At 48.2% G+C, this 142298-nt stretch overlaps 2 protein-coding genes and 1 long non-coding RNA gene across 9 annotated transcripts in view; 2 read left to right on the forward strand and 1 right to left on the reverse strand.

Moving 5' to 3' along the window:
* Window positions 1-5140: 5140 nt before the first annotated feature.
* On the reverse strand, window positions 5141-79111 carry ERICH6B (glutamate rich 6B). Of its 5 annotated transcripts, XM_051850047.2 has the most exons (16): window positions 78897-79110; window positions 71099-71150; window positions 54990-55307; window positions 48340-48388; window positions 44680-44852; window positions 39100-39174; window positions 37401-37439; window positions 33420-33505; window positions 25409-25545; window positions 23142-23203; window positions 18015-18172; window positions 11006-11091; window positions 10690-10842; window positions 8279-8504; window positions 7672-7940; window positions 5437-5567 (listed from the first exon to the last, which is right to left on the reverse strand). In XM_051850047.2, exons 3-15 carry the CDS (start codon window positions 55246-55248, stop codon window positions 7677-7679), a joined length of 1767 nt encoding a protein of 588 aa, XP_051706007.2. In that variant the 5' UTR covers window positions 55249-55307; window positions 71099-71150; window positions 78897-79110; the 3' UTR covers window positions 5437-5567; window positions 7672-7676. The 5 variants fall into 5 exon arrangements, with proteins under 5 accessions (XP_008258214.2, XP_051706007.2, XP_051706008.2 ...); XM_008259992.4 differs by lacking the exon at window positions 7672-7940 and having other exon boundaries at window positions 5141-5567; window positions 78897-79108; XM_051850048.2 differs by lacking the exon at window positions 39100-39174 and having other exon boundaries at window positions 78897-79111.
* A 10257-nt stretch (window positions 79112-89368) lies between these two features.
* Window positions 89369-101590, forward strand: LOC127492035 (uncharacterized). The gene is made up of 3 exons (XR_007920978.2): window positions 89369-89484; window positions 100255-100426; window positions 100529-101590. It is a non-coding gene; the product is annotated as an uncharacterized lncRNA (long non-coding RNA).
* A 32148-nt stretch (window positions 101591-133738) lies between these two features.
* CBY2 (chibby family member 2) overlaps window positions 133739-142298 on the forward strand; it is a 12516-nt gene continuing 3956 nt past the window's right edge. The window contains exons 1-2 of one of the 3 annotated variants that reach the window (XM_002712956.5): window positions 133739-133914; window positions 134193-134273. In XM_002712956.5, the coding sequence (XP_002713002.3) occupies window positions 133840-133914; window positions 134193-134273 (156 nt within the window). In that variant the 5' untranslated portion in view covers window positions 133739-133839. Of the gene's footprint in view, window positions 133915-134192; window positions 134274-135281; window positions 135411-142298 lie in introns of those variants that run through there. The other 2 variants (XM_051850053.2, XM_002712955.5) reach the window with 2 other exon arrangements.

The following is a 142298-nucleotide window of genomic DNA, read 5'->3' on the forward strand; positions in this document are numbered from 1 at the left end:
GGTTGCCTGTTTTCCCCAGTGCTAGCCTCATGCCGCACCCTATCGGTGGGATATTGATGTTGATTCATCCCCCCAGTCTGGCTGAGATTCCCCTGGTTTTACTTGGACTGATTGAGTTCCTTTGGAAAGATAATTTTTGTAGAAGGACATTGCCTAAGCATTTTAGTATTTAATTAGTTTGCAAAACTGCCAATTAAATCACTTAAAATGACATTAAAATGTAATATCTAGTAACAATAAAAACAAATTTGTATTTTTGTCCTGATTTAGCAACACCAGACCTTTAAATTCTCTTGTGCCGTTCCTTATAAGTAAAACAACAGTCACTCTTAGGTTTTTTTTGTTTGTTTCTTTTTTTTTTTTTTTTTTTTTTTTTTTTTTTTTTACAGGCAGAGTGGACAGTGAGAGAGAGACAGAGAGAGAGAAAGGTCTTCCTTTGCCGCTGGTTCACCCTCCAATGGCCGCCGCTGCAGCCGGCGCACCGCGCTGATCCTGGCAGGAGCCAGGAGCCAGGTGCTTTTCCTGGTCTCCCATGGGGTGCAGGGCCCAAGCACCTGGGCCATCCTCCACTGCACTCCCTGGCCATAGCAGAGAGCTGGCCTGGAAGAGGGGCAACCGGGACAGAATCCGGCGCCCCAACCGGGACTAGAACCCGGTGTGCCGGCGCCGCAAGGTGGAGGATTAGCCTAGTGAGCCACGGCGCCGGCTTTGTTTGTTTCTTTATTTTGTTTATTTGAAAGGCAGAGCAAGAGAGAGGGAGAGAGATCTTTGTTGGTTAGCATTAACACCTAAGTATTTTTAAGAGAACAAAAATAATTTTTTTTTAAGATTTATTTATTTGAAAGGCAGAGTAACAGAGGGAGAGACGGAAAGAAAAGTCTTCCATTTGCTGGTTCATTACTGAGATGGCCACAACATACAGGTCTGGGCCAGGCTGAGGCCAGGAGCTAGGAATTCCACCCGGGTCTCTTACATGCTTGTGCCATCTCCTGCTGCCTTCCCAGGCGCATTGGCAGGGAGCTGAATCAGAAGCAGAGCAGCCAGGAGTCATTCTCTGATATGGATGCTGATGTTACAGCTGGCGACTTAACCCACTGCGCCATAACGCTGGCCCCCGAAAATAACTTTAAAGGGTTGAGTGTTAGGCCTGACAGTTCAAACGCTGGTTAAGACGCCATGCCCCAGTCAGAGTGCTGCAGTTGCATACCCACTTCTGGCTCCTGACTTCAGCTTCCTGCTCAAGCAGACCCTCCAAGGCAGTGGTGATGGCTCAAGGAGTTGAACTCCTGTAACCTGCGTGGGAGACCTGATTGAATTTCCAGTTCCCACCTTTGACCTTTGTGGGCATTTGGGGAGTGAACCATCAGCTGGGAACTCATTCTGTCTGTCTCTGTGCTTATCAGACAATAAATAACTAAAGCTTTAAGAATGATTCAGATGACAAAATTAGTAGCAATCTGTTCTTCCCTGAAGTATGTATGCTGTTTCCTGGGAATACAAATGGAGTTACTTCATCTGGTATTTTGACTTCAAATGATTTTCAGGACAGCACACACTAACAGTGATCCAAAACTTGCTATATTCATTCAGTATCAAATTTAGCAAGTTTGGGATCAATGCTATTGAGCAAATAAAACCTCTAGCAATACAATTCCTGCAAAATTAAATACAAAAATTAGTAAAATAGTATATCTATGGATTGTTAAATGGAATAAAGTGGTTTTATCCAAGTATACAGAATATATTCTACACTAAGTAATATATAATGATAAAAACAAAAAACTGAGTATTTATTCAAAATAAAAAGGCTAAGAGTCCTCAAACCTGGTGTATTTTTTTTTTTTTAATACTTGTTTTAAAGAGTGAGAGGGAGAGAGAGAGAGAACGATCTTCCAGCCATTAGTTCATGCTTCAAGTGACTGCAACAGCTGGAGCAGGGCCAGGCTTGAAGCCAGGAGCCAGGAACTCCATCCAGATCTCCCATGTGGGGGAGCAGCACTTGGACCACGATGCTTTGCTTCCCAGGTGCATTGGCAGGGTGCTGGATTGGAAGTAGAACAGCTGGGACTTGAACTGGTGCTCATGGTGTTAAAGCAGTGGCTTAGCCTGTGGCAGCACAGGGCCTGCCCCTAAGGTGGTATGAACTCTGAGAGCTCACAGGTCCAGTAGGGCCCTGGTTCCTCCCTGCTGCTGCTCAGCCTTCATTACTACCATTGAACACAGTAACAGAAAACCGCTAACTGTGCTGAGGGCAGACCAGAGGCTGGAGGGAGAAGATTCCTCTTTCATCAAAGAGTTGGTGCCGATCGACTCCATGCTGTGGCAGAGCCTGGCGGTCACAGCAGCATTCGTGACTGTGAGAGGAAGAGAGATGGGAGTTGGCAGCTTATTCCGGTGATGTCCTCACCATGCTACTTGCAGCAGGAAGGCCCTCAGCACGCTCCTGGACTCCTCGTCCTCCAGAGCATGAGCTAAATAAATCCCTGCTCTACAACCGCGCGGCCTAGGGTGTTCAGTTATAGCAACAGAAAGCATTGCAACACAGTCCCACTTAGGGCATTTCCTGCCAAGTCTTTGAAGATAAAATGATACGGAGCCAGAGTTTTTCCCTCAGGAAGGTGGGCATCTGGGAGGGGGAGGGTTCAGGGGCGTGAGGCAGAGCCGGAGACTCCCCCAAGTCTCAGCAGGGGCGGGGCCTGCGAGACGGCGCAGGTGGGGTCCATGTGGTTGCCAAGATGCTCTCTGGGAGTCTGGTATGTGATAGGGAACAGGGTTTCTGTGCCCACTGAGCTGAGTTTGGGACCAGCCAGGTGCTGAAACTTAGCGGTTGGCACATAAAGGGATGCGCCTCCAGTAGTCACGTAGGTCATTTACGGCTCATTACCTTGCAACAAAGTCACTGCTTATTTTAGCTCATGGCGCCGTTCGCCACCGACGTGTGACAGTCACACAGTGGAAGTGACTGCGGAGTGTCCCTGCCAGCCTCCTGTCTAGTCCCGCCCCAGCTGCCTGGTGATGACATTTGGTGAAGGTCGGAGGCGGGCCGTGGGAGGAGGCCAGGGGGTCCCTCTGGTGTCCCTGCTCACAGCGGGGACAGCTAACTGCTGGGCTGAGCCGGGAAGGAGAAATTCCCTAGACTGTCTCCGTGGAGGCTGGAGTTAATGTCATGTGGGGAATTTGAGGGTGTCCCGGGGATGTATAATGGGGGGCTATGTGGGAAGGGCTGCATAGCTTGATTCCCTCCCTTACCTTTTTTTTTTTTTTTTTTTAAGGTTTATTTGCAAAGCAGAGTTTACAGAGAGATCTGTCTGCTGGTTCACTCCCCAAATGGCAGCAATGGTCAGGGCTGGGCCCAGCTGAAGCCAGGAGCCCAGAGCTGCTTCTGGGTCTCCCATGTGGGTGCAGGGGCCCAAGGACCTGGGCCATCTTCCACTGCTTCCCCAGGCACATTAGCAGAGAGCTGGATCAGAAGTGGAGCAGCCGGGACTTGACACGGGATGCCCGTGTCACAGGCAGCAGTTTTACCAACTGGGCCACAACACTGGCCCCAATTCTCCCTTTTTTAGAAACTTCTGTCCCCCTTCCTATGCTTGGGTATTGGTGAGGGACACATCTCACTCCCTTACACATTGGGTTGGACTAAGGGTGGTCTGATGTGAGTGAACCCAAGCAGGAACCCCTGGGAGACAAAGCCATGTGACCTGAGTTGCTCAGAAAACATGTCTGGGGCTCGGGGTGAGCGTTGCAGAGATGAGAGAGACTCGCTGGGCCCCGCTGGCCTCTGCTCCAGTCCCTCCCGAGGCCCAATGCATCTTCTGTCTGGCTCAGTGTTCTGCCTTCTGGCTACTGTTTCCTTTTTGCATTTAGCTGCTTGATGACCCTTGTGGGTGACCCAGAATGTCTTGGCTGGTGGAGGAGGTTGGGGTGGGCACCTTTGGGGCTCCTGGGATGGGGAATCGGGTGCAGGCTGGTACAGGCTTGCTGTCTGGGTTTCTCTCTGTTGGCCGGGTGGGTGAGGGGGTGTTGGTGATGAGGCCCGGTTTGCTGAGAGCTGCTGAGGGGACAGTGAAGAAGCGTAGGAGATCCAGGGGCCAGGCCATGTCTATTCTCCACTCTCAGCCTTGGCCGTGAAACCAGGCAGAGTAAGAGCGGTGGCACTGGGGGAGGCCATGAGCCTTTGGGTGCCCTGGGGATGGGGGCGTCAGCAGAGTGATGTCGCTTTGTCGATGGATAGGTGGGTGTGCCAGTCTCAACTACCAGGTGTGTGGTCCTGGGGGGTCACTTTGTGGCTTGGAGTCCCCTGCTGAGAAACCACTCTCCCGGCCACAGAGCCACACGAGGTACAGCTTGCACAGTGCTTAGCTCGGGCTGGCCTGAGGGAACTGGGCGGGACCATGCCTCTGCAGGCGAGGGAAAGGCAGCCCCTCAGTGCCGTGGCTTGGCTGCCCGTTCCAGCCTCTGTGTTAGAGGCTCGGTCCCCAGGCTGGCGCTACAGGGAGATGGTGGAACCACGGGGCAGTGGGGTTCAGTGGGAGGGCCCTAGGTCATGGAGGTTTACCCGCGGGAGGTCTCAAGAGAGGGCTGCTATACATAAACCTGGCTTTGAGCCTGCCCCCACTCCCTGCTTTCTGGCTTGGCACCTGAGCCTTCCTCCTCATGTGGTCAGCCACCCACCATGGGTCCCTTGCTGGGGCCAAGCCTGCACCATGCCGCTTGCACACTGGACCCCGCGTGTCTTAGGTAGTTGTGGCAACCAAAAGCTGACGAACACCCTCCGCCTTCCTGAAGGGATACACGTGTGAGAAACACTTACTGGGAGCTACCCAGGTGTCAACGGGAGGGTCAAGCTAACAATAATTGGAATGACATTTCCCGCGTGGTTTCTAGGCCCATTGTATGGATGCAGACACTGAGGCACAAAGCTCCTTGCAGAGCACACAGCCAGCAAAGGGCAGAGGTAGGTTTGAGCACAGTCTGTGTCCTGAGTCAAGGCAAGAATCCAAAGCTGGGAAAGAACTTCTACAGGGCAAGCGCCTGGTAGGGGCAGGCAGGGCGGGTGTTGGTGCCACTGCCTGTTGCCCTGACAACGGGCTTCTAGTGCCGTTGGCTCCGGGCCGAACGTTCAGTCTTTCCCGTGCCCAGCCATCAAATCATTTCTCCATTAAGTGCCCCTCCAAAAACTTACATTTGTATTTTTTTCAAATTAAGGAGCTGTGACAGGTCTCAGATGACAAACCGACTCTGAGAGGACACAGACAGGTCTTGGGGACCTGAGGACACCCCCGCACCCCCGACCCGGTCCCAAGATACTGCAGGGGCTTCTGGAGCCATCCTGGGACAGTTCGGTGACGGCTGTGACATCAGAAATGACAATCTCGTCTTCTGGCATGCTTCTCTAACAACAGCCTGGTGGCCTCTGCGAACTTCTCCAAGTCACGGATGGGCAGGGAGTTCAGGGCCCTGCTCATCCTTCTCAGGAGGGTCTGGATCTTCCGCACTATCGGGCCGGGTTCCACCTGCAGGATGGCTGTCTCCCCCATTTCACACAGCACCTCTGGGGTGGTGGGCTGGGGGGAATCCAGAGAGGCCCAGGTGAGGCCCACGCCCCCTCCCCAGGATTCGGCCCCCTTGCGGCCCTGAGTCCTTCCCCATCCCCCCACCCCCTCACCCCCATCCGAGGGCAGTCTTGTGGCCTTTCTGCTACCTCCCCAGACACACTCGCTTGGCCACGTCGATGCTGGAGACAAGGGCTACAGCCGTGCTGGAGCTGCAGGGCTTCACGGTGCCTGTCGGTAAGGCCCACTGCCACTTGGGGCCCCATCTGGGTTTTGCTGGGAAGAGGCTCTGGCTCAGCAAGGCCACCCCAGTACCCACCTCTGCCTTGGTTCACAGATGGCTGAGGGGAAAGTCTCCTGGATGGGGAATCTATAAAGGGTAATTCCAGTATGCTCAGTGCGTAAGCAGCCCCCAGCTCACGGAGTGTCTCTGCCCAGCGAGTTGTATGTAAGCCTCACAGCCACCCGCACTCACATCGCAGACAACCACAGGCTCGGCATTGGGCAAGGAAGGGTATGTCTGTCCCGGCGCCCCTGCTCGCTCAGCCTGGGCTGGTCCTACAGAGGCTGTGTGCACCTCTAGCTCCGGCTCTGTCCTTTCGCTCCATTGCACTGGGACGGACTAGCCTCACCGGGGACCCCCCCCCCTTCCCCGGCACAGCTGCCCCAGGCACCCGACGCCCATCACCTTCCCACCCCTCCTCCCAGCGCATTCGCAAGGCTCCGTTGTGCGGCTTCTTCCCGCTGCTTCATCACCTGCCTCACTGTTTCCAGAGGCCCGAGTGCCTCCCCATCAGGCTCTGCAAACGGTGCTGCCCGTGGGAAACAGTCCAGGGGATGGAGCACGAACAGGCTCTTACTTAGGTCTTCCTAGGTGGAGATGGATGCTAGAGACACAACTTGCTCCTGCAGGGGTCCCGGGAAGGGTCTCAGGAGTCCACCTTCTTCCCCTACCACAGTCGGAACTTCAGGAGTCACCATCTGTGGTGGACAGAATTGTACCCTCCCTGACAGATCAGTCCAAGCCCTGGTCCCCTGCACCTAGGAATGTGACCTTATTTGGTCTTTGCAGATGTAATTGAGGATTTCAGGATGAGATCATTCTGGATTTAGGGTAGGTCCTACATCCGGTGACTGGTGCTCTTATAAGACAAAAGATGCAGATTGGACACACACAGGCACACAGAGAAAGCTGTGTAAAGATGGAGGCAGAGGCTGGAGATCTGCAGCCACAGGCCAAGGAATGCGTGGGGCCACTGAAGGGAGTCAGGACAGAATGGCAAAAAGATAGAGAGGAGCCAGCGTCATGGTGTAGCAGGTAAAGCCGCCGCCTGCAGTGCCAGCATCCCATATAGGCGCCAGTTCGAGACCCGGCTGCTCCACTTCTGATCCAGCTCTCTGCTATGGCCTGGGAGAGCAGTGGAAGATGGCCCAAGCCCCTAGGCCCCTACACCCGCATGGAAGACACAGAAGAAGCTCCTGGCTTCTGGCTTCCGACAGCTCAGCTCCGGACATTGCAGCCATGTGGGGAGTGCACCAGCAGATGGAAGATCTCTCTCTCTCTCTGTCTCTCCCTCTCTCTGTAATTCTACCTCTCAAATAAATAAAATCTTAAATAGAGAGAGAGATGGAGAGAGTGAGGGAGAAACACAAAGAGGTCCCTCTGGTAACATGGAGCATTTTCTTAGCTGAGCTGGGAAACCGACCTGAGCTGGAAAGCAAGCATGACAGTGAGAGAGGCAGAAAGAATCTCACTGACGGGCTGGGAGCAAATCAGGCTGTGGCACAAGGCCACCAGAAGGCCAGGTGCTGGAGCCGTCTGGGCCCCGGCCTGGGAGCATGGTGCAGACAGACAGCTGCCCCCACCCACAGGCCCCGAGACAGCCCTGGAAAACGTCACGACCACACGGGCGGAATGGGACGAAGGAAGGCAGGATGAGCTCACCACATGAGTCCCGCTCTCCTTGAAGCTCCTGGTCCACACCTCCCAAGATCACTGCCCTCTGAAGAAGCCACCTTCCGGCTGCTTTCCTGGGAGCTTCCCCTCTGCTGTTTTAATCCCTTTGCTTTTTAAAATAAAACCCTTTGGCTAAAAATTGCCTTCACTGTCTGTTACCTGCCTCACTGTTCCGTCGCAGGTGGAGCAAGCTCCCCGGGGTTCAAATCAGCTGTAAGGCGACCGGAAACCGGAAGGGGCGGGCTCTCCCAGAATGGCAGCGGCTCTGACACCAACACCTTGATTTCGGACTTGCATCCTCCCGCAAGGTGAACGAGGACGCCCGTCTGTGTTCTAAGCCTCCCAGGCTGTGGCAGTTTGTCACGGCAGCCCCTGGACATGAGTGTACCCTTGCTGCTTTCTGCTTGCAGCCATGTTTCCACGTGACCCTTTTTGAAGAGGTAAGTGTGTTTGGGGAGGAGAGAAAAGGACTCCTGCTTAGGCCTGGCCCTCCCAGGGCTGTTTTCAACTGTCAGGCGAGATGATGCCTGTTGACATCTTGGATTTTGGGGTTTCTTCTTTTTTTGGCTCCTAGCCAGCTCTTTGAGGCTGTCTGCCTCCCATAGTGCTGGGAAGTTGCACGAAAGCATTGGTATGTGGCTCAGCATCAGGTAAATGCGGGTAACTTGTGTTCCTATGGGTTGCCGTCTTACAGAACCTGGCCCAGGAGGCCTGTGGCATGAACCAACCCAAACCAGCAGTGTGCATGCAGGTGGGCACAGCTTACCTTATACCTGGTGCCCAGGTTTAAACAAATCCGCTTCTGTTCGTGGATGAAGTGCAAGATGATCTTATCCTGGCTCCTAATGTGTACCTTGATGTACTGGTTGATTTTCAGGGTTATGGGCTGGACGGGGGGTGTGTGCACGTGGATGCCCAGGTTCCACCAGTTCCAAGCCTTTGTGTGCTTGCCTTTGGGGAAGTAGTAGCCCAGGTTGCTGCTCAGGTTCAACCTAAACCAAGAGGGCTTGTCAGGCAGCCACCGTGCTTAGCCAGGGGGCTGGGATACAGCCCTCCTGTAATAGAGCAGGACCCCTGCCCACAGAAAGGCCTCTCAGGGTCGTGGCAGGTGGGAGAAGCTCCAGCAAGGAGGGCCAGCTTGGGACCCCAGGGTCCATCCTTGCTTGGCCCCTCCCATGCCATGGTCCTCCCTTGCTCCCTCTCCTCCCAGTTCCTGGTCTCACGCTCTGCACGCTCCTCGCTCTGCCAGGAGAGGCCTCGCTCCCTGCGTGGCGTGGCTGGCACCTGCTGATCCAATAGGGTTCAGCTTACATGTCCCCTCCTGATCAGTCCCTCCCACTCCCCATAGACTCACTGTTTCCACCTCTTGTTAGTTTCCCTCATATAATTCCCTGATATACACAGGCAATCCCTGTTACTCCCAGGAGGTCTATTCTTTGAAGTCACCAACTCAGTGAATATGGAATCTGTAACTCCTAGCGGAAGTTACTGTGCACCACAGTCCCCCCAAGACCCCCAAGGAATGCCTGAACCCTGTATACGCTCTGTTTTATCACACACATACACGTGATAGTGATACAAATCCTATTCCTGCGATAAAGTCTAATTTATAAATTAGGCACAGTAAGAGATGAGCAATAACTAGTCGTAAAATAGAGCAACCCCAACAACATACTAATAAATGTTATGTGAGAGCTCTTTTTTTCAAAATATCTTACTCTACTGTAGTCACCCTCCTTCTCCTTCCCCGTGGTTGACCATGGGTAACAAACTACAGAAAGTGAAGCGATGGCTCAGGGGGCTGTGTACACACAGGAGCACTCGCCCAAACACATCTCACATAGATGTTAATCTTGAATCCTAAAAGCCAACTCTTCCCGGTGGATTGTTTTCTCTATTTTACCAAGAAAATAAGGTGCAGAAAAGTCAAGCGACTTTCCTGAGGCCGTCACTGGCAGGCACTGGCTGGGTGTCAAATCCCGTCCCACTGGCCCCAGCGTGGGAGCTTCTTGCACCCCACTGCCCTGCCCCTTCCCCCATCTCCAGTCCCTGGCCCCCTCTGTGTGAGAGACAGGAAGGCAGAGTGTCACCTCATCCCACCTCCACCGGGAAGTGCACACTGGGCACCTGTTACCGCCAGCCGTTAACCATCAGGGACTGTACTGTGCTATCCCCATGCCCTGGGGTGAGAGGTCTGCCCTGTCCAAGGGTGCTAGGGCTCTCTTGGGAAGATGGAGTCCAGAACACCCAGAAATAGGGGGAGTCTGGATCCTCTGCAGGAGGCATGAACACCCTGAATTGTGGGGTGGGTTGATCCCACCCAGCAAGGCCCCTGTGCTTTGCAGCCTGGTGCGAAGCCTTGCTGTAGACTTCTTGGCCTGAGGGCTAAGACATGGCCATGTTTGGTATCCACACACCTGGCGAATGCCTGCCTTCCCCTCTGCCTTCCCCTTGGAGATGGAAATGCAGAAATGGTCCTTCCCAGTGCCCATGACACCAGAGCCAGGCAGGTCTGTGTGGTAAGGGTGTCGGGGGAGCTCCCAGCAGTTCTAGTGGGGCCCTGACTTAGCGGCTCCTGCTCTCCAAGGACGAGGAGGGGCTTTCCCACACCTCTCCCCGGGGAGCCTGGCACTGCCCTCTGCTCAGGGGTTCCCTCCAGAGCCAAGCCCTTCCTGCAGGCCTCCTGTTGGCCCCTGGCGCAGCTACCTCTGGGACAGGAGCCAGCTTGGGCAGGGGCCCACTCAGGGAGAGGGTCTGGCCCTTTTCTGACTTTTGAGGGAGATGGGTATGGCAGGGGGTGACAGGTGGGCCATCTTATCTTCGTATGCAGAGGACGGGGCTCTGTCCAGGTGCTGAGGGCGCAGAGCAGGGAGGGACTGGCTGTCGGGTAATTCCCACAGGGTCTGACTCTGAAGCAATGTAGTCTATAGGATGAGGTCGCTATGACTGTCATTGCCTCCTCCCGCCCCGGGGAAGCAGCAATGTGATGGGGATTCTCCTGTGCCCTCTCTCAGAGCAGGGACCTGCCGTACCAGTCTCTCATGGACACACTTTCCCATCTCCAGCATGTGGGAATCGGGGAGACAGGAAAGGAGGAAGACCCAGGCCTGGGAGCCTGACTCGGACCACACTGCTTCTCCCCAGGCAGGAGATCTGGGACTGGGGCCCCACGCTTACCAGATATCTCTGTTATCATCATAGAAGGTGGCGCTGCCGGAGTTGTTGATAAGAGCCCGGAGCCACGTTTCTGTGCGGTCTTCCAGAACAATGTATGTGAACTTATTGACTTGTGTGCACAAGATGAGCAGCGCCAGGTTTCCTGATGGATAGCTGAGGGGTGGTTAAGGCACAAGCAGTCCCCTGGGATCCCCTGGAAAACACAGGGCCCTGCAGAGGGGGCAGGCCTTAGGCGTGCCCCACTCTCCAGCCCGAAATGACAGACGCATTGGGTGTCAATACATGACCAGGAGCATCCCAGTGCTCCAGTGGATACTGTATCTGGCCTGTTCCATCAGGAAAGAGAATTTGGAAGACTTTCTTGTTGGGGTAAGGAACTATTTTTCCATCAGCTCGATGCACCTGGCAAGAGAAGACAAGCCTGTTGTAAATGTTTGAACATCCTCCAGAGGTCCGGGTGCCTCAGGTCTTATGTTAATGATTAATGGATGAGTGCTAATGGTTAATGGGTTAAGGGTGGACACTTGATCTGGTTACGGCATCTGGGAAGTGAGCCTAGTGTGGGTGAGGTCCTTTGGTCATAGGGGTGGGTTCTTGGAAGACGATTCTCAAGAGAGGACTGGTTATATAAGCCAAGTTCAGTTCAGACTAACTGTTCTCTCTCTGCTTCCTGGATTGCCATGCCCCCCCCCCCCCCCCCAGGCTCACGGCCAAAACCGTAAGCTGAAATAAACCTTCCTCTTTCCTAAGTAGCTTCTCTCAGGAATGTTAGGTAAGCACTGAAAAGTGCTTACACCCATGAAAAGTGCCCTTGATGTCCTACTGGAGACAATGATGGGGTCACTCGAGCACTTGGGTCTTATCTAGTCTCCCTGTAGGCCCTGTGCATCCTCCCTTCAACTCCCCCTACCCCCCAGTTCTCATGGGGCCTCGTTCACTTGTCTTTTAGGTGATGAGGCTGACCTGGATCCGTACTCTGTGTGTATGTGTGTGTGGATGCCAGCCTATCATTTCCACCGCCTCACCTCCATGCCTACTGGTTGTATTAGTTTCCTAGGGTTGTGGTAGGAAAGTATCGCAAACTGGGCAGCGTAAAACGAGACGTTTATTTGCTCACTGATGTGGAGGCCGGAAGTGTGAAGTCAAGGTGTGGGCAGAGTTGGTTCTTTCTGGAGGCTCTGGGGACGACTCCCTTCCGGGCCTCGCCCTCAGCCTCTGGCAATGCATGGCTGCCAGTGATGTTTCAATCCTGCCTCCATCCTCACATGGTGGTCTCTGTCTTCACGTGCTGTCTTCTTACAAGGACACAGGCGCACTGGGTTGGGGGCACACTCTGCTCCAGTGAGGCCTCATCTCAACATACCTTTTACATCTGCAAAGACTCTATTCCAGATCCGGTTGCATTCTGAGACACTGGGGGTTAGGACTTCGAAATGTCTCTTTGAAGGGACGTAATCCAACCCATGACATTGATATATTCTGGTTCTTCATTTCTTCTTGAATCAAGGTTAGTAAATTTGTCCATTTTATGTAAATTTTTGAATTTAATGCCATAAATTGCTTAAAAGATTTATTTCTTTGAAAGACCCCTCCCCCCAAACACACACACACACACACACACACACACACAGTGAGAGAGAGAGAGAGAGAGATCTTCCATCTGCTGGCTCACTCACCAAATGAGTGCAGAAGCCAGGGCTGTGCCAGGCCAAAGCTGGAGGCCAGGAACTCCTTCCAGGTCCCATGTGGGTGGCAGGTATTCAAGTGCTTAAGATCACCTGCTGCCTCCCATGGTGTGCATCAGCAGGAAGCTGGAATTGGAAGTGGAGCTGGGATGCCCAGCCTCCAGGCTGCTGAACCCTCAGCTCAATGTTGCGCTTTCGTATTTTCATTGAATAATAAGAACTATGTTGATTATTCCCGGTAAACAGCAATCGTGTTTCTCCAGTGGTTTCCTAACAGTCCCGACAGATGGTTCTGTGTGGCACCTTTCACGGGGATTGCAGATGGTGACTCCAGTCCAGCACAGCACTCGCAGGCGGTGTTTATCAAGAGTCCACCCATCAGGACTTCTCTGTTACGGGTGGCCATGGAGTCCTGCCCTGCTGCCAGGGCTCTGCTCTGCTCCGGACAGCCCTCTTGAAGCCTCATGCGTATTCTTTGCGCTATTTCAGAACATTTCTGCAAGCAGCATTCTGAACAGGTGGTCCCTCGGGTTTCACTTCTCTTGTTGTGAACTCTTTAGCACAGTCCAAAAAGCAGGTTTCTGTAGGTTTATTCCAAGAAATTCTTTCAGCCATTTCATCTGGTCACATTCTGGTGTTTTTGCGGCCGTATTCTTTGGGATGTCCATCAGCCACCTTTTCTGGGACGTGAATTTCCTTTTTCTCCTGGAAGCGTAGTTGTCCAATCTCGGCTCGAATGTCTCCTGTGAGGTCTGATTTCCGACTTTAAGTACAGGCCGGCATCTGACACCAGTCCTAGGTCGGGGTTGCGGTCAGCGTGGTGCTAAGGCTGCCGGCTGGGCTCATACTTCTTCTTTTTGAATATTTTTAAATTGATAGGCAGAGAGACAGCAAGATAGACCAATGGATCACACAGAGAGCTAAAGCTGCTGTCCACTGGTTCACTGTCCACATGCCTGCTTTCCTGTTGAAGAATTCTTTGTTCACAAAAACTGGAATGCTAAAATCTAAGATGGTAAGAGAATGAAATTCAGGTCTGCTGGAGCCTGGGCATCAGGATGGAAACTACCTCTCTTTTTTTTAAAAAAAGAAAAAAAAATGTTGTATTATTTAAAAGAAGAGTAACACATAGAGAGAGGGACACAAAGAGAGATCTTCCATTCATCCACTGGTTCACTCCCCAAATGGTCTCCATAGCCAGGGCTGGGCCAGGCCAATGCCAGGAGCCTGGAGCTCCACCCGGTCTCTCTCATGTAGATGGCAGGAGTCCAAGCACTCGGGCCATCTTGTGCTGCCTTCCTCAGTGCATTAGCAGGGAGCTGGATTGGAAGTGGAGTAGCTGGGACTCAGAGCAGTGCTGCTATATGCGATGCTGGTGTCACAGTGGCAGCTTAACCCAGGGTGCCACGACGCCAGCCCCAAAATCACTTCTCAAGGTGGCGACCGTGACTCAGCACTTTCCCTCCGCCAAATGAACTTGCACCAAGCACTTCACTTCTTTTTTTTTTTTTTTTTTTTTTTTTTATTCTTTTTTTTTTTTTTATCTTTTATTTAATGAATATAAATTTCCAAAGTATGTCTCATGGGTTACAATGGCTTTCCCCCCCATACCGTCCCTCCCACCCACCACCCTCCCCTTTCCCACTCCCTCTCCCCTTCCATTCACATCAAGATTCATTTTCGATTATCTTAGTATACAGAAGATCAGCTTAGTATACCTTAAGTAAGGATTTCAACAGTTTGTTCCCACACAGAAACATAAAGTGAAAAATAATAGATGATTTTTTTTTAAATGATGATGAAATCAGATCAGACCTATTGTCATGTTTAATCCCAGCCAAGCACTTCACTTCTGCAGTGCGGTGAGCCCACAGAGTTGGCACTGCCATTAGCCCTGTCGAGACGGCGGAATGACTCACACGGGTTACCCCATGAGGACAGAGCCAGTGAGCCAGCGTTTTCCCTCTAGCGGGACTGAAGGAAGGCCGGAGACACAGGCTCCTCTCCTTCCTTCCAGCTCCGAGCCTCCCTCTCTGGCCCCAAGCAAGTGGTGATGAGTGCTGGGTTTTAGACGTGCCATTTGGTCCCCATTTCCCAGTGAGAGAAATGTGCCACCTCCAGCTGTGTGTCAGGGATTTTGCTTTGCCCGTAGCGTCCTTATTGTCCGAAAGTGTCATGATGTGACCAGTGAATTTGCTGAGCAAAAAGCATCTCAAGAAAGTCTGACTTTCACAGTTATCACCTGAACCCCCAATACCCTCTTTCCATGAGACAAACCAACCACGGGTGTGCTCACAAAAACTTTCTAACCAAATTCCCACCCAAAGATGAATGGATAAGAAGGCTGTGGTATTTATAAAGGTAGCTAGGTATACAAGGGCATACCACGCAGCCTTAAAAACTAAGGACGTCGTGTCGTTGGGACAGTGTGCAGGAACCTGGAGGGCATGAAGCTGGGTGAAATAAACCAGGCTCAGAAGACAAATCCCACATGATCTCATTTACAGGTGGAGTCAAAATAAGAAGCAGAGAGGAGCCTGGGACCCGGGGGATAGGAGAAATGGGGAGACATTGGTTGCAGGATAAAATTATGAATAAAATATAGAAATTGCAGACTTGAAGATATAAAATTTCAGTTACACAAGAGGAATATGTTCTAGGGATCTATTTTATATCAGAATGACTATAGTTAACAGTATAATGCATACTTGAAAATTACTGGAGTAGATTGAAAATTTAAAGAAAAATTTAAAAAATTTATTTGAAAGACACAGAGAAAAAAGGGATGAAATAGATGCATGTAGAGAAATCTTCTGTCTACTGGTTCCCTCCCCTAAATGCCAGCAACAGTTAGGGTTGGCCCAGGCTGAAGCTAGGAGCCTGGAACTCAATCTAGGTCTCCCATATGGGTGGTGGGGACCCAAGTACTGTAGCTATCACCTGCTACATTTGCAGGAAGCTGGAATTGGAAGTGGAGCTAGGACTTGAACCCAGGCACTCTGATGTGGGATGTAGAATGTATTCCAAGCAGCACCACCCTGGGAGTAGATTTTCAGTGTTCGCATCACACATGAGAAATAAGTATATGAGTCACACACACAGTTGTGAGGACAACTCCTCTCAGCCCACTGCTTTCTTCCTGGCATCTAGCCACAGCCGGCAGCACCGCGCAGCACTTTTGGATGCTGGCTCTCCTCGCAGATGGAACACGTACTACAAGGGAGCGGAGACTTGTTTTATGCACCCTGTGTCTCCAGCACTAGGAAGCATGGCCGGATGCCGTGTGCTCCTCACACATATCTCTCCAGGGCCCACGTAATGCCTCTTGTGCGAGCTCCACGCTGTTAGCTCCCACTCAGTCACTGCAACCTGCTGGGGCCAGTTTTCACCTATGACTGTGTTGTATCAGTCTTTATAAGTGTCCCATTTGATTTTTTTTTTTTAAGGTTTTATTTACTGGTGCCGGCGCTGTGGCATAGTGGGTAAAAGCTGCTGCCTGCAGTGCCAACATCCCATATGGGCACCAGTTCGAGTCCCGGCTGCTCCACTTCTGATCCAGTTCTCTGCTGTGACCTGGGGAAGCAGTAGAAGATGGCCCAAGTCCTTGGACCCCTACACCCATGTGGGAGACTCAGAAGAAGCTCCTGGCTCCTGGCTTTGGATCTGCACAGTTCCGGCCATGGCGGCCAATTAGGGAGTGAACCAGCAGATGGAAGACCTCTCCCTCTCTCTCTCTGCCTCTCCTTCTCTCTCTGTGTAACTGTGACTTTCAAATAAATAAATAAATCTTTAAAAAAAAAGATTTTATTTATTTGAGAGGTAGAGTTACAGACAGTGAGAGGGAGAGACAGAAAGGTCTTCCAACTGCTAGTTCGCTCCCCAAATGGCCGCAACTGCTGAAGCTAGGCTGATCCAAAGCCAGGAGCCAGGAGCTTCTTCCAGGTCTCCCATGCAGGTGCAGGGGCCCAAGGACTTGAGCCATCTTCTACTGCTGTCCCAGACCACAGCAGAGAGCTGGATTGGAAGAGGAGCAGCCAGAACTAGAACAGGCACCCATATGGGATGTTGGCACCGCAGGCAGAGGATTAACCTACTGCGCCACAGTGCTGGCTCCTGATTCGTTTTTAAAGCATGCTTTGTTTTTTAGAGCAGGTCCCAGTCAAATATAGGGGGAAATACAGGGATTCCTGGAAGTCCTTGGCCCCTACAGACCCCCAACCCTCTCCCCACCAGGGAGGTAGATGTGTTAAAACAATCCACGAACCTAGACCAATACATCATTGTCACCCAAGGTCAGTAGTTTCCATTAGGGTCCCCTTTGGGGTGCAGGTTTGGACAAATGTTTAATGACACGTATCTGCCATTGCAGTATCTCACAAAACCGCTTCACTGTCCTAAGATCCTCTGTGCTCTGTGTCTCCACCTGGCCCAGCCCCTGGCAGCCACTGATCTCTCTCTTTACTGTCTGCACAGATTTTTGCCTTTTCCAGAATATCATATGGCTGAGATCATACAACATGTAGTCTTCCCAGATGGACTTCTTTCATTTAAGTTTTCTTTGTGTTTCTTTGCATTTTTTTCTCTATCTTTTCCTAACTTGATAACTCATTTCTTTCTTTCTTTTTTTAAAAGATTTTATTTATTTGAGAGGTAGATTTATAGACTGTGAGAGGGAGAGACAGAGAGAAAGGTCTTCATTCTGCTGGTTCACTCCCCAAATGGCTGTTATGGCCAGAGCTGCGCCGGTCCGAAGCCAGGAGCCAGGAGCTTCCTCCTGGTCTCCCACGTAGGTGCAGGGGCCCAAGGACTTGGGCCATCTTCTACTGCTTTCCCAAGCAACAGCAGAGAGCTGGATTGGAAGAGAAGCAGCTGGGACTAGAACCACAGCCCATATGGGATGCCAGCGCCGCAGGAGGAGGATTAACCTACTTCGCCGCGCAGCCGGCCCCATTGATAACACATTTCTTTTAGTGCTGTATGATCAGCAGTCCATCGTGGGGCCAGCGTTGTGGCGCAGCAGGGTAAGCTGCCCCCTGCAACCCTGGCATTCCACATGAGGCCCCATTCAAGTCCCAGCTGCTCCACTTCGATCCAGCTCCCTGATAATGACCCTGGGAAAGCAGTGGAAGATGGCGCAAGTGTTTGGACCCCTGCCACCCATGTGGGAAATCCTGATGGAGTTCCTGGCTCCTGGCTTCAGGCTGGCCCAACCCAGCTGTTGTGGCTTTTTGGGAAATGAACCAGAAGCGATTCATTCTCTCTCTCTCTCTGTATCCCTCTCTAACTCTGCCTTTCAAATAAAAAATGTTTAAAAATTCCCTCCTATGGGTGTACTACCAACTCTGTGTAGCTGACTTTTGAGGTAGGCTCTAGTTTATTAAGGGAGGGATCTATATATTATAACGCATATTTGCTTCCCAATCCGGATGCCTAAGACAGGCCTTACAAGGCAGAAGAATCTCAATAAACCCCAGTAAAAACCCCAGGCATTGATAACCTGCATGCTGAGGTGTCTCCCTGTACATTGGGTACATTGTCCTGTTTGTGTTCACACTGTGTGTTGGTCCTGTTGGCTCTCTGAGGGGGGTGCCTGTGTCTCCCTGTGCTAAGGGAAAACACCAGCGCACCCGCCCCACTTACCTGTGTCTTCTGCTTTATCCATTCTGGGTCAACTTCTAGTTTCTTACGACGAACGGGAACAACAGGTTGTGCTGTGACTTCTTCCTTAGGCTGCTCAAGTGCTTTTGGAGCCGACAGGGAAAATGTGAAAGTGGACGTTTCTGCTGCCCTCTGACTTGCTGTGTAATGATGGAGCGAACATTCAGTCCAGTGATTGGATTGAGTAAGAGTGTGAGGGCTCGGGAGAGCGGCCACACACACACACACACACACACACACCCCGGCCATGTCAGGAAGGCTCCCGAATAGGAGGAAGAGCAAGGCCTTGGAAGTGGGAAATGCAAGGGTTGAAATTCCAGCTGCTTTCTCATTCATTCAACACACATGTATCAGGAGCCTGAGATGTGCCAGCCCAGCTCTATTCTGGATACAGTGTTGAAGACCACCTGGTCCAGACGTGAGGGCATGCGGAAGTGACACACCACTCTACCAACTACGTCCTGAGCGGAGTGCTCACTGGACAAACGTGTGGCTGCGGATTCAAAATATGTGAGTGGGGAGAGGTTAAAAAAAGGAAGTGCATTTTACACCTCAGGTATGTTGTTTTCACTTGAAATATGAATGTGTGTTAACAGGTCACTTAAAATCGAGGACAGAATCTTTCCTTTGTGTGTGGCCTGAGGACCGGGGCTCCGGGATGGTGTCTTTCTCAAGCCATAGCCACCATTTATGGCTTAGCATCCTCAGTGTTGCCAGTTTCTAAACAGTCTTGAGTTTCAGAATCGTACAGTGTTTTAAGAATTTTACATTCTATAATCTTTTGTGTCTGTTTAGTCCACATCTAATTCAAAGTGGTTTTTATTTTTTAAAAAATATTTATTTATTTATTTGAAAGGCAGAGTTACAGAGAGGCAGAGGCAGAGAGAGAGAGAGAGAGAGGGAGAGAAAGAGAGAGAGATCTTCCATCCACTGGTTCACTCCCCTAAATGGCTGCAATGGCCTGAGCTAGGCCAATCCAAAGCCAGGAGCCAGGAGCTTCTTCTGGGTCTCTCACACGGTTACAGGGGCCCGAGCACTTGGACCATCTTTCACTGCTTTCCCAGGCCATAAGCAGAGAGCTGAACTGGAAGTGGAGCAGCTGGGACTCAAATCGGTGCCCATATGGGATGCTAGGACTGCAGGCAGTGGCTTTGCTTTACCTGCTATGGCATGGTGCTAGCTAGCTCCTTCAAAGTGTTTTTTTTTTTTTTTTTTTTTTTTTTTTTTTTTTTTTTGTTGTTGTTGTTGTTGTTTTTACAGGCAGAGTTAGTGAGAGAGAGACAGAGAGAAAGGTCTTCCTTTTCTGTTGGTTCACCCTACAATGGCCGCTGCAGCCAGCGCGTGCTTCTCCTGGTCTCCCATGCGGGTGCAGGGCCCAAGCACCTGGGCCATCCTCCACTGCCTTTTCAGGCCACAGCAGAGAGCTGGCCTGGAAGAGGGGCAACTGGGACAGAATCCGGCGCCCTGACCAGGACTAGAACCCAGGGTGCCGGCACTAAAGGCAGAGGATTAGCCTAGTGAGTCTTAGCGCCAGCCTTCAAAGTGGTTTTTAAAAGCTATTTTTCTTAATTTTTAAAAAGCATTCAACTTAGCTTTTATCACCACAACAAGTTTCTTTCTACCTTCAATTTTGTCCATTCGTGTAACAGTTGAGGTTTGGGATTCTACTGGCAAGGGCAGCAGCAGGGCAGAACCCGTTCCCAGTGCCCATGATACATGTTGAATGGGGCTGGCTCTGTGGCGTAGCAGGTAAAGCCACCGCCTGTGATACAGGTATCCTATACGGGCGCTGGTTCTAGTCCCGGCTGCTCCACTTCCGATCCAGCTCTCTGCTATGGCCTGGGAAAGCAGTAGAGGACGGTCCAAGTCCTTGGGCCCCTGCACCCATGTGGGACACCTGAAAGAAGCTCCTGGATCATGGCTTCAGCCTGACTGAGTCCTGGCCATTGTGGGCATATGGGGAGTGAACCAGCGGATGGAGGATCTGTCTCTCTCTGACTGTAACTTTGCCTTTCAAATAAATAAAAATTTAAAAAAAGGTGTTGGACACAACAGTGGGAGCTGCAGGGGCCAGAGGCATGGAGAGGAATTGTGGCTGCGGTGTCACCCAGGATTTCCTGGTGGGGAGGAGGAGCCGCAGCTCACCTAGCATCTAGGTTAGGGGGAGCTCAGGTAAGCCAAGGAGGCCAGGGTATCTATCATGAGAGAGAGCTCCTGGGAGAGAAAGTAACCAGGTTTGGAAGAGCCCCAGCATGTGGAAGGGGAGGTTGGAATGGATCAATGGAGATGGTTCAGGAATGGTAGGCTGGGTTAGATTATTGGTTCATTTGCTCACGCAGTAAACTTTATCGTGTGTGTGTGTGTCTGTGAACACATGTGAGCGCTGGCTTGCAAAGGTTGACCAGGGAAAGTATTTTTGAGAAGGTAGCATTTCAGCAGAGCCCTGAATGAAGTGTGAAGTCACCCACAGGCTGTCAGAGCCAAGAGTGTTGTAGGCAGAAGGAGCAGTACATACAAAGGCCCTGTGGCATGGGACACTTGGTTCATTCAAGGAAGGACAAAAAAACCCAATGTGGCTGTGGAGGAATTGAGAGCCTTCTAAGCCATATGAGGCATATGGGCGTTTTCTTGGAGGCAACAGAGGGCTGAGGCAGAGATTTTAAGATTTTATACTGAAAACAATGTTAAGAATGAGAAAGGACTGAGAGACAAAAAGATGGGAGTCAGGGAGACTAGAATTCCAGGGGAGAGATGAAGGTGATGAGTCCTATATTTCTTAAAATAGGATGGCGCTGCCTATAGTGTCCTGGGTGTTTACTGTACGATAATGAATGCAAGGTGCTTGCCACCTGGTAGAAGGCCAGTGTATCTGTGTCCTTCTCCAAAAAGACCTTTGCATGTTGATGATTGATGATTCATGATACACACTGCAATGTTCTGCTTCATCTCACCGGACTTGAGGTCTGAATACAAGGGCTGCATAATACCAGGAGCCTAGCGCTGAATGGAAATATAGAGCCTCTCTCTCTGAAATCAGTAACAGTTTCAAGACAGGGATGGGAGAGCTTTAAACCGCACAGAGCCCCTCGCAATGCGGAGCCCCAGGAGACCTTGTAGGTTAAAGTACATGATATTGGCCTTGGTTTGGATGAAGAGTTTTCAAAGACATGGGGCTGTGTGCCTGGAACATGGCAGACTGGACTGGAGACAGCGGGGAAATGAGTTTGCATGGCAAAGGCAGTTGGAGATTTCTTTGGGACTGGCCACAGCACGAACATGAAAAATGTTACTGTATAAAGCACCCACACCTTCTAGAGGAGCAGGGGGTGGGTGGGGCTGGTGGTGGAGACCTCAGGAGGAATCTGGCTGTGTGTATTAGACCAGGTGTGATTCTCCAATTAGAACTCCTTCTCTGAGCGTATGACAGTAGAGTCTCCTAAAAGACCTTTATTTCCCCAAAAGGAACAAAAGCATCATACTTGCACGTACATATCCTTCCGTTTAAGGAACACTAAGCATCAACTGTGTACCTACCCAAGGTGCCAAAGACAGATACAGACATCTACAGCTCTGGCATCAGAAACACAGCAGGAGACAAGTGTGGCACAATTAGTAAAGCAGACATTCGCTGTTGAGATTTTGGCATCTGAGAATCTGAACTGCCCTCCTTATATTGGGGTAACCCATTGTGTGAGTCTAAGTGGGAGGTGGACCCCCACTTTGCTAATTGGAGGAGGCCCTGTCCCCTTAGGCTAATGAGGACATGAGACCTAGGCTCAGACACCCTATTTTCTTCTCTGGACACACCTGTGAGAAGTAAAGACAACTGGTTCATATTCAAAGTAAGATGTCCAGATGTGAGTAGAGAATTATTAACAACTAGCTAGCATAACAGTTTGCAGATGTGTAGAAAGTTACAAGTACGTTCAGCTGGAAAGTTCTGGAGTGATGGGTATTGAGCAAATGGAGTGGCTAACTTAGCAAAGCTAAAACAGATGGAAATAATAAAACGTAGGTGATGTGCAGGAAGAGGGTAATCCTGCAGTACTCAGCCAGCGAGGAACCAGGGGAGGGACCTGCATGCGAGGGAATCGACAGCTTGCTGTAATCCCCGCCCCTGGTGTGCCTGCCTACCAAGCACCTGATCTTGCAAGACCATTCATAAATCCTCACTTTAACTGCACCTCTCAAGTCTGACTCCATCCTTTGAGTGGTCGGTCAGGTGAGGATATTTCCCACATATCAACCTCTGGTTCTTCATTGAATATGCCAGGGGGACTAGACCTGGCTTTGGCCTGAGAGGTCTGGGGCTAGGGTGTGGTGCGAGGCACTTAGCCTGTCTGAGGCTTCCTTAGAAGTACTGTGTGCTAACTAGTTGTGCCAGTGGAGTACCCTAGTCTTTCCTTCTTTATCCTACTTCGCATGGTGTGAGGGTCTGTTTGAATCAAACCTAACCTAACGTATGTGAAAGGACCTAGCAGGCAACTAGTGTTGAGGTGAGGGCCATGAATTGGTGCTAGGGATGGGAACACTCTTGAGAGGGAATCTGAGACCATCAGAGATGAGCGACGTGTCCCCTGGGCTTCATCACATCTGTGTTAGTTGGATCTGGTAATCTGAAAGGTATTCCCTATTGTGGTTTTGAGTTTCTCAACTTAGTAGCCTGATGCCTTAGCCTTTTGACTCAAGCCTTTCATGATTAGATCCATAAAAGTATTCTGTAACTCCTGTGCTTGGCAAATTTTAACAAATGGACCCCACATGCCTTCAGTCTCCTGGCAAAGGGAGTGGTTTCTTTCCAATTAATATCAACTTCCTAGAACACCCTCACCCCCACCCCCCAGTCTAGGATAGACCCCATCCTGTGTGGTCCCGTCCATTGGCTTAGTTATTCTGTGTGGTAATTCTCTACTTTCTTGTCTTTCCCCAAGAAGGCATAAGCCTGTTGAGGTCCTAGACTGTATCTTTCTTGCTCTGTATTTTACTAACCCGGTAGGTCTTCAAGGGAGCTAATGGGCATGTTTGTCTCCCTTTCAGAACCACAGCAGGAAGTGAGAGGCAGCAGACAGACAAGCAGCCATGGGCAGAAGGTGTGAGGATGGTGCCTACCTTCCCTTCTCCTCAGAATCCATAGAATTGCTTCCTTGTATTTTTCAAAATTTTTCTTCAGTCTAGAAGGAAGGCAGATCACATTTCAAAGCCAAGGCTGAGTTCATGCACAGTGTGCATCGTCTAGCGGCTGCTGAGTTTTTCATATGGGTGGGAACTCGGGCCAGTGGTTCTGCCTGAGTCTGATGCAGCCTTTCTCCCAGTTAATGTCCAGGAATAAAGGGACGGCACATGACATTGATTCAGTGCTTGCTGCCTAGTCTGTACCTGACCTTCAACCTGGGCCCATGGCCTGATCCCAGAACTCTTCAAAATGAATTCAGAAGGGGTCACTTTGGGGGCCAGGGGAAGAGTCGCGAGGTCTGATTGCAGCTTGATTTTCTAAGGCTTGTCCACAGCCCAGTGAGGGTTGCCTCTGGAAGTGGCTTGGAAAAGCAGCACTGTTGTGAACTGGGCAGAGCCACCCAAAGTCTTTCTGCCTTCAGTAGGATATTTGCAAATAGGCTCAGTCACAGCTTATCAAAAAAGCCTTACTGAGGTCCAGCCTTTCAAAGTGATGGAGCCATTTATCCTGCTCATGTCAGTGTACAAAGCGAGTTAACCTGGCACTTCAATGACTGGAGCTGTGCTACTTGCAAGTAAGCAGGGTCTCTAGGGCAGCTGTGTTTTCTGATTCTCAGATCAGAGCCCCTTGGAAAGGGAGGGCCCCAGAAAGAGTGAGCTTCCCAGGCTTAATTGGATCTGAAAAGGAGGCCTTTGACATGACAGTTTTAAGTTCTTAGCTCAGCTTCCTCAGGGAGAGCAAAATAATTTAACCCTGTGCAACCCTAGGAAGCAAACATCCTCTGCTGGGAAGAGCTGCATTGCTTCCCCTTGCAGAGGGCATTGGTTTACTATTGTAAGCAGCAATAGGAGAAACTCAGAAATAAGGTTTTCACGGCCTGTTTGTACTAAATAGCAGTGGTTTTATTTGCAAACACTTTTAGTGGAATGGAAGCATTTACCAAGCCCACTGGCACCTGTGGAAAAAAGTAAGGCTAGGGAGGGTTGGAGACCTGTCCTCCAGGCTGAGAACAGGATAGTGGGTGCAGGCCAGTGTTAAATTCCAGGGAGGGGATCCAGCTAGTGGCAGCCAAGGCTCTGTAGTGAATGGCAGACTGTTCTTTCCTTGTTTTTGCCCACCTTTACAAGCTAGTGGAATCCCTACCAGTGAGCTCCTCCGTGGCAGAGATGATGGGTACACAGTGCTGTGTCCCAGCTGGATTAGCACAGAGCTGGTGCTCAGGAAGTACTTGTCGAGAGCAGTCAGGTTAGAATGAGCCTGTGTTGCAGGCTGACATGGAAGATGGGGAGGGAGGAGCACCTGAGCTTGCAGGATGATTGACGGAGAAGCTGTGTAATGTTTGTTTTTGCTGATCCCAAAGCTTGGAAGTTCCTAGTGCTTTCTAGTCTGTGTGTTTTCCCCTCCTGTTTTCTAAGGAAGCCTTGGGGATCTCTTGCCCCACAGCAGGAATTGATGACAGTCCTTCTCTTCCTGACTTTGTGAATGCTGGGCTCCCCCAAGGGATTTAGGTAGGGTGCTCTGTCCCCACAGCCTGTGCCTGGTGCCACTGCTGGAGGACCTGCAAAAGATCCCTGGAGGCCCAAATACAACCATGCTCTCTCAGGCTTCTGACCACAAATGAGAGAAAAAGCCAGGCTGGGTCAAGAGCATGTCATGCACCATAGGCTGGAGGCACAGCCTGGTTCTGGAACAGTTTGTGACCTGGTGCCAGCCATGGGTCTGCAATAGCCTTGTCATGCCCACTCTGAATAGGACTCTGACCATGATCCCAACTCAGGAAGCTCACAGCACTCCCTTCTCCACGAGGAAACCACCAGCCAGCTTGGAAGGAAGCTAGGGAATTTGCTAAGCTGATGTCCAGGATCTGGATACTTCATTGCTCCCCCCTTTAAAAGCCCAGGGGTTTAAGCCTTGCTCCCTGGACTTTTGAAGTTCATGGTTCCTTCAAGACTGTCCAGCCTCTGCCCCCACCCCCTTCCCTTTGCTCTTGCGCCTCTCAGGCTTAGGACTCCCTTGCCCTTGAGTTCTGATCTTGGTCTGGCAGCTGGATCACTCTCCTGTGCCTGCTCTTTGACACAGGGGACCTGCCTGGCGCTGGCTTGGCTCAATTCCCTGGTGGCCCAATTTAGCCTTCGACTGCTGCCTCCTCTGGCCTGCCCAGACCCACTGACCAATAAATAGTTCCACCCCTCCGGCTACTCACAGCATTCTCAGCTTCTTTTTGTTTCGGCTTTCCAGCAGCCTGGTCAGGGGAATGTCAAAATCCTCATCGAGTTCGCTGAGAGCCGTCATCTCCCTGATTATCATCCTAAACACTGTCTGGTAGGAGCTGTTAAGCATCTACAAAGGACCGCAGAATGAAACATCCAGGAAATGGGAGTTAATGATTTATGAATCACGTTGCCGACTCCCAGGGTTGGCAGGTGACATTTCAGCGTGTTATTAGGAAACAATGGGAACAGTTGGGTGGCCAGAGCATGTCTGCGATCCTCAGACCCTCTTCTTGCCCCCCAGGTCCCTCAAGAATCTTTTTTATCCTCAGAATACCAAGCAACCCTTTGAGAACATAAAAGTATCCTCTTTTTTCAGGTGTGGATGGAGATGGCTGTAGAAGGTAAAAAAATGCATGCATGCTTTAAGAAGTGTGACAGGCTTTCTGTAGGCTGAGCTCCCAGTGGTGGCTTGTTTATTTGATGTCAAGAGTGAATCTTCAGCAGCTGGCACTTGGTGCAGAGAGTAAAGCCATCACTCCACCACGCACGACTCTGACATTCCATATGAGCCCTGGTTAGAGTCCCCTGCTAATGGCGGAAGTGGAAGATGGTCCAAGTGTTTGTGTCCCTGCACCTACATGGGAGACCCATCGCTCAACTCAGGGCTTCAGGGCAGATCAGGGTCAAGGCCCTCACTGTCAGTTTCTGACATTAAATTCCTCATTGTTGACGATCCATCCCTTGGGATGCAGTGCCTATCTGCCTTTGTCATTGTGTTTCCTTTGAATTCTGTATTCTGCTCACCAGAAAATATAATGTCCACTGTGGTCCACCAGACAGCAAGACCCATCTGGGAGGTTCCAGTTGAGATTCTTGTTCCACCTAGGCTATGCCATATGTGCCATCTTTGACGTCTTATGGGGTCCTCATCATTGTGTAGGTGTATTGGGGACCTCAGTGATGAGGTCTCCCATGCCTAGAGACCCTTCCTGGGTGAATCTCTGGTCCTTGCAATCAAAAGAATTTTCACAGCAAAGTTTTTGATGCGTAATATGTCACAGAGGTGAAAACAAGTGAGTGGCAGTGAATTATAAACAGCAGATGACTTGTCACTGTAGCTAAAGGATAGGTCATTAGCTTCCAGCCAAACAGGAGGGTGTAAGCTCTCTCTTCCTCGTCTGTGCCCAAATGGTTTCTGTTATTCCCCTCAAAAGGGCCTCCGTCCACACAGCTTTGCAGTTTTGCAGCTGCAGGTATCTTGTGGCACTCACTCCATGTCTCCGGTTCTGGCCCCATTTGACCACATCTGCTGCCTACTGAGCTGCTTGGTGCAGCTCTGCTTTGCTGAGCTGTGTAACTGCCTATCACAGGAAGGGTTTATGTGCCACAGGTGCTGCCTCAGGATCCTGAGCATCCAGTCCTTTGGGGACCATGTGGCACAGACACTTTGTCACCTAGATCCTGGGACAGTACTGCTTGTGCCAAGTGTCGCAATGTACGTCAGGATTAGTTTTCATAAGTGACAGCCTTTACATCCTGACTGTGGGGGCTCAACTCTAGTCTGTGGCTTTTAAGAAATAAGACACCAAGCCAGCATCATGGCATAATGGGTTAAGCTACCACCTGCAACACCAGCATCGCACTGGTGGGCACTGGTTCAAGTCCTGGCTCTCCACTTCAGATCCAGCTCCCTGCTAATGCACCTGGGAAAGCAGCAGAAGATGGCCCAAGTCCTTGGGCTCCTGTGCACGTGGGAGACCTGGATGAAGCTCCTGGCTTCAGCTTGGCTCAGCTCCAGCCATTGTGGCCATTTGGGGAGAGAACCAGTGGATGGAAGACCTTTCTATCTCTCTCTTTCCAATAAAAATAAGAAAAATATTTTTTAAAAAAGAAACAAGACACAATATCACCCCCTTCTGTCATTTTTTCCCCCTGGAGCCTCCTTAACAGACCCAAACCCTTTCTCCTTGCTCTATGCAAACCCAAAGCCCCTAGGCTTATTGGGAAAACTAAGTAATATTGGTATTTTTTAAGGCATTAAAATTCAGTAATTTATTTAAAAAATTTATTTGTGATACATACACACACAAGAGAGGAGAGAGAGGAGCCAGGGACCCAATCCAGTTCTGCATGAGTGGCAGGAGTCTAGGTACCTAAAGCATTGCTACACCTCCCAGGGTGCCCGTCAGCAGGAAGTTGCAACCAGGAGTGGAGCCAGAACTCAAACCAGACCCTCCAATATGGGATGTGGCTGCCCAAGTAGCACCTTAACCACCACCACTGGCATATTTGGGGTTGGGTAAGGAAGTATTATCTTATTCAGATAAAAGATGCTCTAGGACCCCCTTTACTCCCAAGGCTTCAACTCCATGCTAAAGATTCTCTTATGGCTTGAATTATGGCCTCCTCAATTCATGTATTGAAGTTTTAATCCCTAGCATCTCAGTGCCCTAATTCCTAGGCCTTGTCTGGCAGTAGGTTCTTTATAGAGCTGATCAGGCTAACATGAGGTTGCTGGGGTGGATCCTAATTCAGTATGATTGGTGTGCTTACAGAGGGGACATTTGGACCCAGAGGCATGCACAGTGAGATGGCATAGGGAGAAGATGCCATCTATAAAACGAGGCGAGAGGCCTGGGCCAGAGCCTTACTTCCCTGTTCTTGGGAGGAAACAAGTCCTCCAACACCCTGATTTTAGACTCCCGCCTTCAGAACTGTGCGTCATTGCAGCTTAAGCCACTCCTGTCGTGGCACAGTTCATATCACAGCAGCTTTAGTAAACTCATTCAGAAATCATTAGCCAGGAGCTCTCTCCTAGACCCTAAATGAATTACTTTACTTTTCAACTGGACTTTATCTCAGTGTCTTACCGGTCTTAGTATGTTCCAAACTGAACTTGGCCTACAAAGGTGCCTTCCCTCTTCTCTTTAGTTTCTCAGGCTGCAGAGCAGAAATGGGTCCTACGTCATGGCAGGTGTAAGGGCACTGCCCTAAGCAACTAGGCTTTATGCATTTGTTCCATCATTCATTCTTGCCTCCCGTCTCCCCTATCCCAACCCATCACCTACAAAACCATTGTGGTGACCTTAAAAATGCAAAATTGATCCCTCTGCTGTGAAAAAATCTCAGTGTTTGGGAGGACTTTGGCTAGATTCCCTGTCATAGATTTTCCCCAAATAATTCCATATTATCTATTTTAAGAGATACTTAGAGAGCAAGAAGAAAACATGAATGGAACTCCATAAAGTTTTGGCTACGAGAAAGAAAAGACCTTTATAAACATGTAAGAGAAAGTGATTTGCAAATGAGACTCCCTAAAAATTAAAAATGACAACGGCATGGAAACTGCCAGAAAGGAAGTCGGGATAAAATACAGACTGGCACCGTTGGCGTGGTGGGGCATGATCTTGCTTGGAATACTCGAACTCCATGTTGAAGTTCTGGCTTGAGTCCTGGCTGCTCCACTTCGATCCAGTTCCCTGCTAATGTGCCTGGGAAACAGCAGATGATGGCTTAGGTACTTGAGACTCTGCCATCTTTGTGAGAGACCTGGGTGGAGTTCCTGTTATCCTGGCTTTGGCCTGGCATAGCCCAGGCTGTTGTGGACATCTGGGGAAGGAACCTGCAGATGGAAGATTTCTCTCCCTCTCGCCACCCCCACACCCCCACCCAGGTCTCCTTCTTTGTCACTTTGCCTTGCAAATGAGAAAATAAACATAAAAAAAAAACACAAACCAGGGGAAAATTTACAACATGTATATCAGAAAAATGACTACATTTTTCAATATATAAAAGCCCTGGAAAAACAGAAGGAAAGAGAAATAAGCAGCTGCTGTGATTTGGATTAGTTTGAATTTGACCCTCCAGAGCTCCTATGTTGGAAACTTGGTCCCAGGGTGGTGTTGTTGGGAGACAGGGATTGTAGGGTCCAGTCTTAAGGTTGTGATTTCATTCTCCCACAAGTGCACCTTCTATTGTGACACCATCTACCAGTCTGCACCAGTGGGGCCACCTGATTTTGGACATTGACCCTCCAAAACTGTGGACTAAACAAACCTCTTTTCTGTATAAAGTTAGCCTGCCTCAATTATCTCATTATAGTACTGAAAAACAAATATAGCAGCTTAATGAAAGAGCAGAGAAAGGATACAGGATAACCATTCATAGAGAGACACACACACATGACCAACAGATGTGAAAAATCCCAAACAACTTTTTTTTTTTTTTTACAGGTAGAGAGACAGAGAGAAAGGTCTTCCTTCCGTTGGTTCACTCCCCAAATGGCTGCCACGGCTGGCTGCTGCGCTGATACGAAGCCAGGAGCCAGGTGCTTCTTCCTGATCTCCCACGCGGGTGCAGGCACCCAAGCACCTAGTCCATCCTCCACTGCCCTCCCGGGCTACAGCAGAGAGCTGGACTGCAAGAGGAGCAACCAGGACTAGAACCCGGCGCCCATATGGGATGCTGGCGCCGCAGGCGGAGGATTAACCAAGTGAGCCACGGCGCCGGCCCCGCCCAACAACTTTCACAATGAAGGTGATGCAGGAGACATCACGGAGAAATGATGATGTTTATCCCATCAGAAGGGCCAGAATTGAGGATCCTTTTTTGGTGAGGATATGAAGAAGGAAGTCCTCTCATCTCTCTTGGTGGGGATAGGAAAATGGCACACCTAACTGGGATGGTGGGGGAGAGTTTATCCATACCTTTTGAGTTAAAGTTGCAGATACCTTTGGATTCAGGTTCAAGTGCCAGGAATTTATTCTTTAGCTACATTTGCATTTATGTGAACAATTCAATGCAATATATGAGTGTGTGTGTGTGTGTGTGTGTGTGTGTGTATAAAGAACTGGCAGGCAACTTAAGTATCTGTTCAGAGGGTGCGAGTTAAATTACAGTACAGGATACAATGGAATAACAAAGATTTTCCAAATATGTTATTAAGAGAAAGCAAATTATGTATACTGTGAATATTGTGATCTCATTTATGGCTGTGCATGTTTTTAAAGATATGTAAGTTTATAGAGGTATTAAAATTTCCAGAAGGATCTATAGAAAGCAGTATAGAATAGTTATTTCTGGGACATAAGGAGTTGGAGACTTGAAACATGTATTTTCTAGCCTTATTTACTGTTTCCATATTTAAAAATCTTGTGCTTATTGTAGCTTCACAAATCAAAAGCAAGGACTGAATTAAATAAAGAAAGAAACAAATTGGATGCGTCACACCCTCTGCTGAGAGCCCTTTTGTGACAAAGCCATGGGGTGGGGAGGTGCTGGTGACAGGTGCGTACGTGCTCAACCTGCCTGTCCTGTAGAACTCTCTGGAATGTTCCTGAATGGACCCCGCTCTTCCAGAACCTCACACAGCCACAGGGAGGGTGTGCTGCCTGGGAGTGCGGCACTGCCTGATAAGGGAAAACCTCAACACACACAGCTCTGAAGGTTTCTGAATAATTTAAAAGTCTAATTAAATCAATTCCTTGAGGTTTTCAACTCTAGTTGAAAAATCTTTCTAAAATACCTGAGTTTACTTCCCTGTCTTAATAAATTCAATACTATAAAGCCAAGTTCAAGCAATCTTTTTCTCCCTTCAATGTACTATTTCAGCATTTGAAATGCAAATCTTATTAATACAGAGCTGCAGAGAAGCAAATGCGGAAGGTAAGGGTAAGTAATTGAGGGCTACCTAGGAAGAGAGGCCAGAAATTTTCCCAATTAAAAGTTTTTTTTCTAAAGCTAATTTTTTTTGCCTTTCCTGATGGGAGTTTAGAAAAATACCTCTGTCTAATTTTGGGTTGCAGGGATACAAGCAATTATGTTGTAATTACCCATAGTTAGTACCTGCAAATCTAATAATTAATAGTGCTCTCATCTCCACCAACCTGAGTTCTAAGTCTTAGAGGTAAGTTGACACAGGAAATTAGGGCTACCAGGCTGCCAAAGCAGGCAAAATGTTCATATGGTGTATTTACAAAACAGAATAAAAGTTTTGCTTTAAAGACAATACTGATTGAGTGTTCCTACTCTGAAATGCTTGCGAGTGTTTCAGAGTTAAGAGTCTCTAGAAGGGGCTGGCACTGTGGCTCACTTGGTTAATCCTCCGCCTGAGGCGCCAGCATCCCTTATGGGCGCAGGTTCTAGTCCAGGTTGCTCCTCTTGCAGTCCAGCTCTCTGCTGTGGCCCGGGAAGGCAGTGGAGGATGGCCCAAGTGCTTGGGCCCCTGCACCTGCATGGGAGACCAGGAAGAGGCACCTGGCTTCTGGCTTTGGATCTACGCAGTGCTGGCCATAGCAGCCATTTGGGGAGTGAACCAACGGAAGGAAGACCTTTCTCTCTGTCTCTCTTTCACTGTCTATAACTTTATCTGTCAAATAAATAAAAAATAAAAGAGTTTCTTGAAGTAGGGGATATTTGTATATATGAAAGTTCTTCAAAAATGTCGTGGTCATAGAAAGTGCATTTTATGAAAAAAAATGCATGGATTTAAAATGTTTTTGCACCAAACTTATCTTTGAATTTCATTTTCTGTGAACTTGTGGAGTACCCTCATGAAATGAGATACCTTGTTGAAGAGACTCAACTCTAAACACAAAATTCGTTTATGTTCTGTCTATACCTTGTACATGTCACCACATCACCTGGAAGTAAGGATATACGGGATTTTTTTGTGATCCTGTGTTTTGACTGTGACCTGTCACATGAGGTCAAGTGCGGACTTCTCCACATGTGGCGTCATGTCGGTGCTCAAAAAGTTTCAGACTTTGAATTTCGGGCTTCTGGATGAGTGATGCTCAACCCGTACCATACAAGGCACACGCAGGGTTATTTCAACTGTTCTGACTTCGCTTCTCGTCTCTAGTTGGGAGCGCAGCAGAGAAGAGGATGCCCGCTGGATGTCCAGCACTATGTCTGGGTCCCCCTGCAGGGCGTGAGGTCAGAGGACCGCAGAGCTGGGGGAGATGTGTGCTGCTCTGGGTTGCGGTGCTTGCTGGGAGCACAGGTTATTGTCCAAGGTTTCCTCTTTCACCAGATCGCCCCGTTAGAGACGGTGGGCTTTTCTTATCTGTGCTTGTTGCAGTTTGGGGGTTGCTGTCTTTTCCAGCACTCAATCTGGGACATAAGAGTCAAAAAACCAAACCAAGCAAACAAAGCCCAGGGTAATCCCTCCCATGCTGTTCCTTTCTTGGTTCTGGAGTTCCCAGGCAGTCCACCTTCTCCTCTCCACTGTTCAGCGACTTCTAGGCCTCTTTTTTTTTAATATGGTATCCAGGGTGTTAAGCCATGCCTTGCTTTTTATATAGGATTTCTGCAAAAATCATCTGCCTTGACATCTAGATACTATTAAGAGTTTTCTTTTTCCTGTTCCAGTTTTCAAAAGCAATCTTGGTGGCTATTTGTTCATATTAGTAGCAAGGTACTCAAGTAGGGGCTTGGAATGCCATATAGGGCTTGCTTCTGGTCCCATATGACCTGATGTGGACCTCTTAAAACTATAGCTGCCGGGCTGGCGCTGTGGCGCAGTGGGTTACTGCCCTGGCCTGAAGCGCCAGCATCCCATATGGGTGCCGGTTCGAGACTCAGCTGCTCCACTTCCAATCCAGCTCTCTGCTATGGCCTGGGAAGATGGCCCAAGTCCTTGGGCCCCTGCATCTGTATGGGAGACTTAGAAGAAGCTCCTGGCTTTCCTGGCTTCAGATTGGAGCACTCTGGCTGTTGCGGCCATCTGGGGAGTGAACCAGCGGATGGAAGATCTCTCTCTCTCTCTCTGCCTCTCCTCTTTCTGTGTAACTCTGACTTTCAAATAAATAAATAATTCTTTAAAAAACAAAAAACAAACAAACAAAAAACTATAGCTGCTTTAACGGGAAGCTCAGTTGGGCTGTGGCAACAACACAGCAAAGCTATGAATCCCAGAATTCAGGCGGCAGTTGCTGCTGGCCCTGGGCTGCCCACTCCAATATTTGGAGGAAGAGGGTCCCAAATTTTTACCCAACTTACACTGACATCAAAGTCTTCAGTTTCCTGCTTGCCAGCTTCCTCTAATAGAGCATCCCTCAGATTCCTGTCAGAAATAGGCTCCATGCCTTTCAAGGCACATCAGATGGAAGGATATTGAGGGAAAAAAAGGGAGAAGTATATTTATGGCATTTACCCTTGTCCTTTCAAGAAAAATGCATACATATTGAGTCTTTAAATAATAAATAAATAAACTAAAATTCAACTTGAGGATATCAATAAAATAGAAACAAAAGGATCCCTTTCAGGGTTGACCTGGTAAGTATGGGTTCCTGGGGCCATGAAGACGCACTTGACAGTGTGATAATGAGGGTGTGGAGAATGAAGCTAGGGAGTGAGCAGGCGGACAGAACTTCCCAGTAGGGGACCAAGAGGGGGCCAGTTGGGGAGGTTGGAGAGGGACTCAGGGGCAGGGGCCAGTCCTCAGAGGACCTTGCAGGCCTTGGGAAGGACCTTAGGTGAGATTGATTCTGAGTGTGTTTTTCTCTTGTTGATCCCAAGACGTGTATCGCCCACCACTTTTGTCACAGACTGCCAGTTTCTAAGAATTGCATCCAGTTCATAATCACGGACCAGAGCAGAAGAGATGACTCCCCAGGCCAGTGAGCTAGAGGAAGTCGACCATGAGCACCTTTGTTCTTGGAGGGCAGCCACAGCCTCGGCACCCTCTGGGTCAGGTCAGGGACTGCAGCCTCCTGGGTAATGGGGTGCAAACTGAATTGTGGAATTGATCATTACCACCTGCGTCTCTCTCCCCTGCTCCTGGGAAGAGGCAGGTCCTGAGGCGAGGGCTCTGAGGCAGAGGCTCTTACGTGACAATTGAGCCCCGGAGCAATCATGGAGGTCTGTTGTGGCAGCTTCAGGATGACACCGGCCCCTTCAAGCTGGGGTGCCCAGGGAGATTTGAAAATCCACCGGATGGCATGGGGCTAACTTACTAGGTCTGAGTCTGTGTGCCTCTTAGGAGTTTGCGGACAGAGAGAGGCCACTCTTTGTCATCTCCTTCTTGCTCAATTTTGGTTCCATAATAGGCTCCCTGACTCATCCAGGCTCCCGATGGAAGGGAGAAGTTCACTGAGCTGTCACTGCTTCTGCTGACACTGAGTCCTTCCTGCCCGCACACTGCCTCTCTCAGCCTTGGATCACTCCTGACAGAGGGAATTCCCCGGCAGTTCTTCCCCATCACTTCCGACAGGTGCACGCGTGCCATCCTTGGGTACAAGGCAAGGGGCAAGTCCAGCTGGATTGCAAAAACGCTGCATGTTCCCAAGCTGTGTGCCATGGAAATAACTGAGGGGAGTTTGGAAGAGCCCTTTAGGAAAACCCAGCAGGAACCCACGGGAATTCAAGTAAGCACTCGGGAAGCTCCTTGTGGATGGCACCAAGAGAAGAAATGGAATGAACTGGTAGGCGAGGGGTTGAGAGACTGGGGACAGGCACCTTTCAGTGCCTGCCTGGGATGGAGACTGAGTCTGGCTCTGCCCAGAGAGCTCAGCCAAGGGCCCATCGTGTGTGTGGCCATATTTGAATAGGCTTTTGAATAGTACCGTTAGTTTGAGGGGAGAAAGAAGTAGATATTTATCATGGGAAGAAGGTGAACTTGGCAGCCCTTCATACTGTATGAAACGTCGTGCTCAGAAGCATTGGTCTCAGGGCAGTAATGAAGCTTAGTAACATCAATGGGCATTGTCTCCATGCCAGGGGAACACACTAAATAAGCAGTACTGTAGCTGGAACTGGGGCTGAATGCATAGGAAGAGTTTTACTTCTAATTAAACTGTCCCTGTGGGGGTGTCTGTCAACCCTGATCTCTGTTCTGGTGAGATCACTACCTCCTCCTGCAGTCACTCCCCCAGAGGCTGGGCGAGGCAGGCAGAGGGGTCAGGCCAGGTTCTAGTGGTGGCCCTGTCAGCCGGGGTCTGGGCCACTTCTGAGAAGTCACTCAGTCCCTCTGCACCTTGCCCTCGTCTGTGTAATGGGGACACTCAGACTCCTCTTTTGGGTAGCTCAGAGGACCAGTGCTAGTGAGGGTCAATTCTGTCCCTCAGTGGAGCCTGCCTTCCCCTGGGGAACAGATCTTAATTCTCCCTCATCCAAGTGCTTCTCCTGCAATGCATTTATTGATAGAACTACAATGTTCGGATTTGGGATAAATGTTTGAGCTGTATGTTTTTTTCCCTTCAAATGCAGAATGAAGGCCACAATCCCACATACTTGGGTATGGGGTGGAGGTATCAGGTCAACACACAGCTCATTGCATCCCTGTCCGTACCCCTTGGCTTATCAATAAACCCTGAAGTCTGGACCATTCATCTCCCCAAGAAGGCTGCTGCCAAGTACAAGGCTCTCCCTCTTACTCCATTTCCCAAGGTGTTTTGGAGCAGAGCTGCTCAGACTTCGATGTGCTGCACCGAAGGTTCTTTGCTTGACCCAACTTTTATCAGGTTCTTGAAACTTCTCCTTCTGTGCCTTTCCCTGTGTAATCCAGCTTCAGCAAGTTCCTTGCTAAGCCTTGCATAGGAAGCAACCACTCGTGATGGCTGATGAGCCTCAGTGTCTGACAGGCGTCCTCTTCCCTAGACATCTCCCAGGTGATGTCTGATCACCCTGGCCTACCTACAGTGAGAATCCAGTGAGGTCTGTTTAGCCCTGATGTTCTCCTCCCAGTTCCCACTGACCTTGGCCCTGTTCTTTGGGCTGTGTCCATTCGTACTTGCTCATGCTGTCTTCTGAGTTGAGCCTAATCTCTCTCTCTCTCACCTCAAAACCCCAGTGCTGTGGACCCTATACCTGCTCCCAAAGGTCCTGGAGAAAGTCTGCCTTACCATGCCAAGTGTCACTGCCTGAGTGTTTTGAGAGTTGACGAGGAAAAGTAAGCGAGGTGGCAGGTGAGCAGTGTAGCTCCACGATGAGTGAGGCACAGTGAAACCCAGTCTTGTTTTCACCTCCTCCATCCTGCATGTAGTGAAATCCTTGTTATCCCAGGCAGGTAGGTCAAGGGCTGGGCCGGGCTGGCGGTCCCTGTAGGCACAGATCTATAAGCTATTTGAAAGCCTGGCTGCTCAGTGTGTGGGCTGTGGCTGAGCTGCAGCAGCTGCTGCTGGGAGCTTGTTAGAAGGGCAGACCCTCAGACCTGCTGAATCAGGACCTGCACCAAACAAGCTCAGCATGGGACAGCACAGCGCATTGATGTCTGAGCAGCACTGCTCCAAAACACCCTTGGGAATGGAGTAAGAGGGACAGACTTGCATTTGGCAGAGGTCTTCTTGAGAGGTTGCATGGTCCAGAGTTCAGGGTTTATCGATAAGCCATGAGGTACGGAACAGGGATGGAATGAGGTGTGCATTGTATGTAAGACCTGACACCCACATCCCATGCCCAAGTACAACAGACCATAGTCCCTCAAGTGTTTTCTAATGAGGCTGGGTCTGGCTAATTGCTGGGCTTTCATTTTATGGAGTATTGTGTTTAAGCTGAGATTCTGTCACTATAAGGATTCTCCCCTCCTTCCCTCCTTAATAAACACTTAAAGAAAAATCCTTAATCATTCGTAGGAGCTCCCGTTAATTGGCTGCCAAGGGTCCAGTGGATGAGTCTATCTGGGCGGGGGAGGTCCATGTGTCCCCGTTAAGCCCTGATTTCCAGAGTTCAGGGCAGCCTAGGACAGATGAGCCCCTCTTTAACCACAGGGATCCCTACAGCAGCCCCTTTGAGTGCAGAGATGACCTGCTTTCCAGGTCTGTCCATGTCACTCCGCCTCCCTCTGGAGCCTGTTTTTCTGGTTTTATGCTCCTTCTCAGCAGGTTCTAGGGCTGTGTGCTCAGCATGTCCCAGGTCTCCTCCAGGACTTGGTGCAGGTCAGACCAGCAGTGGGTCCCCACCCCAGGGGCACCCTCCTCAGCCCAGGACACACTGTGGAAGTCAGGGACCTTTAGCTCTAGGTATATTATGGTGGACTCTCACCATCTTCATACTCTTTATCTATTTCGCTGACAGAATACTCTGAAAAAGAGCAGGAAAAAATATTAGTAGGAATTGGTATGGTAGACTCTAGGTTACACTTTTTTTTTTTTAAAGATTTATTTATTATTTGAAAGACAGAGTTACAGAGACAGAGGGAGAGAGAGAGCAAGAGAGAGAGAGCGAGAGAGCAAGAGAGCGAGAGAGAGAGGTCTTCCATCTACTGGTTTACTCCCTAAATGGCTGCAATGGCTGGAGGTGGGCTGATCCAAAGCCAAGAGCCAAGAGCTTCATCTGGGTCTCCCATGTGGATGCAGAGGCCCAAGTACCTGGGCCATCATCTGCTGCTTTCCCAGGCCACAGCAGAGAGCTGGATCAGAAGTGGAGCAGCCAGGATTCGAACTGGTGCCTGAATGGGATACTGGCACTGCAGGAGGTGGCTTTACCTGCTATGCCACAGCACCAGCCCCATCTACACCTTTTAATCTCTCAGGGAATTAGTTTTCAGATAATCTCCTAAGTCAGCTGGGGAAACTCAGAGTGGAGATCATTCATTTTGGGATAAGAGGTTTCCTTGATCTTAGCAGTTTGAGGCCTATAGCGTGTGCTCAAGGAATAGTGATTCCCCCACCTTGTGTATATTTTGTCCTGTGTATGTTTTTTCCTTCCTACCAAGCTGGGAGGGGCTGAGATGGTGTTGTACATCTTGATATCGAGTCCCAGCAGACAGCAGGTATACAGTGCATGTGCTGGCTGAGCAGAGCACAGATGACCTGGTATCTTCCCTTCTAACTCCATGGTGGATATCCCCTCACTTTCAAGAAGCTAAGGCACTTGGTGCTTTGTCTCTTTCTTGCCTGACCTTTGAGCTTTTTAAAAAAATTTTTTTTTAAATTTATTTATTTGAGAGGTAGAGTTACAGAGAGAGAGAGAGAGAGAGAGAGAGAGAGAGACAAAGGTCTTCCTTCCATTGGTTTACTCCCCAGATAGCCGTTTTACTCCCCAGATAGCTGCAATGGCCGGAGCTGCGCTGATCCGAAGCCAGGAGCCAGGTGCTTCCTCCTGGTCTCCCATGTGGGTGCAGGGGCCTAAGCACTTGGGCCATCCTCCACTGCCTTCCCGGGCCACAGCAGAGAGCTGGACTGGAAGAGGAGCAGCCAGGACTAGAACCAGCGCCCCTATAGGATGCCAGCACTGCAGGTGGAGGATTAACCTACTGTGCCACAGCGCTGGCCCCATGACCTTTGAGCTTTGACATTGAGTCCCAGAAACAATGTCTTGGCCATTGGCCTGAACTAAAGCTCCCACATCTGAAACAGTCCAGAAAGACTGGGCTCTTCTTGGCTGGGGGCACGCTCTTTCTGTGCTTCTTGCTTTCTCATGGACAGATTAGTAACTTCTGTAGTTTGTTTAAAATCATCATCATGGCGATGCTTTGGCACAGCATCCCATATGGGAGTGCTTGAGTTCAATTCCTGGCTCTGTCTTGGATTCCAGCTTCCTGATCACGCACACCCTGGGAAGCAGCAGGTAATGGCTCATATACTTGGGTCCCTCCACCCATGTGGGAGACTGGAACAAGTTCCTGGCGCCTGGCTTCTGCCTGGCCCATTCTTGGGGAAGAGAACCAACGTGTTGGAAGATCTCTCTCCATCTGTGTATCTATAATAAATAAATAATTTGAAATCATCTTAAATTATACCTTCTGTATCAGACTCCAGGGCAGTTAGCATTGAGGTCTCTTTGTCTGCTTTTAATTTTGATATTAAAGATGTTACTGTTGAAAGATAGACGAGGGTGGCCATTAATGATTGAAACCTTACACTTCTCAGTGGGTGCCTATGGGGTATCTAGGGTCTGAGGTTCTTTCTTGGCACCAAGGCGGATCATCACACTGGAAGAACTGACACTGGGGCCTATGTTGGGTGCTCCCTCTGTCCCTCCTCCTCCTCCTGCTCCAGCTCTTGGCTTTGGTGTCTTACTCTAGGTCTGCAACACATCAGTGGTCAGGAAATGTAGCCCTCTGGTAGCACTGGGGTTAGTTTGGGTCCCCAGGACCACCAGGATGACTGGGCTCAGGGAGATTGTTTTAGAGACATTCCTTCTGCCCACGACATCTTTAGACCAAGTGGCTCCAAGACCATGTAGACCCACAGTGGGATCTCCCTGTCACTAGCACATGGGAGTCTCTGGTATTCTGTCACTGAGGATTCCCCAAGAGATGGGGAATGGGGGCTGGTTGAGAAATATGGGGCTGTCTAGCACAGAGCCATTGAGATGTGCACTGGGAAGCGCCTATGCATTTTTTTTTTTTTTTTAGAACTTCCGTTAGCTCTTTGGTAGCCTTGCTTACGTCTTCTGGAATTTTGTGATCTCTGCTCCCTTTTACTTCCCCCACCCCCATCTCCTGCCTATTCCTAAACACGTGTGCATGCACACACACACACGTGCACACCCTACCTTCTATTCTTAATAGCAGAAGATGAGAAGGCCGGTTACAAGAAGGTGGAGGCGAGTCTGCTCCACCTGGTTATGGGAGCGTCAGCGTTTGAGCCTGGCCTGTGGTGTTGTGATGAGAGGCCTTTAGGATCCTGACAGCAGCCACATCTGTGAATCCTTCAGTGTCAGACCGAGCACCTCTTACAGATAAGGAACTCCAACTCATCCTCCTACAGTGCAGCTCTCATTGTTAAGAATCATTTCTAGTGGTTCCCCATTCTAGATGGCAAGAGTCAGGTCTCCGTCTTGAGCAGCAGATGGTGAAATTTTTAAAGACAGTGTATTTTCCAGACTTAACATCATCCCCTTTTGCGTCAATGGCTTTTGGTGTGCATACCCTCAGCCTCTCCTTTGAGCCCCCAGTCAATCTGCTTCTTCTTCTTCTCTTCTTTTTTTTTTTTTTTTTTTTTTTTTTTTTGGACAGGCAGAGTGGACAGTGAGAGAGAGAGAGAGAGAGAGAGAGAGAAAGGTCTTCCTTTTCCTTTGGTTCACCCCCCTAATGGCTTCTGCAGCCGGTGCACTGCGGCCGGTGCACCACGCTGATCTGAAGCCAGGAGCCAGGTGCTTCTCCTGGTCTCCCATGCGGGTGCAGGGCCCAAGGACTTGGGCCATCCTCCACTGCACTCCCGGGCCACAGCAGAGAGCTGGCCTGGAAGAGGGGCAACCGGGACAGAATCCGGCGCCCCGACCGGGACTAGAACCCGGTGTGCCGGCGCCGCTAGGCGGAGGATTAGCCTATTGAGCTGCGGCGCCGGCATAAACTTTCTTATCTGCATCCAAAGTCCATCATAAAAGCGTTGCATGGGACAGAGCCCTGTGGTTGTCCACTGAAAGCCAAGTTGACTCTGATCCCTTAAACAGTATCTCCAGTGGTATCCAATCTTTCATTGTCCCATCACCTTACATTAGCATCTGCCTCATCTCTCTCTTGTCTGGGAACATCTGGAAGCCTTTGGAAATGAAATACCTTATGAAATTTGGTCTTATGGGGCCACAGTTCCTTGCCCTAATAACCTTGTCCAAAAGTGATGTAAAAGCCAGTGTTATGATTTCTCTTACTGATCTCTGCCGGTTTCTTGTGGTCATTTTGCTCTCAGTATTTTCCCCCAGATTGGCACTGACTCGTTTGTCCAATTTATTGTAATTCCTCAAAATCCAGAAATACATGATTAAGCTATTCTCTTTCTCTATATTCTGGGATATATTTTATTTAGGTCAAGAGGTAAAAGCTGCCATTCTCTTCTGATCTTTACATCAGTCTTTGATTTTTGCTATTTCTTACCTAATTTTGTTGTATCCTTTTCAGTCTGAAGATAATTTTCCTTCACAGTGAGGTGAGAATGAAACAGGATTGAAAAATCTGACTTTATCTGAATCATTCATCAACCCGTACTAAACAGTAGTGGCCTGGCTTGATCCTCTTTTTGCTCCAGTCATATTTTAAAAGAACCTGTGTCTTTTGTTGCTGACTGAATTAGTGTTGTCATTATTGTTAGCACCATCTTTTGGTCAGCATGTTTATCCTGGAATTCAGCTTTTTGACACTCTTCTTACAGTGCGGAGCTATTTTCCTGTATTCATCATTAGAAGTACCCTCAGGGTTTTAACCTCTGCCCGTGATCTTTCAAAACTCCAAGTCCACTGCAGGAAAAAAAAAATACCAGTTGGAATTTCTGGGGATTTCCTAACCCTCCTTTCTATTGGGTCACGGGGGCTTGAAGCACCACTTCTCCCCTCTCTGTTTAGCCGCACGCACGTTTGTACACACGCAGGCGCTATACATGCACATATTTGTACTCCACAGCCTCCCTCCTACCCAGACAGGTTCTTGGGAGCAGGATATGCCCTTCTGTAGCCGTGATCAGATACTGAATCAGACGAGTGTTCAACAACAATTTCACAAGTATTTAATAAATATTTATAGGTGCTTACTCTGGCCAGGCATTAAATCGTGAGGATTTCTACAAGCGCGGATATAATGCTTGGGGTTAGACTTTCTGGTCTATTTACTTTATAACCCTGCTCTGAGCCTGGATAGATAGACCCGTGAAGGTATAAATAGTCTTTCTGGTCCTCTTGAACACCTCCTCCTTCAGACCACGAGGTCCTTCCTGTGCCTTTAGCATTCTTCCCATGTCAGACCTGTCACCCTCTGGAGTAGCAGGTTTCAAGGATTTATCTGGGTGTTTTCTGCCATAGTTGGTTCAAAGTTCTATCTGTGCAGAAGGGTTGTTCCATGGAAAACACTGTTGCTGATCTATTGGGGTTTAATATTCCTATAGTGCAAAAAAATTTTTTTTTAAAGAAACAAGATTGGAGCATCTTGGAAGTTCCTCCTAAACTAGAGGTTGGCTGCTTTCTGTAGCATTTCTGTGCCCGGGAAATCTCTGGGCTCTTGTTAAGAATGCAGAGTCCGGGCCCATTCAGGCAGGAATGCAGATGAGGGCCGGAACCTACATCTGTACAAGCGCCCTGTGATGGGACACGCAGTCCTGGCCCTCTGCAGCAGGAGCCCATGCCTGCTGTCACCTCCGCTGGTCCCCGCTGGCCCTCAGCTCCTCACCTGCAGCCCTTGGCACTGCTTTGCTGTGGGTGCCTGTGCTTCTCCAACAGGTGGATGAGTGGCTTCTGCCTGGCCTTTTTTTTTTTTAAAAGGCCATGCGTGGGTATCTTTAGTATTCTGTCTTCCGGCCATAGAAGGCCTGGCTTTCCCCTCCCGCACGAGTGTTAGCCCTGTGTCCAACTTGGCCTTGAGCTCCTCTGCCTTCCTGGAGCTCCTGCATCCTCCTGCCTCCTTTCGCCCCCGAGGAGGTCTCCTGCAGTTCCGCCTCCTCCAGCCGTGAGCAGTCTGTGTTGGAGACGGAGCTCAGGGAGGTGGGTGTTCCTCCACAGTACTCCCCGACTCCCTTGGGACTTGGGCAGTGGAGCCGAGGACGGGGACTATTTCAGAAGGAGCACAGGGACAACTTGGCAGGAAGCACAGCTGGCTCGCCTGCGGCCTTCTCTGTTTTCCAGCCTGGGTCATGGGGTCCGATTTCTTGACCCCAGGAGGCTGCCTTTGGGGAGGTTGGACGGTTCCTTTCCAGGCTTTCTTGGCAGCCGGCTCAGCCAGCTGGCCTGTGAATATTCTCCTTGCATTTGGCAAGGTCAGGGTCCCAGAGCACTGCTGGGGCTACCCATGCATTGTCAGTCTTGGGTACACTCGCTCATTCCATTGACAGTACAAGTGCTCTCCGGGAAGACAGATTGTAACTCACAGGCAGAGGGGAAAGAAAATTTCCATGAATTCTTGTGTTTGAATCTCTGCTATAATGACTGTTGCCACAGGTACCTGCAAGGCACCTAGAGTGTTCTCACTGAGCCTAAATTGGAAGCTTCCACACAGTGCACACCCTGGCCACCACCATCACAGTCTTGATCATCGGACAATGACTGCGGGTGGTGAGACTGTTACTAAACACTCCATGTATGCTGACTTTAAGGAACTCAGTATTGGAAAGAGACGTGCCCAGATACAGCATTAACTATACATGATGCTCACCACCAAGATAGAAACAGACATGATTGGCTGTGTAGGTTAAGTTTAAAGACCAACATGATGGCGGTTTAACATGGCACATAAAAGAACCACTTAGCAGGGCTTCTTTCTGGGGTGGGCCCACAAGGGTTTGGAAGGAGTTGAGCTCTTTTCCTCTCACTCCCCTGCCTTCCTCTATCTTTTTTCTCCTCTCCCACATCTCTTTGAGCTTAGCCCTGGCATGTTTACCCAGTAAGTGACATTCAGGACTTTCCTTGTGAGTACTTAGGTGGAGGCTCAGGTTCCTCCCAGCTGTCATGCTTATGGACTCTGTGATGGTTCTACTTCTTGGGGCTCTGTGAGGGTCCACATGCTAACACAAGTGCCAAATGAACCGACCGAGCCTATAACACTCTCCATCATGTGCTAGCTGGTGTGGGCCCATCTTCCATCTCTCCATCCCCTCCTTTAGGGTTTCTGATGCCTAATTTCGCTGAGCCACATTTGAGCTACAAACTGTGGCAGGCATGGACGGCAGCAGGGAGGTGAGGCGAGGGGGGCATCTAATTTACTGCTGCCACGATTGCAGATGTGAAACAAGCCTGCGAATCAGTGATCGATTGATCCCACCTGGGCTGGATTTAAATGATTAATAATAAATAATAAATGATGTTCAGGCTTCCATAACCAGGAGCTCTAGGGTGAAGGGCCTTTGGGCTTAATTGGGCAGGGAATTAGGATCCTCAATGCAATCTTGCCAAACCTTCTCCTGGGGTCTCTCAGTTGTGGCTCTGAAAGTTCAGGGTCCAAATGGTTTGGGCTGGTTCTGAAGCCAGGGTGGCTGTGACCTGCTGCATTCTGAGCAGTCGGAGATGGTCTGGGCCCATGTGCCCTTGTCCGCATGATTGCAGAAGGTCTATGACCCCCAGGGAACCAGTCTGTAACCTGGGAAGGAAATGGCCAGCATCCCTGAAGGAAATAATGCCTGTGTTCACGTAGAACAAGAACAGGGAGACCAAGATAGGAGCCCGGGAAGAGGCTTGGGAAGGTGGAAGACAACGGCTGTTTTTGCACTTGGCTGCTAATATCTTACTCAAAGTACAGTTTCAGATGGCCCATGAAGCAGCCTGATATCATTAGTATGGGAGGCAATATTCAAGCCCCGGTATTTCTCACAAGGCGGTGTGGCAAGAACTTCCTTATTCCGCACCCCAGCCTGCAGAGAGCCTGGCTGCATGGTGGCCAGCAGGGGGCAGCTTCTCTTACCCAATTTTTTCTCATATGTCCATTCCGTCTGACTGTCCTGGTCTCTCATGGAGGAGGAAGGAAATGAGTAAGTGTAAGACTCGGTGGTAATCTCAGAGGTGGAAGGAGGAGAATTGAAGGCAGGTTGAACAGGGGAGTGCGTGGCCATCATGGGGGTGCCAGTGGCAGAGCTCCTAGGAGAGGAGAGGACAAAGTTTGGTCAACTTCCATCAGAGGCCAGGTCAGGAACCCAGCTGTATGGCATGCAGGGAGCTCAACTCTTGCAGTTGAGCTGTTTCCTAGTCCCAGATGGGCAGAGGCCACAGGGTTAGCAGGGACCAGTTTGTGGATCATGGGAAATAGGCCCATGTGCTACCCTGGGCAGCCAACAACTGCCTGATTAAAACATGAAAGAATTGAAGCCAGTCTTGTGGTGTAGCAGGTAAAGCTGCTGCCTTCAACACTGCTGGCATCTCACGTGGGCACCAGTTCGAGTCCTGAGTGCTCCACTTTCCCTGTTGGTGGTCCAGGAAAGGCAGGAGAGGATGGCCCCAGTGTTTGGACTCCTGACACTCACGTGAAACACCCAGTTAAAGCTCCTGGCTCCTGGCTTTGGCCTGGTTGTTGCAGCCATCTAAGGAGTAATACAGTAGATGGAAAATTTCTCTCCCCCTTTCTCTGCAACTCTGTCTTTCAAATAAATAAATACATCTTTTATTTTTAAATGAAAGGATCTGTGGATGCCTTCAAGGACCACGAGGCCTGATGGCCATAACTGACAGTGGAATGTTCCAGAACACTCCCCCTTCTTCCTGGCTCATGATCCTACTCGTTCCAGTGGCCCTTCCTGTCTCACGGTTGAGTGGAAAAAATTCCCAAGTGGATGCCGTAGCAGTTTGAAATCAAATGCTGAGGTCTGTTGCTATGGCTGGCCCATCACAAATGCTGCCAAGATCCAGAGCATTTTCCATAAGCTCTGATGGCAGGACACCGGCCTTGCTGTCTGGTAACCTTTGGATAAGGCGTATGGCCCCAACACAGCCAACTACACCGTGTCCTTTCTTAGGAATCTCTGCCTTCTAACTGGAGCCAAGAAACTAATTCAAAGGAGTGAGAGGGGTCTCCTGGGGGCTTAGGGCCCTGCAGTCATTTGGAGTAAACTGGCCCAGCTGGCAGAGACTGTACCCAGCAGATCAGTGGGTGGTGACTGTGGTTGGTGGAAAGAACATGGACTTTGCTGTGACATGACCTGAGCTTCTGGCTTGTTCTTGAGCTATAGTGGTAATGTCTTGCTCTTTTAGGGGAAGTCAGAGCTGATCCCTATCTGGGCCAGGGTCCCCGACGCACAGACGGGGAGGGAGGTGGCATCTGGAAGTTGGGGAAAGCTGCTGCTGGTTCTACCAAGTGGCACCGGGGGAAATGGTTCCCTTCCATGTCTAGCGCGGTGACAGGCCCTGCAGGCACCACCTGAGGGACCTGTGGGAAGGCCAGGTCTGTGGTGGCCCTGTGGGCTGAGGCCAAGCAGCTGTGTTCCCCGCACACACCACTGGAAAGATGCTCATGTCCTAGGTCAAGTGACGATAGGGGCAAGATCAAGTGAACCCCGGTGAGCTCCCTGGGAATGTGTCACCTCTTGCCCTGCTCCGGGCCTGATGGAGCAATGCTTGTCCTGCCTCACTCACCAGACACCCACTGGGATGCCAAGAGGCCATGCAGGTCCGCCTGAGAGGACTCTGCAAAGCCACAGCTGCCTGACCAACAGAGGAGGCTATCCTTGAGTTGATGTTGGCCACCCAGTCATTTCCAACTGTGCCCCCATGCATCTGCCCTGGGCTGGGACATTGCAGGGCCTACAGGGGTGCTCATTAGGGCTGTGCTGTGGCCTTGGCTCCAGGAATTCAGACCAGGATTCTGGTCTATCTGGGATATCCATCAGCTTCATGCCCCATCCAGAAGGGAGAGGGGGCAAGGGGAAGCTCGTTAGAGCCTGGATCCCAGCAGAGTTCTGTTCCAGGCCTGTTTTTGCAGCCTCTGTGGAGTGAAGAAGGGCAACTTCGGCAGGTGTGAGGAAGTGGGCGGGGGAGCTGCTCTGCTCCTGAGATAGCAGGTGCCCTTCCTCTTTATAAGGGACCCAATGAGATGCTTGACTTGTATTCACTCCCCTTTCCCAAACTCTGCCTGCACACAGACACACACAGACACACAGACACACACCCCACTGTGCCCTTCTTGTCTAAAGGCACTTAGGGAGGGTTCAGTCTCTCAACTCTTGTGTGTGAGGAAAATCCAGGACCTGTCTGAGTGCACTGAGGTCCAGATCTGGCCCCTGGGAACCCAAGGCCAATGAGCACATGGACACTGGTAAGGCCCCCAGGGCTGCTCTGATCCTCACGGCTCTGTGCAGGGGCCTGGGAACGCCCCCAGTGCTGGAATGTGAATAAGGAATTAGACAGGTGTGTGTGTGTGTGTGTGTGTGTGTGTGTGGAGCAGAGCTGTTGAAAGCATGCTTCGTGCTCTGGGCACATGTGGCTTGTTGGGAGCGGCATGGAGAATAACACCAACTTGTAGCACTTGCTGGGTGTTGTGGCTGCTGGCCATTGCTCTAAGAGCTTCCTGTGGGTTAGTGCTCATGTAACCTTCCCCACAGCCTCTCCCCATTTTACAGGTGAGGAAAGTGAGGCACAAGGAGAGAAGTGTGTGCTGGGGAAGAGTGCAGACTCCGACTTAGGATATCTGACTCTGGGCTCTGTTCCCCATGGTGGTCACAGCACTGCCATGCCCATTCCCTGCCATGTTGCACTGTGTGATTTGGGGGTGTCAGTAGCTGATGTGAGGGGTCTTTGAAAAGCCTCTCTATATGTGCATCCCGTTTAGAAAGGGAGCTGCCTATCGGATCCCCCTCGCTGGGCCTCTGGGGTACACAGTGTGGACTGGGGAGCCTGGTGTAGAGCAGGGTGGGCTGCCTGGCCAAGCCCACAGGGAGCCTGTGTAGGAGTGCTGTGCCTTCAACTTCTAACTTGGGGCTTCTGTACTTGGAAAAGCCAGGGTTTCACTCCTGCTTCTCACTGTAGCCCAACTGGCCTTTTGTGCTTTCTTGAGATCTAGTGTCAACCCACTTCACCAGGGGAGAACATGAACACCTCACCCTACAGGGGAACACTGGGGAGATGCAAGGTCAAGGACTGTGGGTCGGAAGCCGTGAGCCCCTGCACTGGCTTCTGCAGAGCTCAGCACCCGGAAGGCATGAGGGCACGAACTCCCTGGCTCTGTTACAGGCAGTCTGGCAGGGGCCACGCTCTGCACCAGCAGTTTGGCCAACAGTCACTGCATGCCTGCAAGTGTCCCGGGCCTATTCCCTTCTTGGGCATTGATTCACCTGTTCCCCAGACAACGCTGGTTGTGAGCGCTTTGTTGCCTCGTCTGGATGAGGCCAGTATCCCTAGAATCAGGTGTCCCTGTCCTCTCGTCTGCATCTGTCCCTCTCCTGTGAGCAGCTGAATGGCAGACGTGAGCAGGGCCCTGACCTCGAGAAGCCCCACTCAGCCCTCCTTCCTCAGGGGACCTGCTGTCCATACCCTCACCTCCCTGCCACACACTCCCCGTGTGAGGTATCTGAAGATCCTGAAACATCGCCCCTAAGTGTGAGCTTCCATTTGATTTACCCCCCAAGAAAATGATCACCTTGCAGCAAGATTCTGTGTGGTTTGTGGTGGAAACATCGTCTTGAATTCTATTGGTAAAACAAACAGAAAGACAATATTGGTCAATAAATAAATAAATAAATAAAGCCTCTTTCTATTTAGAACTGCACTGGCACTGGAATGTCAACAAATGTGAATCAGCAATTTTGAATTTGAAACTTAAGCATTTAACATTTAATCTATCCATTACTCCCACGCACAGAAAATTCTTGATGAGCATTTCTTGGCTATTAAGATGGGGTCTACAAAAATTAAGCAACATGAGCAAATGGTGAAGTTTCAACATTAGGTTGCAAAAGTAAAACACAGGTTCCCCATTTTGTGTGAGAGCTGGTGAAGCCATCACCTGTGACACCAGCATCCTATATGGGTGAGAGTTTGTGTCTCAGTTGTTCCACTTCTGAGCCAGCTGCCTGCCAATGACCTGGGAGAAGCAACAGAGGATGGGCCAAGGGTTTGGACCCCTGCACCCATGTAGGAGACCTGGATGAAGCTCTTGGCTTTGGCCTGGCTCAGCTCTGGCCATTGTGGCCACTTGGGGAGTGAACCAGCAGCTAGCCCCTCCCCCACCCCAACACTGACTTTCAATTAAGTAAATAAAGCTTTAAAATACTGACTTGTATGCAAAGCAGGTTTAAACAGTAAACATGAAACAAACACCACAAACAGACCAAAGCTACCAAATACGCTAAAAGTAGAGGCAGGGGAGAGAAAAAAATCACTCAAATCAGAATCAGTTTTGTTTATATTACTTGTGAAGACATTGGTTGATGTTTTTCTATGTTTCACTTTACAAATTTTCATTTTGTAAAAGAATAAGAATAGATTTTGTTTCTTTAATGTCACTCTTCTAAAAATAAAGTGTGCGCACAAGTCATGAAAAAGCCGAAACAGAGGCTGAAAGGAAGAAGGAAGGGGGAACAGCAAGAAGTGGCAAGCAGAGACGAGAAAGGCGGGGAGGCCCTGCTGGCTCTTCCTGTTGTTGCCTGAGGCCTTGGACCCGTCACACCTCCTCTGTCCAACTCCAGGTTCTGCATCTGTGAAGTGGGGGCAAGGGAGATAATGGTAGGGAGAGGTAAAGGAGATGGAGATTGTGAAATCTGCAGCCTACACACTTTGCCCCATTCAGTGGTGTTCCTGACCTTCTCTGCACAAGACGTGCAGAACATGAAGCTGTTTGTAGCACAAGGGAGGCAGCAGATGCGTGGCCCTGGGGCTCAGCACCCCACAACCGCCACAAACTGTGACTCTCCCAGCAGGAACAGTGGGCTGGCTCTCCCATCCATGCCTTATGAGTATCTCTCACATCTTTCTTCTTATGTACACAAAATTGCTTGGTTCCCTGGAAATGGTAGTAGGGGCACCAATGCTCAACTGGAAATGGTAACTGAATCACAGCATTTAGTCCAAACAGCATTTGAAGCTGTTGAAGAGGAGCTAGCAAGGGTGAAGAAAATCCAGTCCAGAGCGCCATGTGCATCAGCATCCATTAGGTGAAAACACTGTGGATCAAAACCAATACATGTGATGTCTCTATGACATTATTTGCCACAGAGCAAATAATTCACCATTGGAAAGGTCTTGGGTTCTAAAAAAGCAAAGGAGGGGCTGGCACCGTGGTATAGCAGGTTAAACCCCTCTGCCTGCTGTGCCAACATCCCATATGGATGCTGGTTCTAGCTCTGACTGCTCTACTTCCGATCCAGCTCCTTGCTAATGCACCTGGGAAAGCAGTAGAAGATGACCCAAGAGCTTGGGCCCCTGTACCACGTAGGGGACCCAGATGAAGCTCCTGGCTCCTGACTTCCATCTGGCCCAAGCCTGGCTGTTGCTAGGAGTGAACCAGTTCAGGGAGTGAACCAGCACATGGAAGCCTTCTCTCTCTGCATCTGCCTCTCCCTCTCTGTAACTCTACCTTTCAAATAAATAAATAAATAAATGTTTATAAAAAAATAAAAAACTCAAAGGAGTCTCACTGTGGTGCAGTGCCACCGGATAGGGTGTTCTGTGGCAGCAGGGGAGCTTCCTTTCTGTGAGATCAGAATAGCATTTTTACACCTTACACTTTGTGGTGTAGGAGAGCTTCCAAAGCTCTTTCGGATCTGTCACTTCACTTTCTCATCACCGCCACACTGTAAAGATGGGGGTCCCTGCACCTGGGGGACAGAGTCCCAGTGATGGCAAGGGACACCCAGGGTTGGTCACAGGCCCCACTATGTGTGAAGTCTTCAGATTTCCACACCAGGCCATTATACCACGTTCTAAGTCTCCCTGGAAGGGCAGCCAGATATGAGTCTCAGCTAGCTGTGACTCCAGGGGCAATGGATGAGCATTTATATTAAAGTTTGCCATCTGAGAGAGGCGCCTTTCTCTGAAGGGAGGAAGGAACCTCCACTGTGATATGGCCTTGACTAAACAAATTCAGAGTTGGTGAACTCAAGGGGCTTCCATAGCCTAGACAGCTCATAGCAAGAGTCTCGGGTGATTGCTGACGTCATAAATAAGAGTGCCAATTGTTAAATCAACAATGGGAGTCACTGGGTTCATGCTCCCCTCGCAGGATCTCTGTCCTTAATATATTTAACTATGAAACTGAAAAACAACACTACTAGTCGAACAATACCCTATACCTGGTTCAGTTGTGTGAGTGCAACCTGTTGAAATCCCTGCTTAGTATATACTAAGTTGATCTTCAGTATATGAAGGTAATTGAAAACGAAACGTGATGAAGAGCGGGATGGAAGAGGGAGTGGGTGAGGGGAGGGCCACGGGAGGGAGGGGGGGGGAAGCAACAACAATACAAAAGATGCATTTTATATTCTACTTAAAACTATTGGTTGAACTCTGTAATTAATACACAATTACTCTTAGGTGTTTAATTAATGCTATAACTAGTACTCAAACAGTATTTTACACTTTGTGTTTCTGTGTGGGAGCAAAATGTGGAAATCTTTACTTAACATACGCTAAATTGATCTTCTGTATATAAAGATAATTGAAAATTAATCGTGATATGAAGGGGAAGGGGAGAGGGAGTGGGAGAGGGGGTCATTGTGGGTGGGAGGGAAGTTACGGGGGGGAGGAAGCTATTGTAATCCATAAGCTGTACTTTGGAAATTTATGCTCGTTAAATAAAAAAAAAAGTTAGCCATTTGATTTTACTGGATTTCTCCTACAGACAATGGAGGCAAATCATCTCTTTAAGGAAGAGAGAAAGGTGAAGGTTGTTCCTGGCCTAACCTGATTTGATTTGTCCAGGGCAATGGGCACCTGAGAAGTTGACCTTTGTGTGGAGTGAAAGGGCAGAAAGTACAGACCCTTCTCTCATCCCACTTCATTGCACTTCTCATATTTGTTTGTTATGTGCTTCACACAGGGAGGAGATGAGGCCTCGAGACTGTGGTCAATGGCAGTAGAGTAATAACAGATAACATAATGGCATACTAATCATAGTTAACATGTATATATCCTTAACATGCCATGTGCCTGGCATAGCTCTCAATGCTGTCTATGATTTAACCCCTTTAATCCTCACAAACATTCTAGGTAGGTCTGTTGCTATTCCTAATTTACTGTGAAGAAAACCAAGACAGAGGGAGGTTCAGTGATTTTTTTCGAGCTCATGTAACTAGGAAGTGGGAGAGAGCTGGTGTGCAAGCCAGGCCAAGGCTCCTGAGAGAGCAAGAAAAATGTGCCGTATGTGCAGACTCCTAGCTGCTACCAGAAGGAGAACAAATGGCACTCATGTCCCTCCTCTGCTCTGCTGCTCATCCTGTGGCAGACATCACTAGTTGATCACAGCATTCTTTTATGATGAGCTCAAATGAGACCTTGGCATCCTCAACATACTGCTCTACCACTAACCTTTAGTAATTAATCCATCAGAAAGACAGACGGAAGCCTATCTGTCAGCTCTGAGCTCACTTTGTAAATGTCAATTAATTCATAAGGTTATTTAGAAAACTCTGTGTGTGTGTGTGTGTGTGAGAGAGAGAGAGAGAGAGAGCAAGCGAGCGAGCAAGCGCACATGTGCCTGGCATTGTGAGTGACTGATCACTCGATTCAGTTTGCATTTACAGGAGCATCTGCAGTGGGTTAGCAGGCCAGTCATATTAGGCACTGAGGTAACAACACAAAAGGTAAACAAATTTATGTCTCCTAATACCTTTGGATTAGAAGACTATTCTACATAAAGAAAAACTGTGATTTAAATTCTTTTGAAAGGCTGAGGATTCTGCTGTAAACCCCTTCTTAACCTGTTTTGTACAATCTGGCTTGGTACCTTGTGTTTTCATAGACTAAGACATTCTTTCACGTGCCCTTAAAGGCATTTTAGCATTCCCCTGCCATTTTTTTCCAGTGTCCCTCTAATTTTTTTCTAGCAGGGGCATTTATTTTCAAAGCTTTTGCTTTATACACAGTTCCATTCACTTGACAGCACTGCATTTGTCCTACTCTAGTGGGTAATATATTTACAAAGATCTAGCACAGAGAGGGACATGTTAAGAATGTTTGATTCATACTGTGCTAGAGAAAAGCCCTGAATGCTATTTTTCAGTATTAGAATTACACTTGGTATTTGAAAAGCAGGGATATTAGGATTCCAAGAGGGAGCTTAGTGGTAGAGTCACACAAGAAAGAGTTTCCCAGTGATAGAGGAATTTTCTCTTCAATTCAACAACCACACTTCCACAAAGGGAGTAGGCGTGGAGGATGGCACATCTGACTTGACAGAAGGGGACATAAAGGTAAAAACACTTGCATGGCTGCTGAGACTACCCAGTGCTCAGGATGTAGGTTGTGTGTATTCAGACTTTGAGGGATGTAGAAATCCAAAATGCCTGGGATGCCTATGTTGGGAGCAGAATTGGATCTAGAAAAGTAGCTTATTTATACTTCTAGGTCAACAGTAAGATGATGCAGGTGGCCTGGGTTTTCAAATTTCTGTACTTAGCTGGATCTGGCCATGAAGACACGACATCGAGGGAAGACACCCCACGGGCAGACGAGTAGAATGCACATGAGCCACTGCTAGCAGACAGCACACGGAGGCTGCTGCCAAATAATAAAACCCAAATTAAGGAAACATTGCCAACTGCAGAAATAGTATTGGAAAAATGTCAGCCCTGGGATGAGAACAAGCATTTCAAAGTCAAATACTCACTGCAGAGGAAGATTTCTTCTGGGGGGCCAAATGGGCACCCCAAGAAGCGAATTTGTGACTACTGACCTCACAACAGGTTGTAGGAATGTATTCCAGGAAACAAGTATTGACCACTGAAAAAAAACTTAGTCACATGGATGTTAACCAAAGTGCTTTTTGTAGAGCAATACCAAATTAGAGGCAATAAAATATCAATGATAGCAGATTGATTAAAAATATAGTGCTTCAGTACCATGCAATGTGATAGAGCCACTGAAATGTTTTGTAGAAAATTTAATAACAGTAAATATGAAACATAACACATTTTCATGTAAGTACACAAATTGTATATATATTATATAAATTTACTAGAGGGTTTTCAGAAGGTTTATGGATGTATGTATTATGAAAAATCTATGCATGGATTTCAAAATTTTGCCCCAAAATAAACTTATCTTTTAATTCAACTTTTCCATGAACTTTTTGAATTCCCTTTACATAAATAAATGTACCTTAAAAAGCAGACTGCAAATACTATATAAAGTTTGATATTTGCATATGGATTATAATATATATGTCTGAGGAGGATATAGCCAAACTGTGAAAAGTAATTATCATCTCTGAGTGATAGTAACTTTTGCTTTCTTCTTTTTGCTTATATAAGACTACTTCAAAAATAAGCTGATTTTAGGGGCTAGTGTTGTGGTACAGTGAGATAAGCCACTGCCTGTGATGCTAGCCTCTCATATGAGCACTTATTTGAATTGTGGCTGCTCTACTTCCAATCCAGCTCCCCTGTTAATGTGCCTGGGAAAGCAGCAGAAGATGGCTCAACTACTTGGATCCCCTTCACCCGTGTGGGAGACTTGGAAGGAGTTCCAGGCTCTTGGCTTTGGTCTGGCCCAGCCATAGCCCATTGGGTTATTTGGGGAGAGAACCAGCAAACAGAAGATCTTTTGCTCTGTGTGTCTCATTTTTTTCTCCTTCTGTTGCTCTGCCTTTCAAATAAATAAAAAGGCCATTTTAATGCAAAAAGATTTGAAATCAATGTATACAATTTTCATAATCTGCATTTTTCATGAAGTTTTTAAAGACTTCTCATATAGCTTCTGAAACATCCACAATGAACATGTACTACTTGTGAATATGGAAAAGGGGAGAAATAAATTATTACTGTTATTATTACTAATTATTATAAACAGGTACTTTATGCTCATGAGGTCTCCCTGACTGCTCTGTGGGTTCCTTGCTTTGGGGCGTGGCTGTTGTAGCTGTGAACAGAACTTGGTCAGTAATGAGTCTGTGTGCACCTGTCAGCACCATGGACAGGGTTGGGAATTTGAGCTTTGGCTACATCTTCAGTTTGTTCTTTGTCCTGGGCCTTGTGGTGAGCTACAGCCACCATCCCAGTTCTTCTTCATAGAGATACTGTCTCCCTTACACATAGTTTTCTTTCTCCAAGTACTTCCTCTCGTCTAGATACGCACCCTCTTGCAGGTATTTTCCATACAGGTAGTCCTTTCTTTCCAGATACTTTTCCTCATATAGGTATTCATCCTCCTGCAGATACTCTTCCTCCTCGAAAGACTCTTCTTCTTCTTCTTCTGGAGATGGAGAGGCATCCTGCAAGTTCTCTTCATCTACTACTGCTTCAACCTCCTCTTCCTCTGAAGACAAAATCTGTGTGGAATGATGGGAAGTGGTGGGAGGGGACGCTCCAGGTGATTGGCTATTTTCAGCTGACATGATGGGGAAGTTTTAAGCAGATTAACCCCTTCAGCAGCAGGCAAAGTCACTTTATCATCCTGGTAACCAAGAGAGGAATAAAATCCCATTAGTCAGTAAATACAGTCAATACTGCATATTGATTTCAATCTATTTGTGTGCATTCATTTCATTCAGTCATCTTTGGAGGGCCCTTTAAGTATGCAGATCAGTACATGGAGGCCTATGAAAAGGCACAAAGAGAGGGAGCAGAGACTTTACTGGCATTGAGCTGATTGGGAGGTCATATCTGAAGGCAAAGCCTTTGAAATTACTGCAAGATATGAAGTAAGCAATGAGGACTGGAGAGAAAAGGAGGCATCAGTATTTAGTGGTTTGATTATGAGGGAAGATTTTTATTTATTTTTCAAGAGCTAATGCTCCAACAGACAAGACAGAGACTGTTTTCCAGGAGCTGGAAGAAAAAAAGTATTTCTGTCCGGCGCTGTGGCTCACTTGGTTAATCCTCCGCCTGTGGCGCTGGCATCCCATACGGGCACCGGTTCTGTCCCGGTTGCTCCTCTTCCAGTCGAGCTCTCTGCTGAGGCCTGGGAAGGCAGTAGAGGATGGCCCAGGTGCTTTGTGGGGAGCAACTCGGACTAGACTAAGTTACTGGAATTAAGACTTATTCTATACATCTGCCCTCCCACAATATGGCGCTGGGAGAGGAGGAAACAGCTTCTACACAGCTGCCTCCAGTTCAACCAATAAACAGCAGGACCTGCTCCTGATTGGAGGAGAGCAGCGTACTCGGCGTGTGGGTAGCAGAGTTGGGATTGGTGGAAGAGGACTATAAAGGAGGAGAGAGACAACATGCACCAGGAACATCTATCCGAATAACACCTGAGCAGCCCCCGAGAGAGCCGGCCGGCGGTGTGCCGCTCCCCTGCGGAAGTGGGGAAAGCGGCAGGGGGAACCGCCCTTCCACGGAGGTGGAAGGGACGGTAGCCAACCCGGGAAGAACCAGCAGCAAACCCGGGGAGGGCCGAGCAGACGAAAGAACAGCGCAGGGTTCAGTGTCGTTCCTCCATGAAGAGGGGGAGCGACAGTGCTTGGGCTGCTGCACCCGCATGGGAGACTAGGAAGAGGCATCTGGCTCCTGTCTTTGGGTTGCACAGCACTGGCCGTAGTGGCCATTTGGGGAGTGAACCAACAGAAGGAAGATCTTTCTCTCTGTCTCTCTCTCTCACTGTCTATAACTCTACCTGTCAAATAAAAAAAAAAAAAGAAAAAAAAAGTATTTCTAAACATAAAGTGAAAGTATGATGGAAGTGGTATGTGCAGGATGATGTAGATACACTGGTTGGGAGGCACTCGGCCAATTAAGACCCTGGTGGTTGGAAGTCTGCAGGGCACATTCTCATGGCTGCCATGGCACTGTCACCTTGGCTAGAAACACCGCTTACTGTTTATTCACTCAGCCTCAACTGTAATCCCCAGCCTCAACTCCACGGTGAGCATCTTGACTCCTTCTGGAAGTCTCCCAGGCTCTATTCTCTGGTCCACCATGATGCTATGCTTTGGATATGGCCTGAGGTCTCCCAAGGCTTCTTGTACTGAAATGCAATCTCCATGGTGATGTATTGAGAGGGTAGGAACCTAATCTAACCATGGTGTTTACAGGAGAGGCCTTTGGGAGGTGATTAGGATTAGATAAGGGAATTCAGGTGGACCCCCATGATTGGTGGTTATATAAGAAGAAGAGAGTCCAGATTTACCCAAACACATGCACACACCCTGTCTCCCACCATGTGATGCCTGCACCACCTCAGGACTCTGTCAGCGAGGAGGCCATCACCAGATGAGGCCCCCGGACCTTGTTTCTCCAGAACCTGGAGCCCAAATTGCCCTCTTTTCTCTATCAGTCAGCTGACCTCAGTTATTTTGTTACTGTACTGAAAATACCAGACTAGTTCCTTCTACATTTATATCAAAGTCATTATTTTGCTGTATTCCTTGTTTGCACACTTTTCTTTCCAACTGTGTGAACAACTTCTTCTTCTTCTTTTTTAAAGATTTACTTATTTATTTGAAAGACAGAATTACAGAGAGGCAGAGGCAGAAGCAGAGAGAGAAAGAGAGAGGTCTTCCATCCACTGGTTCATTCCCCAAATGGCCACAACAGCTAGAGCTGGGCCAATCCAAAGCCAGGAGCCCGGAGCTTCTTCTGAGTCTCCCAGGTGGGTGCAGGGGCCCAAGGACTTGGGCCATCTTCTGCTGCTTTCCCAGGCCATAGCAGAGAGCAGATCAGAAATGGAGCAGCTGGGACTTTAATTGGTGCCTATATGGGATGCCAGCAGTACAGGTGGCAGCTTTAGCTGCTATGCCACAGCACCAGATCCTATGTGAACTTCTTAATGTTGGTGGGGGGAGTGTTGATTTTTTTATAAATCCTTTTTGATTCCTTCCTGCTACTACTGCCTGCAGTGTGACCACCTGTGGTGAACATGGCATCTCTAGTCTGGATTACAGGCTTTCCTGGGACCAATACAGCTGCCCTGCTAGCATTCTCCATGAAGATTATTGTAAACACCTAAATCATATCAGGATATCCACCACTTCAATCCTCCCAGCAACTTTATGCTGTACTTAGAATACAATGTAAACTTCATTGTGTGTCCTCTAGTGCCTGCCTGTTTCTCTGACCTTGTCTCTTCCCATCCCTTCTCCACTGCCATACTTTGTCATTCTTTCCTCCTGAACTTATCACTGTATCTAATTATGTAACTATTTCTATGTTTCCTTGTTCAGACTTTCTTATTCACTAGACCCAAGTGTCTCAATGACAATGACTGGTATGACCTGTTCACCACTCTACCACCAATGGTTTATCCCAGAATCTAATGCATGATAAATGTCCAGTAAATAGGTGGTCAGTGACTTAATGAAGGGCTATACAGAAGTGTCTGCAGAGGTTTATTCTGCACAATGGGATATGCTGAAGAGCCTGCTCATTGGGGAGGCAGCTGGTCCAGAAACCTCCTGTTTGCTCTGGGGAGTTAAGAGATCAATATTTATCCCGTAGTATCATGGGAAGCCAGCCAGAGGAGATTGCCAGGGTCACTTTTAGCATACAGTCTGATGCTTACAATGAGGGGTGTAGTGGGGAAGGATGTTCATAATGGCAAATGGGCACATTCATCCACCTGCAGGGTAGCTAGAATCCCTGGCTTATGGGATTCTGATACAGGGCTAGCCTGGGGGCCATGTGGTGAACATCATGGTGTGCCATCCAGATCCCTTTTCAAGACAGGGCTTCCACCCAGCCATGGGGAGTGTGGTCAACAGCCTTTACCTGCCAGCTCCTTCAGGATCTGCCTCGATTGCAGTAGCCCCTTCCAGGAGCCGTGCCCTTCTCAGGACAGAAAGATTCAAGTGAGAAAATGGGGTGGGTGTTAAAGAACCCAGCCAACCCCAGGTGGGACACCCCTGAGAGGCAATGTTCACCCTAGTGCTCTCCAGGCTGGCCAAGACTTGCCAAGCCAGTTCCACAAGTACCACCTCCCTCTGCTAGGTCTTGCTTCTACCTCCTTCTCTTTCATGAATTGATGCTCAGAGACACTTTGCATCTCAGCACTTTGTACCCCAGAATCCTTTTCCAGAGAACCCACACTGAGATAGCCAGTTGCTCAGAATGCCAATCTGGAAAACAATTGACTGCAAGAGTTGGTCAAGAGTTGGTTCCTTGATGGTGTAGATGGTTGGGCTTGGAGGTAGGGAGTAATCAGACCCACCTGGAACAAGGGAAACTGGCTTTGCTGAGAGATGAAGACTGTAAAAGTAGAGGAGCTGGTGGCTGGAGAACTCAAACCCATTATTACACATTTTCTATTGAGTAGTGTCAAAAGTCAAAATTAAGTCAAAATTAGTTATAGATCTGGTTGGCCTTTATTTCGGACTCATGAATCAGCACTAGACAATAGCAGAAGAGTGGGTTTTGTAAGGTGAGAACAAAGAAGCGGCAATAAAAGAAAGCTGATAGCTAACCTCAGGCTGTTTCAGTTACTTTTTCCTGCAAGGTTTAAAGCAGAAGAGGATCCCTTATGATATGGACTCAGTTAGACTGGATCCCCTGTTTTAGGACAAGCTGATCTGTTTTGGGAATCTATGTGGTTCCTTATGGTTTTCAGTTTGATTATGTGGCATTTAGTGTGAGTGATTCTGTTAAAACCAACAACCCCCAAGTAGTGCCTTGAATGCAGATGCTAGATATCAGCAGGTTTCAGTCTGCTAACCTCCCTCCCATAGTTTAAGAGTCCTTGCTCTGCCTTTTGACAGCACTCAAATCAACGTACTGGACTGAGGGAGTGGCACAGCTGTCCCTACAATGTCCTCTTCACTGGACTCCTGAGGTCATTGGTTCCTCCCACAGGCAACAACATCTTGATGACCAGTATTGTCTCAAGGGGGTTTTATTTAGTAGACTTTCAGGTCTGGGCAAGGGAATTCCAGGTCCAGGGCAGAAAGTACTGAAGCCCACTTGGCCTTGATAAAAATTCCTTGAAGAGTATGGCATTGCTGGCCAACCAGGAACTTGGACATGAGGGGGAACATCTAATTGGGCCACAGAACTGCTGTGACTTCAACCAGCCCCTTGTTGCCTGATTGGAGGCCAGCATGCGGCTGGCCTACCCTTTGTTTCCCTTGTTCCTGATTCCCCCTTCCTTGTGGCCTCCTTAAATACCCCAAAGCACCCTCATTTACAGAATGATTGTTCTGGAGACATGAGTCTTCTACCTCATCATCTTTTGATAGATTAAACTTGTTTTTTTTTTTTTTTTTTTTTTTTTTACCCTCAAACCTTGTCCATGTTATTTGGATATGGCACTGTGGACAAGGACTGAGATTTTGGTAACAGCATCACTGGCTGATGCCCCAAAAAGCTCAAAAATATTTATTGTGACTCATTTCTACTTGAAGATCTTAAATTTTTCAAAGCAACTGGCATCCTCCAAAGTTGTTTTTGGGATTTCAGCGACATTCTGGGGAGCGATGCAATCACCAGCCACCCTGAACTTGTCCAGACCCTACTGTAAGGGCAACGCCTGCACAGATGGGTCAGCAGGTGTCCTTGTTTCACTTTAATACTAAGATCTCCACCCCAGGAGGAGCTTAAGCCCTATTACCTTAACATGTGATACATGTCAAGACATGTTTCTGATCTACACCTGCATGGACTTGTGTCCACACCTATATGTGATGACAAGATCTCCCCCTCTTGCATATTCATTTCCCCTTAGAATAAAAGATAACCATTTCTCCTTGTTTAAGGAATCACAGCTTTGGAAATGATTCCCTGTGGTCTCCTTATTTGACTCAGATAAATTACTTTGTGTGACAGCTCCCTTCTGGTGCATTTCTAATGAACTTGCCAGGAAATGAGCACATAACTTTGGGTGGTAACACTTCCATGCTAGTGCCTAGAGCTGGAGTTCAGTCTTAAATGAGCACCTCCATACTTCTTGCTCAACAGTGGAGACCAGGAAAGTTAGTATTAAAGCAGCTTTTGGAACAAGAGGATGCTTGTGGCCATTTGCTGGACAGTTAAGAAATGATAGAGCTTGAGAGCTGGGCCTGCAGTTGACTTTCTCTTTTCTGGCTCTGCAGTAGATGCATGTCTTCGTGTGGGTTGCCTCAAATGCAGAGGAAGCAAAATATTTATAATACATGAGAAGTAGAGGAAGCTGTTCTTGGGGCAAAGGGCAAGACACTAGAAAGCTCTAGGTCCTCTCTCTCTCTACAGAAGCCTCTTCCATTTCAAAGGAAGCCATCCAGCATGACTTTGCCTTAAAATCTAAACACACCATCTACAACTTCTTGCTCTTGATGCTGTCTACATAAGTCAGAGGGAGGGATGGTGAACAGGGTGACAAAGATACTTATTGGACTACACTTTAGTCAGGTTCTTAAACTTTCTTTCAGGCCCATCTGTGCCCTCCCTTGTAAAATTCAGTTTTAGCAAGAACCCTGCTGGGAAAGGGTGATGTTGAGATGGAATCGTTCCTGAGAGGAGAAACGTGGTGGGGGCAAGAGGCGCAGAGTCACCACACAGACCCTGGGAGTCGGGTGAAAGTGGGCCATCTTGGCATGGCCTTCTCATTCCACCACATTTCCCCCTTTTTGTTTATTTTTGAGCAACAGGAGGCATGATTCTTGGCCATACCATTGTTGACCCTGTTTCCATGTGGTCTCTGTACGCGGCTGTGCTGTCTTAGGTTGTCCCCCAGGGGATCTTACCCATCGTTGACTAACCAGCACTCAAATCAAGAGTCTACAGGATTGCTTGCTCAGATAGGGGTAGGAATGAGGAATAATGGGTATCAGGAATGGCATGACCTCACACAGGCTGTGGGCCAAGATGGTCGCTGGCAAGCGAGCATCAGTTACTCAGGAATGGCTTTGAAACCCACCTGGCAAATGGAGCCTGCCTGGCAACAGGCTGTGATTGGATGGTTTTGGAAACCACATGGCAAATGGAGCCTGCCTGGCAACAGGCTGTGATTGGATGGCTTTGGATACTACCTGGCAACAGGCTGTGAATGGTTAGAGCATAAACTGCCCCTTGACCGGATTGGCTGTCTTGGCTATATAAGCTGCTGTACTAACTGAAATAAACGAGTCTGCGGGCTGCTCGCCTCTGGCCCACTTTCACCTGACTCCCGGGGTCTGTGTGGTGACTCCGTGCCTCCTGCCCCCACCACGTTCCTCCTCTCAGGAACGAATCAACAGCAACAGGGCAAGATATCCCACCTAAAATATATTTCTTTGTTGTATTTCAAGTTGGTTATTCAGAGAAAATCAGACCTCTGCAGACACAGGAGTGGCTCTGCCAAGCTGTCCTTTTGTAGAGGAGACACTTGCAGCATCTGTGCACATTAGTGAAGGAAAAGCAGATACAGACAGGGTTTCTCTGCTAAGCTCCTCTCAGTTCATGGGGAAAAAAATCCTGCCACAGGAAGAAAGGGGTTGGAGGCCACATCTGACCCAGGCAGAGCTTTCCCCCAGCAGCTGAGGGCTGCTGCTTGGAAGATTTTTCTCTGCTTAATAAGACAAGCTTTGTCGTGCATTCCTCTCTGCCATCTTTCAGAATTTGACCCACCTCTTGAAGAAGCCCTAACCATAGTTTTCTATTTCTTCCTTGCAGTTCAGAATGTTCCAGAAGGCCCAGCCCTTTTGCCCCTCATTTGAGTCTTGCACTTTGTATATAGCTCCTGTGTTTAGGCACATCATACAATTTGTATAACTAACCCCCTCCCCCTGTTAATCTGTCTATTGCCAATGTACTTCATAGACTAAAATAATCAAGCGTTTAGAGGGAAAACAGTAAAGTTAAGACTTCCCTACATAGCTAAGTCAGTTCAGTGAGACCTCCGGCCCCCTCTCTCTGTATCTGACCACACTGTGTATCTGAGTGCAGTCCTCATCCTCCACAATCCCCCAAGTGATGTCTGGTCACCCTGCCTGTCTTCTGCGAGAGTCCTGTTAGCTCAGGTTCACCAGAATCCCCCTACCCCTGACATGTCTTAGTTGATTTCCCATCCACCCTGTGGATATCCTGGGGTTTCCTCTTGCTAATTTTCTATCCACTGATCCCTACCCTCCCTACCCTTGGCTGTAAATTCCCACTTCCCATGCTGTAATCAGAATGGAGCTCCGTCCCTTTTCTCCTGTCACAATAGCTCTGAATAAAATCTGTTTTTACTCCCTTAATGGCTGTGCCTTTTTGGTTTTGATGGCGGATCTGTCCAGCTCTGCCCTGGGAGGGGTGGGGAGCACCCGTAGGCACAGCCACTCCATCAAAGGCTTACACATCAGGGTTCCTTGCCTTTCAGACTTTTTAGCTGCTTAAGAGATCCAATCAGCTGGTCCCCTGGACAGCCTGAGTGCGTTTATCAACAGCGTGCTGTCACTCAGAGCTCCAAGTCTTTTCTCTCCATTTTCTCATCAGGCCTTGTGAAAAGGGCCCAGTCAGCCGCATTCTCATGTGAAAGCGCAGGAAAGAAACTGCATTCCAGACACCCTCCCTTTAGCTCTTTTAGAAATTTGTTTAGAAAAGCCTACAGGCACTGAAGATAGTAATGGCACCCTGGCATCCAGAGATACCCATCTTGGCCCAGTGCAATGGCCGTTTCAGACAGCTTGTGGGCTAATTTCTCCAGTCATCACAAGGAAAACAACTTTACAATGTAGGTGGTAGCTCATTAATCTCTAGCCTGGCTTCGCAAGATGGCTGCCTCCATCAAATCAGGCTGGTGGATATATTTTACTTGGCTTAAATACTGTTTTCCTAAGAGTTAGAGCAAATAATGAGGATTGACAGAATTCCCAAAAAAATTGTAGGTTGTGGCTTCTCTAAGCAATAGGAGTCAAACCTGGGCTTGCTTTCTGATGTGGAAACTGACAAGAGAACATTTCTGAGATGTCCTAAATTTAATTACAAGGGTTGGAAGATGGAAGAGAGGAGAGATAGGGGAGCTAATTGATGTGGGGGATATAGGCAGGAGTATTAGGTAGAAACAGGTGAGCTGGAAGATTGTTTTCTCATAATTTCTGCATAGCCTTGCATCATAACTCCACCCCTTATCTGTCAATCCAGCATGCCCACACACCCACTTTCCTGTGATGCACCTGTGTCTTATCCAGGATCAGGAAAAAGGAGGTACCATTATGCGCACAAGGAAGTTAAATGCCACATACAGGGGCCATGACATTCACAGAAAGCTTCATATACACTAAATCCCACCCAGACCCCACCCCCTTCATATATTCAATTAGGGCATCACCCTCCCACCCATAAAGAGGACTGTTACATGTGAGAGCAGCCCTTTTTGCTTTTTGGTTTCTGCCCCTTGTTTTTGGGTCTTTCTCTAGCCTCCTGTTCTCTCTCTACTCACAGGCCCACTCACGACAAGTATCTCTCTGTGAGGGGTTGCCCACACTCAAATGTGACTGTATATTTATTCTATTTTAAATAAATCCTGTACACCATATTTATGCCCCTGTTTCAAATTCTAACCTCTATGGGGCAAGAATTCAGAATAAAAATTAAGATACTTATTCCCTTAACATAAAGGGTTGGGGATGGAGGAGGGGAGAGAGAGGAGGTTAATCAGTTAACAATGGTGGTTCAAACCAACAAAAGACTAATCCACAGTCCTGAATGTATTCTAAGACTTTGACCTTGATCACCAGGTGCTGTCTCCCCAGCCAACCAGAAACAGCAAGTGCTTCTCCTCACTGCCTGCCCTGCTGTCCCCAAACTTTCCCCTTCATTTTATCCCGCCCTTCTTATCTAGAGCCAAGGTCAGTTCAGTGTCAACAACCTATGCTGTCTTGCCTCAGGTTTTCATTATAAAAATGCTCTTAGCTTTAGGTCCAGCAGACATATTTCCAACTGCCTTGCAGTCCCACTGTTGGTAGTCGTGAGAGCTTACCCCCCGACCCGATCCTTTCTTGGGTAGCATCTGTAATGGCCCAATAAACCCACTTGGTTCAGAGATTCCTCAGTCTCATTAGTTCTGGTTTAATGACCCATTGATGCTGACTCGAGGCTTCCCTCTTTGAAGAGGACATGCCCCTTCCATTGCTGCCCATGTCCCCGCCTCTGCCTGTGTATGAATGCTGGATTCAGAGGCGGGTTATCATCACCTGCTCTAAAAGTCGAGCGACCGTTCTCTGTGTTCAGGTCTCCAGCAAAAGTGCAAAAACAGCAGCTGCACTGAGGTCTGATGTTCCCTCTGCCTCCTCAAGCATTGGCTTTATCTTTCTGGCTCCTGCAGAGAGGCTGGGCCTTGCTCCAGGCTGCTGTTTTGGTGGGGGCAGGTGTAACATTCAAACCATTCACCACTGAACACTTGCCCTTAGCCGAGTACTGGGCACATGTTAGGCACTCAGTAGCACAACTGAATGAGTGAATAGAGGAAAGTATTTTCTCATGTGCTTTGTGCTTGGTCAGCTCTATTTCCTAACGATGAGTGTGTGCTGAGTGAGTGAAGCGGGGTAGACCTTCACGCAGAGGTTGATGCACTACACAGTCTTCTAGATGGAGTTCTGCACCGCACGGTCAATGTGAGGCTGACTCATTCCCTATGTGGAGGTATTCCTGTGTCCCCTGTTTGATTCTGAGGTCAACATTCTTAGTAGCAGCAAAGGAGGAAGACACAAGTAGCGAAAACAGCCAGGACACGGCTCTGTGAGTGGCTGACTTGATGACGAGACTGAAAAGAGAACGAATGATCACCACCTCTGGTTCCCAGCAAAGGACCCAGCAAAGGGCTCCAGGCCCTGGCTGTGGTTGTGTAGGGAAACAGGGCTCTGCTCTGCCTCCTGTGACCAGAAGCTGCTGCTGCGCCTGAGCTGCTCTCTGTCCTCTCACGGGGGCCCTGACACGTCCTCCTGACTTTCTAAGCACTTTGCTACTTCAGAAGCTAAATGAACACAAAGGGACCGGCGGTTGGATTTGAGCAAAGTCCTTGGGGTAAGGGAAGGGAGCAAGAAAAGGATGCTCTAGGGCCGGCGCCGTGGCTCATGTGGTTAATCCTCCACCTGTGGTGCCGCATCCCATATGGGTTCTAGTCCCGGGTGCTCCTCTTCCAGTCCAGCTCTCTGCTGTGGCCCAAGTGCTTGGGCACTTGCACCCGCGTGGGAAACCAGGAAGAAGCACCTGGCTCCTGGCTTCGGATCAGCGTAGCGCTCCAGCCGTAGTGGCCATTTGGGGGGTGAACCAATGGAAGGAAGACCTTTCTCTCTGTCTCTCTCCCTCACTGTCTTTTCTTTTTTCTTTTTCTTTTGACAGGCAGAGTTAGTGAGAGAGAGAGACAGAGAGAAAGGTCTTCCTTTTTCTGTTGGTTCACCCCCCAAGTGGCCACTACGGCCGGCACGCTGTGCTGACCTGAAGCCAGGAGACAGGTGCTTCCCACTGGTCTCCCATGCGGGTGCAGGGCCCAAGAACCTGGGCCATCCTCCACTGCCTTCCCCGGGCCACAGCAGAGAGCTGGACTGGAAGAGGAGCAACCAGGACAGAATCCGGCGCCTCAACCGGGACTAGAACCCAGGGTGCTGGCGCCTAGTGAGCCGCAGTGCCGGCCTCCCTCACTGTCTAACTCTATTTGTCAAATAAATAAATAAAATAAAAAAAGACAATGATGCTCTGTAGGAAGAGCAGGTTTGTGTGGCCCTTGGTGGTGGCCTTGGGCTGGGAGGGACAGACAGACAAGCACATGGCTTTCCAGTGCCACTGTCCTTCCCTCCTGTGTACTCCTGATTGAAACCGAGCTTCCATATAGTGCCTCAAATGCAGATGTGAGAGCCCGTCAGGCCTTGTCTCCAGGCCTTCCTCCCTTGGCTGTGACTTTGACAGCAAATCAACCACTTACTAAAATTAACTCACCGAATGGAGGGAGTGGTGCAGCTGGCCCCGCAAGGTCCTCAATCACCAGACTCAGCGGGGGCATTTGCTTCTCCAACAGCTAACACCTTGGTGTCAGTGCTGTCGTGAGGGGTTTCTCTTCCAGGAACCCCAGGCCCTGAGCAATGAGTTACTACCACCTGCACATAACCCCCAGGCTAACTGGACCCACTCTGCCATTACCAAAATTCCCTAAAGAACATGACATTGTTGACCAATTGAAGGAGGGCCACAAGCATTGCAGACCAACCAGGAACTTGGACATGAGCTGAGTATGCACCAAGTTCAAACTGTAAGAACCTTCACCACTAATCCCTCGGGAGTCCCGTCTGGCTCCTTTCTGCCGCCACCCTGGTGTCAGGGGTTGGCTTTCTGTGTGTTGGGCGCGTGGCCCCTTTTTGGGGCATGTTCTATCTCATGACCTCCAGAACTGATGTGATTCTGGGGAAGCAGCCCAAGGACTTCAGTTGACTCCTGGGCTCCTGCCACCAAAGGGCAGTTCTTGATCACCACCAGACTCGCTCAGTGCTGCTCCCAACACGCAAGGCACAGAACCCCGCTCCCCACTTAGGGCATTTGCTCTGTCTGTCCTCTGGGCTCTTCCCCCAGATCTCTGCCTGGCTCATGGCCCCGCCTGCTGCCCTGTTTACTGTCACTCTTCTTACGGTGCACTTCTGGTCTCCCTTAACCTCACCTACCAACAGACTAAGTAAGTGGCTCATGGATGACGAGTATTGTCTGTTTCCTCTCATCAGAAATTTACTTCCCTGAAGGCAGGGACCTTGTCTTACTGATGTAGCCCAGGTGCGGGGAGCCCTGCTTAGCACATAGCCGGTAATGATACTTAATGAGGAAATGTGTGAATCAGGAGTCTTTCTTGACAGTTCCCTCACCATCCAGTAGATGGCGTGGTTCCCAGCGCCTTCACCACTTTGGCCACTACTAACGTGGCTGAGCCTGGAACAGAACCCGAGCCTGGTTCCTGACTGAGTGGGCAGAAACGAGGCATAGATACCGTTCCGACCTCGCTTGGTGGGTCAGGGCCCAGTGAACTCTGTCCACTCTGTGGACACATCTGGATCCCTCACCCCAAAAGGGCACGTGGGTTCCTGTCTCCTCCCACGGGGGCACTGCCTTTCTCCAGCTTTGTCTAAATAATGTTTTATTGGACTGCCGGCTGTTTTGGAACCCTCTCGGCTTCATTCTTCTATGTCCAGGTGCTGCGGCAGAGAGCCCCAAGGACGCCCAAGTGGCTGAGGACTGGCTAGGGACCCCCGGCTCGCTGCTCTCCGGCCAAAGTCAGGAGAGGCCGCGGGCAAAAAGCTAAGCATTCTGTCCAGAAACGGCTTTCAGTTTTCGAGGGAAACAGAAGAGCTCAGAATCTCTGCAAACGTCAGAAAAGTCGTTTGAGGGGAAAAAATGGTTTCTTTTCAGAGTGGAAAAAATGAGCTCAAAAATGAGAAGAAGAGCAGCCTACTAGGAACACTGTTGGAAAAACAAGAAAGGTCTTGAAGAACACGGCTCTCTGAGATTCTTCCCTGGGGCCCCATCCCAGGACTTTCTGGAGCTCCTCTCCCTCCTCCTCCTGAGCCCCCCACCCTGCACCCTGAGGCCCTTCCCTCTCTCCTGGGGCCCTCTCTCGCCTGAAGCCCCTCCCCTCCTCTTTCGGAGGCACCTCCCTCCTTGGTTCCCCAAGAACTCTCCCCTCTGTGAAAGTTTCCCCCTTCCCTAGTGGATGGTCGGAGAGGGCCAGTCCCTCAGGCCCACCCGCCTTTCCCTCCAGGAATCCCTGCTGTCCTCTGGCCTGAGGGGTCCCAGCCTGACACCCTGGAATGTTCTAGAATTCTGCCCAGAGGCACCATCAGACTGCCTGGGCTATCATTTTGCACATCTGCCTTGTCCTCTTTTTATTGAAATCAGGGAAATTTCTCCATGTACTGCTTCCGTTCTCCACTATGGCTGAACAACTGGTACGGTGCTTTGAGTTGTAACACGCTTTTGCCGGCCTATAATTTATTTATCACAGCAGCCTTGTGCAGTAAACACTATCATCTACACCGGGCGGATGAAAGCACCAAGGTTCAGAGAAATCAAATCACTCCACCGAGGAAGTAGCCAATCCAGGGCTTGGACCTGGGTCTCTTGTTGCCGAGTACCACGTTCTTCCCCGACAACAACCATAATGTGTTCTTCGGAGAAGAGCGCCTCCTAGGGGCCCATCTTGGAGTTACCCCCAGGGCTTTCCTCCCAGCAGCCTGTTCCCCCAAGCTCTAATCAATCATGCATCCTGATAGACATGAAGAGGAGGTGGAGAAAGCAGGAGGGAGCTGCTGGGCTTCTGGCATGCGCTGAGCACTATTATGTGGCCAGGACAGAAGAGCATGCTTTGCTTTTTTCTTTTCCATTCACAACCATTCACAACCAAAGCTGCTAGATAACTGACCCTAAGCCGTAGTTACTGAGCTCTGTCTTTGGCATTGGAGGGAAACCAGGTCTGTGTACTCGCAGTATTTTAAACCCCTCTGCGAAAGAGGTGACAAACAAGATCTCTCTCCATCTTTACATCTCAAGTTCTTAGGGATTCCTTCAAATATCTGCAGGCTTTCATGGCAATTATTTCAAAGAACAAAGAAACAAGTTTTAGATTCCCTGCTTGTGAAAAGGAAACTCATTTAGATGGAAAGACACCCTCAGTTACAAGCTTACTGTATGAATTTTGTAGAGTCATGTGGCTCATCTTTCAATGGACCTCCCTCAAATCATTGAAACTTATCAGCAACAAAGCAGGATGATTGGAACTGTTAGAACAGATGGCATATTCAATTTCAGATAGCTCAACTTAGCTTCTCAGTGGAAGAGTGTTTTGGGATGGTTACCCTGCCTGCACTGTCACTGTGCTGAGATGTCAGCGTTTCAACACATACAGACACATGAATGGGACACCTCACGGGATGGTAAGGAGCAGGTGCCAGGAGAAGTTGCCCCATTTTGGCTGAGCTCCAATCTCAGAATGCAATTTTTGAACACGTTTCCTTTTCCTACTACCTGGCTCTAGATTTCTTTTCTCACTTAGAGTATCAAGAGTTTGACTTAGAAGGTCTGTAGGTTCCTTCCTACCTTGTGTTCCTAAAACTAACTAAATCGTTCAAAGCCCTCGGGGCCAGTTATGTTGTGAAATTCAGGTACACTGGCTATTTGGCTAATAGAGGGAGGGGACCTAGGACAGCACCCCATGGTGAATCTTACTTAGTAATATATCTGCAGAAAATGTGTACATTTTCTGTCGGCGCTGTGGCTCACTAGGCTAATCCTCTGCCTGTGGCACCGGCACCCAGGGTTCTAGTCCCAGTTGGGGCGCTGGTTCCGTTTCAGTTGCTCCTCTTCCAGTCCAGCTCTCTGCTGTGGCCTGAGAAGGCAGTGGAGGATGGCCCAAGTGGAAGACCAGGAGGAAGCAAGCACCTGGCTCTTGGCTTCGGATCAGCGTAGCGCTCCAGCTGTAGTGGCCATTTGGGGGGTGAACCAATGGAAGGAAGACCTTTCTCTCTGTCTCTCTCACTGTCTAACTCCTCCTGTCAAAAAAAAAAGTGTACATTTTCACAGAAAATGGGATGAAGAAAGAATTTTAAATAGTCCTATCATAGTTTAGGTTGGACCCCCCCCCCCCACTTGAATTCTAGAAAGTCAAATTTCAGGCCAAACAAGATTCCCACAAACTTATCAAGAAGACTTCCAGTTTTTAGAACCTTGGCTAATTTACAGAGAAGGGATATTAATACAGCAATGACCATTTCTTTGGATGCTTTATGGATGGTAACACCAGCATTTATCTGAGGTACATTCTTAATGGGAAAGATGATAGATTTAAAATGCTTTTTCTGTAGGAATCTAAAATCCACTTCACGGAGATCCAGGATGGCCTTGCTGTTTCTGGGATCACCGTGTGGCTAACATGGAGGACAGTAAGAATTATCAGAAATTGTGACTGTTTAGTCTTTTTTTTTTTTTTTTTTTTTTTTTTTTGACAGGCAGAGTGGACAGTGAGAGAGAGAGACAGAGAGAAAGGTCTTCCTTTTGCCGTTGGTTCACCCTCCAATGGCTGCCGCGGCTGGCGCACTGTGGCCGGCGCACCGCGCTGATCCGATGGCAGGAGCCAGGAGCCAGGTGCTTTTCCTGGTCTCCCATGGGGTGCAGGGCCCAAGCACTTGGGCCATCCTCCACTGCACTCCCTGGCCACAGCAGAGAGCTGGCCTGGAAGAGGGGCAACCGGGACAGAATCCGGCGCCCCGACCGGGACTAGAACCCGGTGTGCCGGTGGCGCAAGGCGGAGGATTAGCCTAGTGAGCCGCGGCGCCGGCAGAAATTGACTGTTTAGTCTTCAAGACTTGGATCAATGTAGCCCCATTAGGCTCAGGGCTCAGTACTTACAATGTTAGAGAGTGAACTGAATCCAGTCCAAGAGGGTTTTCAACAGTAACAGCTGAAAGGAAAATATTTTCTGTTCAGATATACAGCAACTTAGGCAGAGAACACTTTATTTCCTAATAATACTGGCGGTCAGATATTTTGGACTGACCTTTGCGGGTCAGCAGCTCTCCTTGAATACCCAATAAGCAAACTGAACCTAAGAAACCATCTGTCTTACAGTATTTTCCTCGTCTCCCACCCCTCATCTCTAAATGGTATAATGCACCTGTGCACTCAAGGCCCCTTTAGCTGCAGAGGTCCCATAGGGACATGTTGGGGTTTAAAGTTTTGAGGGAAACACAATACTGCACATCTGTTAGACATCGTATGAACTGCTATCTTTAGTTATACTACATTCCTTTTAATGATGGCATATTTTACAAAGCTGATTTTTTTGGACAGATGTTGAGATAAAAAGCAAGTACTACCCAAAAACCCAGTGTGGCACAGGAAGTTAGGATGGCTGAGTCCAAGACTTAAGGAGTTGTGTAGCCTCAGGGGGCACATATGTGACTTTAGTAAGCTGTTGTGGCTATTTCAGAATGAGATAAAAAAAACATTTTTCTTTAATTGTCAGGTTAAATTTTGACATAAGTATGTGACACAAGGATGAGACACAAATATTTATTAGGTTACTTGGACATCACTACTTAGTAAATGGAACCATTAGGAATTTCTTTTGGCTTAGAGTACTGTGAAAAACTCACTGAGATGCTAAGGGTGCCAGTGTTGCTGAAAGCTTGGTCCCTGTCCCTGGTGCCAAACAGAAATAACAAAGTTTTGGGATAAAGAAAAGAGAACATTTAATCTGTCGGCAGATGAGAGGGTAGCAGACCTCAGGCTTTCAAGGACTATTGCTGTGCTGGATGAGATGGTCTAGGGGTTTATAAAGGGGCTCCGAGGAAGGAGGTGCTGGTATGGTGACGTCACAAGCCATAAAGGAGCTGCAGGTCTTTGGTGTAAGGAGCCAGGGCTCGTCACTAGGCTGATGGCAATGCCTTCCTTCTCAGTTTCATCATGATGGTCCTTGAGGTCCATGGGGAGTGACATTTGGCCCAGTTCCTCTGTGTACAGCTTCATCTTGCAGGTGCATCAACATCCCACAGCAACAAAAATGGACAGTTTTCCTCCGGAGTTATCACTGTGTAGTCTCTCTTTGATTTGTCTGATCCTTGAAGCTATTTCCACCCAGGAAGTTTCACACCAGTAGTTTCTAAGGGGATATCGGGCAGGTCCAGCCTGCTAGGACACACTTGCTTAGTAACCTATAATCAGTCATGTATAGGTTCCCCATACGGTCCAGAAGCAAGGTGGCTGGATTTTTAGAGCAGCATTAGGTTATCAAATAACATGACTTAGCATTTCCCAAACAGCCAGCACCCTCCCTTTTGTTCCAGAAGTGGCAGCACACAGTGAGCTGCATGTACTGTGGTGGACCTGCCGGAAGTGAACCAGTGTGTCTCCTGCAGTGCCTCACAAGTGGCCTTATCCTCAGACACAGCCTTGAGTGACGATGTCCAGGTTTCTGAAATGTACGCCATAAATCATTTTATTTTTCCCAAATGTTGAGTCGCTACTCCCAGTCCCACTCCTTTGACAATGACTCTCAGGCAATCATGTGTGAGAACCCTATCTTTCTAAACTCTTAGCCAAACTAGGTAATCTCATAAAGACAAGGGCTTCTTATATTCTTTGGGAAGAGAGAACAGCTTGTTAGTTAATGAGGGCTTCATTTTCCTTAGCAATACTCATGATTTATCATATGCAATTGTTCTGGGTTGGATAGTTAATGAATGAAGCAACTTCATTTTATTATTCTTCATAGCAGGCAAGCTCTACATCCCTTATGCTTCTGTCCTTTAACCAAGAAAGAAAGACTTGCAAAGGAGCGTTCCTAGAATTAAACCAACTCGCCGATGTGTTTCCTTCTGCAGCGGTTAAGTCCAGGAAGGGTGCCCTGCAAGGCAGCAGCAGGAACAGGTGCAGAATCACTCAACGTCTCTGGTAAACAGCAGTAGGGATTAACAGAGCTTCCTTTAATAAGATTAATTCTGAACTACTAAGAGCGGCTTGGCATATCCCCAAAGATACGAGGCATTTGTATCTCTGTAAGATTAAAGGAGCTTTCACACAAAGCAATTTTAGTTTTCATCATCAGAGAGAGGCTCTGGCGGGGTTGCTGGAAGGAGGCACCCTACAACAAATGGGTGCAGCACACGACTTCTTGATAGAAAAGGCTGTTCACTCAGCCGGGAATTGTGCTGGTAGCTTTCACTGCCCAGAACACCCGGGGCATTGTTCCTGGACTCTCAGGATTATGGAAAAGAGGCCCTGGGTTAGGAATCAGCACGACAAACACCCCAGGCAGGTGGCTCTCTGGTGATAACCTTGGGTTTCCAGGGATGGGGGCTCCGTGCTTTCAGAGGCAGACTGTTTGACAGCTCCAATAAATAATAATGGCCATGACGCGGGTAATAATCACGATAACAAAGATCACAGCCACCATTTGTATGTGCGAGGCACTGTACTTAGCATGTAACAAATGACACAGACGTCTGCCACTAAATCTTCCTCCTGTGGGTTCCCAGCCAGCCCGCCCAGGTCTGCGCTCTGGAGCTGCACACAACGGACTTGCTCCACGGTAAGCTACAAGCACGAGAAAGCGGCTCGCGTGTTCTTCACATGTTTGTTTGTTTCTGTCCTAAACTGGTTTATTTTCTTTTGAAATGAATACAGGTATTTACATGGATTAGTATTAAATTTCATCGTGCCGGTGTTGCTTCACACTCCCAGGCTGCGCAAATATTTGTGAATCCTGGGTTTAGTACTCAGTGCATTAGTCAGACCTTATATAACATGAGCCTGCAATTTGTAAACCTCTAAGTCCCCCCTCCCCCTCCCCCTCTCCTCCCTCCCTCCCTGCCTCCCTCCTTTCCTTCCCTTCAAATGCAGCCACAGAGAGGGAGACACACAGAGAGATCCTGTATCCGCTGACTCGCTCTGCAAATGGCAGCAAGCAGGAACACTGGGGGCCCAGGGGAAGCCAGGAACCTGAAGCTTCATCTGGGTCTCCCACATGGGTGGGTGCAGGGGCCCAAGCACTTGGGCCATCTTCTGCTGCCTTCCCAGGCACATTAGCAGGGAGCAGGGGATCCAAAGCAGAGCAGCTGGAGGACACAACGGTGGGCCCCTTTCACCTTCTTTTCCTCTTTCCTCCCACAAGCATTTATGAGAATGCTGCATCAGGCACTGGGGCTGGCAGGTTGCATAAGGCCCACCTACAGGCCTCGAGAAAGTTTCTTGCTTAATCAGGAAGACAGAAAAATAAACTAAAATACAGCAGAGTGTGATTATGTACTAAATGAAAAGGTTTTTTTAAAGATTTACTTATTTATTTGAAAGAGTTACAGAGAGGGAAGGAGAGAGGGAGAGAGGGAGGGAGGGAGGGAGAGAAGGAGAGAAGGAGAGAAGGAGAGAGGGAGGGAGGGAGGGAGGGAGAGAGGGAGAGAGGGAGAGAGGGATTGGGAGAGAGAGAAAGATCTTCATCTGCTGGTTCACTCCCCAGATGGCTGCACTAACCAGTGCTGGGCCAGTCCGAAGCCAGGAGCTTTGTCCAGGTCTCCGACCTGGGTAGGCAAGGGCCAAAGTACTTGGGCCATGTCTCGCTGCTTCTTTTAGACCATTAGCAGAGAGCTGGATCAGAAGTGCAGTGGCCAGGGGATGCTGGCATCGCAGGCAGCAGCTTTACCAGCTAGGCCACAACGCTGGCCCCCAAAAGAGGGGGGAGTTGTTTCTCGTTTTTTTTTTTTTTTTTTTTTTTTTTTTTTGATAGGCAGAATTAGACAGTGAGAGAGAGAGAGAGAGAGAGAGAGAGAGAGAGAGAGAGAAAGGTCTTCCTTCTGTTGGTTTACCCCCCAAATGGCCGCCATGGCCGGCACTGCACCTATCTGAAGTCAGGAGCCAGGTGCCTCCTTCTGGTCTCCCATGCGGGTGCAGGGCCCAAGCACTTGGGCCATCCTCCACTGCCTTCCCGGGCCACAGCAGAGAGCTGGACTGGAAGAGGAGCAACTGGGACAGAATCTGGTGCCCCAAGAGGGGAGTTTTAACATGAGTTGGAGGAGAGTAATTATCTGTAAGGGGAGTCAGTGGGGGCCCAGTAGAAAGCCAGCACTACCTCAGGATCCTGGGGCAAGGATCCCCCAGGGAAATGTGAAGTCCCTACTGAATTAATGCCAGCCAGAGGATGCCCCAAGGTGTAGCTGCCTTGGCTTGGTGGTCTAGGCTTTCACACATGGTAGACTAGAGAACCAGAGAGCATTCTAGATTTCAGTAAGAGACCGGGGAGGAACGGAGTCAGAGAGGAAGGGTGTCTTTTACAATCTGACAATGCTTGGGGAGACATCAGAGAGGCTGGTAAGGCCAATGCAAAGGAGCTTGGTGGTTACGACCGTCATGGGTTTCTTCCAAACACAGTCAAGCAGGTCACGTGGAGGTGGTTCTCAGCACAGACGCTGGAATCCTCAGAAGTTCGGCAGCATGGCTTCTCCGCACACGCTCACAGAGCTCGGGATGCTGACAGGGGCCTGCAGCTTGCCAGGAGTTAAGAATTTTGCAGGAGACAGAATGGGCGACCTGGGCAGACCCATCGTCCCAACTTGGATCCATGTCCTTGTTCAAAGACAGTATCCTCAGGGAGCAACACCTGCGACAGCATCCTGGAAATTAGTGGTTCTCTTCGCAGTGCCTCCTACAGTTCCTCAGACCATGTAGAAAGCTGGTTGCAGACTGGTTTGATTAGGGCTACTGAGCTCTGCCTGTTTGCAGGAGTTCAGAAATTAGACACAGGTGAAAAGTACTGATAGTGTTTGTTTCATTAGATAGTGTGTGTCTGTGAACATGGGCAGGTGCAGCTGGCTGGGGCAATGAGTGCGTCCATGGCCATGGTGAGCGTAGACCACACACATACAGCTGAGCTCCAAAAGCAGCGCTGGAAGCCCTGAACGAGCATCAAGTTGGAGTTGTCGTAGCTACCGTAAAAACAGGACTGAAGAGTGTCTGTGGATTTGGAGCTGAGGAACAGGCTCAGGACTTGGAGTGGGCGGTCTCAGCACACCTTTCTCCTACAAGGCTAATCCATCAGTCTGAAAGGGCCCAGGTACTTGCTTCCATATTTGGAGTTCCGAGGTACCGAGCATGAACAATAGAATAAATTCCACTATTAAACTAGCACTTTCTATGTTTGGTGGGATAGAGAGAATCCAGGCAGGTGTTTTTAGGAGGTTTTTGAGCTCCTCATCCTGAGGGAAAGAGGCCAGATAGACCACCAAGATCAAGGAGAGGAGCAGCAGGTGCTGGGTGAGGGCAGGTGGTCCAGGTCCCTGAGATCTGGGAAGGGGCAGGGATGAGCCTCCAAGGCCCTTCCTACCAGCAGACGTCAGGCCCCTCTGCATGGGGAGAGAGGGGAGGGCAGGGCTTCACCCTGTCTCAGGATGCAAAAGCAGCCTTGAGCTATGTTCCATCATTGTAGGCGCATTTTCCACCAGGAGACTGGAGAGACATTTGGTTCCAGAACAGACCGATTTATTGAAAATTCAACACGTCAGACCCACGTCTTGCTCATCAGTCCTTGATGGGCCCACAAGGAGCACCTGTGAATAGTGTGACATCATGCAACATCAAGAATCCACCTGGAGGGAGGCCAGGCAGCCTTGGGCTAGTCACGTTCTAGCTCAGAGGGTACCAGGCCCTGCAAACCTCTCCGGAGCCAGGACCGAGGGCTTGGTCTCTTGAGCAGCCTCCTGCCTGGGTGTCGTCCTAGCCAGTGTTTGAGCATATTCCCAGTCCTGCTTTATTTTCCAGAGGATATAGTGTGTGTTTTTGCCAACTCCTCCAATGTGGGACTTCTTTTAGACTCAGAGCCTTGCTTCTGAATTTCCTTATCACTCAAAAGCAAGTCAATTAACTCTTTAAAACCCAAATCAGAGTCACCATCCCCTGGAAGACACGCAGCCTCTTCCAGAAAGTGTCTTGTTTCCACTATGGCTCTCTCATTTTTTTAAAAAAAAGATTTATTTGTTTGAAAGTCAGAGTTACACAGAGAGGAGAGGCAGAGAGAGAGAGAGAGAGAGAGATCTTCCATCTGCTGGTTCACTACCTAGCTGGCTGCAAGGGCCGGAGCTGTGCCGATCCGAAGCCAGGAGCCAGGAGCTTCTTCCAGGTCTCCCTCGCAGATGCAGGGGTCCAACGACTTGGGCCATCTTCTACTGTTTCCCAGGCCACAGTGGAGAGCTGGATCAGAATGGAGCAGCCAGGACTCAAACCGGCACCCATATGGGATGCCAGTGCTAAAGGCGGTGGCTTTACCTGCTACGCCACAGAGCCGGCTCAGTCTCTCACTTTTCTTACCGTACTGTGCTCATTTGTTTGTGTGTCTACCTCACCTGTAAGAGGGCAGCCCATCACAACACCTGGCAGAGGTTGGATTTCAACAGAAGGGGATGGAATGGATGAGCCATAGGTGGAAGCAACACGCAGGGGACTCCAGCTGCCATTCCAGCTTCCAATGTGGACATACCAGGCTCCCGTCGGCTTCACTTGCCCTCTCGTTATGGGACAATCCAGGAGGTGAGTGCTGGGTGGGCCCAGACAGCACAAAGGAGCAGGCAAAGGGGAAGGGCTGGGTTGCAGGACCCCTGGGTGGCGTTGGGGTTCTGCCAGCTGATGCTCGGGAACCCTAGCCGGAGCAAGGGGACAAGTCTCATTCCCAAACTATCTTGCAGTGATCTTGCAAAAGCAAGGTGTTCCTGTGCGCTGTTACTGTCTTCTGTAGCTCTGTGCAACCTCTTTACCTGGTAGAATTCTTGGCTGAAGGCTTTCCATCCCGAGAGGAACAGCTGATGAGCCACTTTGGGGAGTTTCATCAGTGCCACATCTGGGCCGATCTGGGTTCAAGTGACAACATGCCAGCAAGTAAACACTGAAGTCAAAATGTTCCATGGCAGGTTTTGTCACTATAGACACCCTGTGCACTCATTAAAGCATACTTTCCTAGGGCCTTTTTTATAAATTCACTTCCAAATGTATCTGCGTTTGAGCTTTGAAGCAGGTTGACTTGAGCCATCATTTGTCTCAGAACGTTTGGAAAACACCAACCCTTGGTGACTGCTCACCACTCCATGGAAGGCTGGGTAGGGCTGCTCTTTGCCTAGTATTTGGAGAAGTGAGTGGGGAGATGGGAGGACCCACTGGGAGACTGGGGGCTGGCCTTTGGGTCACAGGAGTTGGCTGGCTGGGCCAGGCTGGAATTTCAGATCTGCGGAATGTTTTCCTGGCTAGGTAACTGATTGCCACACACTGGAAAAGTAATAGGACCAGGAGCCATATCGTCCCCTTTAATGTCAGGGCCAGGGGCTTCCTGGAGCAGAAGGTGGGGGGGGGGGCAATCCTTGCAGAAGTATCCTGACCCATCCCCAAACACTGCCCTTCACCAAGGGGGAAGCCAGGTCAAGTCCAAGCAGGGAACAGAAGCACCCAAGGAGGGGCGGGGCAGAGAAAGCGAACAAAGGCGCTGTGCACTTGAGGTATCTTTGTTGCTCAGCCTTTGGGCGGCTTTCACCCCTACTGCTTTCTGCTTGACCAGAGGCTCACGCGTTAGCGGAGGAGGAGGAGGAAGGAAGGAAGGGGAGAGGGTGGAGGAAGAGTGGGAGCCAGGTCTCCCAGAGAGCGCAAGGCGGCCAGTGCCCGAAGCCCAAGCGCTTACCTGAGCCAGGCTTGTCCTCTGCCATCTCTGCGGCCCTGACCCGTGCGTCTGTTTGCGCTCTCGGTTACCATGGGGACGGCGCCCCCTCGACCTCCGCGGCCCCCATCTAATGTGGCGGGCAGGGAGTTCTAAGCTGCTGCACCTGTCCCCAGGCGATCTCCTCGCGGGGCGGGGCGGGGCGGGGCGGGGCGGGGCGAGGCGAGGGAGGGGGTGGTGTTTGGGTCAGTCCCAGGGGCTGCCCGCAAAGTTTTCTTCATTGTTTGCGTCACAGGTGGCAGTTGCAGCCACAGAGGGGGACTGTGTTTCCCTGGATGGAGACTGTGCATACCACACTCCAGTACGAGGAATTCTAGAATCCTGGAGCCCGGCGATGAAGAATCAGGCAGCGTGGCTTCCCCAGGGGCAGCCCTCTGACGGAACCCAGAGCCCTCAGCAGCCTGGAAGGAGATGGAGTCGACTTGTGTGAACTTCGTGTGGGGTCAAGGGTTGGCGGCGCCCTGGCCGCTGTGGGGCGACATGCTGGAACGGCATAGGGTTCAAGTGGACAGGTGAGCAGTCCATCCTAGGTGGGCTTTTCTGCTCAGCTACCACAGCGATTTCAGAAGAGCTGGATCTTTGACATGCCTGGAATTCGGTGTGATTTCTTTCCCCATTTAAATAAATAGTCATGTGTGCACCCACATTTGTAATGATAATTTTTAAATTCTTTTCCTGGAAGAAGCCCCCCCCCCCCCCCCCCCCCGTGTAAGCTCCAGCTAGCCACAGAGAATCTTGGGTACTCCGTGGAGACCAGGTGTGAGTTACTGGTGGTGGTGTTTTCCTATTGTCCCCTGGTGGCCTGAGCTAAGCTCTTGGGAGGGGGTGGAGATGACAAAATGGGGGGGGGGGGAGTCCAGTGGGAGAGGCATAGGGCACAGGGGACCCCAAGGCTGCTGTGCCTGGGTTGTATAAGGAGATAAGCTAGATTCTCGCGCTCCTCCTCCTGTCCCTGATGTGGAGAAAGTGGGAGAAAAACAGAAGAGTTGCCGAGTCTGCCCCAGCATCACGGGGTGTGGGAAGCAGTAGAGGAGACCCGGAGACAGAGGCTGCTGGCCTCTTCGGTCCACACCCCAACGATGTCTTGAAGCACAAAGGAAGACTTTGAGGGCAGAGATTACGATGCATTTTGCTGGCCTGGGGGACCTGGGCAGATACTGCTTCTCGGGTCTATGCCTTTTGATGACACTCAGGGGCCGTGCCCATGAGCTGGTTTCAGGAACTTTTGTAGCTCCCTGTGGTCTTCATCAACCTCAGCAGAGTCTAAGTGACAAAGAGAAGTTTCCCAGCCCACGACTTCCAGGGACCATGGTCCCCAAGCGTCTGACACACAGAAGGTTCCAGTGTCCACTTGCAGTCAGAGGCCTGCAATCCTGGAGGTTGTCATGGCAAAGCTCGTAGGTTTCATGTTGCCTGTTTATGTGGATTGATGCCTTCCTTGGCCAACATTTTATTGAACACCTACTATGCACTGCCAGTGTTCTAGGAAGTGTTGGGGATCCAGACTAAGCAAGATAGAGTAAATCCCTCATTTCAAAGACTTAAAAAGAAGGGATTTTTTACTCTCTGAGACAAAACTCATCAGTGACAGTTTTGAGAGCTTTGCTTCATATTTAGCGGTTTCACATTTTTTCTTTCTCTACTCTGACAAGGCCTGTTTGGCTGGGAGGAGAAGGGAGAGAAAGAATAAACTATCTTTGTGGAAGAAAATCCACTCTCTGAGATCCATCCTTTTGCCAGGAAAATACCAAATCTTAACTTGGTCAATGCCAAATTGTGGCTAAGCACCTGCTTCTCATCCTGGGCTCTCAGCTTTGGATTCAGCTGCCTATTGGAGTGAATTCATGGCTCCTCTTAAGAGAACTTCCTGCCTCCAGGGTGAGGTGAGGCTCTGAACCCTCCTGGATCCTCTCTCTCTCACCCCCATGCAGCTGATTATAAATCACTATTGCCTCTACTTTGACCTGGGTGGGCAAATGTCAGACTCCTGGGCCATTTGCAGCAGAGTGTCAGGCTTGCCCCCTCCCACCTGCCCCAGAGAACAAGGACAACCACAGAGCTTACTCTTGGCGAGGCAAGCCAGCAGTGACGGTTGGGGAGGCAGACTGAGGTCCGTGTGGACCGTGCGTTCCTCTGGGTTCACTGAGCTCTCTCCTCGCTCTGAGTTAGGTTCCTGAAGGCAACACCTTTCAGGTCATTTTTGGCACTAACTTGGCTGCCTCTGGAAAGGCCTTTACCTAGCTGTGATTGAGATACATACACTTGAGCTTTATTGCAAGCTGATAAGAAAATGGTCATAAAACAAATGTTTCTGTACTTTTGGCAAAAAATCCTTGTGAAAGACATCATCTACTTACTGATCACTACCCTGTCTGTAAAGATTCAGGAGCAGAACCCTAGACTCCCATCTAACCACCTGCTGGAATAGGTGTGTCTCATTGGACCAAACCCAACCCGATTTGCACCCTGCACCCCTCTGCCCCGCCCATCCTCCCTTAGGTCATTGCTGTAGCTCATACCAGCGGCTCTGAACCCACCTGGGATCTTCTCTCTCTCTCTCTCTCACCCCCATGCAGCTGGTTATCAAATGCTGTTGCCTCTACCTTGAGTGCGCACCAGAATCTCACCATTTCTCCCCACCTCCCCCAGTGTGGAAGACTATACAAGCTTCTGAGTTGGTCTTTCTACTTCTGTCCTTTGTGCCCTACCCCATCAGAGCTGCCAGCCCCAGCCTTCACCACACACGTGGCCCATGCCCAGCTTGGCTCAAAGGCACACCATGGCTTTTCATTCTTCAGGGGATCCCTGCTTCCGCTCCCTGCCCTGCCCCTGACTTGCTGTCCTTGAATTCAGCATGCTCCTGATTCGTGTCACAGAGCCACTGGGGTCTTCCCTGCCTGCGCACTCATTCACCCTGTCTGGAAGACACAGGAAGGATAGCCATGTGACTGCTCCCTCTTTGTGTTTCTCTGCAGGCCTCAGTCCCTCGGTGAGTAGCTTCCCGGCCACCCCATTAGAATGGCAGCCGCTCTGTGAGTGCTCGCTTTCCTCTGCTCCAGTTTCCCCTTCCTCCTCGCTCTGGTCACCTGATCTGACAATTCTCTGTATTTTGTCTATGATCTGTCCCACTGGGGTGGAGGGCCAGTGCCCTGAGGGCCGTGACTTTTGCCTGTTTGTTCTGTTTTGCTCACTTCTGTATCCTGACCTCTAGACTACCTGGGGTCCGGTAGGTCCTCAATCCATACTCAATGCTTGATGCTTGATGAATACTCAGATGGACTTTGGCAGAGCAGTTAACGCTGGGAAGGACGAAGCAGTGACTAGCAGTAGGGGGTGAGCCAGAGGGCTCCAAATAAAGTGACTCCTTGTGACTCTGGGAAATCCTGCAGCCCCCTCCCCCCCCCCCCCCCCCGAATCCCAGCCCCTTGAGCTGGGTCTGCCCTTTGCCTGCCCCTGAAGCAGGATGGATGTGATCCCGACCTACTGCCCGTCCTGCCTCCTGCTCCCCACCTCCCTCAAAGCACCGCTTACTGGCTTCTGCAGCCTTCGCTCCCTCCTGCCCCCTGCCTCCCTCAGCCATCAGAGGCCAATTCCTGAGGTTGCCTGTGGCAACTATGGAAGCTTCCAGAGATTACATCTATTGCTTTCTAGCATCTGCCCTTCACTCTGCTGCTGAGCCAAAGGCGGTGAGGCTGATAACAATTTGTTTTTCCGCAAAACAGGGCTGGTGGCTTCTCTTCACCTGGTATTGTTCCAGGTAACTGCAAATGGGCTCCCGGAAAATCCATTTTAATGTTTTTTTCCAGATATCACAGGTTGACCTGTGATTGCCAAGGGCATCTGTTTTCTTCACAAAGCAGGCACCACCTGTATCCCTTTTCAAAACTCTGGTTCCTAGCTTTGCTTTAACCCTTACCAGATTCTTACTTATTATGCAATTCCCATCATTGTGTCTTGCCTGGTGGTGGGTGTTAGTTCTGGCATCTTATTCTCATTTGGATTTTTACCTTCTCATTCTAAAGACAGTTGGTTCTTTTTTTTTTTTTTTTTTTTAATATTTGTTTGAAAGGCAGAGGTACAACGAGGGGTGGGGGAGATCTCTATCTTCTAGTTCACTCCCCAAATGCCCACAATGACTTGTGCTGGGCCAGGCTGAAGCCAGGAGCCAAGAGCTTCTTCTGGGTCTCCCTCATAGGTGCTGGGGCCCAGATACTTGGGCCAGCCTCTGCTGCTTTCCCAGGTGCATTAGCAGGGAGCTGGATCAGAAGTGGAGCAGCTGGGATTTGAACCAGCAGCAAATGGGATGCTAGCACTGCAGGTGGAGGCTTAACTCTCTATGCCACCGTGCTGGCCCTGACAGCTGGTTCTGATAACCAAAACCCAGAAAACCTTTTTCTAAAGGACGACAGAGGTGAACAATATTTTGAAAATCCTGCTTTTTCATATATTGCCAGCTTTTTGAAAAAAAGTTTTATTTACTTATTTGACACAGAGGAGATTGATTGATTCCAACTGTTAGTGCACTTCCTAAATACTCGCAACAACTGGGGCTGTTCCAGGCCAAACCCAGGAGCCAGGAACTCCATCACGATCTCCTTCGAGGGTGGCAGGAACCACGACTTGAACCATCACCTGCTGTTCCCCAGGATGCTCATTAACAGGGAGCTGGATTGGAAGCAGAAACATGACCCAGACCTAGGCCCTCTGACAGGGGATGCACGACAGTGCCTGCCCCAGCCAGCTTTTCCTCCCCAGCGTGGTGCTCCTTGGGTCCCCTTCTAACTGCACAGTGAAACCCATCCTTCACATTGCAGCTGTCCCATTGGTGCTGTCCCCATCCAGCCACAAGGAAGTGTACCCCAAGGTGACAGAGGCCACGGATGATCTCCAAGGCCCAGAAGTACGAGGGGTCTTCAAAAAGTTCTTGGTCATTGTTTCTTATGAAAAACAAAAACCCACTGGGCATGAATTCTATGCATCTTTGTACCAATACTTTTAACTCCATTTTCCCACGAACTTTTCAAACGACCCCCGAATAGGGAGAGCAAATTGTCCCATGGCTAACTTGGCTCAGTTACTTCCTATAGGAATTAAAATAGTGTACAATGAATTCACCTGACAAATATTTTCCTAGAAGCTTAAAATTTCCATGAATATCACCTGAAAATCTACTGATGCCTTTACCATATTTGAGGATGTCACGAGAAAAAACAAGGCCTGCAGAATAGGTTATGAGAGAGAGAGAGAGAAAGAGAGAGAAATGGAGCACCATATGTCTCTCTGGTTGTATAGCAGATTTCATTCCGCTGTTCAGTAGTGGTCCATATGGGGAAGATCTTTTTTCCCTTTTGTGTTATATCCTGCCTGGGACATTGAACTCTCTTAGTAAGCCAGAGGGGGAGAGAGGCACGGTCCACATTCCCTCCCCTTATTTTTAGCAGGGCGGCCAGCTGTGTTTATGATGGGAGTTGAGTGGATGTTTGCAGGGCGCAAAGCACAGTCCTGCTCTGGTGCACGGTGGGGATGGAGCCACATTGAACACCTGGCTGTGGAGGTCACTGCTAGAGCTCTGTGAGCAGGGCAGATAAAGGTCAACTGCAAGAACACCGCTTCCCCATGGACGGGTTCATGGGAGGCCTGTTGCAGAGCAAGCCCTGCTATTGTCCCAGCCTGAGTGCCCGCGGCTGCACCCTGGATGGGTCGATTCCTACCCCATAGTTGCTGAGAACAATCCTAAGCTCCACTGCCGGCAGCTGGTAGGAAGCCTTCTTCACAGTTCTTCCTGGATCTCCCTGGAAACTGCCGGAAGCAACTTCCTTTTGTTGCACAGGACTTCCGGTTCTTGCCTTGTACGGTAATCTGGGCTGGAGGTGGACACTCACCCTCAGCATTGCCAGCACAACGGATTTAACGGCATCCAGGGATTGGGAGGGTTTTCCAAAGCTCTGCTTCCCTTGCAAAACTGAGTAAACAGAACATGGTCTTTCAGGGATCAAGAAATGTCTGTGCCTGGGGACAAAGCTTCGCTGGAATGAAAGGAGGCGCTTCCGGGTGGCTCAGGCTGTCCTCGGATACAAGGTCTGTGAAGATGAAAGCAGAGCTCTCTTAAACTGTGGACAGACTCATCGCAGAGTGGGAGCGTGGATCTGCGGGTGGTGTTCTCCAGATTGGGATAAATAGGAGGTTCCACCACGCCTGGCTGCTCCATTTATCTACACACCCACTTAGTTCACCTGGCGGACAATGAACCCCGGAGTAAAATGAAGAAGCTTTGAATTACTATCTCCAAATGTGCACCATTTTTATAACCCGTTCTGGGGGATGATGAACTCATCAAGGGAAGGAAGTTGCCAGGCTCTGAGAGCGCTGTGCTGTGATTGGGTGCCTGCGTCCCAGTGATTTATAGTCCCTTTTAATGCAGTTGGGATTGGGAGCGAAGGTCAGCATGGGTATTTTAGTAGATGTATGAGAGTGGATTTTAGATATAAATTATGCAACACTCAAAGTTCAACACGGATACAAATTGAGCCGCTCCTTCACGGTGTTTGGGGAGTTGTGACTGATTTGTGGTCTGCCTGTGAATGGGAACAGGTCACCCTTCAGTTATGAAAGTATTTTTCACATTAGGACACCCATAATTAATTAAGAGTTCATGTGGTGGGGTCATGAATGGCGATGCTTGGTGTTTTGACCCCCTAAATCCGTGTTCTTGCCCACAAGGCTTCAGTGATAGATTTCTTTCATAGTTCACAAAGGAATTATCGGATCTTGGCTCTGAGTGTTGCATGAAACACTTTTATGGCACCATTAAAGTCGGAGCTCATTCAGGTTGTCGTTGGGAAACTGATTTTCTCTAAGACAAATCCTAGGCTATATTTTGTTTCAATCCAAGGTTTAACTTTGAGACTCTTTGATAATGATTTTTTGTTTTCTAAACATTTTGAATAGAATTGATTTAACTTTTCCATTAGGAGGTTTAAAATGGGGTTCCACACAACCTGGCCTTTACCTGCTAGAGCTAATTAAATGGAAAAAACCTTGAAGCTGTAGAGCAGCCAGGAATAATTTGCTTCTGGGTTTATTAATCTGCACCCCCTTGTGATGGTTGCTGGGTGCACAGAGCTTTGGTCTGAGTCAATTCTGGAAAAGCCGAAGCCCCAGGAACTAAGTCAGTCGTTCCTTTTCATGAAGTATTTAATGCTCAACATACATACTGAAAGGATTTGGGCTCTTGGGCAAGTCAAGGTATCTGGAAACCCCAGAGGCTGGGTCCCTACCTCCCACTGGAAAGACAGCAGCTTGAACGAATGAAAGACTGGTTGGAACCCTCCCAGCAATCTCTGAAAACGTGGGTTCTGCTCCAAGCCTGTTCAGCTCAACCTTTGTTTCCAGGCTTGGGAGTGGCAATGCCCAGCTGCTACATCTGTTCATTCTTGAACCACTGAGAGAATTTTGTTCTTATATGTCCCAGGGTGCGCTCAATATACACTGGGACATACGTCTCCAGCCACGTGGTAGACTTTGGTGAGTGTTGATGTCTATTTAGGTTTGGAGATTCAGTAGGACCGACAGCTTTTAAATCAAAACTGCGGGCCGGCGCCGAGGTTCACTAGGCTAATCCTCCACCTTGCGGTGCCGGCACACCGGGTTCTAGTCCCGGTTGGGGCGCCGGATTCTGTCCTGGTTGCCCCTCTTCCAGGCCAGCTCTCTGCTATGGCCCGGGAGTGCAGTGGAGGATGGCCCAAGTGCTTGGGCCCTGCACCCCGTGGGAGACTAGGAGAAGCACCTGGCTCCTGGCTTCGGATCAGCGTGATGCACCGGCCGCAGTGCGCCGGCCGCAGCAGCCATTGGAGGGTGAACCAACGATAAAGGAAGACCTTTCTCTCTGTCTCTCTCTCTCACTGTCCACTCTGCCTGTAAAAAATAAAAAAATAAAATAAATAAATAAAAAAATCAAAACTGCATCTTCCTGTGGGTTGTGATCTACAGTGTTTCCCAGGGAGAGCTGCAGGATTGATTTCCCCCTCTGCGTCAGAAAGGAGTTTCTCTGTTTCTCCCACATGGCCGACCCCTTTCACTGCCTGTGGCCATTTCTTGCCCCCTTGCTCTCCTTCACTGCTTTCATGATTCTTGGAGCACATGATGCCCCTCTGTTTTTGCACAGTAGAAATGTCCGGGGGCAGGGGAGGGAGAAGGAAAGAATGGATAGAAAGAGAATAACAGGTCCTGCTGACTGTCCTTTTGGGTGTGTGGCACTGTCCTGTGCTCTTTTTTGTCACTCAAATTTCAACCAGAAACATGGAAGTGTTTGAGGGCAACATCTTGGACAGAACATTGGTTCAAGCATGGCCAGGAACCATATTGTTAGCCTCACATGTTTCAGCCATGGGGAACCCAGCCAGCTCACGCCACAGTCCTCCTCACAGAGGGGAGAATATAATGAGAAATAGGCAAGAGGCGAATACTTCCAGGGGGCCCCCTCTGCGAGCAGTCCTGAATGAGACAGTTTCTCTCACGTGATGCACTTACTCTTACAGCAAATCTCAGGTAGGCAGTGTCTTTTCAGCAAGGAAACTGAAGTTCAGCAAATCGCCGGTGGCCAAGCCATGGCCACATCTGAACTGAGGGCTCTGATGCCACTGTCTGAACCGTCCTCACTTTACAGGCATCCCCGGAGAGGCTGACTGTCCTTTTACTGGGCTCAGTTGAGCTTCCACTCAGGGCAGGTGGAGTGTGTTTGTGCCAAAACCAGTTCTCGGTTTGACTCCAAATCCTGTAGTTTCCTATCTTCTCCTACTGTCCCAGAGAGGGTCCCCATAGGCAGAGGCTTGCTAATGCAGACTCCTCCCAGTGCTGTGGGATAATGGTTCCAAATGCGGCATCCCGTGCATGGGCAGGGATGGAATGGTGCATGTAGCCTCACTGGGTCTTGTATTCTGTGCAGCTATTTCTCTCGTGGACCCCACATGCAGGAAAAGAGCTGAGGCCTTTCTGGGAAGACAGTGCCCAGACTGCAACCCACCATCCTTCCCTTTCTAACTGTAGCTCTGCTGCCCCTTCTGCTGAGGTGGGGATGCCACTGAACAGGAGTGAAGCCTTAGCTGGGGACCCTAGAGCTTCGTGGGCCACTTCTGGCTGGGACAGCGTCTCCAAACAAACCCTGAAGTGACTAGAAAAGAATACGAGTCCCGGGGCTGTTCTGTGAAACTCTGTTGATGTTTTCTAAGATTTTTTTTTAAAAAGTGTTGGCATCAAAGCTTGCGGAATGGAAGTTGAAGTATTTTGGATGAAAATCCTGGAGATAATAATGGAAGCTTCTTTCATGAACTTGTTTGGTGGTAGAGCAGATGATATTACGCGGGTAGCCATGATGTTACAATTCTGAGTTAATGAGTAGTTTAGGATGTCTGGGGTCTGGGAAGAGACATCATGGATGCCTTACCCCACTGATTGTGTCAAATTCTCCTTATTAACTCGAAAGAGTGAACCATGGCAAAAATCTATACCTAACCAAGCCTGAAAGAGTTTTGTCAATAACTATAAAACAAAACTCCAAGATATAAAAAAAATCACTTAATTGCTAAGTATTTTCTCTTTATCTCGGCATAAAAAAATAAAGGAAAGATACATCATCTGCCATGGAAAGAATCTTGGATTCAAAGACACGTGGTGCATACCTCACCTGGAAGGAAAGATGTCTACGATTATGAGAGTTGCCATCATTTAGAGAATCCATAACTCACATCTGAAGATAATTTTTTTAAAAAGGACATGCAAAACAGAAAGACAGCAAGACGGAAGAGAATGGGGGAAAGAAAAGAAAGTAAACCTTTTAGTGTGTGGTCAAGGCAACCTCCCATGGCACCTTCACAGCTCATCCTCACGGGGGCTCATTTCTTGCTCTCGTAGACTCCCCTCACTGTGGTGGTGGTGATGGTGATGGTGATGGTGTTGGCGGCAGTGGTGGGTGTGGTGGAACACACAGCTCTGCGCAGGACCCAGACTGTGGGGGCTTTGCGGGTTTCAATTCCTCTCTTCCAAAATTTCCTGTGGTCTGGAGCCAGCAGACAGAGGAGGAGAAACTGGAGACATTGCCAAGTTGGGAAAGTCATCTGTTTCTAGACTTTTAGATCAATCTGAGAAATACTTTGAACAATGAATGCCCATTAAAATGTAGCCTCATGGAAAAGATAAGATTAAGGGGATGGAGATGTTGGAGAGAGGCAAGGAAGGTTTGAAGAATAGGACCGGGGAGCTCCCCTGGGGTGTAGAAGCAGGGCCTCATGGGTGCTTCCCCAATGCCAGCAGGGGGCCTTCAGCTTTCCTTCCAGGAGAGCCTTGGAACATCTGTGGACAGTGGCCACTGGAATCACCCAACTCATTCTTTTTGAAAAAGGAGTTTTTATTGGGCTCATTCTATCTCTGTTTGGAACTTTCCAGATTGAATCTCTTCAGTGTACGTGTGAGGTGGGATAGTCAATTTGTCTCATTTCATGGGTCACTGCCAGTTGGGATCACAGCTGCTCCTGCTGGAGAGGACTGTACATCTTTGGTGAGTTCCTGGGCTTTTGATCGGGATGCAATGGCTAAGTGAGTTTGGGTTGCATTTCTTCAAGGAAGGCGGAGTGCCTCTCAATTAAATGGATATTTAATGATGAGAATTTGTTCAACAAGTTCATTTCCATCTGTTGTTATGGATATAACAAAGCTACATTTCTCCATCAGTTCTGTGTAGACACACAATTCAGTTTTGGTGAGTTGTAGGTAGAAGGGATATAAGCCACTCAGGCTGGCCCATTCTGTGTCATTCTCCATTTGCCAGTCAAGACACTAACACTCAGGAAGACCTTGGAGGCCAAGAGGTGACAATGGAAGGCCATCATCAGCCTGGTTTCTGTGTGACATAAGGAGCAGAGCCTCCTGCGTCAGCTTTGACTTCCTATGAGTGTAAAACATACATTGTCTTAGGCCTCTTAGATTTCAAGGTTTATCTGCTATAGCAGTTGGAATTACCTTGGCAAATACAACAGTGAAAAATTCCTGGGGAATGTTAGACTGCAAGCACGTAGCATAAATATTGAATGAGCAGTCTTGAAATAGAAGAGGCACGGCCGGCGCCGCGGCTCACTGGGCTAATCCTCCACCTTGCAGCGCCGGCACACCGGGTTCTAGTCCCGGTCAGGGCACCAGATTCTGTCCCAGTTGCCCCTCTTCCAGGCCAGCTCTCTGCTGTGGCCAGGGAGTGCAGTGGAGGATGGCCCAAGTGCTTGGGCCCTGCACCCCATGGGAGACCAGGAGAAGCACCTGGCTTCTGCCATCGGATCAGTGCAGTGCACCGGCTGTGGCGGCCATTGGAGGGGAACCAATGGCAAAGGAAGACCTTTCTCTCTGTCTCTCTCTCTGACTGTCCACTCTGCCTGTCCAAAAAAAAAAAAAATAGAAGAGGCATATGGCAAAGGAAATTCTACTAATATTTTTGAAAATAAGGTGCTAAACTCTCTTGCAACAACCTGGACACTGGGATGAGGAGAAGGGAGAAGAAAGATCTTCGAAAATGCTTCCCAGAGGACACTCAGTCCTGTATTTGTAAGAAACTTGAACAGATAAAACAAACACTTAAATAGGTAAAAGTTGAAAATAATGAAAGGCACAAAGAGATGGAAGGCAAAAGCAAAGAAAGGACTGGCAACATTAGACAAAGTATAATTTAAAGTTATAGTATTAAATAAATAAAATAATAATAATAAATAAAATTAAATAAACAGGAAGATTTTTGAAGTGATTCAAGGATGTTTATACACTAGGAATCATATACATTAATATAGCAGCCACATAGTACAATCTACTAGAAATTCAGCTATGAAACCAGAAATGTTTTGGGAATAACAGAGGGAGAAGGAAGAGTGGTTGGGAGTATGGGTGGGAGGGTGGGCATGGTGGGAAGAATCACCATGTTCCTAAAGTTGTAATTATGAAGTGTATGAAATTCGTGATTGTAAAGCTGTATAGGTCTGCATACATTCCTTCAGGCTTACTTATAAGGGAACAGTTTTAAAACTTGCCATGGGACCCCAAATCCCCTTAAACTGGGTGATAAAAATACCATCTTAAGTGTTAAAGAGATTACATGGATAGGATTAAGTGTCTTGGAATAATAACAGACAGAATTAAAAGGAGGGAATCCTCCAACGTGGGAAGCAGTCCACAAAGCAGACTCATAGAATGACAATCGCTTTAAAGTAGTACTCTGACCTCAGAATCAGCCCTTAAGGCATTCTGGTCTGCTGAAAAGAGCATTTCAGGCATGGAAAGCCAAGACACTGTGGCAACACTTGTCCTACATGAAGGACCTTGGTGGGTGAGACCCCAGGGGAAAGAAGTGATCATCAAAGAAGGAGGTAGCTTTCTCTGAAGGAAGGAGAGAACTTCCATTTTGCTATGGCCTTGTCTAAATACTGATGGAGTTTGTGGATTCAAAAGGTGTCCATGTCCTAGGCAGCTCATGTCAAGAGCCCCAGGTGATCACTGATGTCATACATAAGAGTGTTAATTGTTAAGTTAACAAGAGTCATCGTGCACTAACTTCCCATGCAGGAACTCTGTACTCAAAGAGTTGTATTACAATTATGTCTAAGTGCTTGCAAAAAATGCATCATTGTTGGGTGCTGCTTTAAAGTTAATTAAGTTTCTAAAAAAAAAAGTGAAATTAACTTCAAGATGCAATGACTTTGAACAGCCCTTGTCTCTACTGTTGAGGAAGTTTTTTTCTTTTTCATGCAAATTGTTGAACTCTTTACTTAGTATAGAGGTGATCTTCTGTGTATAAAGTTAATCAAAAATGGATCTTAGTGGAGAATGGGACTGGGAATGGGAGAGGGAAGAGGAGGAGGGGTGGGAATGTGGGTGGGAGAGTGGGTATGGTGGGAAGAATTACTATATTCCTAAAGCTGTACTTATGAAATGCATGAAGTCTGTATTCCTTAAATAAAAGGTTTCTTTGTGGGGAAAAACAAATTAAAAAAAATATGACCAGGCATACAAAGCAGATAACTATGAGTGCATAGAAGATTGGATAATATGATCAACATACTTATTTGAACAGATTTGTCTAGAATCATATATCACTCAAGATGAAAATATACATTTTTTTTGTTTGTTCGTGAGACAAAAAAAAAATCAATTACATATTTGGCTGTAAGGAAACCCTCCCAAATCAAATAAAGTAGTGATTTTATGGGCTACATTCTCTGGTTGCAATTCAATAACAGTAAAACTAATAACAAAGGGGTTCTTCTCACTGCTGCCCTTTCCCCACAAATACTTAACTACTTGAAAAGTAAGACTTTTCTAGATAACTTTTGGTCCAAAGAGGAACTCAAAAGTACAAGCGACATACAAGACAAAGAAAACATATTGTACCTTTATTATTAAAGAAGATAAACAAAATACAGGATTATAGTTTTGTTTTAAGAAGGTAGAAAAGTACAGTAGCTGAAATTGATGAAGTAGAGCATTCTCCAAATGTGAAAGGTAAATAACACCATGTTTTTGAAAAGATCTTGAAAATAAGGATAAATTCTTTGAAAGCAAGCATAATTTAATGTTGGACATGAGGAAATAGAATGAGAGAAAGAGATCCACAAATGCGCGTGTGCACACACACACACACACACACAGATTGTGAATATATCCTAGAATATGAGTGTGAAAGCTCAACAAATGGTCAGAAGAAATCAAAACTTAAGCACTAAAATTGGCTGAAGAAGTCAAAAACTTGAATTGACCAATTACCACAGAAGAAATGGAATAGAGCACCAAGATCAGATGAATTCACTGTTGAATTCTAACTCTTAAAAACCACGTGATTCTACTGTTACATAAGTAATTCCAGATCCAGAGAAAAGGAGGAGAAATTCTCAGCTCATGTAATTTTAACATAAGAAGTGAAAGATGATAAGTAGAGAAATCTCTAGACTATTTTACTTGTTATTTATGCAAAAATGTTAAGTAAAATTAATAGCAATGTAATCTGGCAATGAAAAAAAAAGCTAGTAGTTAAGATCAAGAAGGGTTTGATCAAAAAGTTCCAGGATAGTGAAACAAGGAAATCCATCAACCTAATTCACTGTGCCACCGAAGGAAAAAATGGTTATGTCAGTTAAAGTTGAGAATCTTCTGACAGAATTGGCAGCACATTATGGATTTACATGAAATGTAATTGGTTTGGAATGTCCAGCAGACACAGTCAGGTGGTTAACTTTGACCCATTTTCAACCTCCTCTGTCCTTGACGGCTTCCATTACTGAGGCACAGTTACTGTTACGGGTTGCTATGTGACTTATGCTATCTGAAGTCTGCTGTGGATTTCAAAAAATTGTATTTATTTGTTAGAGAAAGAGAAGGGAGGGGAGAGGGGAGAGGGGAGAGGGGAGAGGGGAGAGAGAGAGAGAGAGATTTTGATCCACTGGTTCACACTAGTTCATGCTCCAAATGTCCACAATAGCTGGAGCTGGCATGGAGTTGATTTAATCCAAACTTCCCACCTGGGTGGCAGAAGCCCAATCACTTGAACCATCACTGCTGACCCTGGGTCTGCATTAGCAGGAAGCTGAGGTCAGGAGCCAAAGCTGAATTAAACCCAGGTCTTCCAATGTGGGACATGGGCATCTTAACTGCTAAGCTGAATGCCTGGTCCTTCTTTTTCTGATAAAGCTTTTGCCTTGAATGCGACTGTGATGCCTGGAATGGTTCTGGTAGAGTTGGTAGAGCCATTCTACAACCATTAGGTAGCAAGCATGAGGGATAGGCCAATCTAGTCACAACGTTTCATTTCTGACTTCATTGAGCTGTTATATCATTGGTGGTAATTATCTGTTTCTACGTTTCTTGTTTAAGTCATAGTCATATTTTCAGTTACTTTCAGCCAAACACACTTCTAACATAATCAGAAAGAAGCTCCTTAAAAATAATAAAGATCACTTACCAAAAATCAATAGCAAATATTTTGAGTAATAAAATGCAAAAGCTGTTTCAATTAAAAACATGCAGAAGCTACACAGGGATGCCATCTTCTGCCATTAGTCTTCAAGAACATTTGAAGGCTCTATGGAATGCAACAAAACTGATTTTGAAAAAGCACACAAAATGAAGTAAAGCAACACAAGACGTGTAAACCCCCACCGTAATGCAGTCAATGAAGCTCCAAAAATTCAGCTGTGCAGAGGCTGGAGCTGTAATTTTGTGAGTTAATGGGAGGGATCAGTTGTGCAGCCAGTTGGGAATTTGGGAGTCTGGCTGTGCTGTCTAAACCAATTTTGGTGCTCCCTGATAGAGCTTGTCTGATTCACTTTAAATATCACTGGACTGGACATTTCAGGACAATGGCAATAAATCTGGGTATTTCCCAGTTGTTTTGTTTCTATTTTGCTGGGGAGATTGGTCCAGGAAAATAATGGGATATAGGAATTCACCACCCATCTCCCCTTCATGTGTTTCCCAACCGCACCAAATGAAAATGATCCTGTTCTCATTTGAACTCAATTTCTGATTGTGTTACAGTGGAATATACATTATCATAGAGTACATTATTATTTTTGTGATCAACATAGATATCAAGAGAAAACAAAGTTTTTCTTTCTGCTTACCATGGAGACTGTATTCTCAGAAAATATGAGTTTTTAGTATAAACCCATTAGAATTAAATATAGAATTTGGTAAAGTGTTCCAATACTACCTAAATATAGAAAATCAATAGCTTTTCTGCATTTTAGAAATAGCCAGGTAAAGCTTAAAATTTCACAAACTGTAGTTGTTAAAACTATAGAAGTCTATGAAAAATTTAACAGAATGGACAGCACCTATAAGACAAAAATATTATTTGAACAAATGATAAGTCATACCATATTCTTGGATGGGATGACATGATAGTGTAAAAGCATCAATTACCCCAAATTAATATAAATGTAATGAAATTTAGATTAGAAATCCAATACAGTTGTATTTGTTTGTTTGCTGGTTTTGAGTTGGGTAAGATGATATTGAGGGTTATTTGGAAGAATAATTATATCTGAGGTTGATAAAAAGTATGATAAAAATAATAGCAGGAGGGTCTTCACATTACCAGATTTTGGAATATAATAAAGCTGACCTGATTTTAGGCAGGGTGAAACATTGTAAGTGGAGCAAAGTAGAGAACCAGAAGTGGATTCTACTTAGTAGGAAATGGTTGATTAATTATTGTTATTATTATCTATTTTTAAGATTTAGTTTATTTATTTGAAAGACAGAGTTACAGAGAGAAGTAGAGACTGAGAGAGAGAGAGAGGGAGAGAGAGAGAGGTCTTCCATCCGTTGGTTCACTCCCCAAATGGCTGCAACAGCTAGAGCTGAGCCGATCTGAAGTCAGGAGCCAGGAGCTTCTTCCGGATCTCCCACGCCAAGGACTTGGGCCATCCCCCACTGCTTTCCCAGGAACATTAGCAGGGAACTGGATTGGAAGTGGAGCAGTCAGGACTTGAACCAGCACCCATTTGGGATGCTGGCACTGCCAACCAGAGCTTTAACCTGCTGCGCCACAGCGCCAGCTCCCCTAATTTTTTTTTTTTTTTTTTTGAGAGGCAGAGTTAGACAGTGAGAGAGAGAGACAGAGAGAAAGGTTTTCCTTCCATTGGTTCATCCCCCAAATGGCCGCCATGGCCAGTGCTCTGCGCCGATCCGAAGCCAGGAGCCAGGTGCTTCCTCCTGGTCTCCCATGCGGGTGCAGGGCCCAAGCACTTGAGCCATCCTCCACTGCCTTCTCAGGCCACAGCAGAGAGCTGGACTGAAAGAGAAGCAACCGGGACAGAACCGGCGCCCCAACCGGGACTAGAACCCGGGGTGCCGGTGCTGCAGGCGGAGGATTAGCCTAGTGAGCTGTGGTGCCTGCCCCTAATTTTTATTATTTAAAAATTTATTTATTTATTCATTTGAGGGGCAGAGAGAGAGAGAGAGAGCGAGAACACTCTTAGTTTCTGGGTCACTCCTCAAATGCCCACAATGGTGAAGCTGACCCAGGCTGAAGCTGGAAATCAGCCCTGGTCTCCCATGTAGTGAGCAGGAAGCCAACTCCTTGAGCCATTGCTGCTGCCTGCCAGGGTCTGCATTAGCAGGAAACTGGCGTCAGGAGCCAGAGTCAGGAGTCAAACCCAGGCGCTCTGATGCGGAACATGTGTATCCTAACCAGTGTCTCAATCGTCATGCCAAACACCTGCCTGGAGTTTGATTTGTTTAATCAAAAATCCCACCCTTTAGGCATGCTGCTACCATGCAAAGAAATCTGCTGGCCGTATGTTGCTGGGCTGAGAGCCAGCATCAGCTCTCAACTTGCAGGTGGGGTCAGCAGCCTAATGACTGTGTTCACATGAACGAGTCTTGAGAAGAATGGAAGAAGAACTGATCAGCTGAGCCCTGCTCGTGGTGCTAACTTACAGGACCATGAAGCAGTAAATGGTTGTTGTTTGAAGCCAGGGTTCAGCAAATTTTTTCCTTAAAGGTCTAGGTAGTGCATATGAGAGTCTTTCAAAAAGGTTATGGAAAAATGGAGCTAAAAGACAAGTTTAATTTGGTGTTAAAAAAATGGGGATCCATGAATAATTTTTTTCATACTATGCAATTTCCATGAATTTTGGGGAGTTATCTCATATCTGAGGTTTTGAATCTTCTGGTTCTGGTCATAACTATCTGGCTGTATATTGCAGGACAAAAGCTACTATGGACAATATAAATGAGTGGGTATAGTTATGTTTCAATAAGACTTCCATTTACCAAGACTGGTTGCTCATTCGTTGGCCTTGGTTCTGCACCCTCACATTACTTAGTTTTCTGTCCATGACCTTGTCCAGGGGGAAAGCCGAGTTGCAGAGTCACATGTAGAGTGTGGTTTGGCTTCCCAGTAAACCCCCTACATGAGCACGTGTCTGCAGGAGTGCCCATGTATGAGCAATGAGAGAAGTCCAGAGTATGCACCAGACTCCTGGCTCTGGGTTCCTCAGAGCAGATCACCGGGTAGAGGCATGGTGGAGCTGAGGTATGCTGAAAGGGACTCCTTGCTGTATGGCTTTATGTCGTTTCATGTTTTGTAATGAGCATAGGAATTCCAAGCTTTGACAAAAAAAAAAAAAAAAAAAAAAAAAAAAAAAAAAAAAAGGAAAAAATGGAAAAGAAAGCAATGTCTTGAAAATTCTGTGCAGTGTGGCTGAAGATCATTACAGCTCCCGATGCTGTCCAGGAAGGGCAGCAATAAAATGCTCCTTGGACTCCCTCCACAGTCATCAGCCTGGGGTGCCGGGCATTACCCATGGGGCATTGCCCAAGGGGCAGGAGTGTGTGGCTGGTGGTGATGGGAAGGACATGGGTGCTGAGCACAAGGGTTCCTTTTGTTGCTGAGTCTTTGTTTCTAGGCTTGGATTTTCTGAAGGCACACCCCGATTGCTCTGGCTTACCTCTTCGGGTTGACTCTGCTTTTGGCCAACAGTTGTCTTAGCTCATACAGACCTTCAAGTGAGCTCTTGCCATCATTGTCTGTGGCTCTATGACAGTCTGTGAGAACCTGTCTTCACTGGAACACGAAATTTCTTCTTTTCTCTGCTGCAAACCTCTCCTGATTGATCATGGCAGTTGTTTTAAGAAGGAAATCATGTACAAGAAGGATCAGTGAGTAGTGTCGTGATTTCAACAAAAGTGCTTCGTAGGCTCTGCCAGCCATTCCCTACCGATTCAGGGTGTGTGCGAGTGACCGTGAGGTGAACCCCAGTGGAATGTTCTGGTGAGTCCTTCGCCTCTGTGACGCCCAGTCTCTCCTCCCAAAGATGCCTGGCTCTTTACCAAGAAATTGCTCTAGATGAGGGAGAACTTAAACACATATGGAAAACATGAGAAATACAAATGGATGGAGGGTTTTTTTTTCTTTTCTTTTTTTTTTATGTTTCAGCTTATTTGAAAGATAGACAGAGATCTTCTGTTCATTGCTTCACTTCCCAAATGCCCTTCAGTCCAAAGGCAGGAGCCTGAAACTCAATCTAAGCCTTCCACATGGGTGGCAAGGATCCACCTGCTGCCTCCCAGGAAGCTGGAATCTGAAGTGGAGCTGGGACTTGAACCCGGGCATTCCGATGTGGGATATGGCATCTTAACCACTATACCAATTGCCCACACCAAGGATAGAGGGCTGCTCAAGAGAAACTCTTTGAACTAATAAATAATTTTATCTAAATATATGTTACACAAGCATCCCCCTGATTTCTATCTCACACACTGCTTTTGCAGTTTAATATCTTTTATCTCATTCAAATCAGTGTATTGATAGTGGATTGAGTTTATCTTTGGTTTAGTCTCAGTTTGTCTATCCATGGAAATAATCTGATCAATAGATGACATGATGTGAAAGTAAATGTTGAAGAAATTAATTTAGTCTCAACAGTTAATTTGATTTCTAGAGATTTCTTAATGGTGGGCCAAGAGGGGACAGAGGGGGCAGGTGTCCCAGGCACCAGGCCATGGAGATGGAACAAAATGCTAGCTTTGCAAAAGCCAGCAGGCAGCCAAGGTAGTGGGGAGGGCAGACACAGCTGTCCTTCGTCCTCATGACCCAACCATGAGAACCAGGAATACCATACACACAGAGGGTGAGCGTTACCTAGCCCAGCCACATTTTAAGTACATGGAACAGAATCTTCTGGGGGACTTATTTATTTTTAGTGTTTTTAAAAAAGATTATTTATTTTAGAGACAGAGTTATAGAGAGAGACAGAGTGAGGTCTTCTACCCGCTGGTTCACTCCCCAAATGGCCACAATGGCTGGAGCTGTGCCAATCCAAAGCCAGGAGCCAGGAGCTTCCTTGGGGTCTCCCAAGTGGGTGCAGGGGCCCAAGGACTTGGGCCATCTTCTACTGCTTTCCAGGGCACAGTAGAGAGCTGGATTGGAAGAAGAGCAGCCAGGACATGCACTGGTGCTCATATGGGATGCTGACATCACAGGTGGAGGCTCACCCTACCATGACACAGCTTTGGACCCCTATTTTTTTTTTAAGAAGAAAAAAAAAAAAGATCGCCACAACCAAATAGGATGTAACACAACAAAACCATATTGCAAGAACTAGTCTGGAAACGTTCCACTGCTGTTCGGCAGAGGTAGGTCACAGGTGGCCCTGAGGACCCGCTCAGACCAACTTGCTCGATGGTGGGTTGATGTGACCACCATGTCAACAGGACACAGTGTATCTCCTGTCTGCCAAGTAGCCTCGCACAGGGACGTGTTGCAATTGCACTGCTGCTGAGCTGCCTCTCGCTGCAAGGGTCTAGTGATCCAGGAGGGACCTTGGTTCTGGAAATTCTAAGACACCAGGACTCCACCTGCAAAAGAAGGCAACCTCCTTCTCAATGCTTTGCCAGGATCAGTAACAAAAAGAGTGCCTACAGTTGGGAGAAACACAGTCTTCCGTGTGGAGAATGTGTGGCAAAGATTGCCTTAGGGGCCAGCACTGTGGAGTAGAGAGTTAAAGCTGCTGCCTGCAGTGCCGGATCCCATATGAGTGCTGGTTTGAGTCCCAGCCCCAGCTGCTCCACCACCAATCCAGCTCCCCGATAACGTACCTGGGAAAGCAGTGGAAGATGGCCCAAGTGCTTGGGACCCTGCATCCACGTTGGAAACCTGGAAGAAGCTCCTGGCTCCTGGCTTTGGATCTCCCCAGCTCTGGGCGTTGTGGCAATTTGGGGAGTGAACCAGTGGATGGAAGATTATCTCTCTCTCTCTCTCTCTCTCTCTCTCTCTCCCCCCCTCCTCCTCTGCCTCTCTGTAACTCTGCCTTTCAAATAAATGAATAAAATCTTTAATTTTTTTTTTTAAAGATTGCCTTAGACACAGCTGTAGAGGAAGTAAGGCAAAGGGAAGGAGACTTGCCCATCTGGGGAAGACAGTGAGAAAAATTCATTTGGAAGACAGAGAGATTGAGAGAGCTCCTATCAGCCAGTTCACTTCCCAAATGCCCCCAGTGGCCGGGGGGCCAGGAACTCAATCCAGGTCTCCCTGTGGGTGACAGGTGCCCAACTCCTTGAACCCTCACTGCTGCCTCCCAGGGTCTGCATTCACAGGAAGCTGGAGTCAGCAGTCAGAGCGGAGGCTCAAACCCAGGAACACCAGTGTGCGATTTGGGTGTCTTAACCACTGGACAAGCACCCACCCCTCAAAAACGGTATGGAGGGCGGTTGGCATTTCATTTGCTCGCCACTGCCCTCTGCTGGAGAGAGCAGAGAGGTTTTCCTGAACTCACAAGGCTTCCTTTTGCAGGCATCCTCTATAGAGCCTGGTGTGGCCCAGGGAATCCGTTCCAGGAAGGGAGCCCCTGGCGTGGTGTAGAAGCTGGAATCACCTCTTACCAGCTGCCTGGACAAGCCGCTGACCCCAGTTCAGTGCTGCAGTTTCCTCGTCCATTCAAGTGAGGATAGTGATACACTCACAGGTAACGGGGAAGATTAACTTTCACGGGAAAATAGAGTATATTGAGAGAGGCATGAAATAATCCAAGTGCTTAATCCTTCATCCATTTGTTGTTTCTCACCAGGCATTTACTCGTCTCCTGGGCAGGTAGGTTCCACCCACGCTGACACCTGTGACAAAGGGTTCCCAGACCTGTGGTCTCAGTCTTACCTCCAAGTATCCGGGAGAGCATTTGTTGGAAGGGAGTGGCTGGACGACGTGGAAGAAGGAGGTGGCAGTCCCCAAGATAGGTCAGGGGGCAGAAGCCACTAAAGTGACGTCCTGTGCCCGAGGAGCCTTCAATCAAAGAGTGCGACCTCTTTGTAAGTGAGATTCTTGCTTTCTGCCGAAAGTGCGTTCATCCATAACACTCATTCCACCGTCACCCAGCTAGAAAGCACCGACGCTAATCCCTGGAGAGGACTTTGCTCTGGGTCTGACTGTGTAGCAAAGACCAGGCGTGGGGCTGCTGCCTGGGGACGGCAGACACCTCATCAGTCAGCGTGTGCTGGAGCTGAATCTGCGTGCAAAGTGACAAGTCTGCAATTCGTGTTCTTACGAAGATAATGAGCTGTCGCAAACCAGCAATTTGGCTAAAAAAGAGCCTCCAAGACTCCAAGAAAACTTGTCACTTCATGCGGCCCTCCCCTTTCCTAAGTGGTAATGCAAGTTTGCAGTTGAATTTCAAGACTCTGAAACCACATTTCCTGGCATTCATGGATGTTACATTGCATGTGGGATGCTTCGTACAGTATATTTTTCATTTGTACCCAAATGAATCTTGGAACAACATATGCGGGTGAATTGTTTTCTGTTATTCTTGTTTGCTTGCTTGTCTTGGCTCTGCAGTCTCCTAACCCAGAAACCATCTTGTTTAGTTCAGTTTTAGAAGTTTTGGGGGAACCATTGTTATTATACCAACACTGCTCCCACAGCTGTGCCCATATTGTTTTAAATAGCAGGCAAATGTGCTTTCTCTGGAACTGAAAAAATGCTGTGTGATTTTAGGATCTGTCTTGGCGTTTTTTGGGGTCAGAAAAGGATGGATGAAAATATCCAAAACAGAGTCGCTGGAGAAGGAATCAGAGGACCTAACATGTTAAAAATGCAGTCTTGGGGCAGGCGTCTAGTGCAGTGGTTAACATGCTGGTTGGGGTTGCTGGCGCTGTGGTGTGGCAGGTAAAGCCAGTGCCTATGACACCAGCATCCCATATGGGCGCCAGTTTGAGTCCTGGCTGCTCCACTTCTGATCTGGCTTCCTGCTGATGGCCTGGGAAAAGCAGCGAAAGATGGCCCAAGTGCTTGGGCCCCTGCCACCCACGTGGGAGACCTGGAAGAAGCTCCTGACTTGGAGAGTGAATCAGTGGATGGAAGGTCTCTCTCTCTCTCTCTCTCTGTAACTATGACTTTCAGTTAAATAAATAATTATTTTTTTCCAAAAATTTATTTTATTTATTTGACAGAGTTACAGAGAGAGGTATACACACACACACACACACACACAGAGAGAGAGAGAGAGAGAGGGAGGGAGACAGAGGGAGGTCGTCCATCTGCTGGGTCACTCCGAAATGACTGTAATGGCTGGAGCTGAGCCGATCCGAAGCCAGGAGTTAGGAGCTTCCTCGAGGTCCCCCATGTGGGTGCAGGGGCCCAAGCACCTAGGCCATCTTCCACTGCCTTCACAGGCCATAGCAGAGAGCTGGATTGGAAGTGGAGCAGCCGGGACTCGAACCAGCACCCATATGGGACATCGGCACTGCAGGCAGGACTTTAACCCACCGCACCATAGAACCAGCCCCAATAAATAATTCTTCAAAACCACAAGAGAGATGCTGGTTGGGATGCTTGCATCCTATATTGGAGTGCCCGGGTTTGAGCCTGGCTTGGCTCTCGATTCTGACTTCCTGTTACTGTGCATCCTGGGAGACAGCAAGTGATGGCTCATTATGTAGCTGGGTCTCTGATACCCACATGAGAGCCCTAGATTGAGTTCTGGGCTCCTGACTTCAGTCTGGCTCAGCCCCAGCTCTTGTAGGAGATCTCTGTCTGTCTCTGTCTCCTTTGTTCTTTCTGCCTTCAAGAAAATAAAAAAAAATAGTCAAATTAAAAAGGAGAAATCACAGAGAGTCAAATCTGGTGCACTATATCAGAAAGCCTTCTTAAAATTCTGTCTATCGCAAAGAGCAGATTAGGGAGGAATCAGAGCTGTCCGAAGAGGAGTTCGCCTGTGAATTTCGGCTGAGCTGAAGATGATGTAGCAACATCAGCAGTCAGATAAGAGAGGGGGCAGCAGTCTCAGCGGGGTGGCAGAGCTACATTATGGACTGGAGCCTGGCTCTCCTCTGAGATCACATGGACTTTGAGTGAAAGGAGTTTTCACGGGGTCATTCAAAATCTTTGACAGCTTTATGGACGTGGACATCATTTATTTATTTATTTTTTTCCAGCATGAAGAATGGGCTCTTATACAAGCGTGTCCTAACGAGGGAAAGGATTAGCTTGTGTAGACTAGCTGACTGGATCTGGGCGTCACGCCACCTAGTGCCGGCTGTCCCCACAATATGCCAGTTTACCCTGATGCTTAAGCATTCCTTCAATGGCGGTGCTGATGGGCTGTTGTTTGCAGCCTTCTATTACATTTTGAGCATTCTCTTTTGTCCTGGAACTTTGAACATGCGCTAGAACCAGTGGCTAACCGGCCTCTAGCAGAAGGAAAAGGCCGCCAGCGTGCGAGCCCAGCAGGTGTTGCAGTCACCTTTGCAGAGCTGGGCAGACACGGAGGAGGAGGAGCTGTTCCCCGAGAAGCCGACTGCAATTCCTTACTGCTGTCGATAATGGTAATTATAGTTATGGAGCGCCGCTCCCCGAGGAGCTCAAAGTACTTTATGGATGCTGTCCCATTGATCCTCTAACACGAGTGTAGCAGAGAGAAGGAGCAAGCCCTGTCATCATTTTCTAGTGGAGAACTCCACCTAGGGAGGCGGAGGATACACAGCTCGCGGGGAGCAGGTTGTGGGGCAGAGGTCTCACCACCTGGCATGCTGCGCTCATCGCCCCGCTGAAGGGCACCAGCCCCAGAGCAGCCTTTCTCAAGGAGGAAGTCAACTCCAGGGCGGCTCCAAACTGGAAAGTTGTCCAAAGATAATTCAGTTCTTTTCCTTTTATTCGTATTTTCTCCAGAAAGGCCATGGGGTAGCTTATTGTAAAAACCGTATCCAGCCAGCACCGTGGCTCAGTATGCTAATCCTCCACCTTGTGGCGCCGGCACACCGGGTTCTAGTCCCGGTCAGGGAGCCGGATTCTGTCCCGGTTGTCCCTCTTCCAGGCCAGCTCTCTGCTGTGGCCAGGGAGTGCAGTGGAGGATGGCCCAAGTGCTTGGGCCCTGCACCCCATGGGAGACCAGGAGAAGAACCTAGCTCCTGCCATTGGATCAGTGCGGTGTGCCAGCCACAGTGCACCGGCCACAGCGGCCATTGGAGGGTAAACCAACGGCAAAAGGAAGACCTTTCTCTGTGTCTCTCTCTCTCTCTCACTGTCCACTCTGCCTGTCCAAAAAAAAAAAAAAAAGTATCGAAGGAAAGATAAAAGATCAAAGGCCAAATACCAGATGATGGGCATGAGATAGGGGTAGTGGTGTGGCAGGGGGATGATAGTTAGGGTAGGCAACGTGGGCTGGCACTGGACTCTGAGATTCCTGGCAGCCCAGGATAAGAGGAAAACTTGACGACTTATGAGACTCTCTAATAAGATATGAGGCCAGAGAAATGTCAGTGTGTGAGCTGAAGTGGACGAGTTAGGCTCAGAATAAAGGTTAATTTTGTATTTTCTGAAGCATCAGTCTAAGGCCAAGCCACAAGACTAGTAACTGCTCATTCCAAAACACCACACACACACACACACACACACACACTTGCATACACATATATGTACACATGTGTACACACACAAGCAGAACTACACAGGCACAAATAGATCTTTACATTACTGTACTTAGAAGCTGAAGGTGAGGAGCTGGCATTGTGCAATAGTGGGTTAAGCTGCTGCCACCTGCCACGCCAACATTCCACATAGGTGCCAGTTCCTGCCCTGGCTGCTCCACTCCTCATCCAGCTCCTTGCTAATGTGCCTGGGAAAGCAGTGGAAGATGGCTCAAGTGCTTGGGCCCCTGCCACCCATGTGGGAGACCCAGATGAAGCTCCTGGCTCCTGGCTTCGACTTGGCCCAGACCTGGCTGTTGCAGCCATTTAGGTGGATGGAAGTGGATGAAAGATATCTCCTGCCCTCTCTCCCTTCCCCCGCATGCCTGCATAACTCTGCTTTTCAAATAAATAAAATCTTCAAGAAAAACAGTTGAAGGTGAAATGTGGTTAAAATTGGCATCAAGGACAGTGTTGAAAGGGACAATGGAGTAGGAAGCTTGGCAGGTGGAAGGCTGTGGAGTGAACAAGTTTGCCAGGTCTCAGGCTCTGTCTTTGTGCAATGACCAATGATGGGATGGATTCTTCTTCCACCAACTCTCTTAGTCTCCTCCCTAACTTGATTATTGCGTGGATGGCTAGGATCCTTCACTGATCCTTGGATACGATTATCTCAACATATATACCTGGGACAAAGTCTGATCTCCAGGTGTGTGTCAAACTCTGGAGTGAGTTCTTTGCTCTCTGTTGGTGAGAACAACCAGGTCTCTAAGCTTCCTGCCAGCCAGGAGCCTTTTAAACCGTGTTTGACCAAGAGGCCACTGAATGGTTCTTTCTTGCCTCTACTTCTTACTCTCAGCTGAGAATAGACTTGCTGAGAGTTACACGTTTTGAGGTTTAGCTTTTTCAGTTCTGGATGATGGATGAGAATGTCACTAACTGTCCTAAACATAAGCATTGTCCACAAAAAAAGCATCAACATTCTGACAGGGGCCAGCAATCTGGAACATTCTCTCAAACACCGTCTTGATAAGCAATGCCCACTTTACCTAAATCTTGTGCAAATATATTTTCACCCATGGTGTGTGCACCTAGGAAGTTTTGACAGCTAGACATGAGGCAGAGAAGGACAAGATTAGCAAATGTTGCCTTAGATACTAGTGCCGCTAAAGCCATTTGCTGCCTTTGTATCCAGAGGTAAAATACAACTTGATTTCACTATTGATATTATTTCTGGCTCTTAGAGACCTATGAAATGAGAACTAAGCTTTTAAAAGCGTTGCAGTTAATTGCTGCTGAGTTAAGTGTTTTTTTTTTTTTAAACACCTTCATGCTGACACATAATTTAAAAAATCAATCAAGGAGATGAGGAATAAAAATACGGGTCTAAAATACTCTTGGCTAATTACAGAACACTGTAATGGACTCTGACTAGCACAGAGCTCCTTGGAGGGGCTGGGGCTGGTGTGCAGGACAGCTGGAGGGAGGCAGCAGAGCCGGGTGTGTATCACAGATGGGACTGGGGGCAGGAGAAGGCTTTGTTCTGATAAAGGTGTTTCTCATGGGGCAAAATCAGGCATAACATTTCTTTTTTTTTTCCTAAAGATTTATTTTTATTATTTATTTGAAATCCAGAGTTACACACAGAGAGAAGGAGAAGCAGAGAGAGAGAGGTCTTCCATCCGCTGGTTCACTCTCCAGTTGGACGCAGTGGCCAGAGCTATGCCGATCTGAAGCCAGGAGCCAGGAGCTTCTTCTGGGTCTCTCATGTGGGTGTAGGGGCCCAAGGACTTGGGCCATCTTCCACTGCTTTTCCAGGCCATAGCAGAGAGTTGGATTGGAAGTGGAGCAGCCCGGACTCTCACCATCGCCCATCTGGGATGCCGGCATTGCAGGAGGCAGCTTTACCTGCTCTGCCAGAGTGCCAGCACCATAACATTTCTCCTAAGGACTTGTACTGTCTACTTGAGGGGAAAGGCAGTTTTGGAGGTGGTATTTGTGCCTTCTGTGGTTGAGTAGATGCCATTGTGTCAGTAAAGAAGACCTAGCTTCAGGGCCGGTGCCGCGGCTCACTAGGCTAATCCTCTGCCTAGCGGCGCCGGCACACCGGGTTCTAGTCCCGGTCAGGGCGCCGGATTCTGTCCCGGTTGCCCCTCTTCCAGGCCAGCCCTCTGCTGTGGCCAGGGAGTGCAGTGGAGGATGACCCAGGTGCTTGGGCCCTGCACCCCATGGGAGACCAGGAAAAGCACCTGGCTCCTGGCTCCTGCCATCGGATCAGCGCGGTGCGCCGGCCGCAGCGCGCCGGCCGCGGCGGCCATTGGAGGGTGAACCAACGGCAAAGGAAGACCTTTCTCTCTGTCTCTCTCTCTCTCACTGTCCACTCTGCCTGTCAAAAAAAAAAAAAAAAAAAAAAAAAGACCTAGCTTCATGTCTGACCCTGACAATATTAAAAAAAAAACATAGATCTACCCCGGGTCCCCCTGTTTCCTGGGGACTCCTTTGTCCTTTCCCATTTACCAGATACTCAATTCTCTCCACTTCACAGATGCACCTGGCTCTACTGATCAAACCTTTTGCATGCATTTAAGTCTGGATGTTCCTTCCCAGATTGCTTCTTTGAAGGCAAAAACAAAACAAAAAATTAGTTTTTCCATGTATAAAGCACAGAAATGTATAAATCTTACTCTTTAAAAAAAGATTTATTTATTTATTTGAAGGCAGGGGCAGGGAGGGGAAAGAGAGAGAGAGATATCTTCCATCTGCTGGTTCACTCCCCAAATGGCTGCAACAGCCAGGAGTGGGCCAGGCTTGAAGGCAAGAGCCAAGAGCTCCATCCAGGTCTCTCACATGGGTGGCAGGAGCCCAAGGACTTGGGCCATCTTCTGCTGCTTTCCCAGGTGAATTAGCAGGGAGCTGGATTGGAAGTGGAGCAGCCAGGACTTGACCCAATGCCCATATGGGATGCTGGTGCTGCAGGCAGCAGCTTAACCCACTGTGCCATAATGTCAATTCCCTAAATCTTACTCTTTTCACATATAATTCACAGAATACATGCAATGGTCACATAGGTACACATTACATAAATCTGTGGTATTAGAATTGCCCAGGTTGGGTGAGCAATTAGAACAAACAGTATTTTAAAAGTCCCCTTGCTGGGGGAGTAGGGCAGTCGTGGAAATAAGATTGGGAAAATGTTTCTGTAGATCAAAGGCTTCTTTGGTCCAAGTCAAAGAAAGTGGCCATGTCTCGGATGGTCAAGTCTTCGACAAGACTTGTCGCCAATCTTTCTTCGGGAATTAAGAAGGTTGATGAAATAAATTGGGCCCCAGTAGCTCAGTCACTTGTGAGTTGGGGGTAGAGTTAAACCAGGCATTCATTGTGCAATGAGTCATTCCAGCCCAGCAACACCCAAGAGACCTTAGGAGAAAGACGTGGGTGGGGGTGGTAGAGGTGGAGGAGGACTATAGGGGAGGGGGAGGGAAGGGGAAGAGGCGTTGGTGGGCTGGCACTGCTTTCTGTGAGGACCGTCTGTCCCTGTCTGGGCTTTCCTTGGTTGGACACATTTGAATGATACTGCTGTGGGATCGGCTGGGCCACTGCCTTGGTCACTGAATTGTGAGAGGGGACTATTTGCCACCTGTGGTCTCCCGGGCAGAAGTTTGATTTCCCTGCCCACCAAACGGTAAAGTCCAGCTCTGTGGTCCTTATGAGAACAACACAAAGCTTCCTCTCCCTGGCTTTGGCATTTTCTGTCTAGTTGGGCCTTTAATTTGTTCTCAAGTCTTTGCTTTTGGCTAAATAAGCTTTGTGTGCCCAATCTTGTATCTGATGTCAGCCAGAGACACGTTGGCAGTCAGGGTGCTTTGATGAGTCTTATAGATAAACACCCAGCCTGGGAACCACCTTCAGAGCATCTAAGTAACAGAGTCTTACAAGGATTAAATTAGCACCAAACTCTAAGAAGTGAAGGAAGAAGTTCACAGGAAGTTACCAACCCATAACTCTAATTTCCTACTTGGTAAACTGCTGAAGCCATCAACAGCACAGACCGACCAAGCCCCTGGGGGGAACAAAGGTGACAAAGGTGTTGTAGTCCCCAGATAGAGAGGATGGTGTGGGCGAATGTCCCCTGGGAGCCCTGGGTAGGGGGGGTCAATGGAGGGCTGCCATGGTAACCTTAGCAATGCCCTCCTGTGTCTTGTGCCAGTGGGTGTGGAATGTACTGAGCTGGTAGGTGGAAGCAAGCAAAGGGGATGGTTCACAGAGCGTTTGGTTGAGGGTTTTCTGTAGTGGGTCACAAGATCAGAAATCTATAGGTGCTCAAGCCACATGAATTTTTCATGGATTGCAAAAGTGAGTGGAGAGGGTCACTGCTGGGCAAATGAGCATTGGACTTGATTCAACACAAACCAAGTGCATTCAAGGCCTTCTTCCTATCTTCATTTCGGTCACTAAGCCGTCATAGTGTCCTAGGTGTATGCTTTGTGTCTAGCAGCAGTGGATATAAAGGGCTCAAGTTTGCATGATTAATTATAGTGGACTTGATTTATACTAAGTAATTAATCCATGCCAGCTGGCATGACACCTGGCAGTGGTCAGTTATGCAAGGAGAATGGTAGACAGATGGCCAGACCCTCATGGCCTAGGCATTCGAGTAGATCAACAATTTGGAGAAATTATTATTTTTTCCTTTTGGCTCAAGTAGGCTGTTCCTTACAGACAGGTGGGCTACAGCTGGCTAACCTCAGGTATTTTTTTTTTTTTGGAATGCCTGGGGATGCCATTGGCTACCACTGTCCAGAAGAAGGAACTATGAAAAAATACCACCACTGCTGCCGCTGAAATCAGGAAATGTGGCTTCAAATCTTGGACTAGTCACTTGCCTCTCTTCAACTGAAGTCCTATTAAATGGAGATAATTCTTCCTCTTTTAAAAATGAGATTTTGGGGCAAGTACATGGCTTGGCAGTCAGGCTGCCAACTGGGACCCTCATGTCCCGTGTCCGAGAACCTGGGTTCCAATCCTGGCTTTGATTCCCAATTGATGGTGTGAACCCTGGTAGGCAGTAGGTGATGGCTCAGGTGTTGAGTTCTTGCCAATCCTGATGGAGACCTGGATTGAGTTCCCAAGCCCAGGCTTTGGTCTGGCTCAGCCCTAGCCATTGAAAGCACTTTGGGGAGTGAACCAGTGGATGGGCCACGCTCTCTTCCTCTGTCTCTGTTTCTCTGCCTCTCAAATACACACACACACACACACACATGCACACACACACACAAAATTTAGAAAGTGAGGTTTTGTGTTCATGAAAGATTTTGTGATATCCTAGGCATTTGAGTTTGATTGCTAAACAGGCACACGACAGCTGTTGTTTAGGGAGGCGACCCAGGGATGTCTAAGGGGAATGTGTGCGGTGGGACTTGAAGGAGGAGAGGACACATCTGTGTTCCTGAACTGACGTAAGGAATCTCCTTACTGAGTGTAGCATCTTGTTCTGTTCCTGGGCTCTCTGGTGACAGTGTGCAGATGGCTGTGACGTAGCCTGTATCACTTCTACTCATACTGCTGCGGTTAGAACTCATGCACCTGACCTTGACCTGGTGCATCGGGGCTGGGAAATGCAGTCCCTGGCTGGACAGTCACTTGTCAGCCATAAATTCACACCACGGAGAGGCAGGAGCACCCATCCCTGGTGATGCATGCTCCGTCATCAGCATGGTGGGAAATGCAGACAGTCCTGGAATATGGAAAAATAGGAATTAAAGAAGAAAAAAATTGGATAATCTACTAAAAACCCTTTCTTGCTACAGTAAGAAAACAGAGCTATTTCTAGGACCTGATCTGTTAGCCACTTTCCACCTGAGTGCTTTTTTAAAAATTTTTTTTTATTTTTTTGACAGGCAGAGTGGACAGTGAGAGAGACAGAGAGAAAAGTCTTCCTTTGCCGTTGGTTCACCCTCCAATGGCCGCTGTGGCCGGTGCACTGTGGCTGGCGCACCGCACTGATCCAATGGCAGGAGCCAGGTACTTATCCTGGTCTCCCATGGGGTGCAGGGCCCAAGCACTTGGGCCATCCTCCACTGCACTCCCTGGCCACAGCAGAGAGCTGGCCTGGAAGAGGGGCAACCGGGACAGAATCCAGCTCCCTGACCAGGACTAGAACCCGGAGTGCCGGCGCCACAAGGCGGAGGATTAGCCTAGTGAGCTGCGGCGCTCCAGCTCATACCTGAGTGCTTTTAAAGTCACCTCTCCAAGGGGAAAAACATCACCTGACAGCCATTTGGGCTCTCATGCATTCTCTGCAGCATTTCATGCAAAATCAGGGCCATGTGTCCTGGAGTTAGAGGGCCATCTGGGTAGAAAAAAAGAAATGTCTCTGGGAGCATTCTTAAGGTAAGTATACACATTTTTTTTTTTTTCATTTATCATGTGGAGAAAAGGAGACACTAGAGAGTCTTGGCTCAAGGTGCCATGGCATGTGGAACACTGTCAGGGTGCAGGACCCGAGAGGCCAGCAATTCCAGCCATGGCGTACAAGGAAAACCTTCATTCCCCAGCTCCAACTTCTGCTGGCCGCTGCAGGCTTATTGTTATCCTGATCATGTGAATAAATAATTAAACTTCTGCTTCTTCACACCCCCTCCTCCAATCTCCTACCCAAACTTCTTTTGAAAGTTGGGTGCATTAATTGTGAAGCTGCTTTTTGGGGAAGACGACTTGCCACCCCACAGAGCTCTGTGACTGCAGAGTGGGAGATGCCCATCTCCATGGCATCGCCTGGGAAAATGAGCTGCTGCCAGCCCCAGAGCCCGCAGGAGCAGCCGAGTGCGAGGTCTGCATGGGGAACACAGCTGCTCGTCTCCCGCCTGGAGCTCCTGCCACCACCGCAGCCTGTATTTCTGGATAGCATACTTTTCGTTCGTGTCTCCCCTGTTAAGAATTGAGTTACAATGGAATTTTGCTTAATGACGGTAGGAGAAAGCAGTTTCACAGAATCAATTTCAATTTTAAGAGCACCTGGAGGATTACTGGGAGTTTGTACGTTTTATTAAATTGAATTAATAGGCTTTTCTGAAGCCAAGATTCTAGAGTCCAGTCCATTTTTTTCCCCCTGCTTGGCTTCGCTTTGATGATCATGATGGAGAGAATGAGCTTTAAATGAAGCTTTGGAACCCACATGCCTTGCCATTGAATGGTCCTTGTGGAAATACAGCCAAGCTTTTGCCAGTTGAGGTTCTACCATTAAAAGTTGAGAGTCTGGCCCCGTGACAAGTGTTTTCAAGGAACTGGGTCTTTCTTTTGGAGCTATTGCTGGTATTTTCTACTCAGGGGGTAAAAGGACGATAATGTTCAAGTGCACAAAACTTATCCTTCAGCCCAGCCAACCTAAGCATTAGTGCTTGTGGCTAGAAAGCTACAGGACTCTTTCTTTGATAAGTGCTTCCCCAGATAGGACACTATAATAGCACCAAATGCAATCACTCTGTAGAAGATTCTTAAGATGATTTGGTCCTTGTCGGGCTTGTGGTGAGAGGGGATTGTGTGACCTGCTTTGAAATCTTCAAGGTCATTTGTGTGTCTTATAAAGTTAGGGGTTCCAAATGTGGTTGAGCATTGGAATCACTTAAGTAATTTCTTTCTTTCTTTCTTTTTTTTTTTTTTTTTTTTTTTTTTTAAGAAAGCATAGGTCACTTAGGCTCCATCCTGATAAACGAACTCTGATTTTAGAGTGTGTGTGTGTGCCGGGGGGGTGGCTATTGGGAATTCATATGTTTAAAAAATTGCACCTCTACTTGGGAACTGTGCGGATTCTCTTCCATTGCTTCTGCCCAGGATGCCGCCTGACTCGAGGTACTCTCTTGCTCTCTGCCTTCTTGGGTTTGCTCAGTGGGAATTCCCAACAGGGGAGGAGAGGATGGGAAGGTGGCACAGTCAGCTCTCTCGACTGCCCCCAGTGGGGTCTTCATGGGTTGGCTGTGGCCAGCCACTCCTCCCCTGAAGGCTCACTGTCTTCTTCCTCTCTTTACCATGTTCCGGCAACTACTTACTGTCCTCTGCTCTTTGGGCTTGGATGGGACCACTGGTCTGTAAGTGCCCGAGGGGCTGCATGCTCCCCTCTGGTGTCTCTGCACCCTGTAAATCCTTTTATACATGTTGTCATTCCCAACTTACCTTATTGGAGGGATTGTTCATTTTCTCCATGATCCAGGAACCATGAGAAAACTTGACTTTCTAAGTCAGTCCTAGTATTCTGCAAGACTTCTGCCCCTCTGCAGCTGCCTGCTAGCGCCCAGACTGTCAGTTCTGCAGCATTCCTTTAAGAGAATTTGTTTGTCAAGCAGGGGCCCAACGGTGAAGACAGTAAATGCTGAACCTGAATTTTCAGGAGGGCTTGTGAGACACTGTTTATAAAGCTGTGAGTTTAAGGAAACCAACAAGGCGAGTGCAGTGACCTGGTACTTACAGAAGCTAGGCCTTTCCCAGCCCATCCCTAGAATCAGAGGAAGTACAAAGGAAGTGGTTACTGCAACCCCAAGGAGCAGTGATTTGGAGGACACAGCCAGGCTAATAGAGGGAGCAGGGAATTAACCCTGTTTGATCGTATTCCCATTCTCCTTTCTCTTTCTAAGGTGCCCCGCCCCCAGCCCGAGAGCAAGGGTGTATGTTCCTGAGTCCATACACACAGGTCAGCATCCGAGGGCGGGGAGGATGGAGAGCAGATCTGGATAATCAGATGAAAGAGCTCTGGCCCAGAGGTATAACAAGCTGCCTGAGCTTATTTTCAAAACACATTCAAGACACACAGCTAGATTAGCCACTTGGTCAGACTGCACAGCGTTTCCCCCGTTCTTTCCAAAGGTAGAGTCTGTTACTTGGCTTGTGAAGCCCACCAAGGGTGAGGGTAGGGGTGATAAAGCTCCCTTTCTCCCAGGACTGAAGAACTGACAGGACTTGCAGGAGGTGGTATTGCAGTGGGAGGCGAAAGCATGAAGTCCTCCAGCTCCTTAGAGTGAATTCTGGATACCTCCTCCATCTTCAGGGAGACCTTTTTTTAAGGTTTATTTTATTCATTTGAAAAGTAAAGAGATAGAGAAAGGGTGCTCCTATCCACTGGTTCACTCCCTAATGACCACAATGGCTGGAGCTGGGTTAGACTGAAGCCGAACCCTTGAACTCCATTCAGGTCCCCCATGTGGGCGGTAGGTGCCCAAGCACCTGAGCCATCCTTTGCTGCTTTTCCAGGCACATGAACAGAGAGCTGGGTCGGAAACAGAGCAGCCAGGACTCAAACCAGCGCTCTGCTATGGGATGCTGGCAACCCCAGGTGGCACCTTAACACACTGCACATCATCGCCAGCTCCTGGGAATCTCTGCTAAGTCAACTATGTCTTTGCTTCTTGGAAAAATACCTAGATCATTTCTCACCCTTTTTCTGCCTCGCTTTTATAAAAATTCTGCCTTAGCTTTGCTGTTGGTTGTCCCATAAGTCCATGGAAGCCCTAGTTACAAGCAGCTTGGCTACACAGTGTCATGGTTAGTGGTTGAACTTGAGCCATTTCTGTACAGTGTTGCTCCTCAGAGTGCAACCAGCTAATTCTGCTTTACAGAGACAGTTCTGCCAGACACGTGTGACTGGTGTTGGATTAGTTTGGGGTGCGTGCCTGCTAATGCGCTTCCAATGATTGAATAGTAGCTGCTATGTTCAATGCGCTCTGGTTTGGGTTTCTGTGAGCAAGAGGAGAATGTAATCCTGTGAATTACAGAAGAAAAGGAGGCGCTGGGAGTGTGATCCTGAATTTGGGAACCCTGACTGTACTGCATAGCAGTCAAGTAATTTGGAGTTAGGTCACTGAGGAAAGCCATTCACATTCTCACCACCAGCTTTACTATTAGGCTTACTGTAGGGGCTGGCACTGTGGCACAGTGGGTTAAAGCCCTGGCCTGAAGCACCGGCATCACATATGGGCGCCAGTTCTAGTCCTGGCTGCTCCATTTCCGATCCAGCTCTCTGCTATGGCCTGGGAAAGCAGTGGAGGATGGCCCAAGTCCTTGGGCCCCTGCACCCACGTGGGAGACCTGGAAGAAGCTCCTGGCTCCTGGCTTCGGATCGGCGCAGCTCTGGCCGTTGCAGCCATCTGGGGAGTGGACCAGTGGATGGAAGTCCTCTCTCTCTGTCTCTGCCTCTCTCCGTAACTCTGACTTTCAAATAAATAAAAATAAATCTTTAAAAAACCAGGCTTACTGTTGAAAAAGGTGTTTTGAGGCCAGCATTGTGGTGCAGTGGGTTAAGCCTTTGCCTGTGACACCACATGAGTCCTAGTTCATGTCCCGAGTCCTGGCTGCTCCACTTCCAATCCAGCTCCCTGCTAATGCACTAGGAAAGCAGCAGGAGATGACCCAAATATGTGGGCTCCTATACCCACGTGGGGGATCCAGATGGAGTTCCAGGCTCTTCTGGCTTTGGCCTGGCCAAGCCCCAGCCCCAGCCATTGTAGCCATTTGGAGAGTGAACCAGCCCATGGAAGATTGTCTCTGTCTCTGTCTCTCTCTAACTTTGCTTTTCAAATAAATAAATCTTAAAAAAACTTCTTAGTTACTCAGAGAAAGTAAACAAAATTTGCTTATTTTGTGGTTGAATAAAACAAGTTTTCAGTTTCTGATAGAGTGTAAAATAAATATCACTCAATTTCTAAATAAAATGTTAGGTGTACTGAGCCATTTGGAATGAAGTTCAAGTTCAAGTACTGAGCTAAGGAAAGAAGTTCTCAATCCATTGGGAATAGCCGATTTTGCTGCGGATGCCACACAGAGTTGCAAAAGCCATGATTTTTCCAGTTAAATTTTGGCCAGCCTACAAAAACAGCTTCATACCCATGGCCTCAGGGGAGAAAATGAGCACAGCTTAATTTTCTAAATAGTTTACAGACAAGCCTTTACAGTTTGACAAGGGCACTTCGGCTACTCTGTGTTCTCTGTTTGAAGCTTGGTCTTTCATTCTGTGTCACTGTGGTGTGCGATAAATGAGGTGTTAATGGGCATTCTGTTTATTTCACTTCTAGGCCCAGTCTCCATTGTGACTCTCACATGGCCTCATTTGTCACTCTCTTTGACAGTAAGAGGACCGGACCAAAGCAGAGAGCTGATGTTGAGGGCAAGGGAGGAGGCACAGAGTGGGGTGGGGAGAGGCAGGAAGAACACATTGAAATTTCTATTTATGTTAATTTTTTTCTAAAAAGTTAGAGAAAGGTGGCTGGCGCCGCGGCTCAACAGGCTAATCCTCTGCCTGCAGCGCCGGCACACTGGGTTCTAGTCCCGGTCGGGGCACCGGATTCTGTCCCGGTTGCTCCACTTCCAGGCCAGCTCTCTGCTGTGGCCCAGGAGTGCAGTGGAGGATGGCCCAGGTCCTTGGGCCCTGCACCCACATGGGAGACCAGGAGAAGCACCTGGCTCTTGGCTGTGGATCAGCGCGGTGCGCCGGCCATAGCGCGCCAGCTGCAGTGGCCATTGGGGAGTGAACCAACGGAAAAGGAAGACCTTTCTCTCTGTCTCTCTCTCTCTCACTGTCCACTCTGCCTGTCCAAAAAAAAACCATTTAGAGAAAGGTAAGTTCCTGTGATCTGTAACTCATGGACAGGCGTGGGCACCTTCATGCCTGAGTCATGTCACATTTCTTGTTAGTAAAGGAGAGTATCTTAAGTGAAAACAAACTTCTCCAGGGATTGAAGACGACACCTCTCCTTTTTTGCATATTGCCATGATGGATGGCAGTTCATGGTGTCAGTGACAGTGGATTTATGGATGATGTTATCTAGGGTTAACCAAGCTAGTTATTGCAAAATAGACCCTTAGCTTAAGAAGCTATTATGGGGGCTGGAGCTGTGGCACAGTAGGTTAATCCTCCGCCTGCAGTGCCAGCATCCCATATGGGCGCCAGTTCTAGTCCCGGCAGCTCCTCTTGTGATCCAGCTCTCTGCTATGCCTGGGAAAGCAGTGGAAGATGGCCCAAGTGCTTGGGCCCCTGCGCCCATGTGGGAGACATGGAAGAGCTTCTGGCTCCTGGCTTTGGATAGACTCAGCTTCGGCCACTGCGGCCATTTGAGGAGTGAACCAGTGGATGGAAGATCTCTCTGTCTCCCTCTTACTGTCTGTAACCCTACCACTAAAATAAATTAAAATCCACCCCCCCCAAAAAAAGAAGAAGTTTTTGTGGATAGAGTGCAATAATAGGATAAGCCTAAGGGAATAAGAGAAAAAGTGGCAGCGACTGTTTTGTTTCCAGAACTATCTTTTTCAGCAAAATTACTACGCCGTTGGATGAATACTAATTTGCACCCACTACCACTAACAATGGCCCTCACCTGACTGTGCTATATCATAAGATACTAGCTAATAACAGCATGAAGCCAGCAGGATTCAAAAGACCATAAAAATGTCTGCAATCTTTCTCGCTGATCTAAAATCATGTACTATTCGATGCAAAGTCTTAAAATGTTAATAAGCGTAATGGAAAATGCTTAAAAGCTTCTTTTGTGATTTCTTACTTAGAAGTGGGACAAATAGTTGTTCTACCCACTGCAATAAATACAGCTGAAGTAATGCATGTGAAAATATGGCGATAAGGCTTTTAGTATCAACTATGTACTGACAAATCCCATACTGATTTTTCTACTCCAAATGCTTCCTCTTGAACTCCAAACTCAACCACACAACTGAGTTCTTGACACCTTCATCTGGAGGTCTACAGTCTTCTGCAACTTACCTTGTCCACATTGAATCCTTTTTTTTTTTTTTAAAAAAAAAAGATTTATTTGAAATGTAGAGTGACAGAAAGGAGAGACAGAGCGAGAGCAAGAGAGAGAGAGAGAGAGAGAGAGAGAGATCCTCCATCCACTGGTTCACCCCCTCAAATGGCCACAGCAGCCGGGGCTGGGTCAGGCTGCCAGTGCCGGGTGCCCGGAATTCCAGTTGGATCTCCCATGTGAGTGGCAGACACCCAATTCCTCCAGCCATCTTCTGCTGCCTTCCAGGGCACACCTCCAGGGAGCGGGTTTGGAAACAGAGCGTCGGGGACTTGAACTGGCGCTCCATGTGTGGATGATGGATAAGCCACCTTGAAAGTGGTGGCTTAATCTGCTGTGCCACACAGCTGGCCCTCCAAGTACAATTCTTGATCTCCATTCCTTGTCCTGCCTTCAGACGTCTCCAGCCCCATAAATAGATACTATAGTCATCAAATGCTTAGGCTAAGAGCTACTCGAACCCTTTTCTATCTCTTTCTCTATATTCAAATCTACAGATCTTGTTGGTTCCACATCCGAACAGGATCGTTCAGTGTTTCACCGTCTTACTGCTGTCATTCGGTCTGTCTATCATATGGATGCTTTAAATTGATCCCCTGTTCCTGCCTGGCCACATTGCACACTGTTCTCCATGGTGGGCTAGAGAAATCTTTTTCACCCTAAATCAGCTCATGTTGCATTCTGTTGAGTAACCCCAGTGACTTTCCATTTTGCTCGGAATACAACTGACAGTCCTCGCACTAGCTCTGAAGGCCCTACGTGATTTTCCCCAGGCTGCCCCCATCTCGCTCTGCCTCCAGGCACGGTGGCCTTGCATTCCCACCAAGCTCTTGCCTCAGGGCCTTTGGCCCTACTGCTCCTTGTACTGATACACTCTTCTCCAAGATAACAGTAACCCATGGCTTTCACCATCCACACACACAGGCTCAGCTTCTCAGAGGGTCTTCTCCTTACCCAGAGTGGCTGCCTCGCCACTCTCTGTGAGGATAGCTTGAAGAGGTTCTCCCCTCCCCTCCTCTCCCGTACCCTCCCCTCCCTTCCCCTCTTCTCTCCTCTCCTCTCCTCTCCCCTTCCCTCCCCTCCTCTCCTCTCCCCTCCCCTCCCCTCCCCTTCTCTCTCCTCTTCTCTTACTTCCCCTCCCCTCCCCTCTCCTTTCCTCCCCTCCCCTCTCCTCTCCTCTCCCCTCCCCTCCCCTCTTCTCTTACTTCCCCTCCCCTCTCCTTTCCCCTCCTCTCCTCTCCTCTCCCCTCCCCTCCCCTCCCCTCCCCTCTTCTGTTACTTCCCCTCCCCTTTCCTTTCCTCCCCTCCCCTCCCCTCTCCTCTTCCCTTCCTTTCTCTCTCTCTCTCTCTCAAGATTTACTTGTTTACTTGAAAGAGTTACAGAGAGAGAGAGAGAGAGAGGAGAGAAAGAGAGATCTTCCATCTCTTGGTTCACTCCCAGATGGCCGCACAGCCAGGGTTGGGCCAGGCTGAAGCCAGGAACCAGGAACCAGGAGCTTCATCCAGGTCTCCCATGTGGGCAGCAGGGACCCAAACACTTGGGCCATTCTCTGCTGCTTTTCCTAGACCATTAGCTGAGAACTGGATCTAAAGAGGAAAAGCCGGGACACGAACCAGTGCCCAGATGCGATATTTATAGCTTTACCTGCTCTGCCACAACCCCGGCCCCCAAGATTTTCTTTAGAGCCTTTGCCCCTGACTTAAATGGGTACTTCAAAAAGTTCATAGGAAAGAGAAATAAAGGGTAAATTCATTTTGGTGTAAAGACTTTTGAAATCCATGCAGATAAGGAAACCTTCAAAAAGTTCACAGAAAATGTGTTATGAAAAAACTATACATAGTTTTCAAAAATTTCTTTGCACCAACATAAACTTATCTTTAATTCTATTTTCCACGAACATTTTGAAGTAGGTTTGTACACAATCAGCCATTATTATCAGATGATTCTATCTCCATAGAGTCAACCAGTCACATGTTAAAAAGATAAAATTTTTAAATTGGTACCTATACTGAACAGGGACAGACTTTTGTCCTATAGAAGTTATTTTCATTTTTACCCCATGTTAGATATTGTAAGTAATCTAGAGAAGATGTAAGGATGTGGGTAGGTTCTACGCAAATACTATACCATTTTCTATAAGACACCTGAACACCTGCAAATCATAGTGTCCAAGAGGGACCTGTGGACATGTGGGGCAGTTGTGTGTGCATTTTTATAAGACGATTTATTTATTTATTTGAAAGACAGAGCCATAGAGAGGCAGAGGCAGAGACAGAAAGAGAGAGAGGTCTTCCATCCATTCACTCCCCAGATGCCTGCAATGGTCGGAGCTGGGCTGATCCAAAGCCAGGAGCCAAGAGCCTCTTCTGGGTCTCCCATGCGAGTGCAGGGGTCCAAGGACTTGGGCCATCTTCTACTGCTTTCCCAGGCCATAGCAGAGAGCTTGATTGGAAGTGGAACAGCTGGGACACGAACTGGCACCCATAAGGGGTGCCAGCGCTGCAGGCAGCAACTTTACCCGCTATGCCACAGTGCCGACCCTGCAATTGTGTTTGATTTTAGAAATTTTCACACTGTGTGTCTTCCCTTACAGGAACATAGCTCCATGAAAACTTAACTTTGTCCATTGCTTCCTCAGCACCTAGAATCATGACTGGCTCATACTAAGTCCTCAAAAAAAAAAAAAAAATCCTTTCTGAAGGACTGAATGTAACTAGCATTCATCCTTAGCTAATATAGCCGGCAGACACAGAGAAAACTCTAGAGACAAGTATGGAGGCAAATCAGGTGATGCTTGCTCTGCAGCTGGGTGAGGTAGAGACGCGGATCCCGCTTCAGTAACACAGCATGACAGTGCTGCTCCTCCGTGACCCAGTAGAGACAGGCATGCCAGAAGAGATGTGATCTCCATTGCTAATAACGGCTCTGCTACAAACGATGTGCTCATGGAACAACGGTGTAAAATAACATTTGATGGGGTGGCTGGTGTGGCTGGGGTTAGAAGAGGAGTCCAATGGGGGCGGGATCAGTCCCCGACTCTGTGCGCTGGGTGGAAGCGCACCGTTCCACGAGTGCTGCAGAGCAGCTGGAGCCAGGGGTGCACCATGAGCCGCAGGTAGCACGGATGCGATTGATCTGCTTTCTAAAAGTGACGGAGCGGTGGGAGATGCCAAAATCTTTGAAGCACTTCGTACCAAGACAGAGAATCATCCTGAAAATCTTGTGGCATGGACAGTTTTACAATGACCTCTTTTAACAAAAAGGACAAGTGTTCCGAATTTGCTGACCTTTTCTTGAGATGACAGGTAAGTGGCTGCTAACAGGGTACAAGTTAGGAGCCATATAGGAAAGGAAGAAAAGTTCCAGCAGCTTTGGATTTCATGGTAAAGGTGGTGTTCCAACAGTGAGTGGGGGAGTTGAGAATTTTTTTTAATATCGAAATGTATTGGCTAGCGCCGCGGCTCAATAGGCTAATCCTCCACCTAGCAGCGCCGGCATACCAGGTTCTAGTCCCGGTCGGGGCGCTGGATTCTTTCCCGGTTGCTCCTCTTCCAGGCCAGCTCTCTGCTGTGGCCCGGGAAGGCAGTGGAGGATGGCCCAAGTGCTTGGGCCCTGCACCCCATGGGAGACCAGGAGAAGCACCTGGCTCCTGCCTTCGGATCAGCGTGGTGTGCCGGCCGCAGTGCGCCAGCCGTGGTGGCCATTGGAGGGTGAACCAACGGCAAAAAGAAAGACCTTTCTCTCTGTCTCTCTCTCTCTCACTATCCACTCTGCCTGTCAAAAAAAGAAAAAAGTATTTAATGGAGACATTTTGAAAATGGTAGAAAGATTTCCAGCATTCTGCGTATTTTTGTGCCCCCCATGGAAGATCACCTACAATAACCTTCATATCTTTAGAGTGAAGAAGTTGGAAAGAAATCTTTAACCTGGGGGTGAGTGTTGACATTTCCCAAATGCCTGCAATAGCCAGGGTTAGGCCGGGCTGAAGCCAGGAGACAGGAACCTCATTTGGATCTCCACACAGGTGGGAGGGACCCAAGTACTAGAACCGACATCTGCAACCTCCAGGGATGGGCATTAACAGGAAGCTGGAATTGAGATCAGAGCTAGGGCTTAAACCCAAGCATTCCGACAAGGCATGAGAATGTCCCAAGTGTTGACTTCTGAGCCGTATGCCTACCCCTCAAAATGCTTTATTGGGGAGATTGATGATGAAAAGGCTTTATAGCCCACTGTCTGTAGATTACAGGTTCATATATAATTCCCTGGTGGTATGTTTGTAACAGTCCGGATTGACTTCTCATATTTAGTGTCCAGGCTTTATCTGGGGAGCTCAGGGCAATTTAGCTGACAGAAGCTCTGGTAAATGAACAGTAATGGCAGTGCAGATTCAGAAGCATTAAATTTTATCAGACACGTCCTGCACGCCAGGCACGGTGCAGAGTTGTCACGCTCAGCTTCGTGTCGGATCACAGCAAACCAGGCAGTGGAGAATGGCAACTCCTTTTACAGACAGCGAGACTCCAAGTCCAAAGCTAGAGGGCTACATAGAGAGTATGGTTGATTCAAACTCAAGACTTCCAACTCCAAGCCCAGATCCCCTCTTGCCATGTATCCTGTAGGCAGCATTAAGGATGCAGGATCCAGGTTCATGGCAGCTCTGGCGCTGGCTCTGACCAAGTGGCTGTGGGTACTCGGTGCCCACCTTGGTTTCCTTATCTGTAAAGTGAAACTAAAGTAACACCAGTGCTGTCTCACAGGACTGTTGGGATAATCGGACGCTTACACGGCTTGTGATAGCACCTGATACGTAGTAAGCATACTAGCTGCTATTGTCACCATATTTGTTTCCCCCAGATCTTCTCTTAAGTCAGATTGCAAGGGGTGGTATCTGATCTCTCCTTTTCTCTGTTTCTTTCTTTTCTTTGCTCATCTCACTCCCAGAGGGCCTTGCTCAAAAACAATGCTCAGGTGTTTACTAATGGTGAGTTAAGATCACCTGAACTTTTCAATCAATAAGTATTTACAACTCTGGGGAAGCCTGCCCACAATAGTTTTGAAATCCTTTATCTCTTGTGTTGTTTGATTTAGTTCTCATCACAACCTTAAATGATAAGAACACCGTGTGCCTATTCTGTCCTCAAAGAAAGTGAGACTTAGCCTGGTAAGTAGCAAAGGTCATCCAATTAGCGTGTGGTGGAAGCAGAGTTCCAACGCTGGTACTCTGACTCAGGGTCTGTGCCATGTCAATTTTACCTGCTGTGATGTCCAGGTGTGGAGGTGAAAATTTCTTCTCACGTGGTTACCATAGGAGTTCCTTCTTTCTCAGGATCATGCAGGTCCAGTCTCAGACCTATTTTCTAAGACCCACACACATCACAACATATTGAAGAAACCAAGAAAATGAGAAGAAAACACATACCATGGCTTGGTCTCAAAAGGATTGCAAAGTAATTGTAGAGAAGAATTTGGAAAAACAGATCTGATGACAGGAGTAGTAGCAGTTGTTAAGTGCCTACAATGTGTCAGGCACTATCACAAGCCCTGGGAATGTCGGTGAATCGCAACAATTCTAGAAGACAGAGTGTTTTGAACCAATATTTTTATGAATTTACTCGGCACTGTTCATAGATCACATGCTATTGAGTAAACATCCCATTATCGTTAATGAGCACTAACGGACAATTCATTTCAGGGGTTACACAGGGAAGTAATTTGATGATTTTTAATTTTGGTTACATTGAAAAGTACAGAATTGTATAAATGACGATCAAATTATAAACAAAGCTTAGTCAGAAGCGAAGTGGAGACTCCCTGCCTCTTCACTCCCAAGTGTCATATCCATGACCCTGGCTTCAAAGGTACATTTCCTAGAGACTCTTTTCCATTGGGTATCTTTTGTTTTATTTGACAGAGTTAGACAGTGAGAGAGAGAGAGAGAGAGAGAGAAAGGTCTTTCTTCCATTGGTTCATCCCCCAAATGGCAGCCACGGCCAAAGCCAGGAGCAAGGTACTTCTTCCTGGTCTCCCATGCGGGTACAGGAGCCTAAGCACTTGGACCATCCTCCACTGCTCTCCAGGGCCATAGCAGAGAGCTGGACCGGAAGAGGAGCAACTGGGACTAGAACCCGATGCTCATATGGGATGCCAGCGCTGCAGGCAGAAGATTAACCAAATGAGCCACGGCACTGACCCCTCCATTGGATATCTTTTGATAGAGCTCACTCTGTAATCAAGTGAGAATATTAGCTAGCATTAGAAAAAAAGTCAGAACTTTGGGGGAATTTCTAGCTCCTGTATTCAGAAGGCAAGTTTTTTTTTTTTTTTTTTTTTTTTTTTTTGACAGATAGTGTTAGACAGTGAGGAAGAGAGACAGAAAGGTTTTCCTTCCATTGGTTCACCCCTCAAATAGCTGCTATGGCCGGCACACTGCGCCGATCCAAAGCCAGGAGCCAAGTGCTTCTCCCTGGTCCCCCATGTGGGTGCAGGGAGCCAAGCACTTGGGCCATCCTCCACTGCCTTCCCGGACCACAGCAGAGAGCTGGACTGGAAGAAGAGCAACCGGAACTAGAACCTAGCACCCATATCTGATGCCTGTGCTGCAGGTGGAGGATTAACCAAGTGAGCCATGGTACCGGCCCCCAGAAGGCAAGTTTTGTGTGGTTTGTGCACAGATCTGGACCCTTCAGATTTGGATGCTACTGATGGAGACCAGCTCCACACATGGTCTCTTTTCTGACCTCACCTAGCCCTCTATTCTTCTGATTATCTCTGGAACTTGGGTGTCAACTACCCTACTTTCTGTTGCTTTCCTTCTCCACTGATTTCTGAAATATTCCAGCTAACAATTCTTTTTTATTTTTCCCACAGAAACCTTTTATTTAAGGCATACAAAATTCACACATTTCATAAATACAAGTTTAGGATCATAGTGCTAATGATTCTTCCCACTGTACCCACCCCCCACTCTCACCCTTTCTTCCTCCTCCCTCTTCTATTTCCATTCTTATTTTTTACTAAGATCTACTTTCAATTAACTTTATACACAGAATATTAATTCCATACTAAGTAAATATTTCAACAAACAGTATGAAAATAAAACTATTCCTCAACAGTTTTTTGATTTCTCTTTTGACTTCTTCTATGACCCAGTGTCCATTCAGGAGCATACTGGTCAGTCTCCATGTATTTGTATGTGTTCTAGAGACTCTTGAATTGTAGATCTCCAGCTTCATTCCACTGTGGTCAGAGAAGATGCATGGAATGATTTTGTTTCCTTTGAATTTGCTGAGACTTGCTTTATGGCCTGGCTTGTGGTCTATCCTAGAGAAAGTTCCATGCACTGGTGAGAAGAATGTGTATTCTGTGACTGTAGGATGAAAAGTTCTGTAGATATCTGTTAGATCCATTGGGCTTATAGTGTTGATTAACTGTTGCTTCCTTGCTTATTTTCTGTCTGGTTGATCTGTCCATTGCCAAACAAAAGTGGGGTGCTGAAGTTCCCCATCACTATTGTATAGGAGTCTGTGTCTCCCTTTAGATCCATCAACATTTTTAAAATAACCAGGTGCCCTGTAATTAGGTGCATATACATTTATTATAGTGACATCTTCCTATTGAATTGATTCCTTGATCACTGCACAGTGCCCTTCTTTGTCTCTTTTAACAGTTTTTGTCTTAAAGTCTATTTTGTCTAATATTAGGAGGGCTATACCAGCTTTTTTTTGGGGGGGTTTCTGTTAGCATGGAATATCTTTTTCCATCCTTTCACTTTCAGTCTACATGTATCTTTGTTGGTGAGATGTGTTTCTTGAGGCAGCAAATAGATTTTTTTTCCCCATTCAGCCAGTCTATATCTTTCAACTGGAGAGTTGAGGTCATTTACATTCAATATGACTATTGATAAGAATGATTTGGCTCTGCTGTTTTTCCATAAATATTCCTATTGTTTACTTTGGATTTCCTTTGTACTTTTACTGGGAGATTTTCTGCCTTCACCTTCTTTCATAGTGATGACCAGATTTCTGTTTCTATGTGTTGCACATCCTTAAGCATCTTTTTAGCCTGGTTGAGTGGTGACAAATTCTTTCAATTTCTGTTTGTTATGAAAGGTCTTTATTTCACCTTCATTCATAAATGAGAGATTTTCAGGGTACAGTATTCTGCACTGACAGTTTTTTTTTTCTTTTAAGACTTGGACTGTATCTTGCCCTTCTCTACGAGACTATAGCGTTTCTGATGAGAAGTTAGCTGTGAGTCTAATTGGAGATCCTCTGAAAGTAATCTGGTGTTTCTCTGGTGCACATTTTAGAATCTTTTCTTTATGTTTCACTGTGGAGAATTTGATTACAATGTGTTGTGGTGAAGAACTTTTCTGGTCATGGCTATTAGGAGTTCTATATGCTTTCTATACTTGGACATCCCTTTCTTTCTCCAAATTGGGGAATTCTTCTGTAATTATTTCACTAACAAGGCCTTCTAATCCATTCTCTCCTTCCACACCTTCAGAAACTCCTAAGACCCATATGTTAGGTTGCTTGATAGTATCCCATAGATTTCTAACACTGTTTTTTGGTTTTCTAATTTCTTCTCCTCCTCCTCCTTCTTCTTCTGTCTGACTGTAAAATTTCCAGAGATTTATCTTCTAACTTGGGTATTCTTTCTTCTGCTTCACTGAGTCTGTTGTTAAGGCTTTCCACCACATTCTTTATTTGTTCTATTGAATTCTTCATTTCCAATATTTCATTTTGATTTCTCTTTAAAAATCTCAATTTCATGAGGAAAATTTTCTTTCATGTCACATACTTATTTCTTTAGTTCGTGGATTTGCTTTGATTACTTATAAGTAATCTTACAATCAATTATTTGAATTCCATTTCTGGCATTTCTTCAATCTCTTCATTTTTTCTCTTTTAATTTTTTAAAGATTTTTATTTATTTATTTGACAGGTAGAGTGACAGACAGTGAGAGAGAGATACAGAGAGAAAGATTTTCCTTCTGTTGGGTCACTCCCCAGAAGGCTGCAAAGGCCAGAACTGCGTTGATCCAAAGCCAGGAGCCAGGAGCCTCCTCCGGATCTCCCTTGCAGGTGCAGAGGCTCAAGAACCTAGGCCATCCTGTATTTCCCCCAGTCTCTTCATTTTCACATTCTAGTATTGAAGTGTTGTTGTGTTCCTTTGGGAACATCATGTTGTCTTCCTTATTCTTGTTTCTTGAATTGCTGCACTTATTTTTAGGCATTTGTGGGGATACTTGTTGGTTTATTTTCTTTCCCTACCATGGCTGTTATCTTTGGACTATTCCTCTGTGGCTTAGTGGAGTGTCTGCTCTTTCAGTGAATACACTGAGGTCTGTGCTGGGTGTGGCCAGGGAGCTCTGTTCAGTGCTCCAGGGCGAGGGGAGTGTCCAAGGTGACTCCCAAATTGGGTATGGTAAATCTCTCTCTCTCTCTTTTTTTTTTTTTCATTTATCAGAGGGGAGGTTTGTTCAGCTCTCTTGGTGTAATCTCATGCTTACCTCCTCTCCTCCAAGGAGACTGATGCCTGGGCACTAGTGGGTAAACTATTCACCCACAGTGCTACAAGAACCACAGTCCTCAGTGCACAGATCTGTGCAGTCCTCAGTGTGAGCACAGATCCTGCAGCAATGACCCTCACCAGGGAATCATGGAGCCCAAGTGTGTGAAGCTGCTCTCAGTGACTGCCCAGAGACCCAGCCACACCCTGCACCCTCCCATGCAGCCACAGTGTTTTCACAGTCCCAGCACACAAGGCTCCCACAGTTGTGAGCACCCAACCCCATGTCAATTCTCCCAGCCAGACTCAGGTATCTCCTCCCAGCTGGTTGCTGAGGGGGCAGGTGGGCAGGGCGGACATGAGCTGTCACCTATGTCCAAAATGGTACCAGCCCCCTCAGGGCTAGTTATAGGATACCAGTGCTGGGTGGTAGGGGAGAGAAAAATGTGTCCCCTTTTTTTCCTCCTCTAGGTTGGCAGGTACACTGTCCCCCACAGGGCTCCCAGCCAGACTCATGCCAGACTCTTCCCACAGCTTTATTGCCAGGGGCTTGGGCTGCTACAGTCTGGTTTAACCTCATTCTCCAAAGCTGGTGCTGAGGCTCTTGGCTGCTGGGGTCTGGAGTTGTGCATGTCCACACCTTCCATGTAGATCATCAGTGTCCCACTAATTTGCATGGAATTTCCTCTGCTGTTTTATCCTTAACGTTTCCCTGAGATTGCAGTCTCCTCACATTTTTTAAACTATCTTCCCCTGGACTGGAGCAGTAAGCTCCCTCCTTTTTCTGCCATCTTGGTGCCTGTCCCAAATGATTCTTCTATCTCATAACAAGTGTTGGCCCCAACCAGTGGCCATTCTTCTTTTCTACTTCCTTCCACTCCCAGACTTTTCCAGCAACTTGTCAGCCTCATCTCTTGCACTTTCTGGTGGCCACCTCCCGCATCCCTGGAAGGCAAGTGATCTCAGATGTCTGTCCCAAGAGCAGCTTGACTCAAGGCCTTGTTGCACCAGGGCGGTTCCTCTGCCAGTAGAGCTACTTTCTGCTCTAAGTGGTAATAAATAAGCAAAGCTCCCAATCATCTTGTGCAATTTGGAGGTGACAGACATCATGATAATTCATTGCATAGCAATCACTTTCCCATACCCCCATGCCCACCTCTGACTCCTGGACCAAGATGTAGTCTCTGTGGCTCTCTGGTGAAAGGCAGAGAGCCTTGTGTTTCTGAGGGGCCCTCCTGCAGGCTGAGCTCCCCCTGTGATTCCTCATCGTCGGGCAGTGGCAGGCAGAGCAGAATGCGGCTTGTCCTTCCCTTTGTCTCTGCTCTTCCTGTCTGTTCAGATTAGAAACCCACAAGGCATGTCTACCTCTGTGCTCCGTGTAGCACCCACCAATTGCAGACGCTCACACAATGTGGATGATTGATGACAGTGTTAGTCTGAGTAATAACAGGAGTGTGCAACATGATCTCAAGGAAGCTTCTCCACACTGGGTTATGGATGTGTGTCCTACAGAGAGGGAAGAAACCCAACCTAGCGAAGAGGGAACTACAGATACCGAAACCAGGATGGCCCACTTTAAAATGTTCCTCCCTTTAAAAATAAAAAGAAAATCTGTCAATCAAGCAAGCAAACACACCCTCATATAAGCTGCAGGATCAAAACTTTTCTGATACAGCATCAGCAGAAGCATAGATTGTGTCAGCTGCTAGCAGAGTTCGGGAACCTTCTTTCCACCAAGGGCCATTTGGATATTTATAGCATCATTTGCAGCTTATCAACTTAAGAAAAAATGGCCTACTCTAGATTTATTGAATGTCGAGGCCCTCCTGCAGTTGCCTTGGCAGGGCCAGACCGAATGATTTTTGTGGACCTCGTGTGGCCCACAGGCGGGACCTTCCCCACCCAGATACTCTGAGTCAAAGGGAGCCGGGTAGTTCTGCAAGAAGGATGCAGAATAATGCTCACTGAGAGCTTCCCAAACGTCAGTTTTCTTCCATGTGCTACCCCAAGTGAGATGGACGTTCTCCACTTTGGCAGTAAGGAAATGGAGCTTCTGAGAGGTGGGGTGATTGCTTAAGTCACATGTGCCACGGACTGACTGTGCATGTACCCCTAAAACTTACACATTGTTCCATCACTTCTCATGTGATGGTTTTAGGACACAGGGCCTTAGGGGAATGTTTAGGGTTAGATGAGGAAAGGAGGGTGGGGGCCCCAAGGATGAGATGCATGTCTTTATGAGAGGAGCAAGGTAGCTCTCTCTCTCCTCTCTCTCTCTCTCCCTCTCTCTCCCTCTCTCTTTCTCCTCTCTCTCCCCCTCCTCTCTCTCTCTCTTTCCCCTGTCTCTGTCTCTGTCCCTGCTGCGTGAAGACACATTGAGAAGTCAGCCATCTGCAAGCCAGGAAGTGGCCCCTGACCAAGCACTGAACCTGCAGTCACCTTGATCTTGGACTTTCCAGCCCGCAGAAATATGAGAGCAACATGGATGCTGCGGCAGCCACCCAATCTGGTGTATTTTGTCACAGCAGCCTGAGCTGACATAGACACATCGTGAGTAACTCTTTCTTAGCCTCCAGATTTGCACACACATTGTTGCCAATGGCCTTGTTCTCTGCAGCTCCAGTTCTTCTAATCAGTGCCCTTCTTTTGGGTTTAGTGGTTCCTCCCATGCTCATGTGGCAGGGCGGTTCACGTGTCCATGTGCTGCCCTTGCAGGACCTGCTGCGAGGGCCTTGGGTCAGACTGGATACTGGGTCACCGTTTTGTGGTGGGTGCCTTCACTTTCAGCCATGGCTATGGTGTTGCCCAGCTTCACTGTGAGATCCAGAGGGTCTGGGGCTGCCCTTTCACTGGGAGGCAGGCCTCTGGGGAAAAAAAGCAACTGACTATAGCAGAGAGGAGGAGGCAGAGAGACCACAAAGAGAAGGGCCTCTCGGTTGCCAGTGGGTGGCACACTGGGTAAAGAAATGATTTGCATATGATCTGGGACCTTGGGAGTTTTCATAGTCATGCAATAACAAGACTTCCTTTCTAGCAACGAGTGTACTGCAAATTCCCCCTGATATCCTGGATATAACTCTGGACTCATGCAAGAAATCCACAGAGGAACTCAATGGAGTGTATTTTTCTCCAGATAGATAGAGCTTTCAGGATAGAGTCAGGGTTTTACCACACAGGGGAGACCTATACAAAGTCTGAACAAAAGTGTGGAGAAGATAGGGCACCAAGAGCAAGCCATATAACATAGCAGAAATAATGCTAAATATAAGAAATGTACATAGTGGCAATACAAATACTCCAGGTTACTTTCTGCATGTGGGGTCTTCCAGGGTGGGGCTTCTGCCCTTGGCTGTCCATGGCACTAGAGTCCCCTCCTGCTGAAGGAGTGACCCACTGAAAACAGGCCGGGGTGATGATGGGTTTAGGGTCCCTAAGCGTAGAGACGTTATATCCCTGGAGTAGGGGGAACTGCATGTATGACTCTAATTCCAGGGAGACAGCACATGTAAAGCAGCCCAGTGCCCATGCTTGCTAGGTATTTAATTAGTGTTAGCTTCTAGTACAGGTTGAATTGTGTCCCCATAAAGATATGTTGAAATTCTAGTCTCCAAAACCTCAACTGGTGATCTTGTTTTGGCAATAGGATCATCGTGGATGAGGTCAGACTAGGGTATCATGGACCCTTAATCCAATAGACCTGGTGTCCTTAGAGAAAAAAGAGAACAGAGGCAGGCAGTGAGGGGAGAAAGCACCAGTTGGTGGCAGATGTGGAGACTAAAGTTGCAGTGGCAGTAAAGGGGCATCAAGTAGTGCTGATGACCAAGGAAGGATTCTGCTGGACAGGTGCCAGCAGGGGACGGCTCGGCCAACACCTTGATTTTGGATTTCTGGCCCCTCAAAGAGTGAAGCTGCACAGTTGTGTTGCTTTACGTCATCCAGTGGATAGCCTGTTGCTAGGGCAGCCCTAGGAAATGGATACAGCTGCTTCCCTCTTTGCTTGGCCTTCCTAGCTCAGACCCAGTGGTCAGCAAGGGGGTCCACTGTCAGCCCCTTCCAGGCCTCTGCTTTTTGGTGACAGTCACATTTGCCTCATGCTTTGCCCAGCTCTTCTCATTGTAACCCAGATAAGATGTGTGTATGAAGGAAAATGGAATTCTGTTTTCAGACAATGAGAGTTACCCATTTAAAGAACCCTCAGAAAAACAGAAAACAAGTGTTGGTGTGGACGTGGGGATATGGGATCCCTTCTGTTCGTGGGATTGCAAAAGAGTGCAGCTGCTATGGCAAGCAGTGTGGCGGCTCCTCACAAAATTAAAAAGAGAACCAGAAACAAAAATAGATCCCGCAATCCCACTTCTGGGTATATGTCCAAATGAATGCAAAGCAGGATCTCAAAGAGATATTTGAGTCCTCATGTTCATTGTAGTATTACTCACAACAGCCAAGAGGTAGAAAAAACCTGAATGTTTATAGGTAGATGAATCAACAAAATATGGTCTATAATATTATAATAATAAATATTATTATAACATAATACCCAGTAATAATATATATAGAATGTACAATATTATTATAATATAGTAATATACAATATTATTCAGCCTTTAGAAGGAAGGAAATCATGTCAGATAGTACAGTCTTTTTTTTTTTCTTTTTAACAGGCAGCAGAGTGGACAGTGAGAGAGAGAGACAGAGAGAAAGGTCTTCCTTTTGCCGTTGATTCACCCGCCAATGGCCGCTGCGGCTGACGCACCGCGCTGATCCGATGGCAGGAGCCAGGTACTTATCCTGGTCTCCCATGGGGTGCAGGGCCCAAGCACTTGGGCCATCCTCCACTGTACTCCCGGGCCACAGCAGAGAGCCGGCCTGGAAGAGGGGCAACCGGGACAGAATCCGGCGCCCCGACCAGGACTAGAACCCGGTGTGCCGGCGCCGCAAGGCGGAGGATTAGCCTAGTGAGCCGCAGCACCGGCCTCAGATAGTACAACATGTATGAACCTTAGGGTCATTCTGTTAAATGAATAATTCAGTCACAAATGGACAAATGCTTTGGAGCTGGTCTTGTGGTACAGTGATTAAACCATCACCTGTGATGTCGGCATCCCATATGAGTGCCAGTTCCAGTCCCGGCTGCTCCACTTCTGATCCAGCTCCCTGCTAATGTGCCTGGAAAGGCAGCAGAGGATGGCCTAAGTGCTTTGGGCCTCTGTATCCACATGTATCTACATGTATCCTGTATCCACAGGAGTTCCAGGCTCCTGGTTTTTGCCTGGCCCAGCTCCGGCTGTTGTGGCCATTTGGGGAGTAAACTGCAACTCTGCCTTTCAAATAAATAAGTAAATCTTTAAAAAAGGACAAATATTCTATGATTCCACTTTTATGATATCTAAAGTTGTCGAAATCATAGCAATGGGAACTACAAAGATGGCTGCCAAGAACCAGGGGTAGGAGTGAGGGAAACCCAGTTTAATGAACCCAAAGTTTCTTTTTTGCAAGATGGAAAGATTCTAGAAATGTGCTGCACAACAATATGTGCTCAACATAATTGAACAGACACCTAAAACTGCTTAAGTTGGTCAATTTAATACTGTGTGTTTGTAGCCACATTTTTTTTTTTTTACAGGCAGAGTTAGACAGTGAGAGAGAGAGAGAGAGAGACAGAGAGAAAGGTCTTCCTTTTGCCGTTGGTTCACCCCCAAATGGCCGCTACGGCCGGCGCTTCGCTGATCCAAAGCCAGGAGCCAGGTGCTTCTCCTGGTCTCCCATGGGGTGCAGGGCCCAAGCACTTGGGCCATCCTCCACTGCACTCCTGGGCCACAGCAGAGAGCTGGACTGTAAGAGAAGCAACCGGGACAGAACTGGCGCCCCAACGGGGACTAGAACCCGGTGTGCCGGCGCCGCAGGTGGAGGACTAGCCAAGTGATCCACGGCGCCGGCCGCATGTTAGGTCTTAAAGCAAAGCTTTCTTGTAAATTTGGGTGTGGGGGACTCAAAAAGGTGGTTCTGGCTGGTGTCTCAGGATCTGCTGCCTCTGGTCCGTCATTCCCTTCTTACTGCACGTAGGGTTGGGGTGTGCCACTGGCTTACGGTACAAGAAAAGGCTCCCATGAACAGCCTCTAGTGGTGAATGATTTGCCCGAAGTGAGGCCAGGGCATGGGGCATTGTGGTCTTGATGCTGTTACCTCCGTGGTATAATAAGAAAATAAACTCTGCTTTTGTCCTTGATTCCTGGCACAGAGCTCCTAAAATCCTTGGCATTTCCTCTGTGTCTTTTGTTATTCATAATGAGCCCCTTTGGAACACACCTGAGTTTCAGCTAATGAGGCAACCCTTGAAGGCTGGGGGCTGCCGCCAGAAAAACTGACCATGTGATTAAAAAGAGGAAACTCTCATCACCACCCCCCAACCCCTACCTCTAGGAAGGGGGGAGGGGCTGGAGATTTAAACAACCACGCCTGTGTAATGAAACCTCAACAGTGGGGTTCAGAGAGTTTCCTGGTGGGAGGACACGTGGACGTGCTGGGAGAGTGGCTGCCCAGGGCTGGCACGGCCACTCCACACCACCCTCAATGCCCAATACCTTCCCTGTGCATCCCGTCTATTTGGTGTTCCTGAGTTGTGCCCCTTATAAGAAAATGGTCATCATAAGTAAAGTGTTTTCTTGAGTTCTGTGAGCCATTCTTGCAAATTATTGAAGCCAAAGAAGGGGTCATGGAACTCCTGGTTTATAGCTGATCAGTCAATGGTACAAGTGGCATCTGAGGTGAAGGCAGCTTGGTGGGACTGAGCACCTAACCTCTGGGATCTGGCACTCGCTCCAGGTCGATGGTTTCAGGGCGTCCACTGGTGACAGCCCTGGGGAATCAAGTGGTGCCACAAAGCTCCTGAGTCCCTCTTTCCTCCTTTGGTCTGGGAATTCAGTTGGTATTTCTTCTTGAGCAATACAACTACAAGTAGATAATGCCCCTTCTGGAGAGAGGACGGCCTGGCAGTGGGGATGACCAATCAGGGCCTGGTGTTTGGGGTATTGTGTGTCACACTGACCCTACTTAGCCACGTGGTCACAGATGCTGCAAAACTCTTCCTACCTGCCAGATGCTTCGTTCCCACCTGTGACGCTCAGAGAGAAACCATGAGCCCTGCAGAACACCATATTGTTTTGTGATGTCACCTCTGGAATGTTCTGAGTGTTTTGGTGACCAACTTCTGCACAGGACCTATACCTGGCACCTCACATTGGTATGGCTTTTTGCTTGGGAGGGAAACAGTAGTCTTACACAAGGATGTAGATATTAGCAATCAGTGCTTCAAAGACATCAGCTATAGTATCTGTATGAATTTGTTTAATAAAATATCAGAGATTGTCCACACACATTTGCAGATGCAGATTTTCATAATGTACCTAATTGACAAGAAGCAAATAAATGAGTAGAAAGTCCTATAATTGTCAGATGAGCAATGGAGGCCCAGAGGGTGGGTTGGGCAACAGAAATTTTCCTCTTTTCTCTTTTCTACAGCACTCGAGGCCAAATTTTACAAGAAAACGAGATACCAGATCTGAAAGCCTAGAAATCCCAATCAATGTGGTTCTGCCTCAGGTAGGATTAATCACAGAAGGATGAAATCTGCCCGTTTAAGGCAGAATAACACTCCTCTTCCAAAACTCCAGCCTGATGTGGAGTAAGCTGAAGAGTCAAGGCCTCCGATTCTAGTTGTGCATTTGACCACCCACCCATTCTGTGCCTGGGGGAGGAAACATGGCCTCTGTGGGCCTTGGGTTCCTCTTCTCTCATACGAGGAGTGTGAATTAGATGACCTGGCCACCCTAACATTTCAAGTTTCTATGCTAGACTGAAAACAAAAAAAAACAAAAAACAATCAAATATTCATCCTCAAAGGGAGATCTTTGGTGCTTGGTGATGTATTAGCACTCTGGATTTCTAGGGGGACAAGTAGACCTGGGGCTTGGGGTCAAATGCTTACGAATGAGTCCATGAGGAGAAAACCTAGCACATTGACTGGATGCTAAGGTATCATTTGGAGATGTCAATAGAATTAAGCCCTGCTGTGTACCAAAGAGAGAGCATAAAGGATACGTGCATGGTTTTGTTTGTTTTGCTTGTTTGTTTTTTTAGGACAATGTGTAGGTGCAGTTCTGACAGGCTGGATTTTTTTTTTTTTTTTTTTTTTTTTTTTTTTTTTTTTTTTTTTACAGGCAGAGTGGACAGTGAGAGAGACAGAGAGAAAGGTCTTCCTTTGCCGTTGGTTCACTCTCCAATGGCCGCCGTGGCTGGCGCGCTGTGGCCAGCGCACCGCGCTGATCCGATGGCAGGAGCCAGGTGCTTCTCCTGGTCTCCTGTGGGGTGCAGGGAGCCAAGCACTTGGGCCATCCTCCACTGCACTCCCGGGCCACAGCAGAGAGCTGGCCTGGAAGAGGGGCAACCGGGACAGAATCCAGCACCCCTACCAGGACTAGAACTTGGTGTGCCGGCGCCGCGAGGCGGAGGATTAGCCTAGTGAGCTGCGGCACCAGCCAACAGGCTGGAGATTCTAAGGTCTTCTCCTGCAAGTGGCTGTTTCCTTGGTGGGGTTCTCTTGATTGGATTGTTTCTACTGCTGTTATGTCACAAAGGGCATGGCCTTGCTTCTCCCAGAGTCACTCAAGGCCCCTTTGGAAGACCATGGGCATGCAGTCAGAGGGGTTGAAATGTAGAATGGAGAGATCCAATGCAGAGGTAACTATCTGACAGCTCTGTCCAGAGTCATGTAGGAGGGTGGGTCACCAGTGGGCATTCTATGTATGTGACTGAACAATCTAGGCATGTATGTTCAGCAGGAGGCACAAATAGAGGACAAGAAAATATTCTGGATGTTTGTTTTCACATTATCCTTAAAACTCTGCAAGTAACAGACACTTTCTATCTGTTTCAGCTCATGAGACTTAGCCAGAATATAGCATTGCTGATCATTTGACAGGATGATGATAAGCTACAGGAACCTTTCTAGGTCCAATTCTTTCTGTTGTATACAGGGAATTCCATTGGACACTATTCCTTTTGATGGTCGGTGTTGCTCCTTTGATTCTTCATAGCCTGTGTAATTCAATCTTTCCATTGTTAAAGGATGGGTAGAAGATGCCAATCCAGGGTGGGGTGGAGGTGACAGTGAGGGTGGGAATAGGATTTAAATAAGTGATGGTCACATGATAGAAAGATTGGAGAGATTCTTCTATCTATATCCAGCACAACTTCCCCTATCCACTCCCAGAAACATCCTAGCAATCAAGGAGGAGAAAAGGAGGCTTGAGACTATGTCCCTGGCTTGTCCTGGGGCCACCCACTTTCTGTGCTATAGGACCTGGTACAGCTGTTGGGCAGTTGGAAGACAGGGTGGGTGTACAGTGAGGAAAATGTTCAGCAATTATCTGGGCACATGTACCCCATGTGGACAGATGTGGCCTCAGGGGTACACATGACAAAGAAGCACAACCAGGAAGCAGGTTGAAGGCACCTTCCAGGATACTGTAGACTAGTCATCTGCAGGAAGGAAGTGGGCAAACCACCACTAGTGCTGTGAGAAAGATGATGTGTTTGCTAACTCTCCCAACATGAGATGGTGCACACAATTGGAGGTAAGCATTGGCAGAGGAGAAAAGAGGGGGAGAAGTGTTGACTGAATATTGATCTATTGATCATATCATGTTTTGAGCACAAAGACACGCAAATGTAAGATTTTCTAGGTATGGGAACCAGGAATTCCTAGAGCCCTTCAGGTAATAGTAGGGTTGGAGTCAGGATCTTGAACCAGGTCAATATCCATACTCACTTGGCTGCACCAGGTCACCTCTTAGCTCTATAAGTCTTCTCCTGCTTGTAGGAGGTAGTGCCTCCTGTCTCCCCATATTCACTGCTCATTCCTAAGCCTTCTACATGCATATCCCCCAAGATGCTTTATTTTGGGGCAAGTTGGTTTGTTTTAGAAGGGAATTGCAGCTGTAGACCACTCTGTCTCCAGAAAGTGCAGCTGGCTCCAAGTTCCTAGGCCTGCTGGGTGTTTGGGCTTCTTAATTCCACTGCACAAGCCCATGACTCACTATTGGTCATCATCCTTAGGTCTCTTCTGGTCTTATTGATTTCCTATTTTTCTTTATCTTATTAAATATTCTTGTTTTCTGACCTATTTCCCTCCAGCACATAAACTTACAAGCCATAAGGTTATTTCGCACACAGGCTGTCTGATCTCCTGGTTCCTTTTGTATGCAATGGTTCCATTTTCTCAGGCCTTCACATTTCCCCAGGACTCTCTGAATTTCACTAAGGCATTGTGTATTCCTAGATCGTTAGTGAAGGCTCCCCAGCAGATCAGATGAACTCTTCAATGCTTCCTTTGTCCCTTCCTGTTGCCTTTTCTCATTCTCTTTTGTTTCAGGTTTGCTCTTCCATATCTCTGCCAATGTAAACAACTCTTCAGAGGGTGATTTGAAATTCTTTGTTAAACAATTAGCTAAAACATGACATCTCCTTTATTCTCTTTGCTGTTGATATTGTTAATTCTATTAAAATTCATTACACTTACCATTGAAAATTATTCTTTTACTTGCTGGCATCTTATTAAAACCAAACACTGGCCTGACTGTGGTACCAGGGAGATGAGTTAATTCTGGAAAATGAAAATGAGACTTGGCTTTGTCATGTCATCTCACAATCAGGCGCATATTTGGCTTTTCTTTCCAGAATCTTGGGGCCTTCTGGCTTCCCGTGCCTTAAAAGTACATGAGATGCTGGAGTTTCCTTTGCTAACCCTCTGTCAAGTTATCGAATAGGTGTTTAAGAAGCCTGAGCACCAGGCTGAAATTCTACTGCAAATGTCTATGGCAACCACACTTTCCTGGACTGTGGTAGCCATACTTTTTCAAGAGTGGCGAGAACTCCAGTACATATTCGCTAAGTCCGGTTAGTCATTGTCTAGTCTTGATGAGAGGCCGCCAACCCTGGCAGCTCCTCTCCAGAAGGGCCCACACAGAGGTCCTGATACCTGCAAATCCTGTAGCACCATTAAGAGGGTTTGGTCCCACGATTTCTCTTTTCCCTTTGGCCACTGTCTGCTTTCTTTCAGTTGGCTGTTCTTCCCCTCCGTGTTCTTCCCTTGACACGGGAGTAGTGATTTGACGAAGGCAGACAGCTGTTGGTGGTTTCAAGCATTTTTCTTTCCGGGATCAGTCATTTAAAAAGGAGATGCCAGGGAGGGGCCAGGTCTAAAGCTGAGAAAGGATTCCAGTCGCTGGGTGGGGTTGCAGGCATCTGTGAGGGTAGTGTTTGTGACCAGGACTCTTTCTGGATCCCCAGCGTGAATGCATCATTTGGCCACAGCTGTGAGCACTTGGCATTTGAGGACAGTCTCTTGGTTTCCTTTTTAACAAGGCCTGATGGGAAGGTAGGATGAGCCCCAAAGCCAGGTGTGTTCCCCTCCTGAATCTGCTTCCTATCTCATTCTTCCATGAAGAAGCCAACCTTTGTTTTTCCTAACGGCTGGGTCTCTATCCCTATGTGAGAGCATTTCCCAGTGACTGGGGAAGAGACCATTCTTGCCTCCAATGGTGTAGGGGGGAAAGGAAGTTCCCATCTACCCTCTGAAAGTTCCATAACTGAGTCTGCTGGAGCGGATGCCCAATAGATAAACTAACGTGAGCAAAGACGTTCAAATTTCTTTATAAGCAAATACACATAAACAATGAAACCCAGAAGAATGGCCACATGGCCGAAGCTTAAACAGCACCCTGAGCTACAGAAAAAACCAGGGGCTAAGGTTTCTGGGAGGAGGTGGTGACATGAAGGAATGGGGGTCTAGGGCCACTGCAGGGAGCTACAGGCCATGGGAAGGTGAAGGAAGGACATGCACAGTGAACAAATGCTACCTTGCAGTGCAGTGAAGTCTCAGGAAACAGCCCTCAGTGTATAGACGGTTGCTGGGCCAACTAGGGTGGTCCTAAATCATGTTAGCATCCACATTTCCTAGGTATAGAAATGGAGGTGCATGGGTGAAGTGACACATTCATTCACTGACATAAATGTAGAGGAAGAATTGGTACTATAAGATTCAGAGTGCAATTCTGATTAGACTGAGGATTTTCATAAGGTTAAGAAAGAATTTTCTTTGAAGAGTCATTCTAACTAGGTTTGATGGGAGTCAGTGAAATGCCATGGGAAAGAAAGATTTTTTGGGGGCTCAAGGTTTTCACGGAGTTCACCCACGATTCTTGTCTGATGTGGCAATGCTTGCATACTTAATATTCTTCCTTTAATTGTCTCACTTTTGCTGCTGCTTTACTTTATCCCCACCTTAATAATATTCATAGGATTACAGGTTTGATAAAAATAGATGTATTTTTTTTTTTGACAGGCAGAGTAGACAGTGAGAGAGAGAGACAGAGAGAAAGGTCTTCCTTTGCCGTTGGTTCACCCTCCAATAGCCGCTGCAGCCAGCGTACTGTGCTGATCCGAAGCCAGGAGCCAGGTGCTTCTCCTGGTCTCCCATGTGTGTGCAGGGCCCAAGGACCTGGGCCATCCTCCACTGCACTCCCAGGCCACAGCAGAGAGCTGGCCTGGAAGAGGGGCAACTGGGACAGAATCCGGCGCCCCGACCAGGACTAGAACCGGTGTGCCGGCGCCGCAAGGCGGAGGATTAGCCTAGTGAGCCGCGGCACCAGCCAGATATAGTTTTCTAATACCGGTTCAAATAATGACATGAGCATTAAAATTTTAGGAAAATGTTTGAATGTTCTAAGAAACTAAACCACAAGTGATGCTAGGCTTGACCCTGTGTTCAGACAGGAGGAAAGATGGGCGGCCTCAGCCGCAAGTCATAAGTAAGGATTTGGTTTCCTGTTCAGAAGGCACTATTAGCCGATCAGTATTTCCTGGATTAGGTGCCACAGGGATGGAGCAGAGAAGGCACAAGGTCTGCTTGGGAAGAGTTGACCACTTAAGGGAGGGAACAAGGTTGGTAAAGGGGGTGTCTGGGGTCAGAGTGGTGCCGATGTACAAATGGGGATTCTTTGGATGAGAGAAAGTTATGTCCAGAGGGCACTGTTTCTGACCCTTCATAATATGGAAATGGAAAACAAGATTGGAGAGTGAGAGGATATGACCAAGGTCACCTGATGTGCAAAACGACAAGGGTCCAGATGTCTGGGCTGTCCACAGCTAAGCATCTGCCACTCGTTAAGGTTTGATTTAGTGCATTTCTGCTGAGGGGACGGTCACAATTCCTTGTGTACCCAGATCAGAGTGTGCAGATAGAACAAAGGCAACCAAACAGCATGAATTAAAGGCCATATGGATTTAACACGAACAGATATAAAGCATTTGTGATTCCTCTTTGGATGCGCGGGTGGATCGAGAAGAGCGCTTGATCGAAGCAAAACAACTGCAAAAAAGAAAACACAAGAAAACGAGGGAAATTTGATTATGGACTCAGTGTTTGCTGATATTGAAGGGTCATTGTTAAATGTTAAATGGAATGATGACAGTGCTGTGAGTCTATTAAAAAGAAACACACTGATGAGTTTGTGGATAAAACGACAGGTGGCCTTGAGTTGAGGTCTGGATGAAGCAAAATGGCCTGGATTTGCTCACTGCTATAGCTGGGTGATGGGCACATGGACAATTACTAGTTTGTCTGTCTCCTTAAAAATTTTCTTTAAAATTTATTTATTTGACAGGTAGAGTTGTAGACAGTGAGAGAGAGACAGAGAGAAAGGTCTTCCTTCCGTTGGTTCACTCCCCAAATGGCCGATAAAGCCAGCGCTATGCTGATCCGAAGCCAGGAGCCAGGTGCTTCCTCCTGGTCTCGCATGCGGGTGCAGGGGTCCAAGCACTTGGGCCATCCTCCACTGCCTACCCGGGCCACAGCAGAGAGCTGGACTGGAAGAGGATCAACTGTCGCTCCCCCATTCGCGGAGGAACGACACTAAACCCTGCGCTGTTGTTTTGTCTGCTGGGCCCTTCCCGGGTTAGCTGCCATTCCCTCATTTGTGGAGGAACGACGCCGTCCCGGGTTAGCTGCCGGCCCCTCAACCTCCGTGGAAGGGCGGCACCCCCCGCCGCTTTCCCCGCTTCCATGGAGGAGCGGCACACCGCCGGCCGGCTCTCTCGGGGGCTGCTCAGATGTTATCCGGATGTTCCTGGTGCATGTTGTTTCTCTCCTCCTTTATAGTCCTCTTCCACCAATCCCAACTCTGCTGCCCACACGCTGAGCACGCTGCTCTCCTCCAATCAGGAGCAGGATCAGCTCCTGCAGCTTATCAAACTGATGAGGCAGCTGCGTAGAGGTTGCTTGGTCTCTCTCTCAGCGCCATATTGTGGGAGATCAGATGCACAGAATTAGTCCTAGTTCCAGTAATTTAGTGTAGTCTCAGTTGCTTCCCACAATCAACCAGGACTAGAATCTGGCGCCCATATGGGATGCCGGTGCTTCAGGCAGAGGATTAACCAAGTGAGCCACGGCGCCAACCCTTAATATATGTTTGAAATTTTCTACGATAAAAAGTTAAGGAAAGCGTATCTGGACCCCCAAATTACTGCAAGCCATTTGATAAATCCACAGCACTTTTCCCTGTGTGAGCTTCACACATCCAAGTGTGCTTAATCCGGGGAGCTGGAATTGGGCTTGTGTCCTAGCGACTGAACTAGTGCTGGTTATTTAACTTCTTTTTTTTTTTTTTAAGATTTATTTTTTATTTGAAAGTCAGAGTTACACAGAAAGAGAAGGAGAGACACAGAGAGAGGTCTTCCATCTGCTGGTTCACTCCCCAGATGGCCGCAACGGCTGGAGCTGTGCCGATCCAAAGCCAGGAGCCAGGGGCTTCTTCTGGGTCTCCCACGTGGGTGCAGAGGCCCAAGGACTTGGGTCATCTTCTACTGCTTTGTCAGACCATAGCAGAGAGCTGGACAGGAAGTGGAGCAGCCAAGATTCAAACCAGCACCCATATGGGATGCTGGCACTGCAGGCGGTGACTTTACCAGCTATGCCACAGCGCTGGCTCCTCGTTATTTAACTTATTTGGGTTTCAATGTCTCCACCTGCAAAATGGGAATGCAGTACTTTTAATGTCAGCGTTGTAAGGAATAAGAGAATTCAGTAGGTAGAATGCTCCACTCCGGGCCCAGCATGAAATTGGTGCCCAGTATTTGTCTCTCCCCTTTCCTTCTCAGGATCAGGCTACACGCTGTCGACTAAAGCCGCAGTATTCCAGGGCAGGATCTTCTGGAGCCAGATCCTGACAAGAGGGAGTCTTCTAGTGCAAGACAGAGGGGCCTCTACAAATGTGTGCCTTTGTGTCCTTGGGTAAATTTCACAGAAATTCAGGACCTTAAACTTACAAGGAAATGGCCTGGGCTATCCACGGTGAGCTTCATTCCGCTCACAGACTCAGCCTCAGGAGCCAACGTGCTTTCCCAAATGAGAAATGTGAAAACCATGGAGGCTGAATTTATTGAAAGTAAATAAGGTTCTGATCAGAATGCCCTCACAGCCTTGCTATCTGGAAGATTGAGCATATCCTTACAGAGTTAATGACATGTGCTTATTGCGAAGTTAATGGCATGGAACTGTGTCTTCTATTT

This window comes from Oryctolagus cuniculus, chromosome 9 (genome assembly GCF_964237555.1).
Source record: "Oryctolagus cuniculus chromosome 9, mOryCun1.1, whole genome shotgun sequence".
Lineage (NCBI taxonomy): Eukaryota > Metazoa > Chordata > Mammalia > Lagomorpha > Leporidae > Oryctolagus > Oryctolagus cuniculus.

What these genes read in the sequence shown, in the direction of transcription:
- ERICH6B (XM_051850047.2), bottom strand. Translation starts at nt 55,248, where the DNA reads ATGTCAGCTGAAAATAGCCAATCACCTGGAGCGTCCCCTCCCACCACT. An exon ending in TGGAAAATACCTGCAAGAGG is followed by an intron (nt 48,389 to 54,989) that starts GTGCGTATCTAG and finishes TTTTACCAATAG; the next exon opens with AATTCAAGACGATGTTTCCA. An exon ending in CCTGGAGTCTGATACAGAAG is followed by an intron (nt 37,440 to 39,099) that starts GTATAATTTAAG and finishes GCTCTTTTTCAG; the next exon opens with AGTATTCTGTCAGCGAAATA.